General features: G+C 42.2%; 12 protein-coding genes across 31 annotated transcripts; 7 read left to right on the forward strand and 5 right to left on the reverse strand.

Annotated features, from left to right (window-relative positions):
* The first annotated feature begins 8156 nt into the window (after window positions 1-8156).
* Window positions 8157-9769, forward strand: LOC144076060 (uncharacterized). The gene is made up of 2 exons (XM_077603618.1): window positions 8157-8298; window positions 8445-9769. The coding sequence occupies exons 1-2, from the start codon at window positions 8262-8264 to the stop codon at window positions 9521-9523; spliced, it is 1116 nt and encodes a 371-aa protein (XP_077459744.1). The 5' UTR covers window positions 8157-8261; the 3' UTR covers window positions 9524-9769.
* A 705-nt stretch (window positions 9770-10474) lies between these two features.
* Window positions 10475-31273, forward strand: mfsd6a (major facilitator superfamily domain containing 6a). 5 transcript variants are annotated; one of them, XR_013299616.1, is made up of 9 exons: window positions 10475-10746; window positions 11442-12879; window positions 14304-14401; window positions 15369-15530; window positions 16022-16120; window positions 16189-16481; window positions 17576-17604; window positions 17993-18199; window positions 31126-31273. XR_013299616.1 is itself a non-coding variant. In XM_077596373.1 (8 exons), exons 2-8 carry the CDS (start codon window positions 11444-11446, stop codon window positions 18093-18095), a joined length of 2220 nt encoding a protein of 739 aa, XP_077452499.1. In that variant the 5' UTR covers window positions 10475-10746; window positions 11442-11443; the 3' UTR covers window positions 18096-18644. The 5 variants fall into 5 exon arrangements, 3 of the variants coding, with proteins under 3 accessions (XP_077452499.1, XP_077452511.1, XP_077452520.1); XM_077596373.1 differs by lacking the exon at window positions 31126-31273 and having other exon boundaries at window positions 17993-18644; XR_013299617.1 differs by lacking the exon at window positions 17576-17604 and having other exon boundaries at window positions 10477-10746.
* Window positions 31274-32699: 1426 nt separating this feature from the next.
* On the forward strand, window positions 32700-39622 carry LOC144071375 (NGFI-A-binding protein 1-like). The gene is made up of 8 exons (XM_077596409.1): window positions 32700-32847; window positions 35198-35997; window positions 36071-36204; window positions 36283-36334; window positions 36466-36585; window positions 37190-37358; window positions 37884-38024; window positions 38103-39622. The coding sequence occupies exons 2-8, from the start codon at window positions 35200-35202 to the stop codon at window positions 38177-38179; spliced, it is 1491 nt and encodes a 496-aa protein (XP_077452535.1). The 5' UTR covers window positions 32700-32847; window positions 35198-35199; the 3' UTR covers window positions 38180-39622.
* A 1979-nt stretch (window positions 39623-41601) lies between these two features.
* On the forward strand, window positions 41602-54102 carry LOC144071426 (glutaminase kidney isoform, mitochondrial-like). Of its 3 annotated transcripts, none has more exons than XM_077596516.1 (18): window positions 41602-41986; window positions 45973-46069; window positions 47124-47242; window positions 48336-48465; window positions 48539-48618; window positions 48703-48866; window positions 50177-50235; window positions 50867-50899; window positions 50967-51025; window positions 51102-51168; window positions 51296-51346; window positions 51415-51591; window positions 51671-51802; window positions 51875-51967; window positions 52084-52145; window positions 52249-52325; window positions 52384-52447; window positions 53180-54102. In XM_077596516.1, the coding sequence occupies exons 1-18, from the start codon at window positions 41757-41759 to the stop codon at window positions 53325-53327; spliced, it is 1842 nt and encodes a 613-aa protein (XP_077452642.1). In that variant the 5' UTR covers window positions 41602-41756; the 3' UTR covers window positions 53328-54102. The 3 variants fall into 3 exon arrangements, with proteins under 3 accessions (XP_077452642.1, XP_077452652.1, XP_077452661.1); XM_077596526.1 differs by having other exon boundaries at window positions 45979-46069; XM_077596535.1 differs by lacking the exon at window positions 41602-41986 and adding an exon at window positions 42005-45235.
* stat1a (signal transducer and activator of transcription 1a) lies at window positions 54061-61604 on the reverse strand. Its single transcript, XM_077596502.1, has 24 exons — window positions 61442-61604; window positions 60282-60412; window positions 59325-59469; window positions 59010-59105; window positions 58822-58905; window positions 58665-58743; window positions 58496-58587; window positions 58169-58320; window positions 57828-57986; window positions 57657-57749; window positions 57517-57576; window positions 57424-57444; window positions 57026-57116; window positions 56839-56880; window positions 56672-56761; window positions 56509-56607; window positions 56229-56364; window positions 56095-56150; window positions 55889-55986; window positions 55256-55395; window positions 54993-55181; window positions 54848-54923; window positions 54691-54775; window positions 54061-54625 (listed from the first exon to the last, which is right to left on the reverse strand). The coding sequence occupies exons 2-24, from the start codon at window positions 60407-60409 to the stop codon at window positions 54596-54598; spliced, it is 2241 nt and encodes a 746-aa protein (XP_077452628.1). The 5' UTR covers window positions 60410-60412; window positions 61442-61604; the 3' UTR covers window positions 54061-54595.
* A 410-nt stretch (window positions 61605-62014) lies between these two features.
* On the reverse strand, window positions 62015-66342 carry LOC144071437 (growth/differentiation factor 8-like). Of its 4 annotated transcripts, none has more exons than XM_077596567.1 (4): window positions 66012-66342; window positions 65264-65442; window positions 65075-65182; window positions 62015-64735 (listed from the first exon to the last, which is right to left on the reverse strand). In XM_077596567.1, the coding sequence occupies exons 1-4, from the start codon at window positions 66334-66336 to the stop codon at window positions 64355-64357; spliced, it is 993 nt and encodes a 330-aa protein (XP_077452693.1). In that variant the 5' UTR covers window positions 66337-66342; the 3' UTR covers window positions 62015-64354. The 4 variants fall into 4 exon arrangements, with proteins under 4 accessions (XP_077452693.1, XP_077452704.1, XP_077452684.1 ...); XM_077596578.1 differs by having other exon boundaries at window positions 65075-65121; window positions 65209-65442; XM_077596558.1 differs by having other exon boundaries at window positions 65075-65439.
* Window positions 66343-68144: 1802 nt separating this feature from the next.
* LOC144071380 (protein Shroom2-like) lies at window positions 68145-76971 on the forward strand. 9 transcript variants are annotated; one of them, XM_077596455.1, is made up of 15 exons: window positions 68145-68360; window positions 68693-68770; window positions 68907-69054; window positions 69192-69211; window positions 69295-69343; window positions 69961-70062; window positions 70262-70279; window positions 70473-70592; window positions 70741-72811; window positions 72898-72953; window positions 73658-74113; window positions 74246-74695; window positions 74859-75027; window positions 75265-75537; window positions 75686-76971. In XM_077596455.1, exons 6-15 carry the CDS (start codon window positions 69968-69970, stop codon window positions 75956-75958), a joined length of 3981 nt encoding a protein of 1326 aa, XP_077452581.1. In that variant the 5' UTR covers window positions 68145-68360; window positions 68693-68770; window positions 68907-69054; window positions 69192-69211; window positions 69295-69343; window positions 69961-69967; the 3' UTR covers window positions 75959-76971. The 9 variants fall into 9 exon arrangements, with proteins under 9 accessions (XP_077452581.1, XP_077452551.1, XP_077452561.1 ...); XM_077596425.1 differs by having other exon boundaries at window positions 69119-69211; window positions 69295-70062; XM_077596435.1 differs by having other exon boundaries at window positions 69295-70062.
* Window positions 76972-77335: 364 nt separating this feature from the next.
* On the reverse strand, window positions 77336-80465 carry sumo1 (small ubiquitin like modifier 1). The gene is made up of 5 exons (XM_077596589.1): window positions 80300-80465; window positions 79892-79966; window positions 79667-79744; window positions 78093-78164; window positions 77336-78016 (listed from the first exon to the last, which is right to left on the reverse strand). Exons 1-5 carry the CDS (start codon window positions 80309-80311, stop codon window positions 77948-77950), a joined length of 306 nt encoding a protein of 101 aa, XP_077452715.1. The 5' UTR covers window positions 80312-80465; the 3' UTR covers window positions 77336-77947.
* A 690-nt stretch (window positions 80466-81155) lies between these two features.
* Window positions 81156-89145, forward strand: map3k2 (mitogen-activated protein kinase kinase kinase 2). The gene is made up of 17 exons (XM_077608325.1): window positions 81156-81700; window positions 83139-83209; window positions 83402-83520; window positions 83770-83810; window positions 83899-83998; window positions 84071-84181; window positions 84269-84365; window positions 84499-84629; window positions 84706-84785; window positions 84872-84936; window positions 85010-85102; window positions 85184-85417; window positions 85495-85643; window positions 85722-85853; window positions 85928-86057; window positions 87067-87244; window positions 87425-89145. The coding sequence occupies exons 2-17, from the start codon at window positions 83203-83205 to the stop codon at window positions 87642-87644; spliced, it is 1887 nt and encodes a 628-aa protein (XP_077464451.1). The 5' UTR covers window positions 81156-81700; window positions 83139-83202; the 3' UTR covers window positions 87645-89145.
* A 1035-nt stretch (window positions 89146-90180) lies between these two features.
* Window positions 90181-95653, reverse strand: LOC144077803 (alpha-tectorin-like). Its single transcript, XM_077605815.1, has 19 exons — window positions 95640-95653; window positions 95012-95047; window positions 94785-94891; window positions 94467-94676; window positions 94310-94387; window positions 93814-93907; window positions 93604-93733; window positions 93229-93472; window positions 92872-93019; window positions 92698-92791; window positions 92550-92609; window positions 92261-92469; window positions 92040-92162; window positions 91762-91949; window positions 91475-91626; window positions 91129-91374; window positions 90610-90763; window positions 90414-90534; window positions 90181-90322 (listed from the first exon to the last, which is right to left on the reverse strand). Exons 2-18 carry the CDS (start codon window positions 95043-95045, stop codon window positions 90436-90438), a joined length of 2370 nt encoding a protein of 789 aa, XP_077461941.1. The 5' UTR covers window positions 95046-95047; window positions 95640-95653; the 3' UTR covers window positions 90181-90322; window positions 90414-90435.
* A 3732-nt stretch (window positions 95654-99385) lies between these two features.
* On the reverse strand, window positions 99386-104926 carry LOC144078812 (alpha-tectorin-like). 2 transcript variants are annotated; one of them, XM_077607202.1, is made up of 17 exons: window positions 104808-104926; window positions 104306-104341; window positions 104088-104194; window positions 103628-103994; window positions 102709-102802; window positions 102486-102615; window positions 102103-102346; window positions 101748-101895; window positions 101583-101667; window positions 101436-101495; window positions 101147-101355; window positions 100890-101021; window positions 100642-100829; window positions 100416-100567; window positions 100090-100335; window positions 99852-100005; window positions 99386-99757 (listed from the first exon to the last, which is right to left on the reverse strand). In XM_077607202.1, exons 4-17 carry the CDS (start codon window positions 103763-103765, stop codon window positions 99671-99673), a joined length of 2067 nt encoding a protein of 688 aa, XP_077463328.1. In that variant the 5' UTR covers window positions 103766-103994; window positions 104088-104194; window positions 104306-104341; window positions 104808-104926; the 3' UTR covers window positions 99386-99670. The 2 variants fall into 2 exon arrangements, with proteins under 2 accessions (XP_077463328.1, XP_077463320.1); XM_077607194.1 differs by having other exon boundaries at window positions 104088-104197.
* Window positions 104927-112528: 7602 nt separating this feature from the next.
* Window positions 112529-120679, forward strand: LOC144071687 (DNA-binding protein SATB2-like). 2 transcript variants are annotated; one of them, XM_077597016.1, is made up of 12 exons: window positions 112529-112669; window positions 113473-113643; window positions 113823-114008; window positions 115445-115571; window positions 115787-115910; window positions 116051-116144; window positions 116807-116857; window positions 116924-117372; window positions 117454-117654; window positions 119016-119159; window positions 119237-119428; window positions 119879-120679. In XM_077597016.1, exons 1-12 carry the CDS (start codon window positions 112663-112665, stop codon window positions 120443-120445), a joined length of 2313 nt encoding a protein of 770 aa, XP_077453142.1. In that variant the 5' UTR covers window positions 112529-112662; the 3' UTR covers window positions 120446-120679. The 2 variants fall into 2 exon arrangements, with proteins under 2 accessions (XP_077453142.1, XP_077453132.1); XM_077597006.1 differs by having other exon boundaries at window positions 112536-112669; window positions 113461-113643.
* Window positions 120680-126075: the final 5396 nt, after the last annotated feature.

Here is a 126075-nt window from a genome sequence, read left to right on the forward strand (position 1 = left end):
AGCCAGCTTTCAAGACTTGTTTTCAAGCCTAAATTGAAAGGTCAGCTATGAATTGTGCTGGGTTTGTTTGGATTGTGCCATATCCTAAACAAGAACAGCAAAAATTAGATTATTATATTGGAAGTGTGAATTTCTCACCATAATAGGATCCAAAACGTTAAAAAAAATACCCTGATTATATCAGTTACGCGACTAAAAAGCGGGCCTCAAAAATACATTTTGTTATTATTCACCAAAAACCAGTACCTGAAAAGGCAGAATCAGAATTTGCAAGAAAGAAATACGATGTATACAGTATTTTGTATTAAGACCACCCTATTCTTACTCCCCTCGTTGTGTAGGAAGTCTACTCTGAGACTCTCCAGGATGACTTGTCCTTATTGTGATTTCACTATGTCCAGATATTTGAACTCGACTAAGGACTCCTCTTCAAACTAGAAAGAGCACTTGGAACCAATGCCAACTGTATCAGATACTGCTAAGCAAACAACTAAGCCAACTGAACTACTTTGCCTGTGAATGTTCTCATTTGATCCAGGTCATCTCATTTTCAGCGTATTGTAGTGACCGCACCTGAACTCTTCCAGTTCTCTTAGAGCACGCTTCACTTCTCATCCTAGCTGGCTTCATCAATTCAAATAAATCAAAATCAAACTTAAGACTGAGGCAAATTTTCTTCCAAGGAAACTAGACCAGATGAATTCAGTGCCTTGATACAGAACTAAAATATTCTGGCTCTCAACATGTTTCTCTTTTGCTTTCTGTGGGCTTCTATAATTTTATGTTGGGGTAAAGATTCATCAGGAAGAACCATTGCCCTCAATTGCACATTGTTTAGCAGCTACCTTCTACTGACTGTGAAACTAGTAGCAATTAAATAATGTGCTGAAGAAATCAAGTAAATTCATTTTAATAGATTGCTGATAAATGTTCTTCCAAGTGTGCATGAGTAAAGCTTCTCACTTCCTGCGACTGAGCACACCCTGTTCGCACCCGTTGACATGTCAGTGTTCATTACGTCTAGTCCAGCAAGCAGATCATCCTGCATTTCCATCCCTCCTGTTTCCTGTTAGCAACCGCCATGCACAGAAAAGGCTTGCAGTATTTGTGGTCGTACTTGACTTGCAAAGTGTTAAATAGCATTCAGTCCTAATAAGGACTTTAGACCACCTGATTTCTTTTCTTTTATCGCCCTGGCTGCTACTGGGAGCGCATGACTTGCACAGAAAGCTTGAGACAGTGGAGCGCCAAACTGTGTGTGCTGTCATGAAGGTTTAAACATAGCACTAATGGCCAGCATGAATAAGCTGGGAGGCTTTTAGGGCAGAGAGACCCCCACCTCTTCACTCCACCCTCGCAGTAACCCACATAAGCATGAGGTTTGACCTCCTGCTAGCTGCACCATCCATGAGGAATTAAATACAGTAATCCCTGCATGGTTAAAGTATGCTTCACTAATCACAAATTCATAATATTTTTCCTTTTGTGGAACTGATCCACAGCGTTTTGCTGATTTGTTAGATCGGAAATTTATTTACACAGTGTAGAACAACTAGTTGTACAGGGGCTCCCTCTAATGGTACGCAAAAAATCACAGAATGAAAAACTCAAAACAGGTGCTGTTTATTTGGATTTAAATTTGTAAAGTTTTTGTATTTCACTAGATTTAATTAAATAGCATTTCATACTCAACTATCAGTGCAACTGATCTTGTCGGTTTTTGTAGGCATTTATTTTATTTTACTATATTAAAGTCCAAATGTATTGTTTGAACTCTGTGTAATCTTGGAGTGGGTCACAATAAACTTTGACTAGTTTATTCATTTTTTAAAACAGATTTCTGTTTCGAAAGAGGTACAGCCTCCATTAGTGAAAATCGGCTCAAGTCAGAATGGTTTTAATGTGAGGGTGTGACCTTTTTTGGCATATTTGGCCGTGAGCCTTTGGACACAGAGTGCGCTACTGTCTGGCGGCTAGTTTTTCTATTATCTGACACATGAGTGGAGCAGAGGAGGAGATGTCAAAATTACATTCACAACACTGAGGTCAAATAAACAAATGACTGACTCCATGATTGTGTTTGACAGACAAACGTTTTTTGTTTTGTTTTATGTAATGCCTGAGTGAGCATCTTTTCTCTCATGATTTGATCTTTAACCCCTCCCTCATCCACACTCCTACTGGTCATATGCAATGTTACGGCTGCCTTTGGGTTAGGGTCAAAACTGTTTTGATCAAAGCAGTAGTTCTGTTGGAGCGCATAGAGAGTTTGTAGATCTAAGGAAACTGTTTTTAAGGCGAGTCGGGATCAAAATGTGGAAGGATGTATGTATTGCTTTACATTGCCTGTCTGTTGATTATTCTGGTCCTGACCATATGGAATTATTTGACTGTACTTAATTTAACTTGGGACGGCATTTCAAGAGCAACCACAACTGCAAAAAGAGCTGTAATAATCAATAAACAATTATGTTATATATCCAAGAAAATAATTAACAAGACAACCAAAAGAATGGGTAAAAAAAGAAAAGAAATGTGTGCACATTTACACGAAGACGATCTTAAGCAAAAACACAAAGGTGTTTTTTTTGCTGTTACTTTACATTCACGTTTACATGACCATTTAGTGTGGAGAAATCTGCGTGCACATGGAAACGCAAAAGAAAATCAAGCTTCCATTATTTCAGTCCTGCCAGGTGTTATCCACGCCTGTCTTTCTTCTTGCCGCATCTCCTGTGCACCAACATTTTCTGTCAGCTGTATAGATGGCAAAGAGAAGGTGGAGTGTTGTCAAGGTCCAAAGGGAGTTTTTTTTTTGCGTTTTCAGCACCTCATAATCCTGTGTAGACGATAGAGCTTTCTAGAAAAAAAATGTGCATTTTCATACCTAAATGACAAAGAAGCAAAGAGTCAAATATAAATGTGTATTTTCATCTTGTCTGAAAGCTATCCTCTGTTCCGTCGTCTTTGTTGTGGCATTACTTAATAATTCAAGTATATTTTTCTTTTCCCTTCCTTGCAGTGTGTTCCATTCTCTAGGCAGCTGTGAAAGCGCACACATCTGACCTAAAAGCTCTGACATCTCACAGGGGCGATCACACCCTGAGCTGACCAAAAATACAATTCTTGTTTGTATCTGTCCTTGACCTAGAATGCTAAACAAACAAGCAAAGGAGGAGTGGCTGAAAAATAAGTAGTAGTAGTACTGTTGCAGTAGTAGTAAAACTCCATTATTATAGCTGCCAGGTTCAGATGGTAGTGCTACTCTTGAATTTTGACTTCTTTTTTTTTACGAATCTAACATGCGCTACATGCCCTTGTCTACCACAGTTCCAGGTCTAAATTATTTTATATTTTCTTTTCACACAATGAAAACTAAAACGTCCTATTAGTCAGGTTAACCAATGATGATGAAAAATTTACACGACAGTGGTGGTGGTGATTATTTCAAAGAATAGGTTGCAGATGTAGAACCACAAACTTAAATAAATATCTTCCTGAACCCTAACAGAGCACAGCGTCAGTTGTTGTCTGCTCCGACCTCTTGACACCCTGTGGTGTTGACCCACGCCACCGTGTGCAACATCCTGTTTTTGAGTCAGAAATGCCACATTGGATCTGAGGAGAGTCGTCGAGGAGCGGTCCCACTGTGCCAGTGTCCCCATAGTTAAGGCCGCTGTCTGTCACACGCTTAGACACCTCCAGGGTCACACCCCACATCAACCCTAATATTTTGTTACTGTGCCTAACAGTTCAGGTGTAGAAATGTGTGGCAGTTCTGCGAGCTGTTCCATACAGCATACTGCTTTCCTTGCACACCGCACAATTGAGTAGACTCCTTATGTTTCACATTTTATTCAGATATTGCACCAAATGTCATACACTTGCTCTTTATTGACCAGTGGAGAGCCATGAACACTACAAGTGGACCTTCACCTCAGCCATCCCTCACCATCACACAATGAAATGTGCAAGCTGTAACTGATTAGATATTTGGCATTGGCCTGAAGCTTCATTTCTTGACCCCAGTGGTGTCTCCTGAAAAATAATATAAGGGGATGCTTACTTTTATTAGTTAGAGTAAAGCTATTGTCCCGATTTTAAGCCTGAAAGTAGGTCATTCCAGCAAAGGAATGTCAGTTTTATTGATGTGTGACTGCAGTTTTACCTGCTGGGGTCCTGGATCCTCTCCTAGGCAGCAAATTAGTATGGGCAGTAGGCATGGTACGCACTTAGTTGCCTCTCAGATAATCACAGTGCACAACGAAATAAGTAACTGTGCACAGCCATACTCAAACCTGTATATAGTACAGCTGTATGTAGTGTTCAATCAGCGTGTTTGGGGGGATGTGGGACGAAACCCGAGATTATGAAACAATAGAAAACAATGGGCTATTATTTCCCATTAAAATGGACAGGAAAAAGGCTCTAACTTTGTTGTTTTTGAACCCGTATCCAAAATGCTTGTCTCAATGTATTACCATTTCCAAGCCCTTTGCAGTCATGCCGAAACAAAGAAAGCATTTAAATATTTAGAATTTCTTGTTGTACTGCAAAATTTTTGCTCTGTAAACAAGACTTTTGAGCCCTCTCCTGGCCATCAATACAAAGCACAGTTCGGAAGAGGTGCAAAATATTACTCATGTTTATCTTATCCATTGGAGAGCCGTTTTGCCAAAATGACAAGCTTTTATTCAAATATTTGAAATAAAAAAATATATATATCACAATTGTTTGTACTTTTTTATGAAATCTAACTGATTATGTTGAATGTGTTCATAAATTTAAAAAAAACAACACAATCACATTGGGAAGACTTCAAACTCCCAGGTGGCACATTAAAACTGTTCAGTCAGAAAGAACCCAACCAATTCCCAATTTCTGTGTTTAAACCAGTGGCGGTCCGTGCATTTTCTCGTAGCGCCTTCAATGGGTAAAATCCACTTCCTAGCAGCATTTAATGATTAGATAGAAATACTGGAGCTTTTCAGACATTACAACTGGGCCGGGGAGTGATTTTCCCGGGAAAAGACAGCGATAGACGTCAATGGCGAAACTGCAAAAATTGCACTAAAATGGGGTAAAATCCACTTCCTAGCAGCATTTAGTGATTAAATACAAACACTGGAGCTTAAATACAAACACTGGAGCTTTTCAGATATTAGAACCGGGCCCACAATTGAAATATTATTTAGGAATATAGCCATATTTTACTCACCAAAAATCCTTTTTAACTGTACACAATATCCATCCTCCTTTCTTTCTTCCTTCTTTTCTATCGCCATCGAAGCTAATGCTGAAAGTCGAGCCTGTCCTGTCGTATTTCTGGTATAGTCCGTCTTGAAAATGGCTTTAAATCAACACAATATATTTGCTTGTGCAGCTCGCTACAGATACACTTTGGTAGCTGTGGCTAATCACTAGCCAATCATAGTTGTTGAAAGCGATGATGTATCCCTACGCCTGCGACAAGGCATTGTGGTGTTGCCAACTCGAAATCTGATTGGTTAAAGCAAGTCTTATCGACGCTTGTTTAATGCAGCAGAGCCTGCAGAACTGATTGTGAAGGCCTTGAGGCAGATGTCTAACCCTGGCAACAAATAATGGCTGAAATGTGATTGGTTAAATACTTCAATATGAAAACACACATCTGGAAGCAGTGCAACCAGGGGGGAAAGCAACGAAAGGAAGCTAACAGACAATTTGAAATTATTTAATAAGTATTGATGGCCAAAATATAATATATGATTCAGATATTTCTTAGGCCAGCAGAGAAGGCCTTGAAGGCCCTGACGGCCCGCCACTGGTTTAAACACATAGGAAAGAAGAGGAAAGGGTGGAAATGTGTTCATATTATTATATATATTTTATTAAATCCGTCTAAGGCCCTTAAATTGAAACTGGCATTGTTTGTGATATTGGAGAATATTATTATTGTTGTCATGAAATTGATGATTTACACCCGTAACGCGCATCCCTAGCTCGGCGTAAATTTAGATTTAAGCGAAAAGGAAGTGAGATGGCCAGACAGAGTTCAGGATGTTTATTTAAAAACGGCACTATAGTCATTTTTCAACATTTTATAACATTTTGTGCATAAATTAGGTCAAAATATGCATGTGCTCTGGTTTAGTGTAATCTTTTGTAGTTTTTTTGTTTTGTTTCACAAGTCCACTAGTGGAAAGCAGTGAATAGAAATCCAGCTGCAGTGTGAAAGTGATCTAGATTAAGAAATGTATTTGAAGTAGAATGCTTCGAAGGCAGAGGACCATGTATGTAATCCTTCTACGCGTGGATTAATGTCTTCATTCGGGTTCAATTTTAATCCCTCAACTCTGAACGCGTGAGGTATGATGGTACTTGCCAATCCAATACTTTCGTGATTGTCTCCCCCCTCCTTTTTATTCATCTTGTTCATATTTTAGAATGCAGGCACGGTTATTGAATGACCCAAATACAGCAGCAAAGCAGATGTGATGTTGTACAGGAATTTTCACTGACTGACAGGCTAATTTAAGGAGTGACAGTGTGCTCATTGTTCTCAGGTTGACTCAGTGAAACTGAAGCCCTGTGGACACCCGATAGCTACCGGAGCGAGAAACTTGCTTTGTCCTTATTCCAAACTAAACCAGGTCCTGTTGATTTTGTTTGGGATGAAAAAACAAAGGGAGAATGCAATTTGTATGTGTTTATCCATTTAATGCTGAAGAGTTGAAGGGACATTCCACATGGAATTAATTGGATTTAGGAAATGTATATTTTGAAGTAAAGTTGGCATTGTGGAAGAATGACTAAAGATGTAAAGTTTAACTAGGTTTCGAAATTGTACAGTTTAAAAGTAGAACATGGGGATTGTGCTTAATTATCTAACTCTTGTCTATATGTTAATAAACTGGTTTAAATTAGTGAAGAAATGGTAAAAGACAAATATATCTTGGGAAATTATAGTAAAGAGGTTAGAATTATGGAAATGTGGGACTTATGGAGATGTGAAAATAATACAATTCTGAATGACTTTTCGCAGTATGAATTTGGAATGGGAACGATGGGGTCGTTTTCGTTTTTATTTATGTAAATGTTTTGTGTGAAAATTGGGGCTTGTGATTGTGGTAAATAGTTGTCCTGACATAGGTGTTGAAGTAAAAATGGTTTGAAAATGGAATTAACAAACTATTAAATGCAGTTAAATAGATATGAATTTTATTCAGGCATGCTGACTGCTGTCCTTGTTATGATATTATTTATAAGATCTGTCATTGTCTGTGCGAAAGGCCTAATGGAACTTGTGTTGAAGTACAACATGCGACTCCACATGATGACTGAGTGCTTTATCTGACCTGTGGATTTGGACGGTATTAATGTAATCTTTTTCTCGGTGACCAACAGGTCGTCTTGCAAATTACTGAAACATCCCGTCTCGTCTGACAGATGAGAGTAAACAATTTGACATCTGGATATCAGTAGGCAGGCTGAGAAGTTGTAATGGCAACCTCAAGCAAATAAACATTCACACCAGCAAAAATATTTACATGTTTTTAACCTAAAAAAAAGTGGTCTTATGGAACTAAGAAGTACAGGACATGTTAGCTTTCGGCAAAGTCTCTGTAAGGGAGTGTGTTTGTCTTTCTTTGTCTCTCTGTTAGTTAGTGTGCAAAGTGTTTGCTTAATCCTGCAGGCTATGAATCCTATTCCTAATTGTTGTTAGCCTATGACTTCTGGGCATCTGTCCATTTTCTGTTGCACTTATCATCATCAGATTCGCGGGTGAGCAGGATCCTATTCCGGTTAACTAAATTGGTTCCTAGCCAATCGCAGGGTTCAATTAGACAAGGCAACTATTCGCATGCCACTCACAAGCAAATCAAATTTGAAGTTATTCGCATTCAAATGAGTTCAATGTCACTACCAAGGGCGATATCTACATACACAAGAACATTCACACCCCATAGTGGTTGGCAATTTCTGCACATATTTCTTATACCATACATTCACGAAACGGTAGAGATTAAAACCTTGCAATTGATTGAGTGAGAGTTTATAATTCCACTCGGTGGCCCACTTTGCCTTCAATCTTTTAACCAACCCGTCAGCTCAGCCCGCCCTCCCACAGACTGTTGAATAATTGACAAGCTCTCCTCCCCTCGTCTCTGTGCTTCTTTCCATTCTCTTTGTGATGTTGCTTATTAGGATTGCAGCCTGGTGGTAACCGCCCAAACCCCCCTTTCATCCATTATGTCTCGTTCCCACCTGCACTCCGCCGGATGTCGACGACGGTCGGAAAAAAACGAGCGACTAACCGTAAGACAGTCTTTTGTCACTTGGTATTTTTCCCCCATGTTTCATTGGACAACTTTTTTCTCTCTTCTCACAAACATGATGAATAATAGTGATGAGCATGGCTTGAAAATAATTGCATATTTTATTCTAAACTTGAATTGTGTAAGGGAGCAGAGCCATGAAGGATTTCCTGTTTGTCCTCCTGGCTGCATCCTTCACGTCCTCCCGGTCTCCCAGCAGTTGGTGCGAGAAGGGTTGCAACTGTCGCGGCGATCTGAGGTTTGCCATCTGTTCACAAGCCTCCTTCACCCAGCTTCCCGGCAGAGTCCCGTCCAGCACCGAACTGCTAGACCTGTCTCACAACTGGATCGCCGTCCTCCCTGAACGCTCTTTGACCGACAACCGCAAGCTGCGTGTGCTGCTCTTGCAGAACAACAATATCAGCGTGGTGCAGGATGGCGCCTTTTCACAGCTGGAGTTTCTGCAAAAGCTGGACCTAAGCTGGAACCGAATTTCCACCCTGGACAAAGGTTTCTCAATAGGTTTGGCCTTCCTCCGGGAACTGCAGTTGTCGCACAACTCGCTAAGCCACCTGGACAGCAGAAGTTTCACACATCTGGACGGCCTGAAGCGGTTGAACCTGAGCGATAACGACATCCACTCCATCCAGGTTCGATCGTTCGCCACCATGAGCGGTTTACGGCACTTGCACCTGGAGGGCAATCGACTGACATCCCTGAGGAGCGGCATCTTCTCCATGCTCCGCTCGGTGGAGCACCTCAACTTGGCCGGAAACCTCATCAACGACACACAGGTGGGCGTCTTCAAGCCGCTCACCAGCTTAACTCTCCTCAACCTGACCCACAACCAGATGACAAGTGTGTACTTTAAGACCTTCCTGAGTATTCACACTTACAGCACCCATATCCTGCTGGAGGGAAACCCCTGGAATTGCGACTGTGACCTGCAGAGAGTATTCCGCAAGCTGCAGAGCGTCCAGAGACTCTTTCTGGACGACTACTACAACCTGACGTGCAGGCAACCCGCCGTCCTCCGCGACTACCGGCTCATCCAGGTGGACACAGAGCTGTGCTTCGCCGAGACCGTCACCGTGCTCATCATTACCGTGACTGTCGTCATAACGGTGGTGGCCGCCATGCTCATGGGGGAGAGGAAGAGGAAGAGGAAGAAGAGGAGGAAGCACTGGACGCAACAGGGAGAACTCTCTGATGATTCTGACTATTGAGATTGGTGCTTTCAATTTTCCTTCAATTTATTGAGATCACATGTTTTCTTTGTCTTTCAACAGTTGACAAATCTAACAAAAAAGTACTTGGATCAGTAGTTATTATCTTATTGCAATAAGACAGAAAGAGTGAAGTCAGGACATATTTGGGCATGACTTTTACCACTGAATACAGTACTTCTTTTGAATGTATTTTTTTGTGTAGCAATGTGTTTAATTGAAATTAAAATCTTTAACTTGCTCATCCCTAGATTTTTCACTCTCTTAATACAGGATGTGTTTTGCTATTTTTTAATTTTTAGAAATACATAGTAAATGGAATCAGATCAAGGTAAGACTGTACTAAAGGTTTTGTAATGCTGTGTCAGGTATATTCTCTTTGCGGCTTCATTCCCGTTTTTTTTTCTTTCTTTTTCAGTCCTTACTTTTTTTTTGCTTTTTTGATGACCCAAAACCTGTTCATGATATTTGATCATCATTAAAATATGCGTGACGTTATTCGAGGACTCTTGAGGCACATTTTTGTTTTTATAATTTTACGCAGTGACAAAATGCGTTGAACATTTAGTGTATTCTTTTATTTTGCAATCAAGTATAAACATAGATCAGATACTAATTCCATTATGATAATGGTTGGATCAAGAGTGTCCGGTTTGCATTGTTCATTTGTTATTAACGGACAGGGAGTGTCTCGTTAGATCCTCTCTCAAAAAGGAAGTGAAACGTATTGGACCAATGTGCGAGCCGGATAAAGAAACAAAAAATTAATTGCCATGCTAAATCAATTTAAATCTACGTGCGTGTGCAACATTGTGTGGAGATGGACTTAATCTAGTTCGAGAAAATGCGTCATAAATTATGTTGTCGACGTATTACAGTAGTAACGATATTACGCGTATATATTGTGACATGGCTTTTTATTTTGAAAGTCATTTGCGGACGCTTATGGTAATCAACATAGCTCACTTCACGCTGCCGTCCGCTTAGGACAGGTGGGAACTCCGGTTAGACGAGCTCGCCACGATTAAAGACAAAACGAGCCGGTGATAAAAGGGCACCTCTACTAAATCGACTCAATTCGGCAAAGTGTTTTAGAATAAATCGACAGACGTAGAAATTGTAAGGACCTCTGTAGTGGAAATGGTTTACTACCACGGGCGCAAATTAGAACGAGAACGTGTTTAATAATAATTGGACGTGAATGGGATCGGTGACCTAAGCAGGTAAACAATTGATTGTTATTTGTTTCCACTATTTTATTTTTTTTATTGGCTATGGGGCAAGTGCGCTTTGTCAAGCATAGTATTAAATGCCCTCTTCAGTTGGTGATCAATTTCCAGATGTTCTTTTTTTGCTCTATAATGAGCGCCTTTGCCTTGACTGACTATTTTAAAGCTGCTAAAGAAATCAAGTACTTCCGCGTCGGTGTGACGTTTGGTTTCCAAACTGTGGCGAATGGGCCACTTTGTGTCTGTTAAGAGGCCCATCGTGATTCTATACATACTAGTTAGTAACGATATGGAAGCATGCGGCTCTCGAGCCGCATGTGGCTCCCGGCCAAAATGAATGAGGCCATTTGCTTCTCATCATATTTTGTATGTCGTGAATTAATACAAGTATTTACTTATGTAATGTGAATGGCTACTTGTTAGGACAGACTGGGAATCAATATAATAGAATGTAGATTTTCAAGCACAACAGCTACAGTAATTTAAACAACGACAGCTTAATAAATTAAATAGTGGTGCTGCTGTTATGATGATAGTGTCGAAAAGTAATATGATATACTAACTTAAAGCAGCTGGCTGTAACTGGAAAAATCCTAGATTTGCAGAGTTTGGGAGTCAAGGACCATTGTATTTGAATCAAATGATTTCAGCAGGCTCATCAAGGTCCTAATGTTGTCATTTTCCTGCAGATATGCCAGTTGATGACAAGACCTTCATCTTGACCGATGATGAGGACGACGACAAGTCTGTGCCGGCGGGGGCATTTAACAAGCTGTCGTTGCAGCAGAGCAATGTTCCAGAGCCTTCCGTTCCTTCCGCCACAGCCGAGCTGCCGGCAAGCCTGCAGGCCAGGCCTTCCGCCCCTCTGGACTGCTGCAAAGCAATGTTACTCCGCATCAACACTCACCTGCTCATTTCCAAAATCTTCTACTTCTTCTTCTACGCAGCCTACGGCTCACTGCACCCGCTGCTTGCGGTCTACTATAAGCAGCTGGGCATGTCTGCCAGTCGCAGCGGTTTGCTGGTAGGCATCCGTTACTTCATCGAGTTCTGCAGCGCGCCCTTCTGGGGGGTGGTGGCCGACCGCTTCAAGAAAGGGAAGGCTCTCTTGCTTTTCTCGGTCTTCTGCTGGTTGGTGTTTAACTGTGGTATCGGCTTTGTGAAGCCGGCGGACATGAAATGCGTGGAGAAGGATGCCGACGTGACGATCGCGCCCCCAGTGACCACAGCTCTCCCACCCGGAAACTTCACACAGGATAACAACACATCTGAGCGCGTCCGCCGAAGCCTCTTCGACTTCACTTGGCTCACTAAGCTACCGATCCACAGATCCCAGCGAAGTGTCAATCATACACCACCCACCGTCAACACAACTACGACAACCGCCACACCTGTTCCGACAATTAATCCAAAGGAGTACCTTATTGTCTATGACAACGCCCAAGTGGAGAACATCTTCCTTATCATTTTGTTGGTCATCATCGTCGGAGAGTTCTTCAGCGCTCCGGCCATCACCCTGGTGGACACCGTCACGCTGCAGTACCTCGGAAAGGCCCGCGATCGCTACGGCCTGCAGCGGATGTGGGGCTCTCTTGGCTGGGGCCTGGCCATGCTACTGGTGGGCATCTGGATCGACCACACGCACGTCAGCGTAGAGGTTGACGGCCTCGGCTGCGTCCTGCCGGACGTCCGCCTACGCAACTATCTGATCGCCTTTGTCGTCTTTGGTGTGCTCATGGGTGTGGCGTTTGTTGTCGCAACTCAGTTCTACTTTGAGAAGGAGATTGACTATCGGCAGGAAGTTCCTGAGGGTCTGGTGGTGGAGCCGGACACCGCCCAGCCATCGGCTGATTCGGATACAGCCAACACTAGTGCCGTTGTCCATCAGGAGTTCCACTTCACCGACCTTTTGAAGTTGCTGTGCAGTGTGCGCTACGGCTCGGTTCTATTCGTGGCCTGGTTCATGGGCTTCGGCTACGGCTTCGTCTTCAGCTTCCTATACTGGCACTTGGAAGACCTTCACGGCACATACACTCTCTTCGGTGTCTGCTCAGTCCTCAGTCATGTTTCGGAGCTTGCAGCTTACTTCACTAGTCACAAGTTTATCGAGCTGGTGGGACACGTCAGGTGAGATCTTCACTGTATCTTGCACCCCAATTTCATTTGTGTGTCGAGGAGATCAGGATAGATAGATGCTGAGTGTCCAACTCATAGCTGGAGGGACCGGGCCTGCCAGATCATTTTACTCATTTAGAGCCAAAAACAGTCATTAAAGGTAATGTATTTAAAATCCAAACGATTATTGACAAATACAAATTTTCACTTATTTTTACTCTTTCTCCCCGTAACCAATGGTTTGGGAGTTTTTGAAACAGTTTTACTGTGAATTCCAAATTTACAATGTAGCAATGTAAACACTGTCTTGGTCTCCTTTAGAAAAAGAGGTTGTCAATCTTAGCGGGACTTTTCTGGCTAAATCAAGGTAAAATAAAACAACAAACAATTGTATTGGTCACTATCCCTTGACTGTCTTGATAGCCCACTAAATCTAAAGATAACTATAGTATGACCCACAATATATTAATACGGGTTTGACCAATAGTGTAGTCTTTAAATAGATATATTATTCATCACCATTTTTTTGCAAGAAGTGCAGTTACAATTTTAAAATTGTGCAAGGGAAATGACTGGTTTTTAACCACTGGGTGCTTTGTTTCAGATTCTTGTTTAAAAATTCCATAGCTACCATATATTCCCAAACCATAATTAATTTGGCATCAAGGTAGTGATGAATATGAGGTCAGCTGCAACTTTTGCAAGCACGCGCCAGGCCTTCACATTCTGTGTGGATGACAATACAGAAAGCTCACACATAATTGCATTCTCCAGTGTAGGGTGTAGTCTGTCTTTAGTCCGAAGTCCGCTGGAATTGGCTCCAGCAACTCCTGCAACCCTTACGAGGATGCGTGGTATGGAAGATGAATACGTACCTGCATTCTATGTGGATGCCAATGCTTGGAGCTCCAACCTGTCTCTGTGGAAGCACTGCACCTAGCTTTCACGTGCATGTAAATGTGTGTGTCTGCAAACGTGTGAATGTGTGTATTCTGAGCAAACACAGATCCGGACTTCTGATAAATTTGTGGTTTTAGGGTTGGTCATGTTTGCATTTATAGTTTTCATGTCAAGCATTGTTGATTTTTTTTAATTCATTTACTTTTTCTTTTTTTAAATTCATTTACTTTTTCTTTTTTTTTTTACATGAAGTCATCACCTAGTTCAGGGGTGGGCAAACTATTCCACAAAGGGCCACAGTGGGTGCGGGTTTTCATTCCAACCCATTGAGAGAGCACCTTTTCACCAATCTGGTGTCCTACAAGTGCAATCAGTGGATTGCAGTCAGGTGCTTCTTGTTTTCTGCAGAAATCTCATTGGTTAAACTGTCTGTGCTATATTAGTTGGAACAAAAACCTGCACCCACAGTGGCCTTCGAGGACCGGTTTGCCCATCCCTGACCTAGTTATTAATTGCGGATGTGTTTTTGACCTCAGGGTACTCTACATTGGCTTGGGTTGCAACACCGCTCGATACTTGTACATCTCATACCTGCAGAATGCCTGGACTGTGCTGCCAATGGAGGTCCTTCAAGGTAAAATGGGTACATGCTTTGTGTGGGAACAAGCTCAAGGTCTCCAGCAAAATCTTTTCATGTGTGTTTTTCGATAAGATCGCAACCAAAACTCATCACTGCTGAATTAAGATTTTGCTAGCAAGTCTTTTCTTATCAAGTCCCTTTTTGAAATAATTTGTACCGTGGTCGGGTATATATTCCTTGACTTCCGTTTTCAAAACTTTTATTAAATTATGTTATCCCCAAAGAATCATTTTGAACCCTCAATTTGTTGTGCATCAAGAATAATATTGTGTTGCAGTCAGTAGCTGTTATAAAGGGTGGGGGATCAAAACTTTAATTTATGTATGTGTATCTGTATTTGCATAAAAAATGTTTCATTGTTAGTCTTATAATATGCTGAAACCTGGTCACATTTTGACCACATGTATGTTCTGACTCCAAATCAGTGTGTGGATTTGCTTTTCCCTTGAAAGAATAGACACACTCAATTAGTTTCACGTATAAAGTTTATCTTCACATTTCAGGGAGCACATTCAATGCAGCATTAATCGAATCTGGACCAGCCCCCTCGTGTCCCACTTCAGAACCCAAGAGAAAAAAACAGCACAGACTTGTGTCATAAGCTTTTAACCCTTTGTAGGCGTAGACGGATCTCACTTTATGGTCCTTATTCATAATGTTTGCTGAGTTGGCCGAATGTGTCGTCATTCCACTCTCGTTGCCATGACGTCATTTCCTGGAGCCTGAGTATAGGAAACGGTCCAGTTATAATATTTCATCTCTCAAAGGTCTTTAATATATTTAAGATCATTGTGTGAAATATAATATAAAATAGACTTCATGTACAAAATTGTACTGGCATCAGATAATAGATATTTAGTGCCATCTAGCTAAGTGTAGTGTACAAATGTGAATATACAAGCACCCAATCCATTGAAAATGATAGTGATGTGATGTTGTTTGACTTGTGGTTGTGATGCAGGTGTGACGCACGCCTCAGTTTGGGCCGCTTGTATTTCCTTCTTGAGCGCCGCCGTCCCGCCAGCTCTCAGGACGTCCGCCCAGGGAATTCTGCAAGGTCTTCATCTCGGGCTCGGCCGCGGCTGCGGTGCCATGGTGGGAGGACTGCTGGTCGGTTATTTTGGTATGATGCTCCAGCCCTTTAGCAATTTTTTTTCTATGAAGACCTGTCATGGAAAGAAATGTTGTCACACACACGGTTGAACTCTTAACTCAGAGAAATTACTGATATTTGCATTTCAGTATAGTGTGAGGGACTTGCAGTTCTTGTATTTTAGCAACAAAAGAACCGAAAATTTATCATTCAACCCATTTGTCATTCATTCAAAATAAGTCACTGTCTTTGTCCATGTTAGAAGAGGGTTTTATAGTAGTACATTAACTGTTTTTTTTGCTCTCACTCAACCAGCGGCATATTTGAAGTTTTATAATTTTGCCCCACCTTCAAAGCAAAAAAACAAATAAAGAAAAGGAGGTGATGGCTCGTTACTGGAAAAACCAGAAGGTTCTAAAGCTATAATTACATTTTGATGTAATTGTAGCAAATCATAGGATGCCATTGACAGCGATTGATGTCCAATAAAGTTCACCAAGGAGGCAATTCAATTTTTACAGGTGCTGCGGTGTCATTCCGGGGCATTGGAATGGCCTCCCTGGTTATACTTCTCATCTTCACCTTCATCCAGTGTCTGACACGCAAAACAGAAGAAAAGGGTGGGTAGGAAGTCATACGTCAACTCACAAGTCAGAGATCAAACTTGTCTTCTCCTTTTTTCGAATAGAAGACAAAATGCTGGCAGAAAACATTCCGGTCCCATCCAGTCCTGTTCCCATTGCCACAATTGACTTGGTAAACAACCAGAGCACACGAGGAAGCCAAGTTGTCAACAACCAGGTTGTCCCTCTCCCCGTGAAAAAGACCAAGTACCAAGAAGAGCAGGAGGACATAACCCGGACAGCCTGGGTGCTCTCGGGCGCTCCCTGGGTCACCATCGCCTTCGCTATTGTCCAGATCTCAGAGATGGTGAACATGGCCAAGATTGGACAGCCACCACGTGAGACGCAACCACTACAGGTGAACCATTTCACTTTCATGAATCACATCAAATCAATTTCAAAATTGTAGACATTTTTAGATTTGTTAAACCTTTTCATAATGTTTGTAAACAGTAGGCCCCTGATTCATCTAGCTGATAATAGAGTCAACCTAACCAAAAACGTGTGTTTCAAGTTCCACAATCAGTTGTCCACTCATGATTTTTTTTTTTGACACTTTGGTTCAATCCCCTTTCCTGCTCTTAGACCTTCATTTTGCTTTTGTTAAAGAATAAGTTATATTGTAAAGGGGATCCTTGTTTGTATTCCGTTAGGGTGGCATCAGGCTATGTAATTACCTGGTGAGTCCGGCCACACCTATTGTATTCGTTTGCCTTTATCAACTGTCTGAACTTCCACCACATGTACAGTCATTTTTAATCAGTTTACTTGTTGGAAAGTGCTGAAATTATAGTTGTAATTCCATTCTCCAATTTCCATAGAATGCAATTCTTTCTTGCATGATTTCCTAACTTTATGAAATAGTGGTTGTAAAAAAATAAAAAAATAAAAAAGAGGCTAATATAATTATTCAGGCCATTCGCCCTTTTTTTCTAAATCACTCTGCTTTGGTCAAATGACATGTCAGGGTTTCTTACTAGTGCTATCATAGGAGAGTGTTTACTCTTTTGCCATCCTGACCGTAATAGTCTTCTTGCGAGTATCGCGAATTCACTTCTTTGCGATTTTTTTCTGCTATTAATTAGTAATTTTTTCAAAACAAATGTAAAGTTCATAAAAATGTGAAAATCCACACTGAAACTCATAAGCGGAAGCCATTCTTGCTACTATAGGACTTGGCACTAAAGAAAAAAAAGGGTAGTTATAATAGGGGTGACCCTACTTCGCGATTTTTCGATTATCGCGGCCATGTTTGGTCTACAGTACCCACAATATTTGAGGGATTACTGTATGCATTTTTGACGCCATAGTAAAAAGGTCTTTACTCGTATTGTATTTCCAGTACTGTTTACTTCACAGGATATTTCAAATTGCAATTATTTCCTGTGTGAAACTTTTAATCTTCTGATCTACTGCTTCCTTTCTCTTTCTGGTGGCCAACTATGGCTGCAGAGAGGTGAGATATTCGCCACCTCACTGAAGTTAGTCCTTCCATGTTTGTGTGTGTATGAGCGTGCACTAGAGGTGTTCTATATGATCAGGGGTGTAATCCACCATAAGACTTTCACGGTTTATAATATAATTTGTTTTATTCTACACCTGCTTTTGATTAAAACTATACTGTAAATGTTTAAACGTCTAAGTTTTTTTATAATCTCACAAATGACAACATTTCCTAAATGTACATATACACGTATACACAATACTGAGAAAATCTTAATGTATCTCTGGCAGCCCTTGCTAGTTGTCCATGCATGAACTGTGCATTTTTTTTCCTGCCTTTTCCTTGTTGTGTGCACAAAATTGACGTGAATGTGTGAGCAAAAAAAAAGACGAGCTGTGTCAACTGTGTTTTGTCTTGGTTGTCAGGTTCCTAACGACGCGGCAGTACCGGCCCCTCAAAACGCTGCTGAGGGCGACGTCGCACCCACACATGGACAGGAGGGGCCCACCATACGTCTACAGACTGTAACAAAGACAACATGAAAAAACATCTTTAAATCTCAGGAGTTGAACTTCCTGTCACTTGAAGACCGGTAAATGCTTTCCCTGATGACAAAGTGCCTCTATAGTAAGGTAATTTGATGGTGGTTTAATTTAAGATTAATTTAAGAGTTTGGTCTGTATATAGGGCTTTTTGAAGCTGGGTGAATTTTTTCTTCACCCAAAATCTGCTTTTTTTGTGAACATTCCTGTTGGATTGACAGTTAGTTAACTCCACTTATCTTATACATTCCCAGTAAAGCACTGTAATGCTTGCAACAGTATTTAAATCCAGCCTGTCCTCAATCCACATCGATGTTATCTTGAATTCGAGATGGGGAGATGATAGATTATGGGGGGAATCTTGCCATCAAACACACCTAAGTGAACAGCTAAAATCAAATGCCAAAGAATACAAAATGCTGTCCATGTGTCACTGAAGGCCCATTTCATCTGTTTGTACATAAACAATTCTTGTAAACCACAAATGTTTATTGCGTTTATTAATATTTTATCAAAAACCCCACAACGACTGTTTTGACTTCAGGATCATCTTTATAACCCAAATATGTTCCATGGAATTTGTCACTAGTATATAAAGCTGCTCGAGTAGGACAATTAAAGCAAGCCACTATCTCAAAAGTATATTTAGAAAGTAACACATAATTACAGATTACCAATTAGCCATTCAAAGATAATAGTGCAAAGGTGCTGTGCAATGATAGTTCTCATACACCTTTCTTGTCTCTGCACATATTTACTGGTGAATTTTACTTCATTATTTAGCGGTGTATTTATAGTTTTATTGTTTGTTTTTGTTTTCAAAATTCACAGATAAAGTATTGACGCATTTCGAATTTGAAAAAGTTCTCATGACACAGTAAGACTAAAAATAAGGCTATATATTGCACACCAGAAATACATTTCCTTTAAGGCAAAATGTTGTTGAAGTTCTTGTTGTGACCAATTGGTGGGAGTAACGCACTGAGAATGAATGTTGAAGGCCCCAGCGGTTTGCATGTCGAGGGTTATTGAGGTCGTCGTGCGCCTACTTAAGATTGGCGTGTGTGGGAGGACAGTATTAATCTTCTTCAAAAAGTAGACTATTGTTGGGGGGAATGAAATGTCAAGTGAATTTGTTGGTGTAAACCCCCAGGCTTCATGCTGCTCCTTAACAAGCAGAACTCAAAGACTGTAGAAAAATACTACATTTCAACCGCAGGCTTTTTTTTAGATCCACTGGGACCCCAGTCAAGAATGACCATGGAATGACCCGAAAACGACGATTTAAAAGATAGGCAGAGCTTTTTTTCCCTATTACTTTTTTTAAAATTATTGTAATGTGGATTTCTTAATTCAGATGTGTTGTTATAGTGTAAAGCAGGGGTCTGCAAACCGGTCCTTCAGGGCCGCTGTGGGTGCAGGTTTTTGTTCCAACCGGTCCAACACAAACCGTATAACCAATGAGGTTTCGGATGAAACAAGAAGCACCTTACTGTAATCCACTGATTACAATTCTAAGATTGGTGGAAATGTTTCCTCTTCGAGGTTGGAACGAAAACCCGCACCCACTGCGGCTCTTTTTGGAATACTTTGGAGACCCCTGGCTGTAAAGGGTGTTTCCGGTTGTCTAATTGTACGAATCAATATCAGCCATGACCATTGGCCTTCAATGGTCAACTAGTAAGTGCACAACTTGCGGTTTCAAGTGGTGCATGTCAATACAACTATCCTTTAAACCCCCTTTAGCAACAACATTGACTGCAATGCCAGTAGTTGGCTATAAGTCTCTGTGGAGTAGTAGGACCCAAATGCAGGGAAGTGGCAGACAAGGGGAGGGAGGGAGCACTGATGAAACTTTAATAACTTGTAGTTGTCCAGGAAAAACAAACAAGGCCTTTAATTAAAAAAAACTGGGGAAAGTGACAAACTAACAACTAAGACAAATGAACCAAACCTTACAAGGAAAACACAGGAGGAACGAGGAGCACTGGATGTGAATGTAGAACAGGTAAAGGACTAAACAGGGCATGAACAGACCACCAGACGATCAACAAGAACTTACAAACACACAGAGTTTAAATAGACAGACATGTGTTGATGAGACAATTAGAAACATGGGTGAAATGAGAGGCAGCGAGCAGGAGAGACACCAGTGGTGGGGAAACGACAGGTGAACTCAATGGGCAATAACAAGGACAGGACACAGAGGGGAAAAACACCAGACACCAAAACATGAAAAAACCCATACTTAACAGATGCTTAGGTACTAATCCACAATGAGATCTGATACTTTGCAGATAAGGCCTTCACCTGTGCCAAGTAACTTTCTGAGCACATGGGCACGCTGAAGAGAGACAAATGTAAAGTTAAAGAAAAATGGATGACTTTGAGAGTTTTGCATTTTCAAATTGGAGTTGGTAACAATTTGGATTTTGTATCTGCATAAGTAAGAATAAACTATATATACAAATATAAGCAGGGGATGCAGATTTAATATTCTTAAAAATCCAAATAACTTCAGATTCATTAGTTACTTTCCTTCACCTCCTGCCTACGCATCTCTGGTCTCAGGTGTGAAAGGGCAGCCGCACATGACTCAATCAGTGATTTCAAATATACATCAGGGATCCCATAGTGTTCCATTGTGGGGGCTGGGGGATTACTGCTGCTTTCTCACTGTGTTCCATTTGTTGTGAAATTTTAAGCATATTACAAGCGTCTTTCTGTTAACATAATTGCGTTTTGAAATTATATGCACAAAACCCAATCAACAAAAAATGTCACATTTTCCATTAGTAGATTAACTACAAAGCTTGGTGTCTCAGAATTTTGTTTGTTCGTTTGGCTATTAACTGTCATCGTGATTGGTTGGCAACCAATTGAGGGTGTTCCCTGCCTGCTGTCCTGAGTTGGCTAAGATAGGCTCCAGCACCCCCTTGTGAAGATAAGCGGTTAAAAAAAATGAATGAATGAATGTGTCAGGAGTGCCCTTTTGGCCCTCCTGGGTTGCCGTCGACACGTACCGGCTGTAGCCAATCCAATGATTACTTTCGGTTCCTGTATTTAAGTAAGCGACGCGTCATCACACGCCGCCGGATCATCACTCTACCATGGACTGTAGTAGCAGTTGCTAGCGGTAGCTAGCGGTCGTTATGCTGCTGCCTTTCTGTTCGCCTCTGTCCGTATGCGCGCCGCATGCGGCCACGCTTGTTTGCACGTTTTGGTTGATGCATTAAAGGACTCGTTATCACGCTAATGCCTCGTCCTCTCCTGCCTCCTGCATTTGGGTCGACCTACTTCCACGATCGCGTCACACGACGCGGCGCGATCATAACAGAATGATCCGGCCATAATGGACCCAGCGGGAGGCTACCCACGCTCGAGCCGACGCGCTCGTCGACGCCAGCCTCCCTCGGCCCCTTTGGAACGCCAAGTTTTTGTCCGCTGGGACACGGACTTTTCTGAAGGTGAGGACGACGGGGGGCTAATAGACTTAGAGGCTGGATATTGGGGCTCCGATCTTTCTGAAGAGGAGGACGGCCAGCGGCTAGGTGAGCTGGATGCTGGAGATTCGGTCTGGGACGGCTATTTTCTTAGCCGATACGGAATCCGATACGCTCCAACTAAAGACGCTGAACGTTATGCCCCACTGGAGAAGGATCGCTTTTTCCCCTCCGACTACTCAGACCCGGATTACCCCGCCCAGCATCTGCCAGGTCCGCGGGCCATCTACACAGGACCACCGCGTGGCGGCCGGCGGGGGGGCTCCGGTAGGAGTTTCGAACACCGCCCGTCTTGTTTTTTTGGGGAGGCGCAGCAGCGAAGTATTTCACCTGGTTGGCTGGCCAGCTACGATGGGCCACCACGTGGTGGTCGGCATGCTGTGACGCCCTCCCGGAGGCGGCGGCGAGCGCCACGTCGCAGGGAGAAGCAAAGGCAGGGCCTGGACGCTCGAGCCCCGGATCAGGCTTCTCGGCCGACCTCGCCGCTCCCAGCTCCTCTGCCGACCACGCCGCTCCCAGCTCCTGGGCCGACCACGCCGCCCCCAGCTCCGCGGCCGACCACGCCGCCCCCAGCTCCGCGGCCGACCACGCCGCCCCCAGCTCCGCGGCCGACCACGCCGCCCCCAGCTCCGCGGCCGACCACGCCGCCCCCAGCTCCGCGGACGACCACGCCGCCCCCAGCTCCGCGGACGACCACGCCGCCCCCAGCTCCGCGGACGACCACGCCGCCCCCAGCTCCGCGGACGACCACGCCGCCCCCAGCTCCGCGGACGACCACGCCGCCCCCAGCTCCGCGGACGACCACGCCGCTCCCAGCTCCGCGGACGACCACGCCGCTCCCAGCTCCGCGGACGACCACGCCGCTCCCAGCTCCGCGGACGACCACGCCGCTCCCAGCTCCGCGGACGACCACGCCGCTCCCAGCTCCGCGGACGACCACGCCGCTCCCAGCTCCGCGGACGACCACGCCGCTCCCAGCTCCGCGGACGACCACGCCGCTCCCAGCTCCGCGGACGACCACGCCGCTCCCAGCTCCGCGGACGACCACGCCGCTCCCAGCTCCGCGGCCGACCACGCCGCTCCCAGCTCCGCGGCCGACCACGCCGCTCCCAGCTCCGCGGCCGACCACGCCGCTCCCAGCTCCGCGGCCGACCACGCCGCTCCCAGCTCCGCGGCCGACCACGCCGCTCCCAGCTCCGCGGCCGACCACGCCGCTCCCAGCTCCGCGGCCGACCACGCCGCTCCCAGCTCCGCGGCCGACCACGCCGCTCCCAGCTCCGCGGCCGACCACGCCGCTCCCAGCTCCGCGGCCGACCACGCCGCTCCCAGCTCCGCGGCCGACCACGCCGCTCCCAGCTCCGCGGCCGACCACGCCGCTCCCAGCTCCGCGGCCGACCACGCCGCTCCCAGCTCCGCGGCCGACCACGCCGCTCCCAGCTCCGCGGCCGACCACGCCGCTCCCAGCTCCGCGGCCGACCACGCCGCTCCCAGCTCCACAGATTCCCGTGCCCAAGCCACGCACAATACTCCCATTGCCACCGGGGCCGCCTGTCGCACCCGTGCCGAAGCCACGAACCAGGCTTCCGGTACCGGCGGGTCTGCCGAGCTCCGTTCTGCCGAGCTCCGTTTTGCCGAGCTCCGTTTGGCCAAGTCCCAGACTGGTAGATTACATCCTTGCCGGTTTCGGCCGGCCCGGTTTCCGCCTCACCCCGGCTGATTTCCTCGAGCCCAGCTCTCTCCCGCCCAGCTCTCTCCCGCCCAGCTCTCTCCCGCCCAGCTCTCTCCCGCCCAGCTCTCTCCCGCCCAGCTCTCTCCCGCCCAGCTCTCTCCCGCCCCGCTCTCTCCCGCCCCGCTCTCTCCCGCCCCGCTCTCTCCCGCCCCGCTCTCTCCCGCCCCGCTCTCTCCCGCCCCGCTCTCTCCCGCCCCGCTCTCTCCCGCCCCGCTCTCTCCCGCCCCGCTCTCTCCCGCCCCGCTCTCTCCTGCCCCGCTCTCTCCCGCCCAGCTCTTGCCCGCCCGGAAGTGGCGGCGACGCGCCGGGGCCCCTGGACGAGGGGTTCGGCGAAGGCAAGAGCGACTCTCCGGCGCCCCTGGACGAGGGGGCCGGCGAGGGAGAGAGGGACTCTCCGGCGCCCCTGGACGAGGGGGCCGGCGAGGGAGAGAGGGACTCTCCGGCGCCCCTGGACGAGGGGGCCGGCGAGGGAGAGAGGGACTCTCCGGCGCCCCTGCCCGAGGGGCCCGGCGACGGCGAGAGGGACTCTCCGGCGCCCCTGCCCGAGGGGCCCGGCGACGGCGAGAGGGACTCTCCGGCGCCCCTGCCCGAGGGGCCCGGCGACGGCGAGAGGGACTCTCCGGCGCCCCTGCCCGAGGGGCCCGGCAACGGCGAGAGGGACTCTCCGGCGCCCCTGCCCGAGGGGCCCGGCGACGGCGAGAGGGACTCTCCGGCGCCTCTGCGCGAGGGGCCCGGCGACGGCGAGAGTGACCCTCCTGCCCTCCCGACCGAGGGGGCAGGCGACCCCCCGAACAGCCAGGGTAAGGTACCCGACGACCATGCTAAAGTTCCGTTGTCTGTTAAAGGGAGGGGGCTTGGCCAGCACCCAAGGCACCAGCAGGGAGGCCCGCAGGACCGGCTACTCCCACTCCTCTCCAAGCGCCAAGGTCTGCTGGAGAGGCCTCTCCTACGTCTCGTCACCGGCCGGCACGGACGCCCGCCGGACCGACCATGCCCACGCCTCGTCATCGGCCGGCGCGGACGCCCGCCGGACCGACCATGCCCACGCCCCGTCATCGGCCGGCGCGGACGCCCGCCGGACCGACCATGCCCACGCCTCGTCATCGGCCGGCGCGGACGCCCGCCGGACCGACCATGCCCACGCCTCGTCATCGGCCGGCGCGGACGCCCGCCGGACCGACCACGCCCACGCCTCGTCATCGGCCGGCGCGGACGCCCGCCGGACCGACCATGCCCACGCCTCGTCATCGGCCGGCGCGGACGCCCGCCGGACCGACCACGTCTTCGCCTCGTCTCTGGCCGGTGCGGACGCCCGCCGAACCGGTCACTCTCCCATTGCTTCACGGGCTGGCGCGGACGCCCCCCGGACCTAGTGTACGGTTCCCGCCCGCCCTCCCTGGCTGCTTTTCCGTTTTTTTTTCATGGACATTTGGCTTTGGGGCGTCTGGAATCCGTCCCCTAGGGGGGAGGTACTGTCAGGAGTGCCCTTTTGGCCCTCCTGGGTTGCCGTCGACACGTACCGGCTGTAGCCAATCCAATGATTACTTTCGGTTCCTGTATTTAAGTAAGCGACGCGTCATCACACGCCGCCGGATCATCACTCTACCATGGACTGTAGTAGCAGTTGCTAGCGGTAGCTAGCGGTCGTTATGCTGCTGCCTTTCTGTTCGCCTCTGTCCGTATGCGCGCCGCATGCGGCCACGCTTGTTTGCACGTTTTGGTTGATGCATTAAAGGACTCGTTATCACGCTAATGCCTCGTCCTCTCCTGCCTCCTGCATTTGGGTCGACCTACTTCCACGATCGCGTCACACGACGCGGCGCGATCATAACAGAATGTATCTTCAATGACAATTCTCCCTGTCCCGGTCCTACACAATTATTTTCTGTTGTGCCATCCCACAAAGAGGAAAATATTCACACCCACCCCTTTTCTCCATTGCATCTTTGAATACTATATGATTGTTGGCCATATTGCGTGCATTTTTGTCAGTTAAAAAAAACCTAAAGTATCTTATGAGCATGATCGGATGCTCTCTGCACTTTAAAGAGAACCCTGAGAGGATCACAGAGTAAGTTCAATAATATGGAGACATGAATACACACAATTAACTTACGTCTCTGAACCTTTTCACCAATCACCTTAAACCCTGGCTGTTAGACGAACAAAATTGCGATCACTACGCTGTCCAAAACTGCTATGTGTATGTGTATCTAGTATGTGTCATCGTCTATTTTCAACCTACACAAGGGAATAAAGATGGAAATTAGCCCTTGGCTACAATCTTACACATTTACATATACTATATGTTCATTAACATGAATATAAATAAGTTCATTAATATGTGCTGTCCCTCATTAAATAAATCAAACTAACTCAACAGGTGGATTCTATTTATCGTCATCATCAGTCAACATTGGATTATTCAGAGATCCTCACTGAAGTTCTGGATTGAGTTTGCACTGAAAGTAAATAATATTGCACGCCCCACTTTTCCATTTTTATTTGTTAAAAAAGTAAAATATCCAATAGATTTCATTCCGCTTCACGATTGTATCCTACTTATTGATTCTTGGAAAAAAAAGTATATGTTAATGTTTGACGCCTGGAATGTGCAAAAATGAGATAAAGCAGGCAATTACTATGGTTCGGTCAATTTTGAGGCTTACACTTAACCATTCATTCATTTTCTGAACCGCTTTATTTTCACTAGAGTGGCTGGGGGTGCTGGAGCGTATCACGAGGCGGAGGACACCCTGAATTAGTGGCCAGCCAATCGCAGGGCACAGCGAGACAAACAATTCACCCTCACACTCATATCTATGGGCAATTTAGTCCAATCAGCGTACCATGCATGTTTTTGGAATGTGGGAGGAAACCAAAATACCTGGAGAAAACCCACACAAGCCTGGGGAGAACATGCAAACTCCACCCATAGGAATTGAATCAGTGTTTTTACTTTGATCATTCTTTTTTGTTGGTGCTTTTTTTACTTCCTTTCATCTATGTGGCGGAACAGAGCTAACAGCTCACTTTGTAGAAGCATTGTTTTGGAATACTATTGCTCACATAGCGTGTGTGGACCATATCAAGGTGCAGTGTGTGCCTCCGCCCCCTCGTGAGATGTGATCTGTAATTAAAGGTGTTTGTGTTGCAGACCACTCTTCTTTGCATGAATGTCACTGACTGTGCGCCCATTGAAGCGGGTGGGTCCACATGTAGGTACTTATGTGCCAGGAAGTTGCAGAGGTTTGTTTCTAATTGAGTCAGGGACTTTTGCTGGCGAGGTGGGCGTGTGCGTGGGGGGTAGGCGGCGGCGGCTCTAATCCCAGGATGCTGCTGCTGCTGTTGTTGTTGCAGCCTGCTGGCTGCACATCAAAAAGTTCACAGCAATAATCATGTAAATCATGCCTGTGCCAGCATTGTTCTCCAATTCCATTTTTTCTCCTCTCAGTCTGATAGCAGCTGCTTTGACTTATACACAACATAAGGGTCCAAATTACAACCTGGGGGTAATTGTGGCCCTCTGTCTGTTTTTATAGCCGTCTGTGGCCAATAGTAAAATTTACAATTGGCCTGTGTTGTTGCTTGGCCATGTATTTTGCCCTTCACTATCATTACTACAAATGAGAATAACCATAATAATCATGACTATACGCTGGATAAATCAAGGTAATCTCATTTTTCTGAACCGCTTTGTCCTCACTAGAGTTGCGGGGGGGAGGGGAGGGTGCTGGAGCCTATCCCAGCTGACTCCGGGGCAAAGGCGGGGGACACCCTGAATTGGTGGCCAGCCAATCGCAGGGCACAAGGAGACGAAAAACCATTCACGCTCATACTCATACCTAGGGGCAATTTAGAGTGTCCAATAAGCCTACCATGCATGTCTTTGGAATGTAGGAGGAAACCGGAGTACCCGGAGAAAACCCATGCAGGCCTGGGGAGAACATGCAAACTCCACACAGGTGGACCGACCTGGATTTGACATTGCTATGGAAGCTCAAGCCAATATCCCACCAAGACAAAAAGGCTTTTTACATCACGGGAGTAAACGAGTGGTGATGGTCATCCAAAATTCTTGATTTGACAAGTACACCGTGCACATTACCAACAAACAAGCAAAAGTGATTTCCCTTATATGAACTACTGTTAAGTTCCAAGTGGCCCGGGTTGCGAGTGGTTAACGCGTTTGTCTCACAGTTCTAGGGTCAAGAGTTTGAGGGTGGAGTTTGCATGTTCTCCCCGGGCTTGTGTGGGTTTTCTCCAGGTACTTCCATTTCCTCCCACATCTCAAAAACATGCACAGTAAGATGGTTGCACATTCTAAATTGCACCTATAAATGTGAGCTTGAATGTTTGTCTGTCTGATTGTTCCCTGCAATTGGCTGGCGACCAATTCAAAGTCTATCTTTGTTAAATGACGGGCTTTGCTGTCACAAAGTTGTACATTAGATCCCATCATTCTTCTTCTACTGCTCCTGCTTCTCCTTCTGAATCCAAATGACCTATGTCATTTTATTTGTCATCCGGGCTATTTTTGCCAGGGCTCACTTTTAAAGAGTTTTCCAGCTTGTCTTTCTTTCTACCACTCTGTTCTCCCTGATTTAGGCTAAAACTAGCCAAAACAGACTCAGAGTTGCCATCCAATAGCCAAAGTCTCTCATTTAAATGCATTGACTGTATATTAATTATCACTTTGCATCCAACACTGTAAACAAACAGTTGACATGTCTCTTGTTTCTCTTGTTTGGCCTGGAATTTCCGTAGTCTTGTCAGCTCTGCGGGGCCCTTGACGATTGGCTGGTTTGCCTGCCGCGGTCGCGGTGTATCTGGGCGTGACGCATATCAAGATTGCACTGTGTGTTTTCACCATTGTCATTTGCACTTTCCACTTTGAGGATTTTCGCGCACCAGACACCTATTGAAAGTCACACGTACATACACACTCACGCAGCTGTCTCCATCTGTATGTCAAATAACCTCCGCCTACGTATTATACGCCCACGCACAACCTCACCCAAAATGTCCGCACACACTCTGTCCTCAAATACACGCACTCACATCTACACACTTTCCGCCCACGCCAGCACACACGTGTTCAGTCAGACATAAGCTGCTCATACATCCCACACTTAACAGACACAAAGTAGAAGCCACACACACGCACACACACACACAATGTGCCTGATGGAAAAGCTGCCTACTTTAAGACTCCATATCTGCCTTTTTTGCCATCGGCATCCACGCCCGTCGACAAACTTAAGAATCCATGTTGGCTTCAAATGAGGAGGGACGTTTTTGCTTTTTGGTGTCCCCCACCCCCCTTAGCACTTTCATAACCCCCCCAATTCCTCTCTCCTCTGAAGGGGAAGTTGGATTAAAGGCACTTCTCGAGTGCTGTGGATGTGGGCTGTCTGGGAGCGGCGTGGGTGCTCTGACAGGGCGAGGGGCTGACAGGCCCAGGCGTGGGCGTGTCATTGAAATGGCTTGTTCCTCGGGGGGCAAGGCGAGGAAGGAGAGGAAAAAAAGCAAAGGAGGAGGGAGCGGCGAGCTGCCGCAAAAACGAAAAGTGAAATATGATGAGGCTTCCTGCCAAATGAGGCGCATTCACTTTCAGCAGGTAGGAGGGCGGACGCCAACAGACACAAATAAATTAAAAGTCACACCTACGCTTTTCAAATGATTGACAGGACCTCGGGAGTATGAAAAGGTAGGAGGCCAACTCCTTCCACGCTTTTCAAATTCTCACTAAATTCAACTCCCTTTCAATTGAAGCAGTTCAGGGCGATATTAAGCACATATCAGCGTGAGCCGCCAAGGTCGACTTCAGTTGAGGAGGTTGACTTTGACAGAATGGCTGCGTATAAATCGGCACGATGTTTAGAAACAACGACTATGAGAACAAGAGGGCCCAGCATTGACCCACCTCGACATCTTATTTGCTGCCGGCGCTTTAATTAGTTTTCTCCTGTACTCTGGCGTACGTGCAGGACTGCAAGCGTTACAGGGGCATAAAACGAGGTCAAAACAAGCTAACGCTATGTTGCCCTCTTCTGTACAATTTGAATTCTTCTTGTCTGTTGCTCTTATGCAGCACATGGCATGAGTGACAAGGTCACAGCAACGTAATATTACACACACATGCACGCCTATACAAGTTCAGACGAGGATTTAGATTTAAAGGTGGGTCTGAGGGAAAAGAACGTATGAATAAAATGATTTTTTTAAAATAACCAGCTTAAAATATATTGAAAATTTGTAAAATATTCTTTTTAAATGTTGATTTTACATGTGAAAAAAAACCTCCTGTTTGGAGGCAATGTTCAGGGAGTTAATTTATTCATCTTCCGTACCGCACATCGTAGTAAGGGTTGCAGAGATTGCTGCAGCCTGTCCCAGTTGAGACCCTAGACTGGTCGCCAGTCACCCATAGGTTACACAGAGAGACAGACAACTATTCACGCTCATAATCACTGAGTGGAAATCGAACCCAGACTGCCTGCACCAATGTCAGGCAGAAGAACCACTCCACCATCGGGGGCGCAGTTAATTCATAAATGAGACCATTTGAATATACATTTTTCATTTTAGGAAGAGGTTGGGATCCTGGTTATACTTTTGCCTCAGACACCTAGTCACCCTACCATTTCGGCTGAGAAAGGTGGATGAAAAAAAATTGGAAAAAAATGGATTGGACTTCTAGTGCTGTCAATGGCATTGAAGATTAACATTCACTGTCATTTCTCTGAGTTTTAATGAATTGGATGTCTATTGCCACCAACGGTATAAAATGAGTTGAATACTTTAGCGTGTTATGTAGGCCCCTATTTTTTTTATTGATTTATGAAATAAAATAAAAAAACATGCATTTTTCTAACCGCTTATCCTCACAAGGGTCGCCTGGGGTGCTGGAGCTTATCCCAGCTGACTGGGCACCAGGCGGGGCCACCCTGAAACGGTGGCCAGCCAATCACAGGACACAAGGAGACGGACAACCATTCCCGCTCACACTCTTACCTAGGGGGCCATTTAGAATATTCAACCAGCCTATCCTGCATGTTTTTGGGAAGTGGAAGGAAACCGGAGTACCTGGGGAAAACCTACGCTTGAGAGAACATAATAACTTCACGTAGTGAGGACTGACCTGGGATTGAACCCTCGACCCTAGAATTGTGAGGCCGACGCGCTAACCCAGGGATGGGCAAACCGGTTGTCGAGGGCCGCGGTGGGTGCAGGTTTTTGTTCCAACTGATCCAGCACACACAACGGAACAATGGGATTTCTGCAGAAAACAAGAAGCACCTGAGTGCAATCCACTGATTGTACTTGTAAGACAACAGATTGGTGAAAAGGTGTCCTCTTTATGGGTTGAAAGGAAAACCTGCACCCACTGTGGCCCTTTCTGTAATAGGTTGCCCACCCCTGCGCTAACCACTCTCCACCTCAAAAATCACAATTGTGATGAATAATAAACATAATATACAATAATAATTACTTTTAAATCATGACCAAAAAGTGTCACGTGCCGTGAAATGGGTTCAAGGTCTTTTGAATAGCTGTCCACGAAAGAGTTAAACATCCCAAATTAATGAACTGCAATGAGGGGCGTTTTTCAAGTTACAATTAACTTGAATCAGCCATGGAAGTAAAAAGAGGCACAAAGAGATGCATGTGAATATGCTAGTGGTCATAATATGTTGAGATTAACTTTGTGCGTTTCGGATTGCAAAAGTCCATTTGTGTGTGTGGGTGTGTAACCTGCTCGTGTTTGGTATTCCGTGCAGAAAGCCTCCCACGCCCGGTGTGTCCACCCACGCGCGGATTTGCGTCACACGGGGAGCAGCGTGGGCGCGAGGCTCACAGAAGACGTGGAGAGAGAGAGAGGCAGCGGAATATCCCGCTTGTCAAGTTGCGCCCGAGAGGAAAAGCAAAAAGGGAAGTGAACAGCAAAATAAAAGCCTGGGACTTTGTTTATGGACGACTCTAAAAGCCATTAATAAATCAGTTATTCATTCATTCGTTTTCTGAAAAGCTTATCCTCACAAAGGTCGGAGGGGGTGCTGCAGCCTATCCCAGCTGACTTCGGGCACCAGGCGGGAGACACCCTGAATTGGTGGCCAGCCAATCTCAGGGCACCAGGAAACGGACAACCAATCACAGCAAAGGGCAATTTAGAGTGTTCAACTAGGCTCCCCTGCATGTTTTGGGGATGTGGGAGGAAACTGTAGAAAAACCACACAAGCCTGGGAAGAACGTGCAAACTCCACATCAGTTAGGACTGACCCTAACTGAGAGGCCGTTGCGCTAACCACTTGCCCTCTGGGCTGCCCTTAAAACCATTCATTCATTTTCGGAACCGCTTTATCCTCATTATGCTTGCAGGGGGTGCTGGAGCTTATCCCAGTGGACAACCATGCACACTCACACCCATACCCAGGGGCAATTTAGAGTGTCCAATCAGACTACCATGCATGTTTTTTTGGAATGTGGGAGGAAACCGGAGTACCTGGAGGAAACCCACAAAGGCCCGGCTGGGGAGAACATGCAAACTCCACACGTGGACCGACCTGGATTTGAACCCAGGACCTCATAGCTGTGAGGCCGATGTGCTAACCACTAATCCGCCGGGCCGCCTCCTTAAAACCATATATTTAAATTGACTGGGTTTTTTTTCAAACTATACACATGAACCAAGGCAAATATGTAAAGTTGTAAAACGAAAAAACAAAACAAAAACATGTTAGTGTACAATGTACACTAACATGTTTTTGTTGTTGTTGTTGTTTTTTGTTCTGTTTTGTACACTGTACATCAAAATGCCGTGTTTGAAATGTGGGCCTGCTTTTAAACAAAATGTTATCATTCCATGTGTTGGATATGTAATAATTTCTCGGTGGTCTTTCTTCGTACCCTGCAATTGGCTGGCCACCAATTCAAGCTCTACACCGCCTCATGCCCAAAGTCAGCTGGGATAGGCTCCAGCACCCTCGCGTCCCTTGTGAGGATAGCAGATTCTGAAAATGAATGATAGACTGTATGGGTTTAGTCTTTTTACTTGGGAGACAAACTGCGGCTTTTATTTTGTTAATCAGGCGGATATGCTTGTGTTTGACTGAATGCTGCTGTGCGCCAACTGTGCTTGAAGAGTGGAGAAACCAGAGAGGAATCTAACACTTACACGCGCAACACACATTTAGATGAAAAGAGAGCACGGAAGTATTTTCTTTTATTTTCAGCGCTTTTTACTTCTCCTAAAAAATAAAAACTTTTAAAAAGTTGACAAGAAGAGTCAGATGCGACATTGTCGCGTTACCTGGTGACACGAATAAATTTCTCTTGCTATTTTTGACGCGGCAGGGGATATTTTATACATTTTCTCCATTGAACTCCGTGGCTTTTGTCGGATTTTCCCCTTGCAGACTGGCTACCGGTCCGCGTGCTGAGGACAAGTGAAGAAGAGGAGTGGCGCTCCTACGTACGCACAAAGGGGCCCCAAAACACACCAGGTAGGCGCAACTCCAGTGCTTAGAGGGTCGCATGCCGGACTGCCACATACAGAAAACTAGGGCGTCACAAACGCACATGTAATTGCACAAGTAGGTAGAATTTGAAAGTGGCTAAACACTCACAAAGAGATTAATGGCAAACGTTCATATGATTGTCACACTTGAAATGAATGAATGCAGTCTTTCTGGAAGGACCACCCAACAAAAACATGTTAAAAGGGCATACAAACCAAATTCTGATATTATCCCCATTTACACAAATAGGGTGTGAATGGACATATTTAGTTAAATTACATATTTTGTGGCTGACAACAAGAATTTGACTTTGTGTACTTTTTAATCCAACACAGAATGAAAATATTTGAAAGACAGAAATTGTACTTTTTGGACAAATCTGATCCATTGTCGCAATTACCCTGAAGATATTACATGACATACTTTATATGTCACCAAGGAGTGTTTGGGAATCCCTGAATGGATGTAATGAAAGTGCTCAACAACGTGCATCAATGGTAATATACTGTGTTGTAAACTGGGGGGAAAATCTTTTTAGAAGCAAAATAGATGCCTGTGTTAGAGGTTGCTGTAGCGGTGAGGCTCATCAGGTGTGATGGGGAAGTGTCTGCATGACTGAGCAATAAATATAAAAGTTGAAACTTGTAAATTGTAAGTGTACACAAAAACAACTCCTGAAGTTCAGATATTGAGAGTGTTAGGCTACGTAACGTAGAGTATCTTTTTATGTCTGCATATCTATAGTAAAATGTCATTTCCCATCAACAATAAATGGTATTGAGGTATTTGAAGACACCTACGGACGGATTTCTACATGTGTTACCTGACACTCAAACCGCCAAAGTTATCATTTCCCCTCAAAAAAGCAGCACAAACTCTTTTGTTGCATGTCCTTGCTTTTACCCAGCATATTTCTCCATTTGAAATGAGTGGAAATTTCCTGCAAAGAAAGTTGTTTGTTTTTGAATCAGAAAAATAGCACCCTATCATGTTTTTTTTCTATAAACGTATAGTAGTGACATTGTTGGATGTGTGGTGGAAAGAAATGCACAATGAGCGCTTCTGCCATATTACAAAACTTTGACAGGGAGTTGCAATAAACAATTTGAAGCCTCTTTTTGAAGAATTATTCTTCATCCGCGTGAAGAATGTCACTGACAGCCTGTATCAACAAATAAATTCACAATTGACGTCACTTGAGTCTCAAAGTGCCACTCGATTCTGACATTTGATGCAGTAAAGTGGAATATTGGGAATTAAGCACTCCGGCTCATGTCCTTGTGGGCCAGTCTCCTAGAACCACTTCACTACTTCATGCTAATACGTTGGTTCAGACAGCTTGTGTGTTTCCCAATCGGGGCCCCTGCTTGAGGCTATCCTAGGCGAGGCGAGCCCACCACCTACACATCCTGCAGGGGTGGAGAGAGGCATGTGGTCCTCCCAGGAAGTGTGGCAATTGGTGAGCACTCCTCTTCTAGAGTCACAAACAAGCTTGTCTCAACATTTGACTTTTGCTCAATTTAAGGGTAAACAGGATGAATGGAAGATGTTGAGTCATCTCTGTGCATGCCCATAGCACAGGGGAGGGCAAACCGGTCCTTGAGGGCCGCTGTGGCTGCAGGTTTTTGTTCCAACCTATCCAGCAAAGAGAGTTTAACCAATGAGATTTCTGCACCTGACTGCAGTCCATTGTTTGGACTTGTACGGACACTGTATTGGTGAAAAGGTGCCATCTCTATGGGTTGGAATGAAAACCCGCACCCACAGCGGCCCTTTGTGGAATAGAGTTTGCCCGTCCCTGCCGTAGCATATATCATAAATGTGGTTATTCCGAATTCTATCATTTTGACTATTTTCATCTTCTAAGATAAGGGTTACATTTTCCAACCAAGCCAATTTGGCTCAGAACCTACACAGAAAAATATTACTATTTTATGGAATAATTTTAATTAAGAGAAATCTAGTCAACTAATGCTCACCAATTCAACTTTAAAGCTATATAACCAGGTACAGCACTTTTAGTGAATGTTATTACTCCAAAAACTAAAGATTCACATATGTGATGAATCAAAAAGTGTGCAATTGTGTATATGTGGTGTTGCAAAACAGATTATTAGAATAAATTCTTTTTTTGTCAATTCCTTGCTTTTTTACCAATGAGACATGGAAAAAAAATTGTACCACAACTTATTTTATTAACACCTGGTAGAATAAAAACAATTCAGGAAAACCAATAGCTAAGCACTAGGTCTGTGAAGAAAATGTTTGGACAGCCTTGATGAAAAGGAAACGGCCCAAAAATCTTTTGTTATCTGCATTCGCTTCCTTTCTTCAGTCATGGCGGCAGTTTTGCCGAGGACGTTGGGTGAACTGCAGCTCTACCGGATCCTCCAGCGAGCCAACTTGCTCTACTACTACGAAGCTTTCATCCAGCAGGGCGGCGACGACGTGCAGCAGCTTTGCGAAGCCGGTGAAGAGGAGTTCCTGGAAATCATGGCACTGGTCGGCATGGCCAGTAAGCCCCTCCACGTCAGACGCCTGCAGAAAGCCCTGCGCGACTGGGTCACCAACCCGGCCATCTTCAATCAGCCTCTCACCTCGCTGCCGGTGTGCAGCATTCCCGTCTACAAACTGCCCGAAGGTTCTCCCACACTGCTGGGTTCCCAAGACCGAGCCAACACATCCAGTGTCAAGATGGCCAAATCCGTCCCCACATGCTCGGACACAGGAAAACAGGACGTGACTCGGGACAAAGTATCCGTGGGCTCGCCTCTTCCAGGAAACGCCGAATCTCGGTTCTGGTCGGGACACAGCAACGATAGCGAGCACAGCCTCTCCCCATCCGACCTGGGTTCCCCGTCTTCTCCGAGAGACGTAATGGAGGCTCTGGATGTGGCCGCGGTGCAGTCGGTCCTCGAGTGTGTGGACAGGATGGCGCCGGGGCTCGCCAAGGTGGATCTGGCCGATGTCAAAGAGCAGCTCAAGAGCAACAAGAAGCTCGCCAAGATGATCGGACACATCTTTGAGCTGAGCGACGATGACCCACGGAGAGAGGAGGAGATCCGCAAGTACAGCGCCATTTACGGACGCTTTGACTCCAAAAGGAGGGATGGAAAACATCTGACCCTCCACGAGGTGGGACGGTATTCTTCAAGCCCTGAGCCTTAGCGGCTTGTCGGCTTTGCGCTCATTCTTGTTTATGGCGCAGCTGACGGTGAACGAAGCGGCGGCGCAGCTCTGCATGAGGGACATGGCTCTGCTCACACGCAGAGACGAGCTCTTTGGGCTGGCCCGGCAGGTCTCCAGAGAGGTCACTTACAAATACACCTACCGCACCAGCAAGTAAGCGTGGCAGTCCTACATCGCCATGATCTGGCATCAAAGTATTACTCCTTGAGTTCCTAAGCTCTTTCTCCGCAGGTCTCGCTGTGGGGACCGGGACGAGTCATCTCCAAAACGGATAAAAACTGAGGTGATCTTGTCATTTTGGGGCTCTTAAGATTTCTGAGCTGATTTTTTTTCCCTGTAAAATGTGATGATATTTGTGACGGGACCACGAGGACATTTTCTAGGTGAATCAAACGCTTCATTTTGCTTCTTCAGGAGAACTTCTTCGACATCCAGGAGGCGCTTCAGGCGATCCACTTGAGGCAGGAGATGCTGAGGGAGCAGCTGGCCTGCGCCAAGTCTAAAGGAGATGAAAGCATAGGACGGAACCTACAGGTACAATTAAGTGTCAAGTGTGCAATTTGAGACATTGACCTAATTAGAAGTCTGTCGCAGCACGGATGTTGGTTATTGATTATTGATTATCCAGTCACTGCGGAAACACACCTCCATATGTGTGCTTTTTCCTGTCTGTGTGTAGACCGCATACATCTGAGTTAATGCGATTTTCCAAAACGTTATTCAGAGGGGAAGGAGATTTCATGGTTCATTCGCAGCGCCATCTCTGAGGAGGACGTGACAATGTCACGTTGTAATTTAAAGCGACAGTGACATGTGCCCTGATGATCATTTCACTTCCAGCAAGATGTTTGTGTTTTGATGCTCACTGATGAGACGTGGTGGCGAGTAACACAGCACACATAATTTGCGAAATTACACTACTTAAGTCTTTCTTTTTTTTCCCCCTCATGCTTTACTTTTATTTCCTGTGTTTGAAAGACAAGCTGACTCCTTTGTAATATTACTTTTCATATCACGATATCACGACTATTGTGGCATCCAGCGATCCACACTGAGATTTGACACAGTGCATGTGAATTCTACAGGAAATTTGTGGATAAATGGGATCACGTGTTTAGATTAACATTGTTCTTTTCAGATGCAACTAGAGCGTCTCCTGGCGAGACAGATGGAAATCCTCCAGGACGCTGCGGTCCAGGAGAGACTGCAGGCTCTAGATTGGAGGATTCCCGCTGCTGCATTAAAGTATCTCACCAACGCCCAGAATACCAACGGGGCCGCCAATGACTCCAGCAAGGAGAATCAAGGTAAAACCGATCACCAAGCTTTTCCTGTCTGGGGCTAATGCACAAACTCTGCATGTCTCGGAAACCGCTTGCTCTGAATTTGAATTTGTGTCTTCTTCTGGAAAAATGAAGTGTGAGTATTCAAGTTATGTCTTCGGGGCTCATCTCCTCTTCCCACATCACCAACTCCGACAGCTTCTTCTATCATTCTTCCCACAAATCCCACAATGCACCTGTAATTAAGCCACCTACGCAATGTTTACCTCCAGCCAGTTGCCCAGAGGGGGCGTCTCGTCTCTCTCTCTCTCGGTCTCGCTCTCTCTCTCTTTTATTTCTTTATTTTTTCTCTCGCTTGCTGTTTCTCTCTCTTTCTTTCCTACTACTCTCGTTGTTTCTCTTTCTTTGTCTATATCTCTCTCTCCCTCTGTCTGTACTTCTGCCTCCTCCCTGCGTTAACAATGTCCATGTCATTGCCTTTTTGCAGCATCTGCTTCAATGTTAGTATAAAAATAAGATGAGTCTCTTTGCTTCTTGTTTGTTCTTCAGATGAGCGACCCATAAACTTGCGGGTCGTGAGCCAAACCATGCAGGAAGGTGACCTTCCGTTGGGCAAACAGCTAGCCAATGAGCTGAAACGTCACCACAACCACAACAGCAGCACAGACGAGACCAAAACACCAGCAACAGGTTAGCGTGGGGCGCTCCGATTGGTTGGTTCTTCAGTCTCTAGGCTGATAGCGTCAATCTAAATGCTTGCCTTGTCAGAAAATGGGATGTCACAGCGAGCCGCCGCCAACGCGGAAAAAAAGATCATCAAATCGGAACCTGAGGACTCAACATAGTGCCCCCCGCTGGGTCTTATGGTAGTATGCAGTTGTCAACCGTCACTAGAAACTAAGCAAGCACAGCCACAGTAGAGCCTTAACAACCAATGTTGCCTCATGAAGAGCATTTATTTTTCTTGATTTCATCTTTGTGTCTGTGCCAAAGCATCGAGAGCGCCTCAAGTCTCCATGTCCCCACTACACTCCCGCCCATGCTTGGCAGGTCTTATCGCTACTAGACGTACATTTCCTTTCTTACCTCTGAACGGTTACTTTTGTTGCTTTTGTTGGCCACGTTCATGCTGGGCTTGAAGTCGAACTCTGTCCCCCCAGTCTACCAAATTAACTTTGGTGTCGGAAACAAATGGGTTCTGGATTTTTGGGTAGACGCCGCATCTCCTGATTTGAAAAGATGCAACAACAGGGGAATGAATGGCCGTTGCTTTGTGTCACACCACTGGTGGAATTCAGAAGTACACATCTGCATATTTAGAATACGCCAGGAATGGAAATATTGCCCCAAGGCCCGCCTTCAGCTGTGTACCCACAGAGTGTAAATAGTTGTGTGATAACAAATTGTCTTAGCTTAATCTCAGCCAGGTTCCGCTACGGCAAGTGTAACTGTGCTGTATTTGTTTGTGTCAATAGCGTTCATGTGCATAAAAAAAAGAACTTTGAGTGTCACAGAGGAAAAAACAGAAGTGTATAAATGCGGTGTATTAAACCTGCAGAACACGGCGACTATGATGATGTTGACTAGCTATCTCTTAATGCATATTTCATCTGTGTTGATGTTTAGCTGTAGAAACATTAAAAGATTTCAATGTGTCCTGACAGGTTAGTCCGAAATCCCCCCCAGCCCCCAGACCAATGCAATATACTGTAGTATATGTGACTAACTTGTATGGAGTGTTTTGTGACTGTATGTCCGTCCTTGGAATCGGATAATGTTGTCTTGATGTGCGACACTGTATTTGTATTTTAAAAAACGGTCACGAAATTCATTGTTTCCTGCCGAGAAACTAGTGAGGACTCACAATCATGTCGTGATGTCTTCAGTGGAGCTCCCCCGCCTGAAGCCTTGCCTCTCCTCATTGTCTCCTTACAATGGTAGATTAGGCTCCACCTAGTTATGCACCTGTTTTTTTTAAAACACTAAAATATTTTATTTGTTATACAGCACATAACATTAAACTTTATTTTTTGAACCCTATCGTGTTGATTGTGCTGTGCTAAGTGAATTTCCTCCGGCTCTCATAAGGCTTCTCATGGGTTTCAAGTACACCCTGAAGTGGTTGTTAGCCTATTGCAGGGCATTGACAAGCAAACAAACATTCACACTTCTGGACAATTATGAGCGAATCCGGAAGTATAAACGTGAATAAGATTGTACGTTGTGTGTAATAAGATGTGTAAGTTATTTTTAACAATGATTTATTATTAAATTGTCACAATCTTTGAGGTTTGCATCTTAAAATTGGTGGTTGCTCAGGACTTTTGAAAGACACTAATTTGAGGGACAAAAAAGGCAATTATGTCATCACTTCTAATCAAATTTCAAATATTGTCATTTTGTCCTTAATTAAACTCCAAGGTAAGTAAAAGTCGCCAGAAGAAGTAACCAGAGAAAAGATGCAAAATCTAGAGCCTGGATTTGATGTGCCGCTGAATAAAATGTAAAATCTTCCCTAATTTTACTTGTATTGCTTAGAGCTACAACAAAGATGTGGTATCTGTTTTTTATGATTTCACAGGTACAACTGATTTGATATCAAGCTCCCCACTATGTGTTCTGACCTTCATTGGGTTTGAGCCCCCTCCCACTTCCATGTACACCTTGAACACGTGCGGCCTTGTAGAAGTCCAGACTGCCAGGTCACGAAATCGCCTTCCCTCAAATGAGAGTGATGATTCTAGGTTGGTCGTGGTTAAATCTCCCCCTCGCCTATTTGCATTCACGTCACACCAAGACATTGTGAAAGTAGCAGATGACTCACTATGACGCAGGTTCTGTTCACATACTTCCCATCTTTTCTCTCGCGTGCACTCGCTCACATGCACACACACTCACTCAGACGCAAACCAACTAACACACAGACATTCTCAGGAGAATCGCTCCGCTCATGAACGCCCACGCCCGATGCTGTTCAGTGGCAGCCCTGTTCTGCACGGCCACCCCTCCCCTCCATGTCCTCCTCCCTTTCCTCCTCCAGCTCAAGTCGCTGATGATGATGATGGGTTGCCGTAGCAATGGTTGGAGGTGGGCGGCTCCACGGGCACGGTGGTGGGTGGCAGCCAGCCACTAAGCAACGTGGGAGGGATCTGCAGAGCACCATCACCCTCACTTTGAAAGCTTTACAGAATGCGTGGGAGTGAAAATGATGTGATTCCATGTGGAGGGATTTTTTTTTAACACAATAATGAACTTTAGGGAGGTGAGAAAAGTGGCACTTTTCTTGACAAGATTCGCATCGTGCTTTTGATATTCACGGTGCTGAAATTAGCAACACCGTCTGCGAGACTATTTAACGCTTTACAGGAGACACAATAATTTATTGGCTGCCATTGAAAAATGGGATGACTTATAAACAATTGCTGCCATCTCTTCCATTCAAAATGGATTCAAAATCTAGCTTTGTCAATAACACTGGGACTTTACTTTCCCTGTCAGTCCTCCTAATTTTAACTTATTGGATGTTTATCATTGTCCAAAAACACAACACACAACTTTAGAGTGTTATTTGGGAACGACCACAAAGTATTTCTGTTTTTATCAATTTCAATACTGATAATTTTGGTTTTGCTAAAATTGTATTCATATATATATATATATATATATATATATATATATATATATATATATATATATATATATATATATATATATATATATATATATATATATATATATATATATACTACTGAAGGGTTAATATGAATGGAGGATTTTCTTTGGGTACAGTTTGGGTTATCAGTTGAGTGTGAAAATTACATTTCCATGTGTAGCCAGATAAATATCGGACAGTTAGGCCAAGTAGACCAAGCAATATTTGATGATTCATAGACTTTCAGAAATAACCTCGCTGTGGGGAATGCACGTTTGGCAGAAGCTATTTTAAATCCCACTTCAAATATAGCACAATATATATGTCTGTCTCAACAGTATCCCTCCAGAAGGTGGTGCTGTGTACACTGCACTGAGGTAATATCCATTTGTTGAGTTAATATATTCAATAGTTCACGTAACATGTACGATGAGTGTACACAATGTTCACGCAGTTTGCCTCAAGAAATAATAAGCATATTTAAACCACTGCAGATTTTTTAAAAATTTGTTTTATTTTCTGTATAATTCCACACAGTAGCCTGGTGCGTTTGCAGGAAATGATTTCACGACTGACAGCTTTTCTGACCAATCGGTGTCCGGAAGTAACACTTTCTGAGAACTAATCAAAATCCGCGCATGACGAGCGCTTGTTGTCCATTCACTGCTCCGCGTTTATCCTAGTGTTATTCCGACAAGAAACGCGCTTCATTCATTCATCTGCTAGATACTCTCACCTTTTGGTTGCGCCCTTAAATCGACGAAATCGAAATGTTCCACTTACGACCAACGACACTGCTCAAGGACGTCTTACAGAGACAGCTGAAGCGACATTTGGCAGGCGGAGTCCACGCGCCACTTGCAGCCGGCTACGCGAACCGCTCCCCGGCCACCGGAGCGGAGTTGACCGGGCGGCGAGCCACCGATCGCCGCGACGCTAGACGCTTTTGTTCCAAAGCAGATGGACAGAATGAGACCACCAAAGATTCTTCAACAGAGAAGTGAGTCAAGCGATGCTCGGTGGATGCCAACCTTCCTCAATTTGATTAGTAACAAAGCACGATTTAAGATCACTTAAATATTTATAAGATTATTATTATTATTATTGTCATAAGCCCACAGTTATGAGTGCTATTACAGGCCTTTTGGAATTTCTAGAAGGCCTCTGTGGCTTAAGACTGTACTGCTCAAGTAGTAGTGGCAAATAACTAAATACAGTACGTATAAGTACGCAGTTACCGTTATAATGCGCATTTCGTAGTAGTGCGTGACTTGGTGCCTCGAGATACGAATTGGATCCATTGTGTCACCTCAAAACACGTGTTTTTTTTTTGCTAAAACCATCTTTCCTAATTAGAATAAATTAATTTTCCTTATACTATGCTGTAACTCAACACAATTGGCCTTTCTGTCCACTCAAAAAGTCGATGAATTGCACAGTCGTCAAACTTTGATGGAGTGTGGATCAAGAATTGGGCTAAAAAAATATATGATTTAAAGACAATCAATATGAGAACTAACCGGTCCCTATTGATTGAATAAGTTACTTTACAGTGGTGTATATAAGCGATTGGTCCCCCCAAAATGGCCTGAAATTCATCTTATATTCATCTAATATGTAGATTTGTGGGCAAAAATGTTACTGCAAACAGGATCAAAATATTAAAATGCACAACATCCCGTTCCCCTTTGCATGGACAGATAAGCACTTTGCAATGAACAATCAAACAGCGTTATCATACCAAGGTTGCATTTCATTTAGGAAAGATTAACAAGGGCCTAATAATTGTCACATTAATGTTAGTAATGGTCACGTGAACATACAGCATGTGTAGTTTACAACCATTCCATTACATACCTAAAATGAAATAAGTACATGACGCGACAGTCTTCGAACATAAGAGTTCCAAGTTGTACCAGGGTTAAGTTGGTGCACTAATCAATATTATTTTTAGCAAGGGATTTTAAGAAAAAAGAGAAGAAGAGATAAGCACACTACAAGCGCAGATTAATTTCTCATGATATGACGGGAAGGGAACCAATGTCATTTTCACAACAGCATACAGGGTCACTGGCAAATACCGTAATTACTCGAATATAACGCGCACTCGAAAATAACACGCAGGTAATTTTGGGCCAAAAAAATCTGGAAAAACGCAGTACTCGAATATAGTGCGCACCTAAAATTTCCCGCTGACGAAAATCAGAAATCTTACCTTTTTTTCTTCGTTTCACGATTGTTTTGTTCAAACAAATTTATTCATTAGAATCCTTCAAATGAAGAGTTCCTCTCTCTCTTTGTCTGTCCTCTCATACATCTCTTCGTTGAGAATCCTATCAACGTCCACGCTTCCTTCATCCACTTCCTCTTCCTCCCACAACACATCATCCGATTGGCTTTACGAGATGACGTAAAATCCGTGCGTCAAAGTGAGTTTGACAATGCTTTTTCCGATCGAAAATTTGTAATTTATTTTATTCAATTCAATTTCAATTCAATTTATTTGGCAAGAAAAAGCACCAGGCTAAGGGCCATGTAACAAGACAAAAAAAAAAAAAAAAAAAAAAAAAAAAAAAAAAAATAGTTCTTGATTATAACACGCACCCCCAACTATTGGAATTAATTATATAGCAAAAATATGCGTGTTATATTCGAGTAATTACGGTAATAATCCATTTGGAAATGCATACACTGGACTGAGCACATAGCCGGGGATAGAAGGCTAGTAAATAAATAACCGCAAAAATGGTTTGAAATTGAGCAAATTGAGTTACGAGCTTTGTTGACGAATGAAACCTGCAACAAAGTTGTAAGTCAAGCTTTCACTGTAGTACCTATGAAGTCGGGAAAATCACAACTTCAATACTCTTCAACTCTCTGAATGGATTGAACATCCTGGAAGGTTACACTATGACTTGCATCAACTCTGTCTGTGTTTACAGTGGTTGTTGACTTTTCTCACCGCCATAGTTTTCACACACTTACTGTAGTTCAAAGTGCTCGTTGTCGCACTGTCCAACATTTCAGTAATGACTTTCAGGAGCAGATGAGTCACTCCCAGGGTGTTTTTCTTAGGTTTCTGCCAGGTAGGTGTCTTTTTCTCTTTACCCTGAATCCAGGAAAAAACATCAGTTCATTGTCCATCACTTGGATTTAGAGCAGGGGCGGGCAAACCGCTCCTTGAGGGCCGCTGTGGGTGCAGGTTTTTGTTCCAACCGATCCGGCACAGACACTTTGACCAATGAGATTTCTGCAGAAAACAAGAAGCACCAGACTGCAATCCACTGATTGCACTTGCAGGACACCAAATTGGTGAAAATGTGTCCTCTTTATGGGTTGGAATGAAAACCTGCACCCACTGTGGCCCTTTGTGGAATAGTTTGCCCACCCCTGATTTAGAGCAACTCAGCTGTGAAACAAAAGCAAGTGATCATCCGGCCGACTGCTCTAGGTGTTGCAGATGTTCCACCCTTAAACTTAACATTAGCCTCATTAAGGAAATAAGGCTATTATTACATTTCTCGCTGGAAGGCAAAACAATATTTCAGTGAAGCTGATGTTTATATTTGTGCAGCATTTAACAATAACTGCTCATGTTTACATTGTATAATTTTGTATGCAGAACTACATATTAACTGGACCCTCTTAATTTAATATTCACTGACAAGAATTGTCGATTCCATTAATATTCTGAAGAGACATATTCCATGTATATTCCAGGGGTGTCCAAATAAAGGGCCTTCAGGTTTTGAGTCCAACCAATCAGCAGAAGATGGTTTCACCAATCTGGTGTCTTGCAAATGTAATCAGTTGACTGCAATCTGGTGCTGCTTGATTCAGTAGAAACCTCATTGGTTAAAATGTCTGTGCTAGATCGGTGAGAACAAAAAACGGGACCCACATCGGCCCTTGTGGACCAGTTTGCTTACCCCCTGTACAGCATATACTGTCAATTCAAATTGGAGTTATTTGAGAAACCTATGCATACCGTACTTTCATTGTCTTAGCACACATACAGTATTAAGCAGCCATACTAAGTCTTCCATTTTACCATGCTTTTTGTGAAAAAGGACACTTCAACGTAAAAACCTAAACAATTTGTAGTGTGCCTAACCGTTTGCTCCATATTGTTCTCCGCATAGAGTTTGGTAAAGTTGAGCTGTTATATTTTTCATTTTTTATTGTCACAAATTCATTAATATTTCCTCTGCACATTCTCTTCCTTATGTTGATCTGCTCGCTTTGCTTTGTAAGTATGTTTCTACTTTAATTTGAATTTTAGCGTATTTTCCATCAGTAGAAGTAGCCTCATCATCCTTCCTTGCCATTTCCCTCAAATAATCCTATAGCCTCCCAACAGCTGCTTGACTTCTCTGCCTCATCCATCCTCATCATCCACTCTTTAAATATATTTTATATATATATATAATATTATATTGTCTGTATTCCTTCTTTATCTGCATCATCTCTCAAAAGGGAATTTTTCAGTGCCCCGAAATTGAACTAGGTTTGTTTCTCCCAGCACGGCCTGTCTCCCATAATGCTCGGCAGCAGCCTGCGAGCAGACAGCTTTGTGCAAATCTGATCACATGTTGATTTAAATTTTAGCTGAGTGTCCCTGCGCTCTCCTGATCTGACTAACTCTCTTTGACGCTGTGAGTACCAGCCAGGTTCTTTTCGATGGGATGATATCCCATTCACCGTCCTGGTCATTATTTTGCATTGGTCTGATTTGACCTCCAACCACCATGTCCCAACAGCAAATGATGTAAACTCTGCTGGCTATTGATTGGAAAACTGTAACACAATGAGAGTCATTGACACTGCCTGGCTGGTAGTCTAGCAATAACACATACGTAGGAGCACATGAAAGAACTCAACGTGTGATACATTACATCACAGTGAGTTTTCAGAAGTTGTCATTGCCCGAAAGTGGTCTCATCTCTCTCGTCTGTCTGTCTGTTTGGTTGTGTGTGGCTCACGCAGGAGAAGGAAGGCAGGCATTTTGCCAAGCCTGGAGGATCTCCTCTTCTACACTATAGCTGAAGGCCAAGAGAAGATCCCAGCACACAAATTCACCACAGTGAGTCTCTAAAAGCCCTACAAAATTCCAGGAAGTTTCAAACTTGGAACTTTCCCTTTAGAATTTTTGCAAATATTGGATTGGATTGGATTGGATTGGATAACTTTATTCATCCCGTATTCGGGAAATTTCATTGTGGCAGTAGCAAGAGGGTGATTAGACAGAACAACAAAGCAAAAGCACAAAGTACAAAGCAAATCAAAGTAAATGGGATCATTGAGAATCACCAAATCAAATCATTAAGACAGAAAAGCAGCAAAAACAAAACGAGCAAGAATATACACAATTGAATGGTGGCTCTAAATTACGAACTTACATCTTACAATAGGCAAAAAAGACAGACTCACAGGGGGACTGTAAATAGAAATTGATTTGGAAGCATGAATCATATTGGTCAAATTTGGACATTTACACTAAACACAGCAAAATATAGTTGCAGGCAAGAAATTCCTGCCTGGACATGCTGACTAAAACAAGATTTGATGCACGGATGACCTGAGGATGCTCTCACTTTTTAAAAAAATTTATTGTTTCAAAAACTAATTCATTGATTTCCAGGTACATCACGTAATCCAAAAATAATGGTAATATTCATTTAGCTTTTCATGTTTTACTTCTATGAAAGAATCACTTGTTCAATACAGTATTTAAATCTTGATCAAGTTTTATTCAACTAACTGGGTGCCATTGACAGCTGTATAGGATGTGTTTTGATTCATTTAAATTCAAAGCAAAATGATCAAAAGAGCCACACGCGGAACTGGAGCCACAGGCCCCTGATTGGATGTCAGTTTGTAAACAGCACTGAAAAAGTTAAAAAAAAATATATTGGAACGGGGTACTTTTTAATTCTTTTATTTGCAAAGTCGTCTGCTTATAACAAAGTACTTGTATTTCATAAATGTTAAAACGTAAAAATTTCAGGGAAATCTTCCTTCCCTTTACAACTCTAGGCCCCACCCAAAAAGTGTGATTTATTGATTTTCCTCTTTTTTCCCCACCCCAATTCCTTGTTATGAATTTTCCATCCACCCATCCTCTCCCCCCTCCGTAGGCTCTCAAGGCCACGGGTCTTCGAACAGGAGACCCCCGGCTAAAAGAATGTATGGAGATGCTGAAGGTGACGATGAAAACAACCTCAGACGGAACCCTGGATAAACACCTCTTCAAGAAGTACGTCTTTAAATAGCCAGAGCTGATGTTACTGAAGACAACTCATGTTTGAAGCCGCTCGGAGTCAATTTGTGTAGAAAAATGTGATGATGTTGGCCTGCCAATCCGGGGAGGTGTTGATGGCTCATGGCCGTGATCCACTGCACCGTTTTCCAGGGCTTATTTATAGAGCTCGGCACGTGAGCAGCCAGTGGAGTGTAGCGTGTTTTCCCCACAGGGATCCCACACTAGCGGGATTACAGCGAGTGATCCCAGAGATAGCCGAAAGACAAATCCCTGAGAAACTTCCGCACCATGGGCTGGCTTTGTTTTTAATGGCTGAAAAAACTCAGAGCAGAGGAAATATTCTAGTTATTTGACACGTTCAACTGTGCGGCTGGCAGTGATTGACCATGTTTTAGTGCCATTGAGGACGAGGGGCGATTTGAGGTCACAGTTTAAATTGATTGGACGTCCATCGCCGTTAATAGAACCCAGTGAGTTAAGACACGAAGTGATTTCAAGTGTGGAAAGGGCCCGATGACGTCATTTTCAGAGAATCTTTATTTTTAAGTATTAACTTATTGGCTGCGATAGACGTCCGCTCCGTTTTGACTGGCACCCCCAGCCAATTGGGTTGGACATCTATTGCCGTCAATGAAATATGATCTCTAAATGTCAGGCTTTCCAGCTGAAATGGATTTGAGGTCCATAACTGACAATGACAGTGAATGAGTTAAGGGCTACAAGCAACAAAATTATCCAGAGGTTTAAGGATATTGCAAATATATCGATATATATTTATACAGGGTGGTCCACACTATTCACTGTATAAATATTTATATTTAGACTATTTAGACTACTGAAAACAAACTGGAGTTCAAAGAGAAAATGTTCAGCGATAGCAAAAAAAAAGTCAACCAAAATCACGACCACGATTGCTCCATTCATCACATTGGATGACCAACTGAATTTTTTTCTATCATTTTATTTATGTAAAACTAATTATTTAAAGGTACTCTGTTGTAAATCTTGTTTTGGTGCTACACAACTGATTGGCAAAAACAAAAACCGTACTTAATATGTGTCTATGTGTTGTGTCTGTTGTATGCAGATGTGTGCAGAGTAACATTGTGCTGCTCACTCAAGCTTTTCGAAAGAAATTTGTCATTCCGGACTTCCAACCTTTTTGCCGCCACATGGACGAGCTCTACGACAATGCAAAGAACATGTCCGGAGGGCAGGTGACTGACAATTCAGCGACCTTTCTGGCTGAGACCAGTCCATTGGTAGTGTCTTAAAGAAGTCTTCCCACAGGTGGCTGACTACATTCCCCAACTGGCTCGTTTCAGCCCAGATTTGTGGGCCGTCTCCCTGTGCACCGTGGATGGCCAGAGGTACGTTTAATCTGTAATGGGGAAACCACCTTGTAATGTTCGGGCGGCGTACCACTATACAGTACGTGTGCGTCTCTGTTCCAGGCACACCGTAGGTGACACCAAGGTGCCCTTCTGTCTACAGTCTTGTGTGAAGCCGTTGAAATATGCCATCGCCGTTCATGACCACGGCACCGAATACGTGCACCGATTTATCGGCAAAGAGCCCAGCGGCCTGCGTTTCAACAAGCTCTTCTTGAATGATGATGGTAAGGAAGAACACACTGCCACGCCACAGAATGTACCGCAGTGGTTGTATGGAAGAAGAGCCCAGTTCTTGTGAAGGCAGGATGAATTATTGATAAGAAGGGGCAGCACGGGTACACAGCCTTGCTGTGCTCTTCAACGGGTTGTGTTTTTGCTTTTCTCCTTGAATGTTAGCTTGAGATAAGACTCCAGATTTTCCTTAGGGTCTTTGTCATTCCAAATGTTTGCCTTTATGAGTCCCTTGTGACTAGTTCAAGGTCGAGAGCGATGGTCTGCAATTTACGGCCCGATGTCCACTTTTGGACATCCGTCGCTTTCAATCGCAGCAAATGAATTTTTGCCTTAAAAAAAAGAAATTAAAACTCTTTTTTTTAACTGAATCCCTTCCTCTATTTAGTAGAAGGATTTCAAGTTGGCCCTCGCATCATTTGATTTTTCTGAAACTGGCTCTTTCAGAAAAAAAAAGTTTGAACACACCTGGTTTAGAGGTCCAATTGCCAAAAGTTAGCGGGATTGTTCCCTTTTGCCGCAAAGCTAATGGTCTTAGTAAAAAAATGGGTGGATGGGTTAAATGTGAGCAATGAAACTCATTTTCTGGTAAATTTGCAGAGGAAATATTGGTAAGAATAACACTTACTATGTAGGTTGAAAGTGTAGTCCAAAACAAAACAAAAATGGAGGGGCCCAAATAATATAATCCACTGTATAAAATGTACCTTTATCAATTTTGAAATTAAATAAAATTACTGGCAGAATGTATTGAAGCGAAAAATAAACATTTTTGTCAGAAGCAGACGATTAAATAAATAGATAAAATTAAGTTGTATGACAATTTAACAGAGTTTGAACCTGGTGTCCACATGTGTGGACATCACATTTTTGGTTGTCATAAGACTACAATGTTACATTTTGGACTACAGGGGCCTGGCGTAATTTTTCTCAGAAACGACATCATGTAAAAAGGTAATTCTTTGTTTTTACACTCATCAGGTCCCAATTAATCGTAATATCAAAGAGAAAATAAAAATGCATGCTTTGCAAGAGTCTGGGTCTTAGGAGGTTCATGTTTTTGGTCGGTCGATCGATCAATCACTGATTTCTTAGAAAACCATAGGGATGTTAGCATCAAAGTCCATTCAGGAATTTTGTGATCTTTGTTGGGGGAGGGATCCCTTGAGTACAGGGTCATTGCAGCCTTGCGTAGTGAGTTGTAATAATATATCCTTTCACGCAGTTGTTTTGCTTTTGCAAGCTACCAATGTAATGTAATTTCTTCAAAAGGCATGAGTTAATCTGAAACTGTGTGTCACAGACAAACCGCACAACCCCATGGTGAACGCCGGCGCCATTGTCTGCACCTCTCTCATCAAGGTAACCCAACCAGAAATATGGTTTATTAACCTAATGTTAGTTGAATTTGAGTTAGTATGGCAAATTTTCAGAAACCTCAGATTAGTGAACTCAGGCAGATTAAGGATATAATCATGCTGAAAGGGGATTTGGTGGAAGGCTGTGTATCCCTGACATCGTGCACATCACGTGAACACAAGCTCACAAAACAGCAGGTCACCTTCAATTCTGCACTCAAGAGCTCCCCCTGCTGGTGTGTACTGCCTCAACGTGACCGTTGGCTTTTAATGCGAGGATATTTAAAACAGGGGTCCCCCACCACCGGTCCATGGACCGGTACCGGTTTGCGAGCCACATGTTGCTGGTCAGTCATAGTAACAAATATTACCATTTTCAATCTCACCCTCCTACCAGAAATGAGAAAAGGTTATAATAATAATAAATAATTGCTATAATGTTTGGGACTTTTTTGCCGTTGTGAATCTCATTCGTGCACCGACCCCACACAATTTTTTCCGAGAAAATAGAAAAAGCTTTACCGGTCCGCAGTGAGAAAAAGGTTGGGGACCGCTGCCTGAAAAGATAAATTCTGTAGTGGTTTGATTTCCATAAATCTGATGAAATTTGATAGACATTGTTGAATGTGTTACAGCAAGGAGCCAGCAATGCTGAGAAATTTGATTACGTGAGTATCACTACAACTATTACTGGCACTTAGCGGAAAATACACTGACTAAGCGATAAATCCGCAGGTCATGAACTTCATGAACAAGCTGGCAGGAAACGAGTACGTCGGCTTCAGCAACGCCACGTGAGTTCAACTGCGTGGCATCAATATTTAACTGAGAATAAGGAAAAGGTCATCATGGGTGCTTCATGGCTTTCAGGTTCCAGTCCGAGCGGGAATCTGGAGACAGAAATTTTGCCATTGGCTACTATTTGAAGGAAAAGAAGGTCAGGTTGAGCCAAAGGGTCTTTGGACATACTTGGTTTTTGGTTCTAATTAATGGTTGCGTAAAGAAAAATTGCAATTTGGGGTACAAATTCTCTGCCTCTTTTTTCTGTGTTTCTGTACTTCCAGTGTTTTCCTGAGGGAACGGATATGACGTCCATCTTAGACTTCTATTTCCAGGCAAGAAACGCTCAGCTCCCAATAGCTGCCTTCTAGACATACTGACAGTGCGATGCTTTTCTTTCCAGTTGTGCTCCATTGAGGTGACCTGTGAGAGCGCCAGCGTCATGGCGGCAACCCTTGCCAACGGTGGCTTCTGTCCCATCACAGGGGAGCGTGTACTGAGCCCAGAAGCGGTGCGCAACACCCTCAGCCTTATGCACTCTTGCGGAATGTATGATTTCTCTGGGCAGTTCGCCTTCCACGTAAGTCCGGCATCCCGCCCGTCAGACTCCGTTTTATCACGCGCAACGGTGGATTGCACAACACAATTGTCGCTTTTAGGTAGGACTCCCGGCTAAATCTGGCGTCGCAGGCGGGATCTTGCTCGTTGTCCCAAACGTCATGGGAGTCATGTGTTGGTCCCCTCCGCTCGATAAGCTGGGAAACAGCGTGCGAGGCATCAAGTTCTGCACGGTAACTTTTGGGGGTGATGTTGTGTTGTAGTACACATTGCGCAAGATGAATGCCTAATAAATGTTGTTGCAGGATCTGGTGTCCCTCTGCAACTTTCACAACTATGATAACCTGAGACACTTTGCCAAGAAACTGGATCCTCGCAGGGAGGGAGGAGACCAGAGGGTGAGTGATGGTTTGCTCATCTGATGTGTCTCCTTGTCTCTGAGGCGCCAGCTAACAGGAAATTCAATCCTTTTGCTCAGAGCACTCGTTTAATTTGCCTGCTTTGATTCTTTCAGGTGAAGTCTGTGATCAATCTGTTGTTTGCTGCCTACACAGGAGACGTGTCAGCCTTGAGGAGGTACTTCATTTTAGAAACTTTCCATGCAAGACGTCTCGATTTGCTTTGCGGCTTTCGGTTCTGCCGCCCTGCGTCCCTTTCAGGGAGTGTTCTGTTTTGGCAGGTTTGCCTTGTCTTCCATGGACATGGAGCAGCGAGACTACGACTCCAGGACAGCACTGCACGTGGCGGCCGCTGAAGGTGAGCCCCCGACTTCTCATGGGAGTTTCAGGCTGACGAATTTGACTCTGTTTTCCAGGGCATGCTGAGGTGGTCCGCTTTTTGCTCGAGGCCTGTAAGGTGAACCCGGTTCCCAAAGACAGGTAACTAACTGCAAGAGCAGTGATTTCATACAACTGAAGTGTTTAAAGCCCACCTTTTGGTTTTGTCACTCCCACAAATGATTATAGTAATATAATCTAACTATTTTTACTATAATTAATAGGTTTGTATAGATTTCCTAATGTAGTTTGTTACAGGGAAATATATTTTATATTTTGGGTATTTTATTAATTTTAAAAGTACCCATTTTAAAAGAATATATTTTTTCCTTATTGTTTTCAATAAAAGTTAAAAAAGGACATTTAGTTTTTCTTTTATCAAAATTATTAGTAATCAAAACTAAATACATTTAAAAAAAAAAGACATCACTCAGTAGTTTTTATTACAGTTATAATAGATCAAATATTACATTTTTAGGTTTTGATAAAAACAAAAGAAAAAATACAAACATATACAAATTTAAATGAATAGAATATTTAGTTGTTCTTTTGTTTTTGTTATTTAAAATATTCTTTATTTGATAAATGTTAAGAATGTTTATTCATTGCCATTGACAGGGATAAGCATTTCATTCATTTAAACAGGGCAGCGCAGAGCATTTTATGACAGCCACTGAATTAATTTAAGGGTAAAAAAAAAATGCATTTGGACATCTTTTAGGTTAACAAGATCTCTACCAAATTTGATAAGGACTTCGTTTTACACTAATCATGATGGCCCTATTCTACAGGAGCGAGATATGTCTCAAGATAGTATTTTTTTTTGCCTCACAGGTGGGCCAACACACCAATGGATGAGGCGGTTCACTTCGGCCACCACGATGTGGTCACCATCCTACGCGATTACCACAATCTGTACAGTCCTCAGGAGACTCCAGTAGCCAAGGAGAATGCAGAGAAGAACCTAGATAGCCTGTTGTAATATGACTGGACGGAACATCGTCACTCCAAAGCGTCTTGCACAAAACTTTAGATTAGGTTTTTTTCTGATCACACCAAATGTTAGCACTTGAGAAAAAGCACTTAGTCGCGTTGTTGTTGTTGTTAGCTGGTGTTGTACTACTTGGAATAGATTTACCAGTATTGTCACCCCCTCGCCCGCTCCATCAGCTTTACTTTTCTTGTATTTCGTAGAATATAACCAGCCAAAAGCTGAATGCTGGCTTCATTTAGTGGCCGCTGGTACAGTTTTGTTTCAAACAAATGTATTAGACAATACTTCTGTATTTTAAACATCGCCACGTGCTGGAAGGTTTCTCTCCAAACCTTGCTGTGTTTGTATTATTTATTCATGTATTTAAGATGAAAGTTGTTGTCGTATCCCTGTTGCACTGTGCTAGGGTAAGCCTTGAAAAAGATGTCATTCCCGATGTGCGGACCGTACATTTTTTGTGGTTACATTCCCAATGATGTGTTTTTCATTTTTATAACTGGCACTTTATTGTTAAAGTTGGTGCAAAAATGTCAACAATGAGCCTAAGTTCAGGTCTTTTGTTGTGACAGTGCAACGGTCGATAATCGCCCCTCGCTTTGTTTGCAGTTTTGTGCTGAAATTGTTTGTTATTTAGTGTTATCGGATTGTTTTATGTATTTGTAACACCGATTGTTGTTTTGGAAACTTGTAAACCTGTAAATGACTCACAGAGATGGAAAACTACAGTTAAATACAGGAAGTTTAATAAAACAATGGTAACAAAGTAGAAGCACAATAACTGCAGTATTTTTGACACACGTATTTTGAAGACTGGACAGCAGTGGCCCCGCAGGAGGAGGGGAAGCCTTGACATTTTTGAGTGAAACAACAAAACCAAAGCTATAATTTCAGGATATTATATTCCTTTTTTTTACAGGCTGTCATTATACTTGTAGTAAACAGACCAACAGAAAATGATAAAAAATAACTAAATGCTTACTGATTTGATCATGCAGTGCATGCAGTATAAGTGGACAAACTGATAACTGTTCATCTATAATTTTGAGTTCAATTATTTTTTTGCTATATATACATTTAATGGGAGAACATAAGGGGAAATGAAACTTGAGCTTACCTGTTTGCAACAGTGAGTCACTTCCATAAGTGCTATATTTTTTTTTCAAATCTGTATACTTGAAACATAAATCAAGTGTCATTTAAGTATATACATGAAACAACGACCTCCAGAAATAACAGATTAGCCTATTCGCAGCAGCTCAATTTTGTTGCTCCAAGTCTGCCACCATCTGGGGGATAAAATAGACCAAAATTACATTTCAGTAAATTAAACCTGATGTTATTGTTGTCTCACCGCTTCAATGTCTGTGGTATTGACCTGCTGCTCCAAAAACATATACTCTTCAGGCGACATGGGCAACATCTGATGCATCTGCTTCCTGCGTGGTGGCAATAGAGGTCATCAACTCAGAGCTCAGGGATGAACTACATCAAAAAATTTGAACGCTTACATTTGGGAGACAGGTATAAGCTCTGTCTTTATGTAGGCACTCTTTGTTGTGTTGTCCAGGTCCATAGGCTCAGAAGCTAAATGTGCCAGTTGGACACAAGTTAAAACCTCTAAGCACATGTGCCGTCGTGATTCTCATGCCTTACCCTCTGCGTTTTTGACATAGTACTTCTTAAAGGCCACATCTTTTGGAATGTTAGGGTAGAGGAAGCGCAGAGGGTTTTCTGGGATGTCATCCATCACCATCACTTTGTAAGTGCGAATGATGTCAGGCAGCGAGACAACGCTCAGGTCTTTCTTTGAGTACGGCTCTACTGAGTGGAAGGTGGGTTTGTCTGGAGGAAAGACAACATGGAAATGAAGGAAACAGATTGGAGAGAAGCGTAGGAAGAAAGGGATTAGGGCTCACCACACATGTCATATTCGACCCATGTGAAGGTAATGGCTCCTTCTTTGCTGCTCTCGCTGAACCGGAGCAGGAAGGTACCCGGACCCTTGTCGCTCAGCAAGGCTTTTTCGCGTTCCTTGTTGATGAAGCCCACGATGTAGCTACGTGCAAACAGGAATTAGTATCAAAACAGGCACCCCATAATATAAAAATTATATCCATTAGGTAACTGAAATAGAGGACACCTTTTTCATATTTCTGAGCTAACATAGCAAGTACCATTGGTGGTGCTTACATGACTCAATGCCCGAGAAACCCTGCTGTCAAGTCATTCTTTTAAGTGCAAAACATGACTGAGGTGGAGTGCCATTTTTGGGGGAGAGAATTATTATTATTTTATTATTATTATTATTATTTTAAAAGGACAGCTATTCAAAGGTTGGCACTAAAGAATTTTAAACTTGAAAGGATAACGGACTATATTAGGTTGTTTAAAAAAAAAAACATAAATAATAGAAATTATTGTTATATTAGTGGGTATCGGCATTTATTCTCTAAACCACTCATAGCTAGTTAGCTCCATAGGCTCCCTTTATAAGAAGACGTGTTCAGTTCAGGTACACTTCCAAGTTTTTGTCAAGAGGAAGAACTCACTCGTCATTCCAAAGGGTAACCAAGTGTCTCTTGATCAGATCCAGAATGCCTTCGATCCATAACCAGAAGGGAAACCCTTTATCGTTGCAATTTTGAGTCTGTATGATATAAATATTCATATTAGTAGCGAACACACAACAACTCCCGTCTTATAACAGCACTGAGTGAGAATTATAAAGTGATGTTGAATTATTTGTGCATGTCACCCTGCAAAACTTGTTCCAGGGAATTAGCCCATCCGGGTTCCCCTGAGCATTGGGGCCTGCAAGTAGACACTGGATGAAAATGTGTACTCCATATTTACTCATGTCAAATGCAAATTGGGAGTTCCGGCTTTGACCTAGCAGTTTGTCAGCCAGCATGTTGAGCTGCTCTTTGTTCAGACCACGTTTGGTGATGGAGGAGAATTGCCAGCTGAGAACTTCAGAGAGCTGAGACCACTTGGCTGAAGGAGGAGACAGGAAGAACTGCAAGTTCTACGAAGGCAACGGGAAAGAAAAAATCTTATAGGAAAATTACGTTTTGAGCGGAAGCTTTGAGATAAGGCTAAAATATTGTATAATGTTTCCAAGTGAACTCAAATTGATTCTCAATTCTCTAAAATTTGCTGGTGTGGTCACCTTGGGTTCAGTGGTAAGCATGTTGTACCACAAGACGGACGCCCAGCCGCTTGGCAGCTGGGACACATTGGAGATCACCACCATGGGCAGAGCCAGAGCCTGGGAAAGACACAAAAAGCCAATCGTCTCCGTCGGCCATGTTCCGCAAACCGCGTCGTCTCACCTCCAGCTTGAACTTGTTTCCGGACTGGCCGAGCTGCAGCTCTGACTCAAAGCTCAACGAGTGAAGCTCCTTTGTGACCACCAGCGGAGCCTACGCCCACCAAGGCACACGTCCATAAATTTCCCAGCCCAACCCAAGCTGAAAGAGGAAGTCGGACTCCCACCCACCTCATTGGTGCGGTTTCCTGCTACCTTCTGCTCCTTTAATGTCTGCGTGAAAAACAAAAACACACTTTTAATGGGGGACTTTTATGCACATAGAATGCGCACAAAACGTTTTAGAGTCTGGACAATTTTCAGTGTACAATTTTAGTCTCATCTCACCAAATCAACATTAACATTGAAAAATACTTGCCAGATGTCTGAACTCTGCTGACAGACTGCCATTTGACTCCTCCATGTTCATAACCTTTGTGTTTGTTCCCAAGATGTTGAACTTTCGTAATCTAAGACACACGCATGGCTATCTCATAGACGCTCAACATGAGAAAAGGACAGACAAGTCAAATCCGATGTTTAAACGTGTTGACAAAATACAACATTTAGTTTTTAATTGCTTATATGGAAAATGACTGATTAAAAGAATTAAATGTATAAAAAGTTCAATTCTAGGTTACTACGCTCTTGATTTGGAGGCATTTCTGTGTATCTTGACTTGTGGTTGCTTCCTGTTGAGTTTAATTAAATACTGGGCAACTCCTATTAATTTTGGGACAAATTTAGGACAAGTAATGGGGTTATTAGCAGACATACCCTTTCTTCCCCGTCACGCCCCTGAAAAAGAGCAAAACAGAATATTAAGAACAAGTTCAAAGAAATTATTTCTTAACTTAGTGTGTGTCTTACTTGTCGAATACCACCTTGACTTTAAGTTGGTAGTTGTATTCGGGCAGCTTCACCAGGAACCTGGGCAAACGTGCATATGGCATGGATATCTAATTTTCTGGGGGGGGGGTTGCTGCCTGCTCAGCAAAGCTGCTTCTTACCGTAGTTTTACCGTGAACTGAGTGGCGGTTTTCAGCACCAGCGGCCTCTGAGGGTAGGTGGGCATGCAGGGCTGTCTCTCCACCACCAAAGCACTGCATACGTACAGACAACAATCTCATGACATATCACTGCAATGACGAGCAAGTGACCAGGAGAAGATTAATATATACTTAGAGAGGAGGCTCCTCTGCAGCTCCAGGGATCGGACCTCAAAGAACTCTTTCTTTTGGGTGATGGGGTCGTTTTCATATGTGAACTTCTGCTCCAACTCTTGCAGCTTCTTAAGATGCTGATGAAACTCTTTGAGAGTTTCCGCAACTGCCGTGAACCTTTAATGGAGAAAATCGGTTTTATATTCAAGTAAAACCAAATCAACAAATGGAACCGACAAGTCAAAGTACGTATGTTTAATGCATTGGCGTCATTTTTTTAACAGAAAGTGTAAAAATATTTTGGGATGTTTTTAGCCATCAATGTCAGGCAATGAGATAAAGGCTGCGTCGGAGCTCACCAGTTCTGCAACTGATCGAGGCAGGCATTGGGCGGCCCACCGATGCAGGCGATCTGTTGCCTCTGCTTCCACTCTGGCAGCTCGTCGTTGAACAGGTCTGTCATTAAAGCTTGAGTGATGTTCAGAAGATCAGTCAGCTGAAGCACCGTGTCCTGATTATATAAAGGTCTGCATGACTAAGGACTTCTTCCTTTTTTCTTTCTCAAAACGCTTGCATTGAATGTATGTCAAATCAAGCCAAAACACCCTTGTGCACGGCCGTTGTTGGAGCCAAGGTCATTGTACCCATTCAAATTTCTTTGGTAAATATTCAGCAGATGAACCAACCTGTCGTTTGATTTGTAGATCCAAGAACATCCTGTTGATGACCATCTTATCCTTCTCTCGTTCCTTTGGTGACATTTCATTACATTCATTCTCTGGACGAACATACAAGACAATAAATTACTTCCATAATGGCACATTAACATATATTTTCAATATAGGCAGGTTTTACCTTTGCTCCTTAACGAGTTGAATTTAAAGTCATATTCATCCTGCTGATCTTCCAGAATTTTTATGGCTTGGTCTGCCACCTGAGAGATTTTCACAAATGCGTTTGAAATAGCCGTAAAGTCCAACCAGAAGCACAACTTGTGTATTAAATATGTCACCTGAGCTCTGTCTCTCATCTCCTTCACTTTGGTGTTCAGCCTTTGTTTATCCACCACGATAGCAGACTGTGCTAACACAGTTTGCTGTAAATTTACATTAACGACGTGACTTTACATCTGGAGTCTTATTGATATCAATTTAGAGCCATCCTTTAAAAGATTTGGTACAAGCGCAAGTGCAGTCTTACCATGGCGCTCTTTGCGGTGGCGAGGATCACCCGTTCCTCCTTCAGGATCTTTGAGATGATCATGGCCATGTACAATGGTTGATCCTGGAATCTATCCTGGAAAATGATTGTATTGATAAATAGAGCAAAACAGAGCATCTTTATTGTCTTTGTAACATGGATGGAGAAGAAAATGCAGCGTTCCCAAAACATATGACTTGTAAAATTAGGTGAAATCAAATTTGCATGTATTCCTGGAAGAAATTAAAAGCAATAGAGGAGCACCTAAATATAATTTAAATAAAAAGGGCATATAAAGTTTTGGCACAATCTGACCTGCAGGTTCCTCTTGTTCTTGCGACAGTTATGTTGCTGTCGGAACTCGTTCTCCAGAACAAAGCGGCTGTGTTGGTCATCCAGTTGAGTCAGTAGCTCATGAAAGCGGACCACTGCTAACGATTCTTGATTTGCCACCAAGTCCCTGAAATCGTCAAAAAATACAGGAATCATTTTAAGTTTTCCACCCTTGAACCATCAAGGTCGTGAGGTCAAGAGGGGGCGGTCAGCGTTCTTCAGGATTGCTGCGCACCGACCAATGCTACTGCACCCATCTTAACTGTGTAGAGCAATGTACAGGGTTGCCACTACAACTGTTAGATGAATTTCTGAATGCTCAGCATTTTAGATTTGATGGCATTCAAAATTTGAATCATACGTGCCAGTAGAAACAAGCCAAATAAAAATGCAAAATACATAGAAATACAATATGTACTATGCACATATAGTATTTTGACTTTAGGATCATAAGTCTGCAATGGATGACATATCAAAGTGTGTAGCCAAAACGCAAGTGAGTTCATTCACCACGTTAAATGCATTCATTCATGTGAATGGGTCTTTAACTTAGTAATATATGTCCTCTATCCATAGAAATACATGTCTAATTTAAAAACATAAAATAAAAAATACATAATGTACTTAAAATCCTGTGTTTACTTGCAACTTTGAGTCCTGGATTTTGTTTTCTTTACATTGATTTATTTTATCTCAAATAATATTATTATTCATTTTATTAGTTCTTGCATTTAACTTTTATTTCAGCTTTTTGAACTTGAACAGAATGACTTTAGGTTTTGAATACAAACACAAATAATAATATTCAAATGGGCCACAAGCAACACGATCTATTTACAAAGGTGCTACATGTTTGAATTCATATCACTTGGCAGTTTCCAGTGTCTTTTGTGAGCATCTTTCTGGTATGCTGCCTTGTACCATCCCATGTCATCTCACCAGTCAATGCTTTCGATCCATTTGCTCAGGTAGTCTCTGACATCCATTGGAAATGAGTCGTCATACAGCATGTCCACTTGCTCCAAGTACTTGGAGTCCAGCATCTGAAGCTCAGCCCACTGAGCCATTTCCTGGTCAAATTCAACAATGAAGGCTTCTGTCAAATTTTTACATTAACATAACTCCAACCAACAAATAATCATTATAATTAGGGATTTGTTACATGGATTTCTTTATTGTCGATCTGTCCCATCTTATAATCAAGTCGTGCAGAAATGGAAAAAGTAGTCAAACACTGCACTTGGGGTTAACACGTAACAAATATAACAATGGCATTCACCAAGATTCAAGATTCACCAGAGGAGAGAGAACATGCAAACTCCACACAGGAAGGTGGACACCTGGGATCGAACCCTCAATCACAGAACTGTGACGCTAACCATTTTAGAGAACTTTGAGTTTGACGGGCCAAACAGTTTTAATTTTACAATTCTTTAGTTGGATGGCCCGGTGGTTCAAGTGGTGTAGGCCTAACTGTAATGAGATCGAGGGTTCGATCCCAGGTCCGGACCCTCGTGTGTGGAGTTTGCATGCTCTCCCCTGGCTTATGTGGGATTTGTCTGGGTACTTTGGTTTCTTCCCACATCCTAAAAACATGCAGGGTAGGCTTCTCTATGATTGGTTGTCCATCTCCTTGTGTCAGGCGATTGGCTGGCCACCAATTCAGGGTGTCCCACACCTGGTGCCAGGAGTCTACTGGGATAGGCTCTTGTGAAGATAAGCAGTACAGAAAATTAATTAAAAAAAAAAAAGTTTTGAGTCTTGTGGTGCTCCAGTGTTCTCCTAAAGCTGACCTGTTCTATGGGAGCTCCATGTTTTTGAAATATAATTTTTTGACTGAATGCATACCCTGAAGTCACCACGTTGCATTACCGTAATGCGTATAATTCAAACAATGATCGAAATGAGGGGCTTGACGGCGTCATTTTCGAATGGAAGCTGGCTTGATCGTAATTAAATTATGATTGATATGACGATTTAGGTTAGATTAACATTGTTTGGCGGCTTACAGGTGACAATTGACTGGAATATGGACAAACCCCCACGAAAGCCTGGCATTCCACGGCGGAGGTAAAAGTAAAGATGTAATGTTAACTTACCGTTATTGATCACGGAGAAAGCAAAAGCAGATCTACTTCTTTATTCTTGTTTCTTGCTCTGTCGGTCGAACTGTAATAAAATGTTTTGCCAGTGCCACTGGAAGTAACCAATCATTGCCATGAGTGCAAGATTTTGGGACGCCCTTTTCTTAGGCAGCCAATCAAACGGCCGATGAGCGGCTGTTCTGTCTTTAAGATCACCTCCCTGTAACTCTAAGAAAACATAGCTGAGATTTTAGGCCTCATGTTTAGTTTTTTTACAGCATAATACCAAGCCTAACGGCGAAAATAGGTTTTTGTTTTCATTTTTTGGGAGAGGACACGTACAGATTTTTTAAAAAAAATTATAAACATGGATAATTTATACTTGCTGCGGGGAGGGAATTAATTCATGGAACAGCCCGAGACGAACCACATGATTTCAGGGAAACACGAAAGGAAGCACGGAGCCCAAATCGAAACTTAAAATCCCGTCACCTCCTACAGTGAGTTTAGTAAACATTGGCTAAACAAAAATTCTTAGTGCACGAAACATAGTATAATTAAGATGTTTGACACAAATTGTACAATACAAACGTTCAAATGACACTTTTATTTAGAGCAATTTGAAGTCAATTTAAGGTTGCAATTGCTTTGATATGTAAGTTTTCACGTTTCACGAAAACATTGTTTACATACAATGTTACAAAGGTTTCACTTTCCTGGGTATTGGTGCCTCTTTTATGCAGGGATTGTTACAAAGGTTTCTCTTTCCTTGATATTGTTGCCTTGCAATATTGGGCCAGATATTACTAATTGTTGTATTAATAATGATCCGTAATGCTTATCGAGAGGAGCACGGGTGCTGGCTGCATGTCAGTCTCAGGGAATATATGCATATAATAGACAAAATAAAAAGAACGTCAGGCACAACAAAGGAAAAAAATAGATTGTTCAATCATTCATTCATTCATATTCTGAACCACTTATCCTCACAAGGGTCGCAGGGTGTGTCGGAGCCAATCCCAGCTGTCTTCTGGCCGTAGGCGGGGGACACCCTAAATTGGTGGCCAGCCGATCGCATGGCACGAGGAGATGGACAACCATTCACCCTCACAGTCATACCCAGCGGCAATTTAGAGTGTCCAACTCACCTATCATGCATGTTCTTGGAATGTGGGGGGAAAGCAGAGTACCAGGAGAAACCCCACGCAGGCCCGGGGAGAACACGCAAAATCCACACCGGAGGACCGACCTGGGATCGAACCCAGGACCCCAGAACTGAGGCCCACAGGCCAATTAACTCATCCGCCGGGGCCCACTGTTCAATCATTTCAGCATATATGTTTTGGGATGTGGGAAAAGACCAGAATACCCGGAGAAAATCACAGGATATGGAGGCATAAGTACACCCTTATCTAAGGCACAGCTAAAAGCTATTTATACCGATTAGATGATTACAAAATTTGATTTGGATGTGAGTCAACCAAAAGTCCAGTCACTGAGGTGTGTTGTAAGCTATCCACCCCACTGGAAAATCAGTTCAATCGGTATGGTTTGATGAAAGGAATGTTCTGTGCATTGTGCCTTGCACAAAGGAGCTTTCTGAAGACTTTGGACACGAAATGATTGAGTCGTATAATGCTACAAATGTTACAAACTCATTTCTAAGACCCTTGGTGTTCATGTGTCTACAATTGAATGAGTTGTATAAAAATGGAGAAGATTTTGGAATGATTGTTGCAGCACATAATGAGCAAAACCTCTTTTAAGTGTCGCAGTTGGTAACATAATAGTATGCTTTGCTACTGCCAGGCCTGGACCACTGGCTATAGTCTATGGCTATGGTATGAATTCATAAGTACATCAAGATATTTTGCAGAAAAACATTGCACAATCTGTCATAAAGCTGAAACCCAAAAGATGTGTCCTGAAATGGAAAAATGACCCTGTAGCAAAAAAAAAAAAAGCTTGGGATCATAAAATGTGAAGTCAAGTTGAGTGCAATAAGAGAAATGGCACTTGTGGACACAATGTTCCAGCAGAATATTTTGGGTCACAAATCCCCATGAAGCACAACAACAGCCAAGACATCTGCACACAGCATCAAATTAAGACAATATCGCCCGCTGAGACGTTTTGTTTTCCATTTTTTTGGGGGGGGGGCTTAATTTTTTGGAGCCGCAGAACCAAAGTACTACAAATATACCGTATTTTTTGGTCATAAGGTGTACCATCAATGTGCAAGTTTATTTTCATACACAAAGTGCCCCTGATTATAGAGTACATGAGTGCACCAATATATGCAATGCATGTACTGAATGTCCATTTTGTGGAAAAATACAACACCAGATACTCCCCAAAAAATGGTAGTACATTTCCGCATTTTTTTCCATTGTACAAAATGCTTAGTGGGCCTATGTCCCAATTTTCCACTCGTAGACCTAATAACCACCAACTTCAAATAAAATACCATAAAATTGGTGCAGTCCCAAATACAATGTCCAAATCTTTTTGCGGCAAATTCAAATACAATTTTGCACAACCTTCATACAAACTCCTGGTGTGTGATTCTATGTATGTGATTAGCAAGTTCAGGCGAGGAAATGCACTCAGTTCACTGTTTATCAAATATCAGCAAATGCTTGACACCCTGCAGGCTATCTTTTGGCAAAAGCTCAAAGAAGAGAAAAAAGTAATGGGAGCAAAAATGGCCTAACGGAGCGTGTGATGACAATTGCCTTCCATAGCAGCAAAGGAAATGTATAAATGTGAGTCCTTGTAAGGCAAGGTAGCACTATATAAAAGCAGTACTCTGCTATAGTATACTTGTATGTATTGTTTAAAAAAAACTATAAAGATTCTACAAAGCCGGAAGTATATCTACATAATTGTTTTGAGAAATAATGCTCCCATGCTCGCGTTCTGTCAGCATCAGGAACAGCCACAATGATCCACCACCATGGACGGGATCTTTCCGTAGATGATCTGCTCCTTCCGGTTGAAGTAGAGCATGTTGATGGGTGACATCTTGGTGGGCGTGCAGCAGGGTCCTGCCGAGCCACGCGGATTTGCCTTGTTTACCAGGTGTGCGTGCGGATACTGCTGCAAGTGCAAGAACTCGCACTCTCCTGAGCAGTAATTGGCCTTATAGCGCTTGGGAGCGATGATCCAGTCCCAGCCGAACTCTTCAAAGTCCACCGTGAGCGGGTAACGGCAGCAGCGTGTCTCAGCTGACTCTTCGTCGCAGTTTAGACCCGAGTCACGACGGGATCTCTTTGGACTGTCCAAGATCTTGACTTCAATGAAGGGTTGCTGAAAAGGAATCAGTTGTAGCTTTTACAAGTAGAGTCAAGTGGTTAGGATGGATGGGGATTCGATTCAGTATGTTTCATCAATTCCAAATTTTTAAATTACAGCATTTTACTATAACCGCAAGCAAAAGTCATTGGGAAACACTTGTACAAGTCTTGTATACTTTCTCTCTGAATCAGGGGACAGAATCCTACTTAACATCAAACCTTGTTCGTTATTTTTATTATTTACTAATGTTGTTTTGGGCACTTTTATTTATAACTTACCCATAGCTCAGGTAACGATAAGATTGTTGTACTCTCTGACACTAGCTCAGAAAAACACTTAAGGTCCACTCACCAGGCCTTCATCTCCAGGCCCTGCAGACGTTACCGCCAGGTCTTCTCCTTGAGGGTCAAAAGCATTAATGTTGATACCATAGCTGGTGTCCGACTGACGCAGCCAAGCCTGCAGCAGAGACTTGATGTCCATACTTTGCCAAGAGCCGGCGCCAGCGCCAGTGTCCACCTTTAAAGAGCGAACCCTGACCCTTGTGTTGTTTCCCTCCCTGCCAGGTTTAAGTCGTGAGATCTGCAGGAAGACTGTTGTGACCATGTGCACTGGCCGCAGGTGTACCCAAAGCTGAGCACTCAGGATATTCTCAGTGTGGATTTTAGGACTGAGGCTGAAAAGACAGTAGGACAACCTTCCATCTGCAATGGAGTCTGCTGGAAGACATCAATGACAGCGAGTGTTTAACTAGTTATCAACACCTTTCATGTTCATGAAAAATGGACGTTAGTATTTTAATCGGCATTCACTCATCGGCTCTACTGTTTAACTTCACAAGAGTCAACGGTTTGCTGGACCCTATGCCGGCTAATTATGGGCAGGTGGTGATCCCCATCAAAGGCAATGAATTAATTGTAACAACATAATAACCAAAATTAAAAAGAGTAGTTGAGTAGGAAGCTCAAGTGTTCATCCTTCTACCTAAAGCGTATATTTAATGAAATAACTGCATTTAAACTATGGAATAAAAACAGGAATAAGGATTTATTACGTTTTACAGAAGTCAAGTGCTTGTGAATTTTACTTCAAAGTCAACTACAACTGAACTCTACTTTGGCTGCTTCCGCTATTCTATTCTCTATTGTGTGAAGTTCACCAATAGTCAACCAACACCTAGTTACATATTATTTCTAGGAAAATTCAAATGCAAATCAGAGTGAAGCTACAAGTCACAATTTTTAACAATGAAAACTGAGGTGAATGTATTTGGTGAGTTATTAGTTACACTTAGTTGCCATGGTGATGATAGTTTCTGTGGTGGCTTGCTCATCTTCCACCCGAGGGTCGTACTGGTCCAGGAGCTGTGTGAGAGGTGGTGCTTTGGGGAGCAGTTGATGGATCATGTCCCTGCTAATGTTCGGTGCTTGTTCCAGCCGCAGGATGCTGAGGATCTGGGACTTGATGCTGTAGAGTCTCATCTGCTTGCTGTGCTCCCGGAATTCGCACGCTGAGCACGGCTCCGTGCTGTCCGCCAGCAAGCCGGAGGTCCGGTTCAGCTCCCCGGAGAAGCCTGCAGAGAGGAAGGTGGCCACACTGAGCAAGAGGAGCATCTTGGACACAAGTGCTTGGTAGGGTAACGCTATGTGATGGGATTTTGTCTCTGCCCTCTGGACTCAATGATTGGTTGCCTGGAAGGTTTACTTTTAAGCTCAAAGCAGATTTAAAGAGGTAGCAATGTGTTCTTGGTTAATATGCTGCTGCAAGATGATAGGTAACAGTGATTTATTTTTGCAAGACAACTTCTAACTGAAAATGGAACATTTACAACTAAAGTCAGAGAAAAATTTATGGCGAGAGAATGGATTAACTTTGTTTTGCACGTGCCTTCAGAAAGGTGTAATTTAAAATGCGTATTTAGCAAAGTTGAGTTTTACTTCTTTCTAAAAAAAAATGAAGTTTTAAAGTTTATAGTTCACACTAAAAGTGAAAAAAAAGCTTTAAAATCTATTGTCACAAAAACCTGGCACGGCAATTGCCTGGCAGATGAAGGAAGGAAAAAAAACTGGCATTTAATGCCTGGGTGTGTAAACTTTTTATATTTTCTCTTCAGTTCATAGGTCAAGCGTCCAAACATGGGGTTCAGCTTTTCTGTGTGGTATTTGCATCTTCTCCCTGTGCTCTTTTGGGTTTTCTCTCATTTCAGTACGTATTCTGACTTCCTCCAACATCCCTAAATCTTGAGTGAAAGGTCATTTGAACACTCTGCTTTGTCTTAACGTGTGAATGGTGATTTGGAAATTCAGGTTTTTAAGTTATTTCCTAATCATTTCAGGGTGTACCCAACTTTTCTCAGGGTAAGTGTCCTGCGACCACCTTGAGCATACGCCTTCATAGTCATTTAATATTTAGCACCACTAGAGGACGCTGCCAAGCCATCTAAAAATGACTTTTTTTAGCTGTTCTGTAGCAGATTCATCACCCCCTTACTGACCCAAATTTAGGGTTGTAAAATTAAAATATAATGATTGACTACGAGGAGGCAGAAAAATAAATGGATTATTCAATTAATTTATTCATTTTTTATAACCTGGTGGTGCTGGAGCCAATCCTAGCCAATTGTGGGCAGTAGGCAGGGGACACACTAAATTGGTTGCCAGCCAATCGCAGTATTTAAATTTATGAATAAATAAATTATGGTTACCAGGCAACCATTTCAGAGTGTAGCGTGCTTACTGGCCAAAGTTAGCTGGAATCGGCTCCAGCACCCCACAACCCCCGTAACGATAAGCTGGCAACCAATTCAGGGTGTCTTCTGGTGCCCGTAGTCAGGAATGGGCTCCAGCACCCCCGTGACCTTTGTGAGGATAAGCGGTTTGGAAAATGAATCAATGTCCTAGAATAAAACTGTCAAACTAATATTCCATATTCCCCAAAATAGAACTGATTAACCATCTACATGTCAAATTCAAAAACCAGCAGAGCCGTGATAAAAAGATTTCAACTCAACCCCCAAATCCTACAGTATAAATTAAATAAATTTACCAAGATGAAAATTTAAGATTTTTTTTTGGTTTTAATTTGTTTTCAGAACACACAATTTTAAAGTGTTCATTACTTTCTTGATACTTTCCGTTTAAAAAAAATATTTATACAGTGTAGAATGTTCATATGTGCTGTCATCTGAGCATAACGACTAGGTATTTTATCTGCACAAAAAAAGGCAAGTAACGATTTCCTCCTGTATTCCTTTTGTATGTCGCCATCTTTCAGAGTGTGGCTGCTTAGCGTGGTGATGCTTGAATCCAATTATGAGTTGCAAAGCCACTGGTTAGGCTTCACCTTTCGGAGGTGGGTAGGGGGTTGTGGAAAGTTCTGGGGGGTGGAGATAGTAGGATCTACTCACCAGGGGTAACAAATTGACTTGATGTGATGATGAGAGTGATGATAACGGCACCATTGATGGGAAGTGTTTGACTTTGTAAAATGACGCTTTGCAGTTGCCCTCAGGTGTGTGTGTGTGAGACTAATAATCCTCCTCTGCTGTTGTAGGATGGTATGGTCCATGTTGCCTAGGTGAGTGGACCGCTTAGTGGGAGAGGCTAATGTAGTGGACATGTTGGGATTCCACTTGCAGGTAATACTTCCTCTTTCCTTCCAATATGTTGTGCCTTTCTTTCATCTTCTCTGATACAATCATGTGCTAGAAAACAGGAATTAAATCAAATGGTATTGTGTGAGTTAGAGATGATAACAACTAGATAGCACATGAACCTTTAGGTTAATTGTTGGGTGTTTTGTTTATCTGTTTAGAAATAATCAGATGAAGTATTGTGTGGTTCGACATATCCGGTCACCATATGTTATTGTCCTACTCTCATGCTTTATTTCACGGTTAGAGGCAATGGTCCACAGAAAAGCCCAGTTGTGATGACTCTAGCATTTTGTTTTGTGTTGCTGTGCTTGTAGATGAGAGGGGCCCTTTGGCCCCGTGAACTGCATGTGTGGGCCCTGTTGTCAGCAGCCTGTTGAATCATAGAAGCTCAGGTGACTGGACTTGAAATGCAAACCACAAGAGATGCTGCGTAACGAGATGATGCAATATGCAATGACTGCGTTTTCAAGTGTGCAGTCTCCTCCTCTGGTGGAGAGCTTTCAAAATTATTTTCTGTTATCTTCACAGGGCAAACATTCCTGTTGGTCTGCGCCTGCCTGCTCACAAGGACACCAAATCAGATGAAAAACAGAACCCAGGCCCGGGGGAAAAAAATCACGTTCTAGACAGTTGGTCTGTGAATCGTCACAGGACACGAAACCTTTGTTTATTAAAAGTTAGTATGTATATGACAGACTTATTACCTTTGATTGAGTTTGAGTTACATTCCAAAATCCTAGATTACAACAAGGACACCGTGCTGGACAATAACTCCTCCCCTTCTCTCAAATCCCCCTTTATAATCCCCTACAGAGATCTGCCGGGAGCATAAGGTGAGTTGTTCTAGTTTGTATATCTTGTGTCACACTAGGGGGAAAGTATAACTTCTTTACCGTTAGCCTATTTTTGTATTCAGTGACATGAACGTAAAATTCAACTGAGCAGAAAATCGGCCCAAGAATCAGGTGAGTTGGTCTTTCCTTCTTTACTATGTGATTGGTCAGACTCAGAAAATGTGAAAACCTGTGTTTTGGTAAAATGCACCAGGTGTCTAAATTGATACTATAAAAACAAAGGGCAAAAACAAAAAGCACTGAGGATTGAATATCAAAGTAGCACTTTTACCCAAGCTGCAACATGACTTTCTGTCTCAATGTGCCTGTTTTATTTCGGATAATACAGGACATAGTTGTTCCTATCATATATTTACATATGTTATTGTGTTTTTCCCTCTGCTTCTTACGTATTTCCATGTGGCTCTCAATCAATAACATATTAGTACCCTGATCACTTTAACACCAGCCAAAAAAGTTTCCAAATGAAGCCCGATTAAGGCAGGAAGGGAAAATACCTTCCTGCATTCCTCAGTGGAAAGAATGCGCTTACATCACAGCATGGCAGTGTCAAACTTTTGGGTTGGAGAGTTTAATGGCTACAATATAACGCATACAGAAAAAAAAACAAGGGAAACTGTTTCCTAATATTTATAATAAGCCGACACATTAACAATCTTCCAAATGAGAAGAGCTGTTAAATCATCCTTTTTTTTGCCCTTTTTTCTTTTCTTGCTTGCCATGATCAGGGCTAAAATGGTTGATGTTGTATCAACACACATCATGCCGTCAGAAAATGAGGTTCTTGTGGCAAGGTGCTTTCTCACCAAGATTTTGCGAAGCTCTATGAGGTACAATTACAATATCTACGGTAGCCCATGCCCTCTGATCACTTAGCAACCAAAGCTGGGCATGCATGTACTGGCCTCCATTTTTCTGACTCATTAGATTTGATATACTACATCCTTAACTCATTCCCCGTGTGTCAAGACTGTACTTTAATGCAAGCATGATAAAGCATCATGTCTTCTTTTGCAACATGCTACCTAGGAAGAATCACTTCAAAGGGTATGTGAGACCAAAGTATTTTGTTACGCAGGTTTTATAATAATGATGTTAATTAACTCCATATTATTTGAATCCTCTTTTGGACATCGGACACAACTGAAGCTGTATGCAACTTCCAGTGTTACTTAAATGTGTAAAAATCACAACAGCATTTGGAACAGCTGAAATGATTTCTTGGTTTTCTGCTCCAAAGGAAGAATGAGCCGAGCTTACGGCCTCATTCTTGGCACTCCCAAAAGCTAACAGCGGGGGATCCCGCGCCCCTTGGCAAGGAGACCACCCCTGTAGCAGTGTGGCACCAAAGGGAAGCCAGGTGAGCCCGGAATAGATTTCACGTTGTGCATCTGATTACAAAGTTCCTATCAAAACAGTACAACACTATGTAAACAATTCTGTTCTGATGCTCATGATGGTGGGAATAATTGTGATGCCAGTTTAAATGATCATCTGACCTTACACAGCAGAGTGAAAGAGTCATCCTGTCAAACAGACCAGAAAAAGCAGCATCTGCAAACTGGCCAGCACAGCTACATGAGACAAATGGAGGGACTGGAGCGTCCTGCTCACCCTTTCCCACAAGATCGTGTTTCCCCGACCAAGTACACCGGCAGCAGCGAGAATGGTACAGAAGGCAAAAGAAGAACATTCAGCTGTTTTTCCAGTGGTTCCAACACTCTGCTTGTAGATTCAAATTCACTTGGCAGGAAGGGAACCAGCGGGGAAAACATTTTTTTCAAGGGTATTCAAGATGAAGGGCCCTTTACAGTGGAGCGCCCCGAGTACTTGCAGATGCTTTACCAGAAGGGGTCAGGGTCGGAAGAGCAGAACTCCTCTTGGTTATCAAGTAGATTTAAACCAAGCGTTGGCTCAGTGTGGCAGGTACCAGAAAAAAGGAAGACCAAGGCACCTCCTCTACCTTCCAAGATGATGCAAAATGACAGTTGTGCTACCACAAGGGCATTTCAATACCCTGAGGCATCCGAAAATTATCCGCACACTCACTGCAGGTCATTTGAAAGACTGACGGAATGGAACAAATCTCACCCAGGAAAAAACACCAAGTCCAGATGTAGCATCACATCCCTCTCAGAAAAAGACATTCTCCATCCCAGCAGAACAGATGAACGCAACCAACTACACCCAACAAAACATTTCTCACTGTCAAGCACCGATGTCAGACAGTTTCATTACGCCAACAGACCTGCACTGCAAAAAGTGGACAGCGATGAGAGGACCTTCTATACAGCTCCTCACACCAAGATTCAGAGTGTTGGAAGTTACTATCGCAGTTTACAGGACCTGCCAATGAACGCCTCCGGTCGTAGATTTGTTTGGTGCTCCAAAGTTTCTGCAGATGCCGCAGATTTAGAAGAGGACAGATATTCTGCTTCAGTAAACAAAAAGGGAAAGCATCAGATGGCATACACTGAAATTACAGGGCATAATGGGTTTATAAGGAACATTTACCTCCTCAATCCCCAAGGCTCTGAACACTCTCACCGTCTTGGCCTGCACGATGCCACAGAGAGAATTGATGGACACATTGGCAATATGAAAAGAATTTTCCCAGCTCATCCAAGTAGTAATCACAAGATGAGTCCTTCAAGGCTCGACAACCCTTGGGTGCCGCAAGAAGACCAACGACTATCCCCTTTGAATACCCCCTTGCTTCATACACTAGCACAGGATCGTCAAATTCAAACGGACATCCCGTCAATGAGTAATCTGTCATCTCGAAATGTTTGCGAATCAATGGCCGCAAGTAGCGGAAAAGCCAATCGGCGTGGTGACCGTTACGCTACTACTCTACGGAATGAAGTACGGCAGAAGCGAGCACAGTTGCAAAAAAGCTGTAGTGCTGCCACGCTAATTTGTGATGACCAGAATGACGACCTTTCACACTGGAACAATAACGAGCCTTCAAATACGTGCTGCATCTCCTTCTCAAACACGTACAAAGACAATCTCAAAGAGGCACAGGCGAGGGTCCTCCAGGCCACCTCTTTCCAGAGACGCGATCTAGAACCTCTAGGCACAGAGACAGCTGTGCTAAAAGCCTCGAATGGACGCGTTAAAGGACGTAGGCGTTTCCCTTTAGCCAAGCGTATTCATTCCTTTTCAGAACCTGACAAGATCGATAGAGTAGGAGTGGATAGAGAGCATCCTGATGGGCATTGTGACCAAATGAAATGTGATAGAAAACCAGCTTTGTCCAAATCGATGATGCCAATGTCAGGTGAGCCAAGTGAAACCAAGGAGAGATGTACATCAGGGGACGCTCAGAACACTCATTTATATCGAGAAACCTGGAGACCCACACTCTCGGGAAAGAAGGTTCCACTGGAGCAACAGAAGCTTGGAACATTTGCGGAGTACCAGGCCACGTGGAACAAACAGAAGAGAGCATCTGAGGCCAAGATCCAAGGCAGATATTACTCAGCAGAAAACATCCTGGATAATGAAAATGAAGAGAATGCAATATACATACATGAGAGATCCAGATCTTCTCCTTCTGCAGACATCTGTACTCTGGTGAGCAGAGTACTAATTCTCTAGTTTGAATTGTTTGCCCTGCCTACATTGATATTGTCATTCATTCGTTTGTATTGCTTCCATAGAATGTTCCACCCGTGTGGCTAGATTGTCTAGCCAGGCAGAGCAATGACTCAGCAAGGTAAGACTTGAGAAATTTTGTCTTGTGATGAAATAATAGAAACTTTACAATGTTATATTGATTCATTCATTTCTGTTCCACTTATCCTCATAAAGGTGGGTGCTGGAGCCTATCCCAGCAATTTATGGGCAGTAGGCGGGGTACACTCTAAATTTCTAAATTGGTTACAGCCAATTGCATGGCACTATGACAACAACAAAAAAGACAACAAAGAGATAAAGACCATTTTTGTTTAACACTCATACTTACGGACAGTTGTGAAGCGTTCAGTCAGCCTACCATGTGGGGATGTGGGAGCAAACAAATGCACCCATAGAAAGCCCACAAAGGCATGGGGAAAGCCTGCAACCTACACACAGGAAGGAAAGATCTTAGAACTAAGGGAGATTTGAATAATAATGGAATAATGATGACAAAGCCTATGTCCAATTATTATTATTATTATTAATGATACAGTCGATTTAATGGAATGTGGGGGAAATCCAGATAACAAAGAAAAATAGTTCTTAAGTCTTTATGAAAGCAGATTTATTTATTGTATAATTGCAAAAAAAACCTGTAACATTTCTTAGACCAATTCAACATGAGATTTGGTTTTTAACAAACTAAAGCAGTAGAAACAAAAGAGATCCCAAATCTTTGGGTTGAGTGCATGAATGTTTTCTTATATTATTTTAACGTCTGTTTTTTTATTTGGCTATTAGAACAGAAAGTGACCACCAGTCCAGCTCTGATGCTGTTAGGCACAAGATTGCAGTCTCCTCTGATCCTTGTAGTCTGAGTCCTGTCCTAGGAGACCAAGAACCAGACCAGCCTCCGCACATCAAAGCTGTCTTACCATCCAATTCCCATTTGGGCACAGAAAGCACTTCCCTTCCCCAGGAATTTCTCTCAGGAGCATCTACAGGACCGACAATACTTCAGCCCGTGTGTAGTTTTGACCCCACTACCATGCAATTCATCCTCCCTGACTCTCCTCACCTCTGCGGAATGACTCAGTCTGATAGGAAAACATTGGATATTGTAAGTAAGAAGGAGCAGTCAACATCTTTGCCCATTCGAACAGTGAAACTTTCTCACTCTCCCTGTCAACTTGTTCCACCTTTGAGTCGAATGGACGGACAGCCGGTTGTTAATGTGCGGGAGGATTCACCTCTCAGGTAAGCGGCTTATTTAAAGTGGTTAATGTCTGCATCACCACCTTGCTTTTTTTGTCATACCACGTTCAGTTGGAAGTACCACATTACTGCAAAAGTTGTTTAATCAAATCTTGGGATTGTGTTGCTTTTCAGGTCCGAAAATTACTCTGAGCTCTCAGACGCTGTGATTAATGTGAGCAATTCAGGGACAAAAAGTCTTGGTGTGGTCGCAGCCTTCCCCCCTAAGGGCCTGGCCATTTCCGACAACATCCCTTTGGGTGCCAATGAGATGTGGGACCCCTTAACAATGGCGCACTGCACAAAGAAACCCACTAAGGATCAGCAACCTGACTCCGAACAGTTCAAGGTTAAGGAAAGCATTCCTTTGGCAAACCTTACAGGTGAAGAAGACGCCAAGACGCAGCAGCTTGTGAGGGACATCATGGACAAGGATAAATCCCTGGTGGAGATCTTAGATCAGAGTGGAAGGAAGACCACAATGGACCTGATGGAAGGGCTATTTTCCCAAGAGGAACAGATCCTGGATGTGGCCCAACAACGGCGGAGAACTTCCAGTGGGTCCAGGTTGCCCAACTCAAGCAGGTTTGTCTATGATATAAGTCTATCACATATGAACCAACACAAACAAAATTATCTTAACTCTACAATTTCATATGTTGAAACTCAACCCATCTTGCTTTCATAACAGCAGAAGTGCAGTCAAACTGATCTTACTTTGTCTCGGTTTGTGTGTCCACACCGCTAGGAGGGATGAAGATGACATTTCTGGAGCAGGTTCGCTGGTTCCGAGCTCCTCCTACTACAGCACATCAGCTCCAAAGGCTGAGCTCCTGATCAAGATGAAAGACATGCAGGAACAATTGCAGGATCAGGACTCTGAGGACGAGCTGGATGTGGACCTGGTCACTAAAAAGGTATCACATCTCAAGATGGATGTCCCTAAAGTTGTTTTTTTCAACTGGTAGTGATTTAATGTCATATAAGGTCATATTTTTTGATTCAAGATCTCATGTCTCATCAAAGGAAAACCACAAAATGTCTACCACTCTGCCATCGAGTGGACTTACTTTACTTCTCTTGCGAGACACTCTTCGGGAATCATTGTCTTCAAGATGTCACTTTCAAGCAGGTTCTCTTTTGAATCTCACCAGGAGGAGCTGATCTCAAGCCTGGCCAAGAAGCTGGAGGTGTTGCGGGAGGCACGGCAAAGTCTGCAGGAGGATGTTGAAAACAACGAGGTTTTAGGCAGCGAGGTGGAGAGCACTGTCCAACGCTTTTGCCTGCCCAACCAGCTGGACAAGTTTAGGATGTTTGTGGGTGACTTGGACAAGGTCGTGAGCCTGCTGCTGTCATTGTCTGGTCGTCTGGCAAGGGTGGAGAATGCTCTCAACTGTCTTGAAGAAGGAGCACCCATAGAGGAGAAGGTATTTTTTTTGTCATGGGTTTATCACTGTAATTCTAACATTTCTCGCTTTGTCATTAATACAAGACCAGTGTCGGCCATCTTTAATAAGGGGCCCAAGGCTCTGGGTTGTCCACCATGTTGTGACATTTCTTTTCTCTTCTTATCAGCGCACCCTGACTGAGAAACGCAAACTGCTTCTGCGGCAACATGAAGACGCCAAGGAGCTGAAGGAGAACCTGGACCGTCGGGAGCGTCTGGTGTCCTCTATCATGGAGGCCCACCTGGACCCCGAGAGGCTTGATGACTATCAGCATTTTGTCAAGATGAAGTCTGCCCTCATCATCGAGCAGCGCAAACTGGAGGACAGAATCAAACTGGGCGAGGAGCAGCTCAAGTGTTTACTGGACAGTCTGCCATTGGAGCAGAGGTTCCACTTTTAACACCCTCGCCCTAGACCCAGATTGTGAGAGGATCTCTCGAGTGACCTCTGGACTTGTAACATTTTGCTGCTTACCCTGGCCATGTTTTACATGTTTTTGTTTTGTTTCTTTGCAAATTGTCATGCTTGAATGCACAACTTCTATTCGACAGTGCTTAACACAGAATCAAAGCACTCTAGAATCATGTGACTGATTATTTATTGTCTTTTGAAAATTATTTCGAAAGGTGAAATGTGAGATGGAATAAATTCTGATCTCACATGTTCTGTCAAAAAATACGTTTTACTTTGATACAGTATATGAAGATTCAGCTGAGGGTCCAAAGGTGCACAATTTTTTCTCAATGTTTATTTTCTAATCTTAATAATTCAGAGATTTAGAGCTTTTGTAACAAGCTGTATGTTGTTGGGTTTTTTTAAGTGAGGTAACGTACTGCTATTTCCTCATTTCAAAACGTCACAGATACTTGTGTCTGGTCCAGTAATAGGACTTTTAAGCAATTTTTCCACACCACTCAATGCACTTTGACCAAGGCAAGGTACAATAAAATCATTGCATGATCGTTTCTTTTCGGTTTCCTATTTTCCAGTCCATTTACTAAAATGCCTATCAGGGGCCAAGGCAGACAACATTGACAAGCAGAACCAAGGTACAATAGCAGCAGGCACTGGCAATCATTAACAACCCATGGCAAAACAGGAAACAATCAGACTGAGTGAGATAAAAGATGAAGAAATAAATATAAAAAAAGCAAGAAATCCGACCTACTGTGTCAAGAGACGTTCTATACTAAGGACCACGAGAGCAGGTGCAGGAAATAGCTGACTGGTTTAAGAAATTGTTACAAGGATTTGGAACTGGAAATAACTGAATAAATCAAGGGTGTCGTAATTCATTCATTCCGTTTCCGTACCGCTTTATCCTCACAAAGGCTTTTCCTGTATTACCTTATTGATTTGATATGTTCATTAATATGTATTGTCCGTTTATCAAATAAATCAAACACAAAAGTACCAGAGGTCTCGATGTAACTCAGTGTTATGACTGATAAAATGTGTAGACCAGTTTTGTGAGTATCTTTGTGGATATCCAATATTGAAGTATTTTGATTTTTTTCCTCATGAAAAAGTCAAACTAAAAACAAGATTTACTTTCCGTCTTTCATAAATATTTTATTCGGAAACCTTATCAGAATGTCAAACCATCTGAATCAAGGTTGTAAAGATGACACACAGCTGCAGCGGACTGTGACCCTTGCCAGGATTATCACCTTGAACATCTTATTTACTTCAATTAGATATCCAAAATGTACTATAAGATTTTTTTTGGTCATTACACATTATTAAGGATAATATTCCAACAGCACAACCAACCAAGTGTGTCCAAACCGGTACAACAAGCTTTTTATTTACACTTATGAAATCTTCCAATATGAGCAGTAGAACTCACAGAAGATTAACATAGTTTCATCACTCAACAACTGACACGAACATGTACAAGAACAGCTATATATATAATATAAAAACCAATACATGATCAATGCATGGGAAACAGTGGCAAATGTAGACAGCAGTCTCTCTCCACAAACTATTGCATTATTATTTTTTCAAACTGCAGGGCTTTGAAATTCTGTACAAAGTAGATGCAATGTTCAAAATAAATTCCATCAAATATTGAATGTCACTTGTGTATGTGCTGCGATGATGTTTGCTGTTGGAATAGAATTTTTGCTTATGTGAAAAAACAGCCCGTAGCTTCATTGAGAGAGAGAGATGAGACCAAAAAGACTCCTGTAAAAATTCTAGCAGTGTTATGAATTTCCACAATGTACGTGGTGAGATCATAGGTGTACTTGCAACCTTGCCCAGTCCTCATCCTCGTTCCAAAGCATGGAAGCCCAGTTTTGATCCAAATGGTTTGAAAGTGAACAAAACGCAGTGGTAAAAAAAGAACAAAATGTATTCGTAAAAAACTACAAGCAGAAGAGATTTAATCAATCCAAAGTCCACCCGTCTGTTCTTGATACACCTCAATAACATCCTCGTCCTCCATTCCCAGCTGTTGGGAGAAGGTTGTATTTTTTTGTTAAGACACAGGAAGTATAAAACGGAGTACAGCTGTAGAATTTTTGTACCTCTTTAGGAGTTTGTTGATCTGCAATTCTCTGGCCTTCAAACAGAAACCTGAGTGTATTTGCTGCAACACCCTGTAACAAACAAATGCATACAATTAAGGTGCAATTTCCATTTTTGAGCTGTATTTTGTTTTGATCATTTAAAAAAAATCCTTTTGGTTCTGTCGTCATTTGATGGACGTGAGGCACTTGTTTTTGCATGTCACAACAGTAATACAGTGTGCGACAGAGGTGACGCACGAGTCTGCTTGGAATGAAACAGCTAGAGAAAATGGATCATCTTTTGAAACTTTTTCAATTTTATGAACTAACTATCCAATCATTACAGCCTAATAATGGTGAGTGCACCATAGTTTAACTTGAGTAAAAAAAAAAATCATTTTTCGTTTTGCACATTAAGTGTTTTATAAATAATTCAAAATCCTTCGGAATTGATCTTAACATGTGTTTTTGCTGGAAAGAGTTAACTACAGTTCCACTGCGTCCACTAGTCAGCAGCAGTCAACCGCTGTGCCCTGACATCTGGGTATGGAGACGTCTAATACGCCTTTGACGCACGGGGGCACTGTTTCCCAGTTTAAGACTGATATCAAATCCTTTATTTAGTGCTTTACATCATTTAAATGATTTGTTTTGTTTTAAATATTTAGAATACTGGATTTAAGCAGCTTTGGACTGAAGCTGATTTGTACCAAAAGCAGGTTTTCAGAAAACAACAACTGAAAATTACACATTGAAGGCAATATGTTGTTTAAACATAAAACATCTTTGCTACTTTAAGCACAGTATTGAGATTAATCGGGATTGAATTGTATGGTGACCCATGAATCGAGATACGAATTGTATCGCAAGATATGAGGCCATACACAACTCTATGACTAATTCCACTAATTGCATTAACGACAACATATAAAGTGTCCCAATTTTGTATGAAAGATGTGAGGAAACACACAAAAGAGAAAATTATAAGGACATTATTTATTAAGGTCTTAAAATAAATAAAGCATATGAAAATGTGCCACTGAAATAGTTCCCTCCGCGGGCATTATACTGGGAGGCGTACCCGTCTTTGTCAGACAGATGGCGGCAGGAGCCCGTTCTACCAGGGCTGAAAGCCGTCCACTTTGTAGTACATTTTATACTTTTACGTCTGCGTGTGCATGTGTGTGTGTGTAAATGTGTCGCGTTGCATTTGTACGGTTTTTAATCGCTTAACAAGGGGAATTGCAATAATTATTAAGGGGAGCATTTCACCGAGGTGGACAGATATGTAAGAGAGAATCTTGAATCATGGATAGTAGTTGTTGTGAGACAGCCCATTGAATTGAATGCTTTTTATTGTCATTATATGAGATAGAATGAGACCAATTAAATGAGAGTGAATGCGTCCGGGACAATATTTTCAAAATAAAATAATGGATAAGGAAATGCATTTACTTTTGGGGGGGGGGATTTCCTAACTTGGATCTTTTTTGTATCTCGAGTCACTCATTTGCATATAAAAAATGAATTGGTGACCTGAAAATTTCACATTCGTAAGTAGAGGTATGACAGTATTTACAACACAAGCTAACCTGTCTGTAGCTGTAAGAGTCCTTCAGCTTCTTCAGTTGTGTTGTCATTTTCACTTTAAAGTGAATTTCACTGCTGTCCTGTAGACATTAGAGTGGTTGTGTTAAACCTGGAGCTGTTACTTAATAAGAATTTGGACGTTCCCCCCTTCATTGTGCCTGGAGTCCATAACACATGCCGCAAAGCTAGCAAGCACTAACTTTACACTACATTTCCAAAACTCCTACCTGTCCGATCACCTTTAACTTGATGTACTCCCCATCCTTCTTATCTCCACTGTCTTGGTTCGATGGTTTTGTGTCCTATAAAAGATATGGTTACTTACACCATTACGTTACTGTCGTAAAAGTAACATAAAAGAACAACCGTAGATTTAGCAAAGAGTGGTTAAATACGTACGTTGTATTTCAGAAGACTGTTAATTACAGAAATGGAGAAAATATTTTTTTTATGAACTTTGAGATGTTTCCCTATCCAAGTGTTTTCAAGGAGTTTGGGGCCTCTGGCTAGTTACGTTAGCTACCACTTAGCATACTTAGCACAATATACAAAGTGACAGCTAAGCAATGTGGTGTTTCGTTTTGTGTTGCACGCATATAAAGAACTAAAATTGTTAATAAATGAGTTCAGCTCACCGTATCCGACATCTTCTCCTTTGTGTGCGACGAGATAGTGCAATAAAATAACAGAGAATGCTAACAAATGCTGTTGTACTCTCACATAAGAATACTTTAGCTTAGCTCAACGAGATGTTGATAATGTGAGGCACAGTAGACGGAAATAGCGCACTCCAGCGTGGCGCTTTCAAAATAAAACATTCGATATGCGAGTCAAACACAAGGAAACGCACGTCAATCATACATTTCATCAAAAAAACAAAGGGATTCGGTTCTAAGTCTTGTAATATGTGGATAATTGCAGTTCATTTGAAAATCCGTAAATTAAAACTTTTTATAAATGTCCTTTCAGATAGGAATTATCTTCATTATGAATTACTAAAAATTATAAAATAACATATACACATACATATAGTATAGTATATATGTATGTGTATATATTATATACACATATAAACCTCACAAAGCACTCATTAAACATAGTGGCTGCCATCGACACTGTTTGACGTCCATTAATGAACAAATCAGCGTTACTGGTTGAATTAGACGTCTATCGTTGAAAATAGCATCAACCCTTACAGTTGATTGGGCCAGTAACAAATGTCTATTTCTGCATATATTCAGTTTAATTGGATTATTTTTGTTTTTGTTAACATTGTATTAATTTATAAATTTATTTATATTATTAATTAAATTTGCAAGGTGTAATAATAATCATTGTCAATATTATATATTCTGTGGTGTCCATATTTGGAAAGCTGTCTGCTGTAGTGACCACTGTCCCTGAAAGGGTTAATGCAATGCACATTTATTCTTTGAAGTACAAATATTGGGGGGGGAACGTTCCAAAAATGTTGCATTCTATTTTCTCATTTATTGTAGTTGTGTTTTGGCACGTATACTGCCAAAAAAGTGTCAAAGGTTGCACTAGGTTAGGTAGCCGAGATTAAGAAAGACACGTTAAAGATCACGTTATATTGTGTTGTAAAATAAAAGCAGTAACTTTAAGACCTTACAGTTTACGTTTATTTTCTTAGTACAGTATAGCAATTTCCGGCTTTTACTGTCCTCAATCCAATACCTTGATTCTGTTAAGGCCTCAGCAAGCAAAGCAATCGTAGTCAGCCAAGAGAGCGAAAAGTAGCACAAATTTGCAGCTGATCAGTAACTCCGCTTATGAAACAAAACATCCTCCAGAGAAAGGCTTCCGCCACCGGTTCAATGCGACATTCGACGATCGCATTCCAGGTCCGACTGGGCTAAAGGGACAGCCCGAGGGCCTCGTCGTCGTGTCCCGAGCAGTTCTCCGCCGAACTTGTCATCTCAGTGCCAAACTTCGGTTCGCTGCGGCTCTCCGCGGGGCCCGGGGCTCGAGGCTCCGGCCCTGTGGATGAAGGGGGTGGATTCTATTACATCCAGGTAATATATTTGAAATCCGAACAGAAAATCGGTGTTTTCGCTACAGCATTTCCCACACGATAGTGCACATTAGCCTTAGCATAGCTTGACAACTTCCCTGGCCTGTCAGATCGCTGCATACTTAAGTGTCGCCCACCTTCGAAGAACAGTCGGTCGAATGTCGTCAGGTGATGGGATCGTTAACCAGTGCAGCCAGTTTGCTCATAATGGGAAACTTAATTGGTGAAAGTTGACTTGGCTCGTCGATAGCATTGAGGCTAATTCTCTGCCAAACAGGCCACAATCAAGCTGCAATGTTTGTTGTATAGTGATGCTAGTAGTGATGCTTGCGTTTCCCAACCGGATTTGATCTTAGGCTCATATTTCATTTTAGTCGCATCTAATCGCACACCTGCAGGAGCAAAATGTCAAAAATGACATCTTGATCAATGTGTGCAACATTCGGCCACTCTGTCACTATGAGTTACTGCCAGTATTTCTATATCTCAGGACTAAATAAAGGTCCTACATGTGCAACAATCTCACTTTTGTTTGAAAAATTAGATCAGAATTTATTTTTGACGTTATTTGTCTAATTTTGGGGCAATCTCCTAGCAAATAATTTGTCCTGGAACGCCCCTTTTAAAATCAACATGTTTCCAATTCAAACACACTTAGTTTAAGTTGGATTTGCATTTTATATTGCCAGCATTTACAATTGCACACACAATTAATCCAATGGTGCTACAAAATGAATTTCAATATGGCAAAACAGTTATTCCACAGTCATTGATTTAAATAATGCATCGCCGGCAGCTTGCTGTCCTCACACAACATCCAGCTGGACAAATATCCTTCAACTTTGTAAAGAAGAAAAAAACACTCCAAATTCTTTAACACAGTGAGTAGTACTTTAATAAACTCGTGGTGAATAGGTAGCAATTAAACAGTGCATACTTGACCACAAAACAAGGGAGTTGGCTGAGTTCCTCCCATCTCAGATATAAAAAAAAAATGTAAGCATTAGAATATTTGAAAATTCATTTTCAAGATACGTAACAATATTTCATACAAATATCAGTCGCCATCTGATCCCTCCCTTTTTTGTGCTTTGACAAGTTTCAAGCTGTCTATGATAATGATTTAAAAGGAGTTGTTGCAAAATCTACTAATTAATACCCACCAAAAATCAACAAATAACTACAGCCTGTTGACGCACCCGTGTATATTGGAGCACACCCTAATCAGATGCAATGTCAATTCTGACAGTAACGTATGTCAAATTTATTCATGATTTGTTGTTGAGGGATGCTCACACATTGTCTGATTATGGAAAACATATTTTTCACATAATATGCTAAACGTGGTTTTGATTACAAAGTGTGCTTTTTCTTTTGGACGTGAGCTCGATGTGTCAATTCTTTTGATTATGTTGCCCAACCTTACCTGTCTTTTACAGGAAGGAGTCCCTTTGATGGGAGAATCCTCTTTCCTGGCCTCTTGGGGTCAAAAGTTGTGCCATTATGATGGGTATGTGACAATTAACTTTAACCGGTCGCTGAATCACGTCCAATGCATTTGAACTGCGAATTCCCATTGAATGTTATACATCCGTCAGATCACATGAATTAAAATCGGGCCAACATTTTCTCTAAAATTCAAAAAGAAAACCTTCATGTGAATTATTTTGTTTTAACAGTGGTTAATTTCCTTTTTGGGCAGATGAGCAGGAGGCGCTGCAGTCAATCATGCAGGACCTGGCAGAACTTCACCGTTCAAAGCGTCCTGCTGGGTTCCTGTCGGACCTAGGAAAACCCAAAGCCTCTTCGCCCAAGAACCTGGTAAACGTCATTCATACACTCGGTTTTCAAATTGCTTTTGGCCATTTCCCAAGAACAGTTGTTCCCAACTCAAGGAAGAAGATAATATTAACATGCAGTACTCTGCTATCAACTCATTCGTGACAGACGTCCAGTCCGAAATGGATTGGGCATCCACTATTGTTTTCAAATGCAGCCAATGAGTAGAAGAATTTTGCTTGAAAAAGCCTAGAAAACTTTTTCTGAGTTTTGAATTTGTGTTTGGGACAGAATGACGTCAGAGTGAAGTTCGAGTTCAAAGGAGAGAAGAGGTAAATCTCCAACTGGGTTGCTAACCTGTGTTACTGCCTCTGTTACTGCACACTCCCTGACGTTGACCTCTTCTCTTTTTCCCTGTAGGATTTTGCAATTCTCTCGGCCCATCAAGTTGGATGACTTGAGGGAAAAAGCAAGGGTTGCTTTCGGTCAGACTATGGACCTTCACTACAGCAATAATGAGGTAGAGCCAAGGCAAATTTTCCCTGTGACGCTTTAGCTCTTCCACGCTCACTTGGCTGCTTGACTTCTACAGCTGGTGATTCCACTTACCGTTCAAGATGACCTGGACAAGGCCGTGGAGCTGTTAGATCGAAGTGTTCACATGAAGAGTCTAAAAATCCTCCTGGTGTTGCAGATCTCACAGGTCTTTAGGGTTGAGTCTCATGACACCCTTTCCCTCCAAGCACTCTTATTTTTCTTAATATTTTTGTGCTCCCGGTTCATTTCCCAGAGCTCTTCCTGCGGTCTGGGCCTCCTGCCTTCCTGCGAGGAGTTGGACAACAAAGGATTCAGAGTCCCAGACAAGGAGAGCATGTTGGCATCACTAGGTGAGAGAAGGACAATTCCAATGGGGATGTTGGGCGTCATTGTTACGTTAGGTTAAAGTTTCGCCTTCAGTGAATCCCGCGTGCCCGCCTAACAATTTGATTTTGAAGCAACGGTCCTGTCCTTGCGGCTCAGGTTCTCGTTCGACCGACCGTAGCTCTCCTCCACCTGGATACATTCCTGACGCACTCCAACAAGTGGCGAGAAACGGTTCCTTCACGAGTATTAACAGCGAAGGAGAGTTCATTCCAGAGAGCATGGACCAGGTGCCTCTCGCCCCTGGAAAGCGTGCGCTACTCCACAAGCAGGAAGTATAAAGTGGTGCTGCTTCTCTCTCCCCAGATGCTGGACCCACTGAGCATGAGCAGCCCTGAGAACTCTGCGTCAGGAAGTTGTCCTTCTTTAGATAGCCCATTGGACAGGTGGATACATTTAGGTTTAAGCATGCTGCCGTGAACGGCCGCGGGGATGTACTTGAAATGCGTTGAGACCTTTTCACCTTAAACAGCGAATACCCCAAGTCAAGGATGCCAAGAGCACAGAGTTACCCTGACAACCATCAGGATTTTCCAGGTACACAAAGCGTGTTTGTGAAATGTAGGCTGTGTCGCGAAGAATGCTTCTCATTGTGTGGCCGTCCCTCCAGAGTACGACATCCCAGTCTTCGACAAGTCGGGAAAAGGAGGCACGTACCCACGACGATACGGCGTTCCCTTTGGCCTGCAAGATTACAGTGACGGTAAGCGTTGGCTTTTTTCCCCTCCCGAAAGTCTGGATGATATACTACGGGCGTGGAACCATGTCCTCTCTCCCGCACAAGGGAGGAAGACCTTCCCCCGTGCTCGGCGAACGCAGGCACACGGTCTCCGCTCTCCCGTCAACTTCAGTCCCACTGAGCAGTCCCCCAGCACTAGCAGCGGCAGCAGCGTTTTCACCCCCGACCCGGAAGACGGCGTCGGGCCTGCCAGGCGGCCCCGAAGAGGAAGTGACATTGAGACCAATCAGCCGGGTACCCCAAGCTTGTCGGTCATGGACATCAGCCCGCCCAGCCGCTGTGAGTTCTTACTCTCGCGTCAAAGTAAATGAAAAGTAAACCATTACTCCAATCTGATGAAATGTTTGTGTGTTCAGCTCCACGCGCGCCCACCAACTGGCGACTCGGAAAGCTACTCGGGCAGGGCGCCTTCGGGCGGGTTTTCCTCTGCTACGACGCCGACACCGGGCGGGAACTGGCAGTCAAACAGGTCCAGTTTGATCCTGAGAGTCCAGAGACGAGCAAGGTCGGAATGTCTGTTTGGCCATTTCTCCTCCTTTTAACTCTAGCGGGGATGCTTGAATATTTCCTTTGTCCCCGATAGGAGGTGAGCGCATTGGAGTGTGAAATCCAGCTGTTGAAAAACCTCTGTCACGAACGTATCGTCCAGTACTATGGTTGTTTGCGAGACACCATGGAGCGAACACTCTCCATCTTCATGGAGTACATGCCTGGAGTGAGTTGTTATCCTTTTTTGACGAATTTGGGATTGCTGGTGAATGCTTTCCTGAGGGTGTGCCGTGTCCCCAGGGTTCCATAAAGGACCAAGTGAAATCCTACGGTGCGCTGACGGAAAACGTGACGCGTCGCTACACCAGGCAAATCCTTGAAGGGGTTTCTTACCTGCACAGCAACATGATTGTTCACAGGGATATTAAAGGTGTGGTAGAAAATATCGGATAAATGTTTATCAATGGATTTGGCGATAATAAGCGTGGAAATGGCTCAAACTGTTCAAACAAGGAAGCCTTAAAACTTTTTAGGTTCACTGATTACAAGATTGCCTATTTTAGTCGAAGGCTATATTTGCATACACACAGTATTTACTTAATTAATTAATACAGTAGCCTCTCATGATACGACCATGTTGGCCATGTGAATGTGCTCGTGTCCTGAATATTAAATATATTTTCTTCTTAAGATCTAACTGAATTATGCGTGCAACACATTCCATGTTAGTTCGAAATAATTATATTCATGGCATCATTTTTAAAGTAAAATAGTACAAGCACTTGCATGCATGAGTCATTCGGCTTTGTCCCCCCAAGTGTTTTTCCTGGCTTGCCCGTCCGTTCTGTCCTTAACAAGAATTGTCTTTGTCGTGTTTCATTTCCTCACTGTGTTCCTCACAGTGTGAGCTGAACTGTCTGAGGCAGCTTTTTGTAGCCTTGAACAATCTTTTCATTCAAGTCTTTTGAGAGCTCTATTGAGGCCGCCACTTAGCCTCCCTTTGCTGGAGATTCATCGAGAAACAATCCCTTCAATCACACTCCTTAAGTTGTACATTTTCTTATGATTGTATGCAACTTTCTATGAAGTTCAAGGCTTGCTCATTTCCAGCTTCTGTTACTTCAATAAGATTGCTTTCACCTCTGCAACATTATTGAATTGAATGCCTTTATTGTCGTAATACAAGTATACAATGAGATTTAAAGTTTCATTATAAAGTGCCAACATTACTCAGTTTTGGGGTTATATGAATATCAAATTGCTAATCCAATCAGCCAATGACCCATAAATTAAAATTACACAAAATGTCCGCAAATCCCCAAACCTTTCCACACACTGAAGCGTAATCTAAATAATATATTCTGTACTTGGTGTGCTGAAATATTAAGTATTGATAATACAGGTCAAGTCTGTTTGAGAATGAACGTTGTTCTCTACAGGGGCCAACATCCTGCGAGACTCTGTTGGAAACGTCAAGCTGGGTGACTTCGGGGCCAGTCGGAGACTGCAGACCATTTGTCTGTCTGGAACGGGAATCAAGTCGGTGACGGGTACGCCATACTGGATGAGTCCAGAAGTAATCAGTGGCGAGGGCTATGGCAGGAAGGCCGACATCTGGTAGGATCACAAGACATCTTCCTTTAATATTAGAAGTTCCCCCTTTTTACACTTCTGGTTGAGATTGATACAAACACTTTTTTTTGGATAAACGTTAACGCTTCTATTTGTTTTTGATTGATTGATGGACACAGGTGAGGAATTTGAGCTGATCTGTATCCGTGTTAACCGTTCTCTCAGGAGCGTCGGCTGCACCGTTGTTGAAATGTTGACCCAACGACCACCCTGGGCAGAGTTTGAGGCTATGGCAGCCATTTTTAAGATCGCCACGCAGCCCACCAATCCCGTGTTACCTGCCCACGTGTCAGACCACTGCAGAGAATTCCTCAAACGTATCTTCGTGGAGACCAAGCAGCGCCCTTGTGCCGACGAGCTGCTAAGGCACATCTTTGTACATTAACTTCCTGCTTATTTGGCAGAGCTGGGCTTATTTGCTGTCACCTTATTGGACCAGGAAGAAGCTTGAGTGCTTCCGGGCCTTTGTATAAAACTGCAGAAGATGCAAGTCTTCTATTTTTGCACCTTAATTTCTCACGTGAGGATTTCTTAAATCCTCCCTCGGGATATGAACTCTTGGGAAACACTTTTTAAAAAAAATACAAATGCTTTCTCTTCAAAATGTATCCTATCGTGCTCCGGGATGGTGTCTACGTCGCGAACCCGACCCCAGAATGTAGTCTCCCGCCTTTGATGACCAGGGCTTGCTGCTAAAAACAAAACAAGAAACAAAAATGGGGAACAAACATGCAGATGACACTCCACTCTCCTGCCTTCATCTCGCCCTCCGTCTTCTGTCACCATCTTGCTTTGTGCCTTTTTCGTTTCTCAACATTGCCTGAATGAATTTACTGTATGAGTATTCATATTTTTTTACATTGGCTCCTGGTGGAAACCAAATCCAACTCAGCTTAGCTGCTGGATGATCACTCATTGTCAAATCTCATTTGATTGTGCCTCTCAGTGGGCTTCAAATGCCTTCAATGATTTCCTTCAGCAAACTGGAACGCCTGCTTACCCGTGGTTGCTTTTAACTCACTCGCTGCTTTTGATGCCGCTAGACATCCAAATTTGTTTTAACTGGTAGCGATTGACAGCGATTGTAATCGCTCACTGCCAGTCTCTCGCAGTTCAAATGGATGGGGATGCCTATCCCCGTCAATGGCACCGCCATAACATCACCCTCACACAGCTCCGCATTCACTCAGAAACTTTACTCAGACTAAACATGGAAGGTACACAGGATGCTTCTTTCCTGCTCTAAGATTTTAATGCTAGTGTGTATATGTATGTGCTTGCGTGTATGTATGTATGTGTGTGTGTATATATATATATATACATACACACAAACACACATATATACCCATTGAAATTCCATTTTATTTGCACGTTTATTTTATTTCTTAAGTGTTTGTATTTGCAATGATTGTAATGTGTCAGCTTGCTTTGCTTGCCACAGTTGATTAACGTTTGGCTTCCAGTATTAGTGAGTGAATGAGTGAGTGCGTGCATGTGTAACTACTGTCTACTCAGTTAGGGCCTCCCAAATAGCTTAGAGCCAGTGTTCTGAGCATAGCCGGATGGTACTGATGATGAAAATGTAAATCCAAATGTATCTTTCTGTTTTTCTAAAGTCTGTTTGTGTATGTCTTGTAAAAAAAAGCCATGTTTATAATTCTAATTGGTTTGTAACCAATACGCCTGTTTATATCAGATCTGTATATCAGTGGTATGTATAATTTTTTAATATATATATTTTTTATTTCACATGGGAAATTTTATGCATGGTTTGTCCAGACTGATGCAGTAGTGCCGTCAAACATTTTTGACCAAATTCTGCAGTTATGTGACAGCTCTGTGTTCATTAATATGACAGTGAAGAATAATAAAGGATATTTATTTCACTTGTTACAGTTCAATACATCATACAGCCAATAGTGTGTGTGTCGGGGGTGAGGGGGTTGGTCCGGGGGACTGTTCCTCTGGTTCATCTCACCTGCAAATTTTCCATTCTCGGTGCCTCAACAGGTAAACTGGTCAAAATATTAATATTAAATATGATAATCACAGATTTAAAAGTGCACATCCTCTTATTTTGGATGGATAAACCTGAAAAATGATAGGTATATTTTAAGGGTTGACATACATTCATCTTCAGGGCCTGATTTGTAATTTTAGGGCTGATTTATTAATTGCATACTCTTTAGTGAAGTTATCAATTATGTAGGGAATTGCTCTTTGATCCTCAGTTGTGCTTTTCATATCCGAGCTGATGAGACGTTTAGGGATGGAGCCAGGCAGTTATTGTTTATTTTGAATTTGTGTACATAGAATGTCTAAAATTGCTCAACACTTGGAAATGTCAAACAAATCTAAGTAAAATACAAATTGCACTTATTAAATGTTGATTTTACCGATGACAGAATAACTGGATCAGAGCATTTGTTGATACTTTTGCAGTTAATTTAGCCAATTTGGATTTTTTTTTTTTTTTTTAATCATACTGGGCGGCCCGGCGGACGAGTGATTAGCGCATCGGCCTCGCAGTACTGGGGTAGTGGGTGCGATCCCAGATCGGTCCTCACTGTGTGGAGTTTGCATGTTCTCTCTGGGCTTGCGCGGGAATTCTCCAGGTATTCCCCCACATACCCAAAGCATGCATGTCAGCTGGTTAAACACTCTAAATTACCCCAAGGTATGAGTGTGAGTGTGAATGGTTCCGAAAACCAAAAGAAAGGCATACTCCTGCTTGCCAACAACCTACCATTTTATTATCATGAATGCCATTTTATATATAACAATTGGTTTATGGCATATTTTAGATACAGATTCTTTGTTTAGAGTGCACAAAACATGAGACCCCCCCGCCCCCTCATATATTATAATATGAAAATCATTAGACATGACATTTTTGAAAGAAGCTAAAATAATTAATCATTTCTCTTTTTTTGTTATCTCAAAAAGCACTGGATATGCACCTTATTATGAACCATGCCAAACTCATTTGTAAGATTGTAGAGTCATCCATTCCGGGCCATCAACCAATCTTTAGTTTTCAAGGTTAGATAAAAACTGGGCTCCCTGAGGAAACAAAATTTGGCATTAGTGGCCAACTCGGAAACAAGGTTCCTTCTATTCATATTTGAAAATTTTGAGCAAAAATGTGACTGACGAGAATGCTTCTTGAACAGTTGCTAATTGATCCACTCCAATGAGATTAAGCCCTTGTATAAGTCTGTGGATCTTTTTTTCCTCAGGGATCTACGTCTTCTACTTGAAATGTCACTGCAGGTCTGCTTAAACAAAGAAAACAAAACAGTAGTTCCCCACAGAACAACAAGAAGAGTGTGTGATGTTATGTGACTCACAGGCTGACACTGCTGCTTTACACAGAGGTCCACACTGCAGTGCAGGTAGAAGCTTGTGTTATCCACAAACTGGAACATTCGGAATGAGAAGTAGTTAGTCTTCCCCAATCCATTGTTTTGTACCTCCACTGTGCCATCTTCACGGTTTGGGCAGCTGATCCGAAACAAGAAAATAAATCTGACAAGGTGCTATCTCTTGAGGCATACGCTGCAAACATGTAAACTCAATTTGAACTTCTCGTATTTGTATCCATCTGAGGTAATTTGTTTGTAGTGAAAAACTGGCTAAACTACAATGAAGAAGATTTGAGCAATCGGAAATATAGACTTAACTGTCTGATGTTCCTCAACTCTGGTTTTCTCAAATGGATCTAATTTGTCTGAGTGATGTCCTCTATTTTTGTTTTTGTTTCTTTAGCTCATTTTCGCGGAAAAGGAGCCAAATATGAGAAGCTAAAATTGGTTTAACATGTTTCCTATTGCCAAGGCTGCCTCAGTTTGTAGCGACCTGATCCTCACCCCTCAATGATGAGGTCATATCTCTTAGGGTCACTGGGTGCCGGTTGTTCCGTCACCCAGCAAGACGTAGTCACTAATTTGACCACATTCTCCTCTATCCCATCTATGCTTAGTTGGATCCAGATCTGCTGATTCAGCTCCAATTCTGTGTTCGGCTTCATCAACTCTGTGCGCTCGCTGTTCATGTACACTTGCATGACCAGAGCGTAGCTCCCTGTTTGTGATATATACTGACGCGCCACGGAGCTGCAAAACACAGAAAGGCGCACGCGGTGATACGAGAAGTCGGGTGAGATACGAGTAATCGGGCATTAGAAGATGAACCCGAATGTATTGCTTCACTCACGTGCTTTTCACATGAAGGAGCAGTGTTGTGACATTCGGCGTCTTGTATATGCATGTGATGTCCAACTTTATGTTGCTGCGAGTGATGAGTCTATTAATATCAGGTTTACCTGTCACAATGCTGTTCTTAAAAACCACAAGGGTTTCGTTCCCCTGTCAAGTGCAGAAAGGTCTGGGTAAATATTTCCCCAAACAGCGCTTTTTTAAAATCAAAGTACAATCAATAAACCTATTAAACTGTATACAGTGTCAGATCCATGTAAACTCGACCACGTGTTGCTAACCCACCTCGGTTTCAGTCCCACATCCGTCGATTGAATTAAAATTGAAGGTCACCAAGTGCGTATCTTTGTCCCTTTGACCTGTGCAGTTCTCATTGTTGAGGTGCAACAAATTGTAATTGATGCCTTTCTCCTCCAGCAGGCAGCCAATAAGGGAGATTGCTCCTCCGCCCTTTTGGCAGGTGGGAGGGTCACCTGATCAAACAGGAGTGTTAGTTGGGGCATTAAAGTTTTAAGTTATGCTTGTTTTATGATTAGACAAAAGTAATGAGTTATTTTCATTACCCAAAGTGTTTTTCAAGTGATACTCAGAAGCATAGATGGCACGGCAGAGACAGGATGTTCTTTTGAATTTGGACTCTCCACAGAACTCATTGCCATTGCATTCGTGGTCCTGACAATACGACTCTGCAAATGAATGCACACGATTCCTTTAAAATTGTATCAAGCGCTTGACAAGGAATCATTCTCAATCAAAAGATTGGCCTATTGAGGATAATTTTCACCCTTCTGACAGCCAAAGGAAGACCTCCAGCCTTCAATGTCAATGTCATACTGCATCTTGCAGACTTGGGCATAAGCCTGGAAGAACTGGCAGTTGAGGTTGTCCACCATAGGGTAATCACTCAGGGTGAGGTTGCATGCCTGGATGTATGGTTTGACCGGAACTTTGTCGTGGCATTCAGCAAATTTTTCTGATGCGAGCAAAGAGCAGCTGCACATGAACAGAAGGATGGTGAGGGGTGCCATAATGAAGAAACCACGATTGACAATCTAGGAAATGATCACTTTTACCGTTCTAATCCCACCGCACTGTTGACAAATAAGTTATCAACTCGAGGCATTATTTCACATCTGAAGGGCGGGCACAAAGAGGAAATGTGTAAGCCTTCATGAAAGCTTAATTCTTTTAATGTGAAACACATAATAGCGTGCCACCTACCCTTGATTGCTTCGGCTATCCGAGACGGGTCTTGGCGAAAAGGCCGGATCAGTGGCATCGCCACATAAGCCCTGCAGAGCCGCCCTATCAGGGACTGAGAAGAAGCACAGTGCAATCCGTCAACTACGTATTGGATGCCAGTATTCCACAGGACACTTTTTGTCGTCAACAGACCTTTAATGTATGCGGTAGAGCCGTCAAAGAAGATTGAAACGTCACTGTTCGAAATAACTAAATTAACACCAGTTGGGTCTTTGGAGAGCAGCACTCCGTTAAGGACTTCAGTAGCATCAGTGCTTAGCGTTTGTATTTGGCCGTTGAGCTGCGTCACAAGAGTAAGTAATGAGCATCATGATTTCATGCATTTCTTTCAAAGTATATTCACTCGTGTTAAATACACTAAAGACTTATACAGTTGCTTGAATGGAGATTTACCATGGCACACGTTGACCTAATTAAATGAGCTATAGAGCTGATCTTCTCCACATGTAAATGAGTTCATCAAGCACAACTCAGTGGCGATCTTCTTACCCGAACTCTTCCGCTTGATTCAAGAGAAATTTTATCGTTGGATGTTGGTAGCACCAAATCCAGGCGATCCAAGAAGGTAAGTATCTGACTGCGTCGATCCTCAAAAGCCGCCAACAGTACAAAGCTGTTATCACCTGGCTCAAGCAGGCTGTATAGGCAGCGGTCCGTCACTGACGACACTTGGCCGAAGAAGTGGATCACTTGGCCGGAGGTCACTGTGCACACGCGGTGTGTCGCCTTGCATCTGAATGAGAAGAGGCTTAGTCAGCCATGTAGCGTTCATAATTTACCAAGTGAGATTGTCTATCCCACCCAATACAATACAATACAAATGATCTCAAGGCATTCATGTTATCTGAACAGAAAAGTATTTACGTGTTCGCAATGCAAGTCTCCAAGGATCCACAAGCTTGTTTGGTGATGAGTTCACCCTGACTGTTGCATGATGAGATGGGGCAATCTCCCAATGTGCTCGGTCTATCTGAACCGGGAAGGAGGATCTCGCCTGCTAATTCAAAGAGATAGGTCAGTAATATTTGTCATTTGTGCTACCATGACATGATATCTTTAAAACTATTTACACACCCTCTGACCTGCAGCCACTGAGGTCTATGTACTTTGTGTCCTCCACACCACTTTTCGTAAAGCTCACTTCCTTGGCTTCAAGTGCATTTATTTGCTGCATCAAGGACAGATACACCATGTTATGGCTTTACAAAGGCACCCAGTCTATCAAAATGCTTCACCTGTTAGGGAACCTATGGGTTATGGTTAAATTTTGAGGTATTTTCAGCTTTTTATGACTCCCAAAGACCTTTCACAATGCATTAGTGAACAGGGTGCCAATTGACAGACATGGGCATGTGAGATGCCACAAAATTTGACAGAATTTGACATTCTGGGACTGGAGTGGAGTAAACATTCACATTGCATTCAAAAACCTCTATGTCTCGTTTGTTTAAACCAGTCATTACTCTTCCTCTGAAAGGGAAATAAAGGCCAAGATCTTTAAAGTTATATCGATTAGTTTGCGGCTCGTTAAATGGAATTATCACAGTATATATATGTTGTACATACTTACAACAAATGGTTCCGAATTTGATGTTAGAGTGACACTCATAACTGTTTGGGGTCCAAACCTCATGAAAGTAATGCTCCTCTGAGGAAATATAGAAAGACAAACAACATAACGTACCAGGTAATGCTTAATTTTGCACATCTGATTTTAAATGACCCACAGTCAGTTGGCCTGAGGAGAGCAAATCGCTTTTCAAAAAGCACGTCGCATTGTCTTTGATCTGAGGCAGCTCTGCCTTGACCGATTCTTCAAGATCACTGTCGACAACCCCAAACATTGACGTTGCAGTGTCCTCAGTTGTACCAGAGATTTTAATGCATTCGGTTTGGTCTGTAAAGCAGAATTGAGTGGACCCAGCAGCTGTGCTGATCTGTAAGGAAAGAAACACTGTTAACATGATACAGGAAGGTTCAAATAAGAACTTTATTATTTGTTTTTTTCTTTGCACGTCATGGGGAGCACTGACGCGAGAACTCACTGTTAAAGCAGTTTTCATTTGCCCAAAAATATTTATTGAGCACAGATTCAGGTCGACAGGTGTGGAAGGTATAACTGCATTCGTCGGGATTAACTGGCTGCAGATAACTGTTTCACGAAGAAAGGAAAAAAAATAAGAGTACCAATCCAAATGGGATTTTTTAGTCAATGGCAATGCTGTGAACGTAGTCGATGCAGGAAAAAAAAGTGATGCTGATATTTGTTTACCTGCCAGGAGGAGATGGAACCTGTTGGCCTTCATCACTGAAAAAAAATCCCATGATTTGTAAACGAATGAAGAGTATTTGGGCAGCCCTTAGGAACAGTGGTTAGCGCGTCAGCCTCACAGTTCTGGGGTCGAGGGTTCGATCCCAGGTCAGTCCTTACTGCGTGGGCTTGTGTGGGTTTTCTCCGGGTACTCCGGTTTCATCCCACATCCAAAAAACATGCAAGGTAGGCCAGTTGAACACTCTAAATTACCCCTAAATTCATGATGTCCCCCGCCTGGTGCCCGTAGTTAGCTGGGATAGGCTCCAGAACCCCCCGGGACCCTTGCGAGAATAAGCGGCTCAGAAATGTGATGAATGAAGAGAATTTACGTTTGCCCTAATCATTTAACTATGCTGTGATGACATAATACAAAGTATAGAAGGTCTTCTATTAACATGACAATGGAATAGATGTAACAGAAATGGCTAATTGTACATTACACTTAAATTCCAGCCACTAGTTAGTAACATCTGCATGACGCCTAATTAGACATCATCAAATGCCATTTGGAGACACTTCTAAAGGAAACAATTGATTTTAATATTAATGTTGCATCATTCTAATTCACGCAGAATGCTTGGCTTACCACGTGCAGGAGAGTAGAGAGCTGTGAGGTCTGAGGATGTAAAGCCTCTTTAAATTCAAGATCTATCTCAGAATATCGGCTTTTATGCCACAATTTTCAACGCACGCCCCCAACTGCACGTAAGTGGAAAAATACTTAGAATATTCCGACTTAACAAACTGGCTTGACAGAAATGAATAGTAACTGACGTGAAAACAAAAGGAGTGTTCACTGTGGACTTTTTCATATCACCATTTAACAAAATAGAGTCCTGTACTCAGTTTATATTGCTACACATTTAATCCTCATCCCAGTTAAAATGCATGTTTTTTAGGCTTTGAATCGATGGACAAATATTGTTTTGTCACTGCCCATGTCACAGGTGCAGAGCAACAAAATGATGCCAGATTCAATCCACCTCAGAGAACCGTTACAGTGAACACACATACATGGTTTGACAGAATGCCTGCTGAGTTGCCATTAGTCACTCTGGGAGAAAGAAAGAAAACCCCCAACAGGGAACAAAATACAAGGAATGGATGTGGATGAGAAAAATTGCATCAAGGACGACATGTGCAGATAAAGATTCCTTTTGTGGCAAGAGAATTTGTGATTTTCAAAGCCCTCTAAGTGTTTTGGGTCCTTATTTTTCTGCTTAATCATCCAATCAGAAAGCAGGAGAGGTTCCTCCGCTTGACTTTGGTGTGGGCAATCTGGGTTCGATTCCCACTTGGGGCCAGTGTCAGTGGTTGTCTATCTCTTTTCATTGGGTTAGGCTCTAGCAACCCCCGCAACCCTTTCGAGGAAGGGTGGTATGGAAGATGAATGAATGAATGAATGAATGACATATCTATCACTAATTTAGGGGTTTCTGATGATACAGTAAAAAGTGCTTCCCTTGTATATTAAATACAGGACACATTTTTGTTGCTCAAAAGCGGACTATTCCGTTTTTGGCAACTCCAATCGTGGCACTCATTTTCTCCTTCTTTTTATATGAGCAAAACCAGTACCAAAACAGGACAAATCCAATACAGCAAACCTGGATTTGTCGTGTTTTGTGACTGGTCTTGCTGAATTAGAACGTACCGTATGCAGGACTGGCACATCTGGTGTTCCAGATCTCACTTGTTCACTGTGTGATATGACAAGACAACGTGGCATAAAGTGGTAGTGTGTCTTGGATTGGACAATTTACTACAAGACACCAGACCAAACACTGTCCAATTGTCGTGTAGCTTTAAGTAGTTTTTCCCAGCTACGTCGTATGCCCGTGCCTTGAGGGAGAATACTTCTCAGACACATAATTTTTAGTTTAAAAGCAAAGTAAAAGAATTGACTCCACTGTACCAATACGTTTGAAATAATTTTGAACAGGTTTGTGACCACAAACCAGACACCGCCAGTTTTAATCATAGTCGACGTAAAGGACTGCATTTTTGACAGTTATTTTAAAACTGAAAAAATGGTAACAATGTGACCTCTGGCTAAATTTGAAATAAATGAGCAGCGTTCACATCCCCAGAAAAGTTGGCCATCTTGTTTAAACCACATTCTACTGCTTATAATATAGGCAGCAGTGACCATGGCTTTCAGAAGAATACTCCATTCATAAGCCTTATATGAATGGATTACTCTTCTGAAATCCCTACAAAAGTGTATAAAAGATGAAGATAAGAAGGCTTATATTATTTTTATTAAACATGAAAAAAATACAGGCCATTTATTGACAACATTTTTAACAATCTGAGAAAAAAGACAATAATGATGCAAACTAAAAAGCTGGATGAAACTAATTAAATAAAAGAAATTCGAAAGTGCATGAATAGTAGTGTTCTAATACACAAGACTGATCTTGAGAAGACATTTCTGAAGGTATTGATTACGTCTCCTTCTCAGCATTATAAAGTTTTGCTCTTGCTCTTGTCTGATTTTTGGACTGGCTGGACTGGAATTTTGGTGAGACCGATCTACATCAGCATTGATATTCTATTTCTCAGAGTCTTTAATGTGATTATAATTAACAAGCTCTTGGTAAAACGAGAAAACCCTTCAATTCGCCAGTGAATAAACCCACCCTTAACACCACGACAGGTGTAAACTGAGCATTGCCTCTTTCCACACAAAAGCACTGAGCTCAAAGTGCATTAAGTATAACTAATTAGTAATTCACAGTTTGTATTTAGTTGCAGTTATCGGCAGAGGTTGACAGGTATGCACTATCTATCTTTTAAAAAGATATATGTGTCGCAGCTGTAGCTGCATTAAAGGTTTTATAGACATAAAATACTTATTGAGGGTTGGATTGATTCACACGTAGCACTACTGAAGGCCCAGGTGTGAAATGCACGGCCCACCACTGATCTTTTTACATGCCACTGACAAAGCTCAGCGATTATTTAATGATTTATCTCGCATTAGAATCTATCACCATGTATGGGAGCAACAGGGAACGGGGGTAAAAATCCACTCTCGATTCATGCTAAAGCTTACTGCGGGACATGCCAATTTTATAAGAGCCTAGCTAAGGAATTCAACAGAAGGGAGGGATCAAAATGTTTAGTTCATGCGATCGACCAATAGTACCTTGGCGATCTATCAATAGTTCCTTGGCGATGTACCGGTAGATTGCGGTCTAAGTAATGGGCATCCCCGGTCGAAATGTTTGGAAATAATGGCAAGATTGGGGTATAGCATACTTCTCTGAATCTATTGATACCAGTGACGGTCCGTGCATTTCCTAGTGTCGCCTTCAGCAAAAACTATTTTATGGCTATAAAACCTCTACTGCAGCTACAGCTGCGACACATAAAAAATAATCAATAATAACCTCATAGAATTGAAATATTATTTAGGAATATAGCCATATTTTACTCACCAAAAATCTTTTTCAACTGTACACAATATCCATCCTCCTTTCTTTCTTCCTTCCTTCTTTTCTATCGCCATCGAAGCTAATGCTGAAAGTTGAGCCTGTCCTGTCGTATTTCTGGCATACGTTTTTATTCGATTTTGTGCTGAAAATGTTCGTTCCCGGTTGTGACAGGCTTGCTTGCTTTGAAGTTGTCTGACCTTTCTTAATGATGTCCAGCTTTTTTTTCCTTGAAAAATCCGTCTTGAAAATGGCTTTAAATCAACACAACAATATATTTGCTTGTGCAGCTTGCTCCAGATACAGTTTGGTAGCTCTGGCTTGTCCACTCTATCACTAGCCAATCATAGTTGGTGAAAGCGATGACGTATCCCTACACCTGCGAGAAGGCAATGACGTATCCCTACGCCTGCGAGAAGGCATTGTGGTGTTGCCAACTCAAAATCTGATTGGTTAAAGCAACAGTCTTATCAACGCTTGTTTAATGCAGCAGACCCCGCAGAACTGATTGTGAAGGCCTTGAGGCAGATTTCTGACCCTGGCAACAAATAATGGCTGAAATGTGATTGGTTAAATGCTTCAATATGAAAACACACATCTGGAAGTATAGTGCAACCAGGGGGGAAAGCAATGAAAGGAAGCTAACAGACAATTTGGAATTATTTAATAAGTATTCATGGACAAAATATAATTAACATCAGTCGGTGATTCAGATATTTCTTAGGCCAGCAGAGAAGGCCTTGAAGGCCCTGACGGCACACCACTGATTGATACTCATGCTCCTTGGTTCACCTTCTCCGAGGCACTCCATACTGTGCCAACACACCAAGAAGCACATTGTTTACAGCCACCATACCATTTAATTGTCATGAGGGACATTGGGAATCTTATTTTTGATGACTGTTTCTTTAATGGTACAAATTATTTAAATGTAACTTCACACTTGAAATAATTGTAAAAACATTGTTGATTAATGCATTTTTTAAACAAAGCTGCAGTAGTATATATTTTCCCCTAATCACCAGAACCATAGCAAGCTCATTTGTAAAATAGTAGTCATCAATTACAGGCCATCAACCTATCTTTTAATTAAAAGGAATTAATGCTCTATTCTCAAACACAGTTCCTTTTCCTTTTATAAGAAGAATGCAACCGATGAGCATTTCCCTTCAGCAGGTCCCTAATCGAGCCACTCCATTGAGATTAAGCCCCCAGGTAAGTAATTCTCTAGGGCTCTACGTCTTCTGTTTGAAATGTCATTGCAGGTCTGTTTGGACAAGAGAAAAGGAAAAACAAGAAAATAAACACATCCTTTTTCTCTCAGAACAACAGGCAGAGTGTGGTGTGTGGATTCAACTCACAGGCTCACACTCCGAATTCTGGCAGAGATTGACGTTGCAGTGCAGGTAGAAGCTTGTGCTATTCAAAAACTGGAACATTTGAAATGAGAAGTAGTTGGAGTTCCCCACGCCGTTGTTGTGTGTCTCCACCGTGCCATCTTCGGGGTTCGGGCAGCTGCTCAGAACCAAGAAAAGAACTTTGACACAAATCTTCCTAATGATGCGAACACACTTTAGTTTATAGAGTGTTTGTGGTCACCCTTGAATGATGAGGTCATATTTCACAGTGTCATTGGGTGACGGTTTTTCCGTCACGAAGCAGGACTCGGTCACTAATTTCATCAGCTCCCCATTCAGCTTGTCTGCGCTCAGCTCGATCCAAATCTGCTGATTCAGTTCCAATTGTGTGTCGGGCTCCATTGGCATTTGGCGAGCGCTGTCCGTGTACGCCTGCATGACCAGGGTGTAGTTGTGGCTCTCCGATATCAATTGACGCACCATAGAGCTGTGAATTAAATGCACAGAGGGACAGTCAGGTGTTTAATCGTAACCCGTGTCCGAGCTGCAATGTAATGCTCCACTCACGTGGTTTTGACGTGAAGCAACAGTGTTTGGATTTGCGGCTTCTTGTATGTGCATGTGATGTCCAATTGGAACTTGTTGCGAGTGATGAGACTATTCTTGTTGGCTCTACCAGACACAATGCTGTTCTTGAAAACCACAAACGTATCGTTCCTCTGTCGAAAGCAGCAAAATTGGTTTATGTGGGTGGGCAAAAGGTGATGAGCCTGATAAAATGCTGCCGACCAACCTCGGTTTCTGTCCTGCATGTGTCGTTAGAGTCAAAGCTGAAAGTTACCAAATGAGTGTCACTGTCTCTTTGACCTGTGCAGTTCTCATTGTTGAGGTGCAACAAATTGTAGTTGATGCCTCTCTCCTCCAGCAGGCAACCAATCAGAGAGACAGATCCTCTGTTCTCTTGACATGTGGGAGAGTCACCTGATCAAACACGAAAGTTAGCTGAGGCATTTAACAAAAGTAATCCGTTATTTTCATTACCCAAAGTGTTTTTCGAGTGATACTCAGAGGCGTATATGGCTCGGCAGAGACAGGTGGTTCCTTTAAACTTGGACTCTCCACAGAACTCATTAGTGTTGCATTTGTGGTCCTGACAATATGACTGATTGTTCTCTGAAAAAAAAATGCACAAGTTTGCATTAAAATTGTATTCAACCGCTTTGAAAAAAAATAGCGCTTAACAAGCAATTATTTTTCACAATGAAAAGATTGTAAGCCCTATTGAGCAGAATTTCTACCCTTCTGACAGCCAAAGGAAGACCTCCAGCCTTCAATGCCGATGTCATACTGCATCTTGCAGACTTGGGCATAAGCCTCGAAGTACTGGCAGTTGAGGTTGTCCACCATTGGGTATTGGCTCAGGGTGAGGTTGCATGCCTGGATGAATGGTTCGACCGGAACTTTGTCGTGGCATTTGGCAAATTTTTCTGACGCGAGCAAAGAGCAGCTGCACATGAACAGAGGGATGGTGAGGGTTGCCATAATGAAGAAACCAAGATTGACAATCTAGGAAATGATCACTTTTACCGTTCGGATCCTGCCGCACGGTTGACGGGGAAGCTATCACCTCCGGGCATTATTTCACATCTGAAGGGCGGGCACAAAGAGGAAATTATACGCCTCCATGAAAGATAAGTGTGTTTCATGTGAAACACATGATAGAGTTCCACCTACCCTAGAATGCTTCGGCTATCCGAGACAGGTTTTGGCGAAGAGGCCGTATCGCCACATAAGCCCTGCAGAGCCGCCCCATCAGGGACTGAGAAGAAGCACAGTGCAATCTGTCAACTACTTATCGGATGCCAGTATTCCACAGGACACTTTTTGTCATCAACACACCTTTAATGTACGCGGTAGAGCCGTCGAAGAAGATTTTAACGTCACTGTTCGGAATAGCCAAATTGACACCAGTCCAGTCTTTGGAGAGCATCACTCCGTTAACGACTTCAGTGGCATTAGTACTGAGCGTTTGTATTTGGTCGTTGAGCTGCGCCACAACAGTAAGTAATGAGCATTATGATTTCAGGGATGTCTTTCAAAGTATATTCACTGTTGTGTTAAATAAACTCCCAAAGATTTATACATTTACTTAAATGGCACACATTGACCTTATGCCTCCTAATGAACTTAGCCATAGGTAAAGCTGACCTCATCCACATTTTCATCAACCACAACTCAGTGGCGATCTTCTTACCCGAACTCTTCCGCTTGATTCAAGAGAGACTTTATCGTTGGATTTTGGTAGCACCAACTCCAGGCGATCCAAGAAGGTAAGTGTCTGACTGCGGCGATCCTCAAAAGCCGCCAACAGTACAAAGCTGTTATCGACTGGCTCAAGCACGCTGTAAAGGCAGCGGTCCATCACTGACGACACTTGGCCGGAGAAATGGATTACTTGGCCGGAGGTCACTGTGCACACATGGTACGTCGCCTTGCATCTAAAATAGACCAGGCTTAGTCAGCTGTGCAGCGTTCATAAAGTCTCATACTTACCAAGTGAGATTATCTCTACCGCCCCATACAATACAATGCAAGTTATCTCAAGGCACTCAGATAAACAACACAAAAATGATTTACTTGTTGGCAACGCAAGTCTCCAAGGATCCACAAGCTTGTTCGGTGATGAGTTCACCCTGATGGTTGCATGATGAAATAGTGCAATCTCCTGATGTCCTCGATCTATCTGAACCGGGAAGGAGGATCTCGCCTGCTGATTCAAAGACATAGGTCAGTATTATATGTCATTTGTGCTACCATGGCATGATATCTTTAATGTTTTTCTCCAAAACTATTCACGTACCCTCTGACCTGCAGCCACTGAGGTCTATGTACTTTGTGTCCTCCACACCACTCTTGGTAAAATTCACTTCCATGGCTTCCAGTGCATTTATTTGCTGCATCAAGGGCAGTCGTACCATGTTACATCTTTACACAGGCACTCACTCTATCAAAATGCTTTACCTGTTAGGTAATCTGTAGGTTATGGTTACACTTTGATCTAACGGGCCAAAAGGTGTGTGGGCTTGTTGGTTATTGCCAATTGTCTGCTAATTTCTAGCACTTTGCCCGATATCATTAAGAGTCGTTTTGCAGTAGTAAGTTGAGTTACGCAGAATTCAACTATACTTAATAAATCAATCAAAACACCTGTATTCAATTTAGCAAGCTTCCTATTCTCACCTTCATAATTTTTGGATGGAAATGAAAGAGCTTGGCACATACTCACTGTCGTGACGATTCCAACTTCATTTCGCCCTTCGATTTAAATATTGGCGGATGGGTGTTGCAAGTGTTTCTCAGTTTATGTCCTATTTTAGGGTTTAGGGTTATTGTGCTCATGTGATTGTCGCGAGAATGTTTCTTGACCAATTCTGCGACCAACTTCCCTTCATTGTTTTACATGAAATATGTAATGTTGCAGAATCAGCACTGAATGTTTGAGAGAGAAACACGAGTGCTCATTTAAACACCAACTGCTGATGAGCACCACTGCAGAGACGAGAGAACACCGAGCGCCTTTGAAAGCAATGGTGGTGATCAAAGCATTGGAAAACAGTTTCAGCCTCTTTCTATTGTGTGTCAGTAAATACAAGTGGATGTTTTAAAAATGGAATTTGATTGCCACGCACAGATGTTTCATTTTTCTAGCAGATGTTAGACATGAAATAGTTTTTGGCCCGTTAAATGGAATTATCACAGTATATATGGTACATACTTACAACATTTGATTCTGAATTTGATATCAGAGTGACACGCATAACTGTTTGGGGTCCAAACTTCATGAAAGTAATGCTCCTCTGAGGAAATATAGAAAGACAAACAACGTAACGTACCAGGTAATGCTTAATTTTGCACATCTGATTTTAAATGACCCACAGTCAGTGTGCCTGAGGAGCGCAAATCGCTTTTCAAAAAGCACGTCGCATTGTTTTTGATCTGAGGCAGCTTTGCCTTGACCGATTCTTCAAGATCACTGTCGACAACCCCAATCATTGACGTTGCATTGTCCTCAGTTGTACCAGAGATTTTAATGCATTCGGTTTGGTCTGTAAAGCAGAATTGAGTGGACCCAGCAGCTGTGCTGATCTGTAAGGAAAGAAACACCATTAACAGCATGGTTTAAGTTAGAACTTTTGGATTTGTTTTATTCATTGCACGTCACAAACACTGAGAACTCACTGTTAAATTAGTTTTCATTTGCCCAAAAATGTTTAATGAACATGTGTTCAGGTCGAAAGGCGTAGAAGGTATGACTGCCTCAGTCTGGACTAACTGGCTACAGATAACTGCTGCATTATGAGAAGAAGAAAAATAAGAATACCCATCAAAATGGTACTTTTTGGTCAATTACAATTTGGTGAAGGTAGAAAGAAATTGTGATATTGCAGTTGGCTCACCTGCCAGCAAGGGAAGCAATCTGTTGGTCTTCATCACTGAAAAATAATGAAAGAATTAATTTGATCAGCACAGAATTCATCAGTGCACATCAAAACAATAAATGATTTATATATTTATGTACTGTATATGTCTACTGACACATTTTAATTATATATATAGTTTTTATCCCACTTAAATTCCTATATGAAGAGATTTCACACCTACTATTTGCTATTCTGCTTCATGTTTCAAGAGAATTCAACTTTGCACTAAAAACCCATACTACTGTCATAATACAAAGTATACATGACATAAGGTTTCTTTTTCAAATGACCATGTTATTGAAATGAAGGCAAAATTAGATTGCACAGTTCTCTTTAAATCCCAACACGAATTAACATCTGCATGATGTTGAATTTGGTCTCTTTTCCATGATTATCATCTACTGCCCTTTTGTCACAATTCTAAAAAAGAAACATTAATGTTGGCATTGCTCAAAATCATGCCTAATGATTGGCTTACCGCATGCAGGTGAGTCGAGAACAGTGAAGACAGGATGCAAAGTCTCTTTCAGTTGCTGTTCTGTTTCTCCGCACATCTGCTTTTATGCCCCCATTTCCAATGCACGCCCCCTGTAACTGCACGCAAATGGAAAAATACTTCGAATATTCAGACCTCCCAAACTGGCTTGGCAGAAAAGGATAATAATTGACATGAGACAAAAGGAGTGTTCACATTTTTTTTTAAATCACCTCATTTTACAATTAAGAGTGCTGTACAGGAAAGTGACTTCAATTTTGTCATTTATAAATTTGCTACTTCTAATTTTTTTGTTTGTTTTTCTTGAGCTACAGAATGAAATCCACAGATTGATAGGCAAAACATTTTCTGGATTTTTTTTCCCTGGGATTTATATGATCCACAAAGTTCAAAAATAAACTTTTTATAGTGAGAAAAAGCTTGGTAGCACAGTAATGATACATATGGTAAAAATAAGTCATATTTTATTGCAATTTTTTTCAGTTGAAACTGCATGCTTTATAATTTTTGAATATAGAAATGGACCACGATCTGATTGCCTTCATTATAACTGCTCATCTCACAGGTACTTTAATTCATCCATTTTCTGTACCGCTGTACAAGGGTCACGGGGGGTGCTGGAGCCTATCCCAGCTAACCACAGGCAGCAGGCGGGGTATACCCTGAATTGGTGGCCAGCCAATTGCAGGGCACAAGGAGATGGACAACCATTCACGCTCTAGGCCGCACATGTGTCAAACCGATTCCGCCGAGGGCCGCAGTGGGTCCTGGTCTTTGTTCCAACCGATCCAGTGCCGACATTTTAACCAATCAGGTGTCTTCTAAAATAAGTAGCACCTGACTTTAATTAACTGATTACACTTGCAAAAGGTATCCTCTTGTTGAGTTGGAATGAAAACCTGCACCCACTGCGGCCCTTTGAGGACCGGTTTGACACCCCTGCTAGGGGCAATTTAGAGTGTTCGACCAGCCTACCATGCATGTTTTTGGGATGTTGGAGGAAACCAGAGTACCCGGAGAAAACCCACACATACCCGGGGAGAACATGCAAACTCCACACAGTGATGACCGACCACAAAAACCATACTCCAGAGAATACCAAGATCTAACTACTACACAATTTATTAGTCACTTCCAACGATATATATAATTGGCCTTACTATATAAAAAAGCTCCAAAACAAAGTTAGGAAACCCAGACGTGTTTTTTAAACGGGTTTCTGACCACAAACCAGACACAACCAGTTTTAATTACAGACTGCATTTACACAGTTATTGTAAAACTGCAAAAATGATAACAATGTTTCCCGTGGCTAAATTTGTGAAAATGAGCAGCGTACTTTCCCCCTCAAAAAGTTGGCCATCCTGTTTAAATTTCTGAACAGACCACATTCAACTGCATATAATGCCGGAAGTATTCTTCTGAAAACAAACGGTCGGTTATTTTGAATTTTTCTTTTACAAGATATTTTTGGGGGGAACATTATTTGTATTGAGGTGGCCCGGTGGGGCGAGTGCTTAGCACATCGGCCTCACAGCTCTGGGGTCCTGGGTTCAAATCCAGGTCGTGTCCAACTGTGTGGAGTTTGCATGTTCTCCCTAGGCCTGCGTGGGTTTCCCCCATTCCAAAAACATGCATGGTAGGCTGATTGGACACTCTAAATTGCCCCTAGGTGTGAGTGTGAATGGTTGTTTGTCTCCTTGTGCCCTGTGATTGGCTGGCCACCAATTCAGGGTGTCCCCCGCCTCTGGCCCGCAGACAGCTGGGATTGGCTCCAGCACCCCCTTGAAACTAATGAGGATAAAGCAGGTCAGAAAATGAGATGAGATGAGATTATTTGTATCAAACATAGGAAAAAACATAACACTTGATATCATTATTAACTATGTAAGAAAAAAAATCATGTGGGGAACTGAAAAGCTGAGAGAATCCAATTATTGGATTAAAAAGAAAAAAAAATACATGATTGGTAGAGTTCTTTCACACTCGACTGGGCTTGAGAACATATTTTGAAGGTATTGATCTTTTCTTTATCTCAACCTTCCGTCTTGGTCTCTGACGGTCTAGAATCCAGGGGTGGGCAAAATAATCTACAAAGGGCCACAATGCAGTTTTTCGTTTAAACTCATTACAAGGACACTTTTTCACTAATCTGAGATCAGACAAATGCATTTATTGGATTGCAGTCAGGTGCTTCTCGTTTTCACAGAATCCTCATTGGTTAAACTGTCTGTGCTGAATCGGTTGGGACAAAATCCTGCACCCACAGCAGCCCTTCAGGACTAGTTTTGACCACCCCTGGGTTAGACATTGGAAATATGCTTGACACTGATCGGGACAAATATTAATATGCAATTCCAAAGAGTCATAAAAGTGATGATTTATAAAAAGCCCTTAGTAAAACTACTGACTACCCACCCCTATTTCTGACTGCACCAGGAATAGAGCTTTGTTGGGTTGCAGCTTGTTGGGTTCGAACCTCCAGAGTGAAGAGTCTAAAACAAATTTAGCTGGTGTGTGGAGGTACAACACAACGTTTGATTTAAAAAAATATCCCTGCCAGAACCTTTAGTCTTTTTGGGGCATTATGCTTATGCACGATGAAAAATCACCTAATATTTTGAATGTAATCGCTCATTTTTGAATAATTATTTTACACTATGTACAGTACCTGGATGTAAATGACCCTTTGACACATATACAAATACAAATAAAAAGCCAAATAATTAAAAATACCAATATACTTTTGAAATGTTTTGGACACCCAACATAACCGGTTTGAATTATAGTCCCTGTGCATTTTTGTAAAACCACAAAATTGCTAATAATTTTACCCCTTGCTGAATTTATGGAAAATGAGTAGTATTTCTCACTCCTCTAAAAGTTGGCCATCCAGTTTAAAGTATGTACTTAACTTAACTTAACTTAGAGATTGTCAAACCTTACACTGATGCGAACATTTAGAGTTAGTCCCAGCATCCACAAAAACACACCTATTTGGTTTTAACAATGTATCTCATTTTTTGGGGTCATTATAATCAGACATGTTTCAGATCATGTGTCACAGGACAGACATTCTCACCATTCACAATGTTAAAAAAGGCTGGGCCTGAAACCATATGTGCGTAATTTGCATGTCATGTTACTTGTCGGACTTCCCATTGATCAGGCCATCATACAAACAAGTCGTACCAGAAAAAAAGATGTCTAATTTCCTCCCACTTGCCAAACGTGCAGTTTTTACTTAGGTTTAGAGATATCTAAAATTGAAAAAGCGCTCCAATGGATCTGAAACCTCTTTGATGCTTCTTTTGTAAGGGTACAACATAAAATGCATACTCTATAGCAGGGGTAGGGAACCTATGGCTCGGGAGCCACATGTGGCTCTTTTTATTGGTGCATCTGGCTCTTTGCTAACCTGTGAGCTAAAATATGGAAATCGCTGTTGACAGAACTGAGATATTACATTTAGAACTGCTTTAATCTTCATTTTTTTTGCTTTAATCTTCATTTTTTTTGCAGTAGACTCTTCTGGAATGCACCCTCTCATTGATTAGCAACAGCATAAGAATCTTTCAAAAATATTCAGTGTTTTCCACTTTAAAAATTGTGAAATTACAAAAAAAATTGAAAAGGCACTAGTTTACATGAATATATTTTGACTTTTAAATTCGTAGTATGGCTCACAAGGAATAACATTTGAAAATATGAATTGTTTGTGGCTCTCTTCGTCAAAAAGGTTCCCGACCCCTGGTCTATAGTGTTTAAATCGTAAACAGAAATCCTCCAGGTATTTCCCCTGATTAATTATTTAGTTCTTTGTCTTGTTTTCTGGAAACACACAATAAATTAATTCACATCCTTTGGCTAGGATATATAAGCACTTGGAAACAAAATCTATGTATACACATTCATATAATATATTTATATGGATCAATAAAGTAACAAGTGTAAAGTTTTTGTTTGTTTAGTTTTTTGATTTTTTTTTACAAAAGAAAATCACAGAGGGGGCAGGACACTTTTAAACAGGTTTTCAACTGTCACACGAAATGAGAGCTTTTAAATATAGTAAATCAACAGCATTTTAAAGGTTTGGTCTAATGTTACCCGAGGCATTTTTGTGATAAACGAGCAGTGAGTGGTCATATCTCCATGAAACGTTGAAGAGCCTGTTTGAGGCACTATGCATTTCGAGCGTATGAACTATGAGTGTGAAAGAGCAGTTTAAACAGTTGAAATACCTAATTATGAAGTTGTCATGACTACTGGAAAACATTTCTGCAAACAGTAGGATCGGTTATTGCAAAATTTTGATCTTACATCGGGCAATAATAGAGGTGCTCGACTGAAGTGCAGGCGAATGATGTGGCAATCTGTTACATTGCTTTCCCAATTATATTTTGGAAATTACATTGAGTTGTGGCCTAAGGCTGTGTTTTGTAACGTTATTTTCTTCTTCTTACATTTGCCACTCTCTACCTCTTTCATTTCATTTTTTTCTCCATTTCAAGTAATCGACCAATATCCCATTTTTGTCAAAGTATTACAATTTTTAATTTAATTGGGGCTAAAAACATAGCCATATGTGACCATGAATCATTAAATTGAGTTCTCTATCAATAGTGGCTTTTTATGGTTTAACTCAGATATGGGCAAACTATGGGCCGCGGGCCATATACGGCCCGTTAGGCCTTTTAATCCGGCCTGCCGACGTTGTCCAAATTATTATTATTATTATTATTATTATTATTTTTTTTATGCGGTCAAAATACAGGAAATCATTGGATGACCTGCATGAGCAATTCTGCCGTCGGTTTTGTGATTTTGGAAAAATTGACAGCTGGTGTCATGTCCTTTCTCACAAGACCCGGAAAGGGTTCCACAGGAGTTGCAGTTGGAACTGACTGATCTCCAACGTGACAAGTTCAACTCCCGGAAAGTCTCTGAGTTTTAGGCTTCATTAAGTGCAGCCAAATTTCCAAACATCCAGAAGATGACACAGAGGATTCTGGTGTTATTTGGCTCTACATATGTGTGAACAGACCTTTAGTCTGATGAAAACCAAGAAAGCACCCCATAAATCCCCGATGAGTGATGAGTATATGTTCATACTTTAGTCCTTTTTTTCTGTTTATGTTTCATATGTACTGTTAACGGATGCAGTTTTTACATGTATCGTATCTTGTGCTGACCCGGCCAGTCAATGTGGCCCCCGGGCCGAAAAGTTTGCCCAACCCTGGTTTAACTGCACAGGCTTGGTGAAACTAACTTAAGTAGACTAAACTCAAATTCACCTGTCCATAACCTCCAAGTTCAAAATTAGACTCCTATTTGATTGAAACTGCTTAGAGATATGGATCCTTCTGACCCGATTGACTCTGATCAGGATTCCATCCAATTGAGAGCTGCTGAGGAACAAATAAGCACCCTCACTCATAATCGCGTTGGGTTCAATCAACCTACCGTGCATGTGTTCTGAAAATATGGAATAATACCTGGAGAAAAACAACAAATGCAGAGGAAGAACATGCAAACTCTACTGGCTGATGAAACTACTGATTTTTAAACTGTGAGGTGCAGTGAAAAGTGAACAGAATAAATTAGAGGTTACAAACAAGCTGTAGAAAACTTGGTGTTATGCTCTTCTCTAGTGGTGGAAGCAGGTATGACATATTCAGATAGGAATCTCAATTTTCTTCAGGTTTATGATGTAATTTCTTCACCACAGAATGCACACATTAATGGCCAGAAGATGAAAAAAATGAAAGATTGGTATGGTTGTCCTAAATGTAGGTATGTAGGAATGTAGTTTGAGGCATGTTTATTTAAATTATTCTGGTTAAAATTGATAAAACTCATCTAGTAACAGAAAAAAACAATGTTGTCATTTATATTTAACAATGAACAATTTTCGCATAATGGAATCGTAAATGATATGATATATCATATTTATGCTTGTTTTTCCTGTTTTTTATCTGTTTATTGTCATCAAATTTTACACTTGTATTGTTTATTTCTTTAATATTTAGAATTTTAAAATATGCTGTAGTATTCCATTTAAAAACGTTGGCTTTTATTTATTTCTTTATTTTAAATATTCTAATGTTGAATCAAAGAAAGGTAGGTTTAGAGGGTAAATGACAAATCAGGTCAAAATAACACAAATGACTATAAATATATAAAAATAGTTGTATAAAAGTATACATTTAAAAAAATGGTATTTGTGCACCTCGGTGGTGTTCTTCTTTTAACCGCTAGATGTCAACAAACATACAAGTATTTATTCAAGCGCTACAAAATTCTACGGGAAAAATGTCAGTTGTTTTCAGCTGTTGTCTTGATTTTTGGGGGTTTGATTTAAGAACAATGCATTATGAATGCAGAATGCGACTCTATGACTGAAAAACATTCATCAAATGATCCATAAAAAAAGTGGGCCCGATGATCTCAAAGATTTGTGCACACTGATTTTTGCATATATTTCCAAAACCTCACGGCCACGAGATAGTGTGGGAGTAGTAGATATTTGGTCATCTATTTTTACATTTTTATTTTTTATTTTTTTACTAATACATTCAACATGAGATTCTGAAAGATACAAAACATAAAAAATACTTTTATTTGAAATTTTCATTTCAATTTGAGAACATTGCAAAACAACAACAACAACAATGTAACTTCTTAAAGAGATAATAAAAAATAAATTAAAAGAGCATGGACCGGGCGTCTTGCTCTGCTAATTTGTTACCTTCGTTAACGATTCTTAAAAATGCACCTCCACGTCACACCTGTGGATGTTTTTACCTGATTTCTTTTTGTTGTCTTTTTGAGTTGTTACTTGTCTCCTCCTGTAATAAGTAACACTTTTTGACAAGTAAGAAATCGAAAGTGCTTATCAAAACAAACAAATGAAATCCATCCGGATTATTATTCAATCAATACAAGGCTATCCGTTTTTTTGTTAGTTTGTTTTTTACATCTGTCTTGTTAAAATGCTTAAAATGATAAAATGATTCATCTGAATGTCTGACACAGATTTAATGTGCCACATGGGAGTTTGTTGTACTCCCCTTGTGATTGTTTATACTGTCTGATAGATCAGATCAATCAGATCACACACCACTGTAGTCGTCTTTTCTTTTCTTTTCTTTTCTTTTCTTTTCTTTTCCAAAAGCCATTCATTCTCTAAATCACTAACTGCATAGCCACCCGCACATTGTCTACTATAAGGGAATGGAATTATTTTAATCACACATCCATACTATTTTTTTAAATACAGTCATTGTTATGTTTTACGTGTTTGCTATTGTAGTTGCTGATACACATGGATGAAAAATGGACCATACCAATCTATAGCATACAACAACAGAGATAGGGAAAAGAAAGATCTGTATTCGCAAAACAGAAATATGAATATGTGTTTATGCTACCTAATTTGAATACAATGTGAGTATTCTTACCATGGGGTCACCCTGTGGCCAGGGGACATGTGCTATGTACTACACCTAGTAAACAGAGGGATAAAAAGAGTGGAAATAGGTTTGATAAAGCTGGGGAAAAAATCTACTTGAATATAGAAACAAGGTATTTATACTTCATTAACCCCCACCACATGCCCACAGTAATCAAGATATTCCCCTCCCACTCCATCCCTCCTTTCACAATACTGCCCCCCCTCATCTCAGTAGCAGGAGCTGCAGCATTTGCATAGTTGTCACTGCTTACGTTCACATCTCACGTGCACATGTGAGCAAGCAAGCAAAAGTTTGTTGTAATACTGGAGTCGCACAACTTCTCCAATGCATGGACTTTACTCAGCAGCAACCAGGGAGGGATCATGAAAAGTAAGTAAAACATTTGTGCATGTTTGTATAGCTGACAAGTAATGGTCTGATATATAATATTTTGCTAAATAATCTAATATTACAAGCAATAAATGTTTGCAGCATGTCCACAAAGATTCCTTACAATGTATCTCCCACTTTGCTGGAAATAAATTGCGATTTTTATGATTCCTGTGGTTTCCTATCACATGTTTTGTGTTGTAAACAGACTCTTGGAACACCCTAACTCAATCAATTAAAATTGTTTTTTAATATCCAGTCATGAGCCTTCACAGGTTTGGTTATGATTGGACAAACCACATACAATAATAATTTCTCATTTAATCATTTGAGGTGATATTTAATGATTTTGATAATGACAAAAATAAGAATGGTGTCGTCTTTTATTTTTCCTTCAGTATAATCACCTCTTTTTTTAATCAGAGTAAAATTGAATCATTGAGAAATGCTTGTTGCACTACATAATAATTAGTCAAGTCTGGGCACTTTTTTAAAATGTCAAAGTTAAAGAGGAACCACATGGCTGCAACAAAATACATAAATACAACTTTGAATCATACATTTTAACACAACATCATTTAAAACGTTTAATAGTCATTTTCAGGCTCAAAACATGCAACATTTACGTGTGAAACACAGACTTAGACTCATTGAATTATTAACATCATTTAAATGCTATGCATTGAGTTGTATTTCCAACTTTGAACTTGTGTTAAAATCATGTGGAATACCTTTGGATTAACAATGAAGTCCCCAAAATGAGCTCTTTATTTTGGCTTGATGTTCTCCAGCTTTTTTGCCAGGTGAGCCAGTCGGAGCAGGGGGAACCGAGACCCCGGAGTTGGGTGGAGTGAAAAGTGGGACTTCCATCCCTGACGGGCTTCTCCCATGCAAGATGAACCTCCCTGAGGTCAACGATGGCCTTGACTCGCCGCAAGCCCCATTCAACAGCGACATATCACAAAAGCCAGCAGGTGCCTAGTTCTCATCATTGTCGTCAATAACACGCCTGATCATACAAATTTACAGTATTACACTTGTTGACTGTGGAATTACACAAAAAAAAGAAAAATAAGTCCATATTTGTTCAGTGATTTTTTTTTATTACATGCTCATTTAGCATGCTGTTATGTTTTGTACATCCTCATACCAGGTGTGACAATCCCCGTCTACTGTGTGGTGGAATATGCTGACATGGGCGTGGCCAGTAATGGCGAGGGACACGGTCACTGCCACGCCGAGTTTGTGCTGATCCGCAAAGATATTCCGTTTACACAACTGGTGGAGACCGCGTTGATATCTCTGGGGTACTCGCAGGGCTCGGCCGTACAGGCACGAGGTGTGTATTTTTTTTCTCGTTCGACTTCATTAGGGAGAGAAGACATGAAGGGAGTACCCCTAAAAAGTCAAAGCAGTCTGCCCAATCAGTTTTTAATGGAAAAACATCTCCCATACTTAACATCTGAGAAATGCTTATCTAAAATGCTGCACCACTCCATATTTCCACCACTAGTTTGTTTGGTAATTCATGAGTAATACATTATTAAAAGCACCAATGAGTAGATTTGAGCTGTTTTCCAGATGGGTGACTCGAGCACGAGTGCACTACACGCCAGAAAGTTTACACAATAAAGACCAATAGTGGTGTTTTTTTCCTCCAATACCAAAAATGTATTTTTGTGTAAACAATAAAGCAGAGAACGATATCACATTCCTGGTCATGTCCTAAACACAGGGCGCATAAACCAAGCGGGAAAACGCCCTGTCCGCGACCCTCCTCCACCCAAACTCAGCCTTTTCTTTTCAAATAAATATTTTTTTGTCTGGCATCGTCCCACCAAGTGTGGTCACAACCAAAATTACACAGTCTATTTTTTCTTTTGATTTCATTTTATTTGGCATAGCTTTGGCTGTCATTGAAGTATATTCAAAGCGGGAAAGGGGGGTTCTTTGATTAAGCTGTGTGTTGTGGTTGAATCAGGGAAGTTTTTAGTTTTTAATTCTAGGCATTCAGAGTTAAATCTGATAACAATCTTTTAAGTCTTTAAGGGATATCACATCATTAAGAATTCTCTCCCAGATCGTTGAAGAGAAGCCGCAAACTCGTCGACACTGCTTAGACCACACTTTTATTGTCTTACGAGTCATTCCAGAATTGGTGGATGTTTTCCATCTTACCCTTCAAATTTTGAATACTAATTATCACAGACTGGCAGTTTGTGAGTACTTCGACTGGGACCACATCTAAAAATACTAAGAGAAAAGTATTCTTGAAAATACTACATACTTAAAAAGAAAATGAAAACAAAACAAATTGATCTGGAGTATCCCCTAAAATGTTATTCTCTCTTGTCCAAAATACCGAACTGAATCTGCGGTGGCATTTGTTTTAATACAAATATGTAAAATATTAACTATGACTTTTATAAAGCATTTCCCACGCCAAGCGTAAAACCCTGTCACTAAAAGGTTTGTTTTTTCATCAGGGTAAAACAAAACAGTCAATCGTATGCTATGCTAAACTTGATATGATCATTCACTTATGAAATAAATTGCAATATTTAGCTGTTTTTAATTGGTTATCAAAGTAGTTGGCCTGAATTGAACATCTCATTTTACCTCATGCAACCATTGTATGAATTTGATCAGATGATGAATATGTGGGAGAAAAGCAAAGGAGCAAAGGCTGATTTTTCAAGAATTTTGAAGTCAAAATGTCTTCCAACACTGGAATGACCATATGTTTTCTTCTCTTTTAACATGTGTGATGTCCAGGTATCATCAAAGTAGGCCAGTGGAAACCAATGCCCGTCCAGAACCTAACAGATGCTCCAGAAGCCACTGTGGCAGATATGCTCTTGGACGTTTATCACATGGTCACACTTCGAATTCTGCTGCACAGGTCTGCCCGTCTGGGGAGTGTTATCTACCTCTAAATTTGTGTGTGCGTTTGTGAAGGAACTCGTGTGCAGCAATTTATTGGAATTGACGTCCAATCTATTTAATTGGGTGGGCTGGTATTGAATTATCATTGGCAGTCTTCCCACTCCTCCCTCAAACTGATTATACAACCATCCTTGTCAACAAAAAGGTTTTAAAAAATGATTTTTTTTGCAGTTTTGCAAAGCTGGAAGAGCTTCCCGCCGATCAGTGGACGCACGCCACAGTAAGGAAAGCCCTCAAGGAGCTGCTAAGAAAACCCAATGAAAATGCTCTGCCCAAAGATTGTCCGCTCTCCCAGGTAGGTGGCCACTTCCTGTTGGTGTACTCAGACATTTTGGAGCATTCTTTTACGAGTCATTTTGCATTATTGCAACTTTTCTGCAGACACTTTTCATCCATCTTTGCTCATTGTTAATCTTGTTGCCTTTTTCCCCCTAGAATACAATCTCCGCTATCATCAACAATTCATATTACGCCAATGTATCCAACTCCAAATGCCAGGAATTTGGACGCTGGTACAAACATCACAAAGGTGACAGTTGCGACCCAAATACTTGGTTCTGCTTTTCTATTACTCCCAAGAAGGCACGTGCTATACGCCAGTGCGAACCGTCGCACATGCTTCACATTAATGTCACCCTTAATACACACACAGCAGAACTAAAAACATCTTAAATTCTAATTTGAAACAGCAGCACCAACCCTCTTTGCACACACGCACACATTGCACACAGTGGGTACAAATTTGAAGCCCTGCCAAACCTCGCTTCCATTTTTATTCTCCTAATAGCCCATGTGACCCTCCGCCCGACACAAATGTAACAAGAAACAGATTCAGGAGAGAGGACGAGCTATTAAAATCCACATGAACTAAAACGGACTTTCCAACAAAATGCTGTCAGATCATCGCTCAAACGACAAACCTAGTTCCCTATTAACAGAACTAAAAAAAGATTTTCTATAACTTGGTAAATCACTTATTAGGAACGCCATCATCGCTACAATTGAATGACATCCAAAACAAGAGCTGAAAAAAAAACCAACAACTTATTTTTCTTGATTATAGACAGATCAAAGATGTTTACTACCTCTCATTTAAAATCAGCTAGCATCGGCAATAGTTACTTATGATGAAAATGTATAAAAAGGCACTGTGACTGTAACACTACACATCTGATTTGTTGTTGTTTTCAGATGACCAGGTGGAGAGAAAGTGTCAGCCCAAGGATAAATTACATGAAAATGGTAGGTTTTCTGCAGTTTCCTTAAATTTAAAGACAAAAATCCATCATTTTTAATGTGTCTACACAGTGGAGAGAGCTCAGGAGCCAAGTATCATCAACAAGCGTTTTTCTTCTCTATTACCGCACATGGGTGGTTGTGCAACCATCAAACGTCATCTAGTGGACCAGCAAGACTCCATCGTGACTCACTCCCCCAGCCCCCCTTTAGGGGCTCCACCTCATCTGGCACACGGTGGTCTCCTGCCTCCGCAGCTCATGCGCCATCAGCTCGCAGTGGCGCACTTCATCAACCAGCAACTGGCCGTCAACCGCCTGCTTTCTCAGCATCCCCCAAGCCCCCGAACTTACATCCACCACCCGCCGTTTTCACGCACGTGGAAGGGTCCCGTGGAGCTGGGCACCACGTATTCAGGTGTTGAAGTGTCTTCTGACATCTACCACCGAGTTCGGATTGAGCTAAAGAGAGCCAGTGTCTCTCAAGCTGTCTTTGCTCGTGTGGCATTTAACCGCACGCAGGTGGGCGACCAACTATTTGTAGCTTGTGCAGCGACCAATAAAGTCTGTCCAAGCAACAAACTTCTCTTGAAACGTGGACAGGGCTTGCTGTCAGAAATCCTGCGCAAAGAGGAAGATCCCCGCTCAGCCTCACAGTCACTTTTGGTCAACCTAAAGGCCATGCAGTGTTTCCTATGTCTACCGGAAGGAGAACGAGATCGCATCTACCAGGAGGAGCGTGAGAGGAATACCCAAACAAACAACAACCACATCTCCAATGGGAGCGCTCATAGACAGATGCAGGTATGTACGATCCAGGGAAAATGTAATTTTTTCAATTGAGATTTTTGGGAACTATATATATATATATATATATATATATATATATATATATATATATATATATATATATATATATATGTATATATATTATATATATTATTTATATATATATATATTATATATATATATATATAATTGAGAAAATATTAGTTATAGTATGATTACCTCAAATAATTTTTGAAAGACTGAGCAGTTTATATCTATAAAGCCAATTGATCAGGAGAGTCTAGGCATAAAAGACAATTGTAGTCTCTTCGAATTTAAAAGAAAGTGAAATAATAATGAAATCATGAACTGAATAATATCCTTGAAAAAAATAACATTTCGCCAGCGGTCCAGGGCGTGACCGGACGTTTGGTCGACCGGACGTTTGGTCGCTGGGTTCACTCGCTGTCAAATTATGACAGAGAGTTTACTGTTGATATTTTGATATTAGATATTTAGATATTAAACTCACTCTCTCTCTCTCATGATTATAATTTTGAGAGCTGGTTTCAACAGTAACAACCCGGCGCCCAAATGTCCGTTCTACCAAACGTCCGTTCTACCAAACGTCCGTTCGACCAAACGTCCGGTCGACCAAACGTCCGGTCGACCAAACGTCCGGTCGACCAAACGTCCGGGGACCAAACGTCCGAGTACCGGTTCAGGGTGTCCCCCGCCTCTGGCCCTAAGTCAGCTAGGATAGGATCAGAACCCAATCCCCCTGTGATCCTAGTGTGGATAAAGCGGTTCAGAAAATGAATGAATGAAAATAACATAGTAGCTATATAATAATCCAATACAAGAGCACACATTTTGAAGAAAAAAAAAAAAACAATCAATTACAATTTTAAATCAGTCAACTTCCAATATATAACTAGAAATGTTTCTTTTATTGACATCAAATCTAGTTAAGTTTTACTTAATAGCACCATGCCGGTTAAAGTCACCACGAAAAGATTACTATTAACATTTTTCGATGATGAAAAAAGTTCTTGTCTGTTCATCGTCTCCAACAAGTTGGAAAAAAACAGTTGTTGTTACTGCTGTGCAAACCCACAAAACCACTTAAAAACATTGCTCTGTATTGGTATCCCTGAAGTTGTTGAGTACTAATTAAAATAATTATTGATAAGTGAGTTACCTCAACAACAGCATTCTTTTTTTTCAGGAGCCGGAAATATTTCTCCACATTCTTATTTTGCCTGCACGACACTGGCATGCATTCCCTTGTGCTTGGTTATCACTTTCTTTTCAGATACCCCAATAACCTTAAGATGAATGACAGTTAAAAATCAATACATTAAGAATACTATTAAGACTGTGCTACTTGCTAACAGATCGAGACAAACGGCGAGACTGTACTGACAGCAGAATCGCATGGAATCATCACCTCGAGAATCTACGAGGAAATCCAGCAGGAGATGAAGAGGGCGAAGGTCTCCCAGAGTCTGTTCGCCAAGGTCTCCGCCAACAAAAGCCAAGTCAGTTTCAGGGCTTTCGGTTTGCTTTTAATAGCTTGGTTGGTCTCAAATGTTATCACGATCACCTCCTCTTGCAGGGTTGGCTCTGTGAGCTACTCAGATGGAAAGAAAACCCGAACCCGGAGAACCGCACACTGTGGGAGAACCTGTGCACAATCCGCAGGTTTCTTTCCATTCCCAAGGTTGACCGAGATCGTATTTATGAGGAGGAGGCAAGGCATCCACACATCGAGAAGTTCTCATCCGCCCAACACGTCCCTGAACAACAGGTACGAGTAAATTGTTCGCACATAACCCAGTGATGACGATAGACGCCCAATCTATTTTGAACTGGGACATGGTGGCTAGCTCTCCCAGTTCAAATGTAATGGACGTCTGTTGTCATCAGTAGCAGTGAAAGAGTTCACTGTTTCCCTACGAAACCCTGAATACTTGCCAGTCAAGCTGGACCTCGATATTATTCCAAACGCAGCCTGTAATTTTTGACGCTGACAAAAAGGAATTGCCATTAGCTCTATTTACGTCCTTTCTATTTGATAGCCCACAAGTTATGCTTGGGTGCCCCACCCTGCAAACACATTCTCAAAACCTGGTTGTTAAGTGAGAATTTAACTTTCCTATCACATATTTCTTCTCATACATTTCTAATAATATCGCAGCACAGTCGAAGCAGCAGGAAGGCCTGAGAAATTTATTTTGGATGTCCTATTTCTTGACAGGCGCCACCCTTACCACCTCTGAGGGCTTTATCCCCTTTACGAGTGGGCCCGCAGCTTTACACCTTACCTCTCCTTTGTGGTTCAGAAAGCGGGTCTGAGCACAGAATGAGCCCTAGCATGGGAGAAGCCAGAAAGGCCCGTTCACGAACCCGAATTTCCCTGGAAGCCCTAGGGATCCTGCAGAGCTTCATTGGTGACGTGGGGCTCTACCCTGACCAAGAGGCCATCCACACCTTGTCAGCCCAGCTGGACCTGCCCAAGCACACAATTGTCAAGTTCTTCCAGAACCAGCGCTACAACTTTAAGCATCACAATTCCAGGGAGTCGGGTCCTAGGGAGGACAATCGGGAGTGTCTCACTGAAGACGTACAGGAAGAAGAACGGTTATGCGTATCTGTTGACTCCTGTGAAGATGGAAGATTTTCAGCAGAGGCAGTCGCAACTGAGAGAGAGACAGAAATGGATCTAGCTGAGAGGGACAATAGGAAAACATCAACACCAGCGACATCATCCTTATCTCCATTTTGTAGTCTGGACAGCCCAAATTCTGCGGGACAGCAAAGATAACAAAAGATTTAACATTCTTCATCGTCATCCCGTTTTATTACTCTCACATTGAAAGCATTTTTTAGGGCACAATAACAGGAAAACCTCTACACGAACTGTAATTGTATACATTAGCATTTAATTTATTACTCCGTTGTTGCTGTACCGAACAAACTCTATGCAAATCTCAACATTAACATGAGTATTTATTACCAACTTTACATTTACTGGAGTAAATAAAGGTTTACAATTCTCTTTTCTGTGACACTTTATAGACAGAATTCGTGTCTTCCGCTGCCATTTCACGTTTCTGAGCAAGATTCATATTGAGAGAATGAAACAAGTTTAATTGTGGGCAAGTTGGATGTGAATTTGACTGCTCGCAAACCTTCATGTCATATTGCTCTCATAGCGCATTACAACTGCATCAATGACTGCTGGCACGCTCCGTTGGCTCTCTGCACACAGCTGGCTATTAGAGCCGTATGGCAGACTGATAAAGGCCCATTAGAGTGTGTGTGTGTGTGTGTGTGTGTGTGTGTGTGTGTGTGTGTGTGTGTGTGTGTGTGTATGTGTGTGTTGTGGGATGAGGACGCAGGTGCTCAGCGGGCTGATATTACTCAGGATGCTCACGGCCGCGGGCGCAGGGCTTTTGGACGAAAGAGAATCTCTGCGGAGCTTGCAAACACACCTGTGATCCTCTGCTCACACGCTCCGTACTCTCTACCTCACACACAAGTACACACGCTCCCCCGAGTTACAGCGTGTTAATACACACTTTGATGAACAGGCTAATACTCAGAGCGCCAGAACTTGAAAAACCGCTGAGCTCAACGCAACGGCAAACACCGTGTGTTAGTTTGCGTACGTGTTTGCTTTGGGGGAAACATTCTTTCAGATTAGTAAATAAATTGACTTGCTCATTCTTGATGCTGAATTGTAGCTCATTTGATTCAGGAGGTCGTCATTGAGTCATGTTTTGGTACCATTGACGGTGATCGGCGTCCAATCCATTTGAAAGGTGGGAGAATTATCAATGAATGATAATTAGTAGCCAACACATTAAACAAAATATCTCCATCACTTGTTTTGTAACAAGCTTACCTACTCCTCTATGCAACGTGCTGAAAATATTTTGCGGAATATGGTGTGTAAGATGCTACACAAGGTAATTCAAATTGTTTTATATAAGATTTTAAAAAAGCAAGACACAAATAAAAACAAATCAATTAATTAAGAAATGGAAACAAACACAAATAAAAGCATACATGAAGGACACTGTAAAACAAAATAACAATTACATTGATAATGGTTTTGGTTGAATGACTTGTGTGCCATTTATTAACACATTGGTTACAATGTGGAGTAAACAAAGACAAAGCTATGGTATGGCTATGGTGCGGTTGGACTGAGATAAGGTATCGAGCGCAAATAATAAAACATTTATCTAAAAGCATTTTTTATCTGAGGAAGAGAATTACTAAATAAATACATGTAGTTCAACATAACAAAGAAAACCAGCTAATAGAGTTTATGACAGAGAATACCATACAGCAGGGGTGCCAGATTCGGGTTGGTTCAGGGGCCGCTTTAACCTCAACTTGATTTCACGTGGGCCGGACCATTTTAGATATAATATTTCGATTTCTTTAAATAAATGGATTAAAAGAACTGGATTAAAATCCCTGAATATTCAGTTTTTTATAGATCTAAAACAATGTTTATTTTAGCTTTTTTTAAATATATTTATAGATTTTACAAAATGATTTTTGAACTAAAAACACAGAAAAAAATGATAAAAAAATACAATTATTGATTTAAAAGGGGGAAAATCAGGAAATCTAATATACATCTATACTCTTCATTTTAATTTGATCCTAAAACAGAAAGTCGGCACTCATGATTTACTTTCCCGGGCCACACAAAATGATGCGGCGGGCCAGATTTGGCCCCCGGGCCGCCACTTTGACATGTGCCATACAGCATAGTAGTAAACTTGACCCCACAAACCAATTAACGAGTTAAGACGTTAGCGGCTGGACAAAGTGGATTTTTCAATGCAAGAGACTGTATTTGTTTTTGCTACCGCAACCAAAATGGCGCCGTTCAAGTGGCAGCTGGTGGCGGTAGCTCCATCCACTCTTGCTCGTTTTGTGTTTTTGCTGCTTTTCTGTCTTAATGATTTGATTTGGTGATTCTTAATGATCCCATTTACTTTGATTTGCTTTGTACTTTGTGCTTTTGCTTTGTTGTTCTGCGGCCTTTGCGACTGTACTGTCTAACTTATAACTATGCCTTTTCTTGCTACTGTCACAATGAAATTTAGTTATCCAATCCAATCCAATCAGTAAATGAAATCGACAATCACATTGAAACAAGACTTGGCAAGCAAAACACTAAATGACAGATTTTCACTAGTTGTTTTTTTCGGACAGTGTCATGACTCTAAATGAATGCCTCTCTGAGCTTTGACCTCATGTGCTTGCTATTGAAGCACTCTGTGATTATGTAAGGCAACAGGCTTACTTCACGCTCACTGAGTAACTGCGATCGCACAAGCCGTGCTTAGGATTTAAGTTTAGAATCAGTAAGGTGATGTAATCAGTCTGTGCACCAGTACAACACCAGTCCAAGTCTCAGGAGCCGCATCTGCCCAAGCAGTTACGGTTTTCCGCACCAGCTGCACTCTTAGCGTGTGTCTTGAGATTTCACGCTGCCTTCAGTCCTTCACAGGTTCTCGTGTGCAGTCTGCTGAACTGTTTATACAGGGTTTATTGAAGTAGATACAAGTCTAGAAAATTAATATAATAATGTATCTTTAAATTAAAGATGATATAGGCTTCTAGGAATAGAATTTTTTTTAGTCTTATCTACGCTTTAGACAGAAAAAGGCTCACGTCTACGTTTGATGGGCACTCGGTTCTGGGAATCGCATCCCTGGCAAATTGTTGATTCAATTTCTTTGGGGTTCATTTCCACCAATTGTTCTTCCATCGTGCTCATGAAGCTGATGGGAGCTGGAAGACTTCCTCGACTTTTTATATTAGCTTTAACTTTAGTTCTCTTTAAGCAATCATGAGTTAAGTTGGTGTGTTCAGACCTTTGGTTCAGTAGCACTTCACACAATGCAACACATAACCCAAGTAATTTCCACCCAGTTCACTTCTAGAATATAGGTATAATGTCAAATCCAAAGTCACTTTACATTACGCTAGACTAATGTTTTTTCCTTTTTTTTATTGAAATCTTGGAATCAATTGCATTTTTCTTGCTAGAGTTCAGTTGATATACAGTTTGTATCTTTTTTCATGAAAGGAGCAGTCTTGCATACAACATGACTGAAGCATGCACAGCAGTCATGGGCCCTAATTTCATTAATTATAAAGCAATATGCTGCCGGTGGGCCCTTCAGAGAGGGCTCTACCCAATGCTGGCATCTGTTCAGTTCAAACAGCGAGGGATGGAGGGAATGGAAGGAGAGAACAAGGACAAGCTGCATATCACCAATGCTGAAGCGTGGTGCAAGGACAGTTCCATCTATGTGCGAGATCACAGAATGTGGTTTGAGGAATAGAAATTCAGACAAGAAAGGCCTTTCATGAAAGAGACATTTCAGATACATGCGAGCAAAAATATAGATTTCCAACGGTGGAAAGCAAAACCTATAATAAACTAAAGTTGGACGGCTCTGGCACTATGATTTTCTATGCATTTTTATTGTTGTCACATATTGTATGCATTTAGTCACATACGCCAAGGAATTGAAGCAAATTATAGCTGTGATGTTGATTTTGCTGTTCAAAATGGTTGTGAACATTTGCCCCCTTCTTTTCAACGTCTAAGGTTCATTTCTCAGACACATAATGCAAAATTGGTTTTCACATTTACCTATGTTGATTAACCACAGCAAATTCCAATTGCAGATGCTGCCAAATAAAATAAAATAAACATTTTTCGCCTCATCTATGCCAGGGATTGACACTCTCACGCAAATACACTCAAAGTGCAAAAGCATGTAACAAAAGTGGAAGCTGTTTACAGCCTCGTTGTGCATAAATTATAGGACCAGATTACTCACACACACGATTTTGCTTCAGTGTAAATAACACAAAGAGGTGAAGATTATTGTTTAGTTTAAATCCTTGACAAGTGACTTTCCAATCAACTGGGTCCCGGGTGCGAAAGGGTCTATATATATATATATATATATATATATATATATATATATATATATATATATATATATATATATATATATATATATATATATATAAAATATATATATATATATATATAAATATATATATATATATATATATATATATATATATATATATATATATATATATAACCTTTTCGCATCTATAATGTGTGACAGAGAATTTACCACAACCCAATTATCATCGAGCTCTATTTGATTCTGTAATAACAGTAATCTATTTGTTGTAACTATCTATCTAATCAATTATTATTATCAAGTATTATTATTTATTCAGTAACTTTTGCTACCACAGTGATACTACAGTGTAATGCTTTAAAAAAAAAGGCAAGCCGCTTCATATATCACTGAGCGGCTATAATATGATTTTCAGCTCTAATTAGATTGAAGCCACTTAGTGTGTCATAATGATGTTTGTCTCACAGAGCAACAGACACCGTCCATCAGTCCAATGAAATATTAAACTGAGCGACCGCAGGATCAGCTCTGTACCTCCACCCCCAGAGCACACAAACATCAATGCTCACATACAATATATGACCTACATTCTTGTACACAAACAGCGTTGAGAGAGGCGACAAACGTGTAAGCGTGTGTTGGTGTGTCGGGGGTACAAATATGCAGGTGCACTGAGCCATGAATCTAATGCAATATTAGTGTTATCTTCCTGCCAAATAATGCATGATGCCGCAGTCCCGGGATGACACATGTCACCCCTGCTGTCGTTGTCACTCTCCCCGATGAAGGATATTTTATTCAAAATGTCACATGCAGCGGGAACTTGCGTATAAGTGCAAATACGTCTGGCAGCCCAAGGCCGGAAACCAGCTGACAAGTCACACTCATTCTCAGACTTGAAGGTGTGCTATGGTTGTCTTTGTGATTACGCTGACAAACCATCACATACTACTTACTCACGCCTCGCAAACTTCACTGCCTGTGAGAAAAACAGACGGGATCGATGCGGGCAAAAGAACAGTGGAGCAAAAACCTCAATCATGGTCAGCCAAGCCCACCACGCCTCAGCCATGTGTTTGTCCAAACCTGTTATTTCTGGCACTGCAACGTCTCGAAGAGATCAGCGTCTCCTCAGACAGGAATGCAGCGGCTTTAAATAGCATCGAACGACGGACGGCAAATGGGGAATTACAGAGCATGTGGGGAACTCTTCTGTTAAGGTTTTTTTTTTCATCAACCATTCATGAACTCGGGTAAAAAGTTCAATTTCTTTCTGAGAAAAATACAGAAGGCTGCAAATGTGACCCAGAGCACCCTTACATACAGTTTTAACTAATTGGTTACCAGTGATAGCAATGGGCGCCCAATCCATTCACCTTCAAGGGCCAAGATTTTTTCCATCCGTTTTTATGTGTGGTTGGATTTTTTTTACTAGGAATATGGATGTTTTCAAATATATTTATCATTATATTCG

This window comes from Stigmatopora argus, chromosome 1, assembly GCF_051989625.1.
Source record: "Stigmatopora argus isolate UIUO_Sarg chromosome 1, RoL_Sarg_1.0, whole genome shotgun sequence".
Lineage (NCBI taxonomy): Eukaryota > Metazoa > Chordata > Actinopteri > Syngnathiformes > Syngnathidae > Stigmatopora > Stigmatopora argus.

Bases quoted from the DNA above. Each gene is read 5' to 3' on its own strand.
- sumo1 (XM_077596589.1), bottom strand. The intron at 78,165-79,666 runs GTTAGCTTGTGT...TGTTTGTTACAG, and splicing joins ACTCTTACAGCTACAGACAG to GGTGTTGCAGCAAATACACT. The intron at 78,017-78,092 runs GTACAAAAATTC...TTCTCCCAACAG, and splicing joins ATCAACAAACTCCTAAAGAG to CTGGGAATGGAGGACGAGGA.
- LOC144078812 (XM_077607202.1), bottom strand. From the start codon at position 103,765: ATGTGCAAAATTAAGCATTACCTGGTACGTTACGTTGTTTGTCTTTCT. The intron at 100,568-100,641 runs GTTGGTCGGCAG...TGCTTTCGACAG, and splicing joins CATGCAGGACAGAAACCGAG to AGGAACGATACGTTTGTGGT. The intron at 99,758-99,851 runs GTGAGTTGAATC...TTGTCCAAACAG, and splicing joins AGAATTCGGAGTGTGAGCCT to ACCTGCAATGACATTTCAAA.
- LOC144071687 (XM_077597006.1), top strand. The intron at 115,572-115,786 runs GTCTGCCCGTCT...TTTTTTTTGCAG, and splicing joins CTTCGAATTCTGCTGCACAG to TTTTGCAAAGCTGGAAGAGC. The intron at 116,145-116,806 runs GTGACAGTTGCG...TGTTGTTTTCAG, and splicing joins CTGGTACAAACATCACAAAG to ATGACCAGGTGGAGAGAAAG.
- stat1a (XM_077596502.1), bottom strand. From the start codon at position 60,409: ATGGCTCAGTGGGCTGAGCTTCAGATGCTGGACTCCAAGTACTTGGAG. The intron at 58,588-58,664 runs GTAAAACCTGCC...ATGTTCGTCCAG, and splicing joins CAACTCGTTAAGGAGCAAAG to AGAATGAATGTAATGAAATG. The intron at 57,987-58,168 runs GTGAGCTCCGAC...TCTCCATTAAAG, and splicing joins CTCGATCAGTTGCAGAACTG to GTTCACGGCAGTTGCGGAAA.
- mfsd6a (XM_077596373.1), top strand. From the start codon at position 11,444: ATGCCAGTTGATGACAAGACCTTCATCTTGACCGATGATGAGGACGAC. The intron at 16,482-17,575 runs GTGAACCATTTC...CTATGGCTGCAG, and splicing joins GTGAGACGCAACCACTACAG to AGAGGTGAGATATTCGCCAC. The intron at 17,605-17,992 runs GTTAGTCCTTCC...CTTGGTTGTCAG, and splicing joins ATATTCGCCACCTCACTGAA to GTTCCTAACGACGCGGCAGT.
- LOC144071380 (XM_077596425.1), top strand. From the start codon at position 69,896: ATGAGAAGAGCTGTTAAATCATCCTTTTTTTTGCCCTTTTTTCTTTTC. The intron at 74,114-74,245 runs GTAAGCGGCTTA...GTTGCTTTTCAG, and splicing joins CGGGAGGATTCACCTCTCAG to GTCCGAAAATTACTCTGAGC. The intron at 74,696-74,858 runs GTTTGTCTATGA...CCACACCGCTAG, and splicing joins AGGTTGCCCAACTCAAGCAG to GAGGGATGAAGATGACATTT.
- LOC144077803 (XM_077605815.1), bottom strand. From the start codon at position 95,045: ATGAAGGCCAACAGGTTCCATCTCCTCCTGGCAG. The intron at 92,163-92,260 runs GTGAAAATTATC...ATTCATTTGCAG, and splicing joins TTCCTTTGGCTGTCAGAAGG to AGTCGTATTGTCAGGACCAC. The intron at 91,950-92,039 runs GTAATGAAAATA...CTGTTTGATCAG, and splicing joins TCACTTGAAAAACACTTTGG to GTGACCCTCCCACCTGCCAA.
- LOC144071437 (XM_077596547.1), bottom strand. From the start codon at position 66,336: ATGCTCCTCTTGCTCAGTGTGGCCACCTTCCTCTCTGCAGGCTTCTCC. The intron at 65,443-66,011 runs GTAACTAATAAC...GATGTCTTCCAG, and splicing joins CATCACCATGGCAACTAAGT to CAGACTCCATTGCAGATGGA. The intron at 64,736-65,074 runs GTGAGTGGACCT...ATTCCTTTTCAG, and splicing joins GGCCTGGAGATGAAGGCCTG to CAACCCTTCATTGAAGTCAA.
- LOC144071375 (XM_077596409.1), top strand. From the start codon at position 35,200: ATGGCGGCAGTTTTGCCGAGGACGTTGGGTGAACTGCAGCTCTACCGG. The intron at 36,335-36,465 runs GTGATCTTGTCA...TTGCTTCTTCAG, and splicing joins CAAAACGGATAAAAACTGAG to GAGAACTTCTTCGACATCCA. The intron at 36,586-37,189 runs GTACAATTAAGT...TGTTCTTTTCAG, and splicing joins GCATAGGACGGAACCTACAG to ATGCAACTAGAGCGTCTCCT.
- LOC144076060 (XM_077603618.1), top strand. From the start codon at position 8,262: ATGTCGACGACGGTCGGAAAAAAACGAGCGACTAACC. The intron at 8,299-8,444 runs GTAAGACAGTCT...GAATTGTGTAAG, and splicing joins AAAAAAACGAGCGACTAACC to GGAGCAGAGCCATGAAGGAT.
- map3k2 (XM_077608325.1), top strand. The intron at 83,811-83,898 runs GTAAATCTCCAA...TTTTCCCTGTAG, and splicing joins GAGTTCAAAGGAGAGAAGAG to GATTTTGCAATTCTCTCGGC. The intron at 86,058-87,066 runs GTGTGGTAGAAA...TGTTCTCTACAG, and splicing joins TGTTCACAGGGATATTAAAG to GGGCCAACATCCTGCGAGAC.
- LOC144071426 (XM_077596516.1), top strand. From the start codon at position 41,757: ATGTTCCACTTACGACCAACGACACTGCTCAAGGACGTCTTACAGAGA. The intron at 41,987-45,972 runs GTGAGTCAAGCG...TGGCTCACGCAG, and splicing joins AAAGATTCTTCAACAGAGAA to GAGAAGGAAGGCAGGCATTT. The intron at 51,592-51,670 runs GTAAGTCCGGCA...TGTCGCTTTTAG, and splicing joins CTGGGCAGTTCGCCTTCCAC to GTAGGACTCCCGGCTAAATC.